The sequence below is a fragment of the Triticum urartu genome, chromosome 6A (genome assembly GCF_056163025.1).
Source record: "Triticum urartu cultivar PI428250 chromosome 6A, HENAU_Tu73, whole genome shotgun sequence".
NCBI classification, from domain to species: Eukaryota; Viridiplantae; Streptophyta; class Magnoliopsida; order Poales; family Poaceae; genus Triticum; species Triticum urartu.
The window spans coordinates 33,921,618-34,065,796 of NC_141878.1; the positions used below are offsets into that span (position 1 = coordinate 33,921,618).

At 43.7% G+C, this 144,179-nt stretch overlaps 6 protein-coding genes and 3 pseudogenes across 7 annotated transcripts in view; 5 read left to right on the forward strand and 4 right to left on the reverse strand.

The window, feature by feature from the left end:
* Positions 1-22,285: 22,285 nt before the first annotated feature.
* Positions 22,286-23,859, forward strand: LOC125514913 (peroxidase 70). The gene is made up of 3 exons (XM_048680286.2): positions 22,286-22,592; positions 22,754-22,945; positions 23,040-23,859. The coding sequence occupies exons 1-3, from the start codon at positions 22,377-22,379 to the stop codon at positions 23,598-23,600; spliced, it is 969 nt and encodes a 322-aa protein (XP_048536243.1). The 5' UTR covers positions 22,286-22,376; the 3' UTR covers positions 23,601-23,859.
* A 4,491-nt stretch (positions 23,860-28,350) lies between these two features.
* Positions 28,351-31,748, reverse strand: LOC125516417 (putative serpin-Z6A; annotated as a pseudogene).
* A 26,432-nt stretch (positions 31,749-58,180) lies between these two features.
* Positions 58,181-59,754, forward strand: LOC147963572 (peroxidase 70-like). Its single transcript, XM_087530094.1, has 3 exons — positions 58,181-58,487; positions 58,649-58,840; positions 58,935-59,754. The coding sequence occupies exons 1-3, from the start codon at positions 58,272-58,274 to the stop codon at positions 59,493-59,495; spliced, it is 969 nt and encodes a 322-aa protein (XP_087386220.1). The 5' UTR covers positions 58,181-58,271; the 3' UTR covers positions 59,496-59,754.
* Positions 59,755-64,243: 4,489 nt separating this feature from the next.
* Positions 64,244-67,641, reverse strand: LOC147963573 (putative serpin-Z6A; annotated as a pseudogene).
* Positions 67,642-94,070: 26,429 nt separating this feature from the next.
* Positions 94,071-95,644, forward strand: LOC147963574 (peroxidase 70-like). The gene is made up of 3 exons (XM_087530124.1): positions 94,071-94,377; positions 94,539-94,730; positions 94,825-95,644. The coding sequence occupies exons 1-3, from the start codon at positions 94,162-94,164 to the stop codon at positions 95,383-95,385; spliced, it is 969 nt and encodes a 322-aa protein (XP_087386250.1). The 5' UTR covers positions 94,071-94,161; the 3' UTR covers positions 95,386-95,644.
* Positions 95,645-100,131: 4,487 nt separating this feature from the next.
* Positions 100,132-103,529, reverse strand: LOC147963575 (putative serpin-Z6A; annotated as a pseudogene).
* A 29,617-nt stretch (positions 103,530-133,146) lies between these two features.
* LOC125514997 (TLR4 regulator/MIR-interacting MSAP protein) lies at positions 133,147-136,355 on the forward strand. Its single transcript, XM_048680405.2, has 9 exons — positions 133,147-133,356; positions 133,595-133,621; positions 133,777-133,856; positions 134,154-134,226; positions 134,446-134,503; positions 134,938-134,992; positions 135,622-135,646; positions 135,820-135,911; positions 136,021-136,355. The coding sequence occupies exons 1-9, from the start codon at positions 133,225-133,227 to the stop codon at positions 136,049-136,051; spliced, it is 573 nt and encodes a 190-aa protein (XP_048536362.1). The 5' UTR covers positions 133,147-133,224; the 3' UTR covers positions 136,052-136,355.
* Positions 136,356-137,040: 685 nt separating this feature from the next.
* LOC125517557 (uncharacterized) lies at positions 137,041-139,889 on the forward strand. Of its 2 annotated transcripts, none has more exons than XR_007287682.2 (2): positions 137,041-138,402; positions 139,613-139,889. XR_007287682.2 is itself a non-coding variant. In XM_048682758.2 (2 exons), the coding sequence occupies exons 1-2, from the start codon at positions 137,103-137,105 to the stop codon at positions 139,623-139,625; spliced, it is 1,200 nt and encodes a 399-aa protein (XP_048538715.1). In that variant the 5' UTR covers positions 137,044-137,102; the 3' UTR covers positions 139,626-139,889. The 2 variants fall into 2 exon arrangements, 1 of the variants encoding a protein (XP_048538715.1); XM_048682758.2 differs by having other exon boundaries at positions 137,044-138,289.
* A 2,454-nt stretch (positions 139,890-142,343) lies between these two features.
* LOC125517558 (large ribosomal subunit protein eL13z-like) overlaps positions 142,344-144,179 on the reverse strand; it is a 2,113-nt gene continuing 277 nt past the window's right edge. Inside the window, exons 2-5 of the mRNA XM_048682759.2 lie at positions 143,974-144,096; positions 143,327-143,460; positions 142,809-142,967; positions 142,344-142,722 (exon numbers count right to left, since the gene is read on the reverse strand). Coding sequence (XP_048538716.1) covers positions 142,498-142,722; positions 142,809-142,967; positions 143,327-143,460; positions 143,974-144,082 — 627 coding nt within the window. The 5' untranslated portion in view covers positions 144,083-144,096 and the 3' untranslated portion in view covers positions 142,344-142,497. The remainder of the gene's footprint in view (positions 142,723-142,808; positions 142,968-143,326; positions 143,461-143,973; positions 144,097-144,179) is intronic.

A 144,179-nucleotide genomic window follows, 5' to 3' on the forward strand; every position in this document is an offset into this window, starting at 1 on the left:
GTGATCACCCTATTTAAGTTCAACCTCTTTTACTAAAAAAATTAAAAATAGAATCAAATACATATTTAGCCCTATTTTGGGAAGATTTGACTGAAAAAATCAATGTGCCCAGAAAAAATTAACACATCTCTTTAAAATGAACACTACATACTGATCATTTTGGTTAAAAACTTCTCTTGCAAAACAGATTGATAAATACAAATAAAATACATATTCATGCCCTTTTTTGTCAAATTTTCAAAAAGAGGGGATCAATGCGTATTTTTCTTGTATTTTTCAATATGAGTGGAAAAGAGGTTTGAAAATTTCTAGATGAATTACAATGGTAGTGTTGATTTTACCCAAAAAAAGTATTTTTCTGGACACTTCCAAATTTTAACCATAAAATGAAAATTTCCATATAATTTGAAAATTTTCTGCAAAATGAGCACTACCATGCCCTTGTTTCGTCCAAGAAATTTTTGAGAAGTTTTAAACCTTTTAGTCAAACAAATTCGAAAACACGAACAAGAATGCATATTCAGCCCTTGTTTCGTCAAAATTTGACCAAAAACGAAAGTGTTCAGATTTTTTTTGATACATTCTATAAAATCAACGGTACCAAGGTGAGCAATTTGCGAAAGCTTTAAACATTTTTCTAAATAGGTTTAAAACTACAAGTAGAATACAAATTCAACAAAATACTGGGTGACATGTCAGCTAACTCGGTAGTCAACTGGTCAAAACCGTTTCGACTGACCAAAAACCGTTTTCATTTAGCTTCTTCTCCTCTGTGTTTGTCCCATATGTCAGGGCCATGCAAGGTAGTTAGAATCGTGATTTTGAATCGCATCGGAAATGATTGCAAATCGTAGAATCTTAACTCCGAGGATCGTAAAAATGTAGATTTTGCTAACCGAAATCATATAATCAAATGGCTTAGTTTGGATCATAAATTCGTAGAATCATATAACAAAATCATGATTCTGACAATCTTGAAAGCCATGTGATCTCGATGAATAACGAGCTCCAGTTTCATGTTGCTTCTTCAGCTCCATTTCGACCCCATCCGTCAAAGTGATGTGATGTTGAGGAACCAAACGGGCCATCTGTTGGTTGACATCCACCAACCACTAAACGCACCCCGTGTTGGTGGTAACGAACCACCAAACACCTCAAGCCCAGTCAAATAAAATAAATCCCCATGAAAAGCCCATATGCATTGTCGTTTACACAAAATTGGACAAACCCAGGACAATTGAAAAAGACTTTATTGAATAACCGACCTTTAACTGATAGCCTCGAGCTATAACGTGATGAAGGTGTGCATCCTCCTCTAGTATATGTTGGACGCAGAAAATAAGTACTCACGCACATAATCAGTACAGTACACAAACTGCTAGAAGCTCTCAAGTAAAAATAGTCAAAACTAAATCCCATGGATGCATCAAGTATGAAAATCACGAACAAGAAGTTCCGCAATCCATCCAACCACAAAGAACGTAGAAAACCACAATAAGTATGTAATAGTAATGCATGCAGGCCACAACACGTACGAAAGACAACCGTATACAACCAGTAGTTCATTACATATGTTCATATGTACACATCAGATAACAAACAATATCCAAGATGTGAAAGTTCCTTGATAGACCTACGCTTATTGATTTGAAAAAGGAGGCATTTGGGTTGATGGAGCGCATACATCATTTTCAGATTTTGAAGGTCACACATGTAGCTAAATTTGTATCACATGCCCTAGTTGAATATTGCAATAGAGAGTAGTAACGAGTGCGATGTTTTAGTGCTCTGGCTCCATGGTGCCCTTTATTTGAAACATTTAAATTTTGCATTTCAAATTTCAAAAAATTCAGAAAAATAATCCGCATTGTTAGAAGGATGTCTATCACAAGTGTGCAAATTTTAAAGACAAAATAAATTGATTCACGAGCTATAGAAAAAAGTCAAAAGCGTATATTTCAAAATAACAGTTCATGAATTTCAATTTTTTTAAAAAAAATTGTTCATGAATTTGAAAAAAATCACGGTTCAAAAAAAAGTATGTGAATTCGAAAAAATAACACAAATTCAAAAAAAATCAAGAATATAAAAGGTTCAAAACATTTGAAAACAATGCACCAAATTTCAGAAAAAGTTCATGAAAATTGGAAATTTTTTTTATAAATTTGAGGGAAAAAAGTCATGGATATGAACAATGTTTTGAAAGTTCGTAATTTGGAAAAAGTTCATAAAATGAAATTTTTTCATGAATTTAGAAAAACAATAAAGAATTGAAAAAAGTTTGTAATTTGGAAATGTTTCTGAAAACTGTAAAAACTTCACTGAATTGATAAAACGACAAAAATAAAAAGGAAATAAAAAAGAAAAAGAAAAAAAATGAATAAAATAAGAAATCAGTGTAACAAAACCCTACATGGGTCGGCCTGGTTAGGTACTAGTGTGTGTGTGGGGGGGGGGGGGGGGGGGGGTGCGCCGCTGTGTTGAAACACCTTTAAGTGGCGTAATGCTAAATAGGATTCAGCACGACTAAGCACCCTGTGTTGGTCCATATTAACCACTAAGCACCCCAAGCTCACTCAAATCAAGAAATGCCCAATAAAAGGCCATATGCATTGGCATTCGCACAACACTGGACAAAACAAAGACAATTGAAAAATACTTAATCACATAAGCAACCTTTAACTGATAGCCTTGGGGATACAATACCATAACGAAGGCATGCATCCTCTTCTCATATACATAGGATACACAAAAAAGTAGCCATGTACATAATGAGTATTTTTTTCCGAAATGGAGGCAAAAAAATTGCCTCATCGATTAATTAAGGAGAGAATAGTGTTTTACATGCGCCCCTTATTACACGCCATGAATGATTACTCTCACAAAATTATCGTCCCTAGTTGCTTGGCTCCCGCGGTGATCCACAAATTTGTGTTGGACATGATATTTTTAAGCAAGATCAGTGGTCGGGTGCTTTTGTTGCGGATAACTCTAGTGTTTCTCTCGTTCCACACGGTCCAAGTGACAATATGGCGAGGGATGCCATTGCCTTCCTATAGGGAGAGCTCGTGTCGGTCCTCTTAGCCACCACGCCTTGACGTTTTCCTCCAAGTTCCAGTTTGGAGTGTCCATGTTCTCAAGATGAAGTTTATCAATGTGTCCACATAAGGAGTATACATAGCTACAAAAAGCTCTCCAGTACAGATAGTTAAAAGTGATTCCCATTCATACATCATATATGAAAAATCACAGATATGAAGTTGTGCAATCCATCAAACCACAAGAACGTACAAAAACACAATACGTATGTAACAGTAGTGCATGTAGGTGACATCACGAACGACAACCGTATAAAACTGGTAATTCGTTACATATGTTAATATTTACTCCCTATGTAAAGAAATATAGAGATTTTATAAATTACTAAAGTAATGATCTAAACGCTCTTATATTTGTGAGAGGGAGTACATTAGGAAACAAACAATACCCCAAGTCACCACCTAAGCATCCATCATTCTGGTCACACAAAGAATTCGATTTGCATACGTTCAATGCTACCGTACTCCGTGGACTTATGGTTGTTGACCCTTCGGAGCCTATCCAGAGGTTGAGGCCGGATTTTAGGAAGTGGGCGATACATTTTTGTATTTCTACTCCGGATAAACTATGAGAAGAAATACGTAGATAAACGTGCGTAATCAAGGCAAGGTGTGAAGAACTGATACACTGTCTCCAGCTCGAAACGAGAGCTACGTCCGTGACAGTAGCTCAGAACGGACGAGGCTGCTGCCCATTGGGTCTCCAGTTTCTGGCCGGCCGGCCGGTGCGGGCGTGCTACAAGCCAAAACCCTAGTTGACGGGGTGATGGAGAACGGGAGCAACAATACAATACAGTTGGGAGATGAGAGTAGGACACATTTGTAGCATCGACCAGTGACGGCGCCGCCACTAGTTGTGGTTGGCCATAGCGTGCGCAAGTGGTGTGCTGCTTGGACACCAACAGATCGCACAACGTACAAAAGGAACACAAAGATTTGCACGCATTTTGCTTACATGCATGAGCGCATTTCAAACTCACCCTTGTAATCCTGGGATGCAATTTGATTTGGTTTGTTGACCTATTGATCCGAATGTACATGCATGCATGCATGCATTCATGAAGCTTTATTTTCAATACATCTCGTAGGGAATGCACTCCATAGGTTTTGAGTTAACGGTTTTCTGCTGCAATAGGTTTATTGTGAAAGGAACTACTCCGCCCAGCCGTGTATACAACAGCCACAACTCTTCTTTAAAAAAACAAGACAGACACAACTCAGAATCCCAAGATGTTGTGCCGGCCCATTATAAACGCGCATTAGTTTTGTCAAAAGTCAATTTTCACAAACTTTGATCAAGTATATAGAAAAAAAGCAAAAAGTATGTTTTTCGTCCGCCAAGTCCTCAAAAGTCTACATCTGATCCCTTAAGAAATTTTCGGCGATATTTGGTCCCTCGAGTTTCAAAACCGGACAAAATTAATCCAAAACCAGATTTAGAGGGGAAAACAGGCCACGTGTCCTCGTTTTTCTCTATCCTCCATCTGTGTCATCTACTTGTGCCTGCCCCTACCCTAGCCGTGCGCCGTCGGGCACTCGCGTCGCTACCACACCCCACCCGCATCGCCCAACCAAACCCCGCCTACATCGCCTCTCCTGTCCCTTCTCTCTGCCGCATCCCTACTCCGGTGATCCCTCAGAGGTTTGCTTAGTTTCGTCGAAAGCCAGGGCATCGTCGATCACACCTTTTCTGGACCCCCACGTCGACGTGGGGTACCGTGCTGGCCACGCTCGTCCTGCTAGTGGTGGATCCGACGCGGTGGTGAGCTGACGCGGGCACGCCTCAGATCCATCCGGGCCGATGGTCGTGCTAGTCTGCGCAGCGACCCTAGAGGCTCTCTCATCTGCAGCAACGCCACCGAGACAGAGATGAGAGCCACCCCCTTCCCCACTACACAGTCGGCAAGGCTCTAGCGGGCGACAGGAACCCACAAGCATCACCCTCACCTCCTCGATCAACTGCAGAGACAAAAACTCACCGCCCTGCGTGTGCAATTCAATTTCTGGTTTTGAACAAAAAACAACTTCCACGTGGCAAGTTTTCTACCCAAATCTGGTTTTGGACTAATTTTGTCTGGTTTTGAAACATGAGGGGCCAAATGTCGGCCAAAAATTCTTAAGGGACCAGATGTGGACTTTTGGGGAACTTGAGGGACGAAAAACACACTTCTAGAAAAAAAATCTACCATACCAGATATATACCATAGGAAAATATATTTCATGGTGAAATGTAAATATAATGATCTGATATTATAAATGTTGTTATATCACTGAAGGAAAGAAAATATGTAGCATTATATGAAAAGAAAGTAAACCAGACATAACCAGACCAACTGTAGAATATATTATACAAAATATTCGACCTATAGTTCGACTAAGAATCAAATAGCGAAGCATGGTCATAGAGGAAATAGTAATACCCACTGACCCAAACGAGCAACAACTAAACAATAGTCCCTGCAAAGTAAACTAAAAACAATAGTATATCAAATACAGATATAACCCACTGATCCTAAACAACAACCCTTGCAATATAGTCTATACCTACTATTAAAACAAGGTGATATTCTTAGTTTCGTCGCGTGATTAGTTTTATTTCTACCGTTAGTTGTGGTCACGTACGAGGTGGTACTTCTATACCTACTATTAAAGCAAGGTGATATTCTTAGTTTTGTCCCGTGATTAGTTTTTTTTCTACTGTTAGTTGTGGTCACGTATGAGGTGGTACTAAAGTCATGTACGAGGTGGCGAGGAGGTGGTTCGTAACTTCGTATCGCTGTTTTAAGATCGATAGCTTCATGGGGTTCGTAACTTCGTATCGCTGTTTTAAGAAGCCAGGAGCCAAGCAAGCAAGTGGGTCTTCTAATATTTTTTCTCTTGTGGGCTATGAGTATATGGGTGATCTTTCAGAATAATTTTTTTTTACTACTACTTGCATGTTTGTTCAATCTCACGGCCAGCTAACTATGCCAAACATTTCTGAAAAAAAAAAACTAACTATACCAAGCAAAAAAAACGTAGCCAGTGCTAGCTGATGATTATGCTTGTCTAAAAAAAGCTGATGACTATGTCAGAAAGAGGTTTGTTTGCCAATAAAATAGTCCCACCTCACTTTTTAACATAAAATCTGACCAATTTATATACTTGCGTGAGGTGCTTGTACAAATAACCAGCCGCTTGGAGAAGCAACAAACAAACGGTAATTCGCAAGAATTAACTTGGATTGGGGGTTGCATGAGATAAATAGAGGAGGGCACAAAAAGCCTAGGGTTTCCGCTGCCTCCTGTCGTGTAGCCGCCATGCCGCCTCGTCTCCTGCGGATCCCGGTCCTTGCCGGCAGGAGAGCTTTTGTTTTTAGGAATTTTTTCGTTTTGGCAGGGTTCATATGTCTTACTCAGAAAGACGAGGCGGTGGCGGCTCCCTGAAGATCCCTCCCATGATGATGCTTCTAGCATCATCGGAGGACATGTGTAGGTTTTTCTTTGATGGATCAACTTGGATCCACTCTTTCTTTGTCTATGTCGGTGTGTCTAAAAGTTGAATTCTTCCAATTTACGCTTTTCTTTATTGGCGGCAGTTGTTGTTTCAGTGGTTGTAGTCGACGCTAGATGGTCTACGAACCTGGATACATATTTAAATGGGATTGTGGGCTCTGTCTGAGATACAAGATTTCATGGGATTGTAACAGAGAGTAATATTTGAAGATGCCCTCGTGCCACTTTGGTGAACTTTTCGATGGAAACATATTAATTTACTTCTCCGTTGCAACGCACGGGCATTTGTGTTAGTAATAAATAATAACAATTAAACAAGCATAATCAAGAAGTGACCCTAAACTAAAAACAAGTCAGCCATGGACAGTTTACCACAACAAACGCCAAACATAAGTCATTAGCTCGATGACCAACAATGTACAACCATAGCTTGATGGCCATGGTCCATAACATTGGGGGAGAAAGAGAGACGAAGCATGCGGAAGTGACGGTTGCTTCGGGGGTGGGGGGGGGGAGGGCGAGAATGGGTTGGTGATGGTGGTGTGGTGAGCTCTAGCAAAATGGGGGAAATGCACGAAGAGAGAGAGAGAGAGAGAGAGAGAGAGAGTGTAAAATGGCGGCTACGTACTTATGGTTGTTGGGGAACGTAGTAATTTCGAAAAATTTCCTACGCACACGCAAGATCATGGTGATGCATAGCAACGAGGGGAGAGTCTGATCTACGTACCCTTGTAGATCGCAACGGAAGCGTTGACACAACGTAGAGGAAGTAGTCGTACGTCTTCTTCCCGATCCGACCGATCCAGGCACCGTTACTCCGGCACCTCCGAGTTCTTAGCACACGTTCAGCTCGATGATGATCCTCGGGCTCCAATCCAGCAAAGCGTCGAGGAAGAGTTCCGTCAGCTCGACGGCGTGGTGACGATCTTGATGTACTACCGACGCAGGGCTTCGCCTAAGCTCTACAACGATATGACCGAGGTGGAATTTGGTGGCAGGGGGCACCGCACACGGCTAAGGAACGATCAACAATGATCAACTTGTGTGTCTATGGGGTGCCCCCTGCCCCCGTATATAAAGGAGCAGGGGGAGGGGTTCGGCCGGCCAGGGAGAGAGGCGCAGGGGGAGTCCCACTCCTACGGGAGTAGGACTCCCCCCCCCCAATCCTATTCCTAATAGGACTCTTCAAAGAGAAGAGAGAAGAGAGGGGGGCCGGCCCCTTCTCCTAGTCCTAATAGGACTAGGGAAGGGGGGAGGCGCGCAGCCCTTGTGGGCAGCCCCTTTTCACTTTTCCACTAAGGCCCAATAGGCCCATTTGCCTCCCGGGGGTTTCCGGTAACCCTCCCGGTATTCCGGTAAAATCCCGATTTCACCCGGAACACTTCCGGTGTCCAAACATAGGCTTCCAATATATCAATCTTTACGTCTCGACCATTTCGAGACTCCTCGTCATGTCCGTGATCACATCCGGGACTCCGAACAACCTTCGGTACATCAAAAATGCATAAACTCATAATAACTGTCATCGTAACGTTAAGCGTGCGGACCCTACGGTTCGAGAACAATGTAGACATGACCGAGACATGTCTCCGGTCAATAACCAATAGCGGGACCTGGATGCCCATATTGGCTCCTACATATTCTACGAAGATCTTTATCGGTCAGACCGCATAACAACATACGTTGTTCCCTTTGTCATCGGTATGTTACTTGCCCGAGATTCGATCGTCGGTATCCAATACCTAGTTCAATCTCGTTACTGGCAAGTCTCTTTACTCGTTCCGTAATACATCATCTCACAACTAACATCTTAGTTATTATGCTTGCAAGGCTTATGTGATGTGTATTACCGAGAGGGCCCAGAGATACCTCTCCGACAATCGGAGTGACAAACCCTAATCTCGAAATACGCCAACCCAACATCCACCATTGGAGACACCTGTAGTACTCCTTTATAATCACCCAGTTACGTTGTGACGTTTGGTAGTACCCAAAGTGTTCCTCCGGTAAACAGGAGTTGCATAATCTCATAGTTATAGGAACATGTATAAGTCATGAAGAAAGCAATAGCAACATACTAAACGATCGGGTGCTAAGCTAATGGAATGGGTCATGTCAATCAGATCATTCAACTAATGATGTGACCTCGTTAATCAAATAACAACTCTTTGTTCATGGTCAGGAAACATAACCATCTTTGATTAACGAGCTAGTCAAGTAGAGGCATACTAGTGACACTCTGTTTGTCTATGTATTCACAAATGTATTATGTTTCCGGTTAATACAATTCTAGCATGAATAATAAACATTTATCATGATATAAGGAAATAAATAATAACTTTATTATTGCCTCTAGGGCATATTTCCTTCAATGGTTTGGATTTGCCACTATCTATACTATCTCGCTAAACATCTGACGTAGATTTGGACTGTTAATGGATTAGTTGTACCGCACGAATAATTGTTCGTCACAGGAGGTACATCGCCAGTGGCCTCGAAAAGTACATTTTTATCACTAGTAAGTTTTTTTCATAAACGTGGTCATCAGTTATGACTTCCAATGACGGCTTTGTTATGCCTGGTGACAGATCACACAAAGTGTATTATGTAGTAGTGATTATGTTCTACACTTTATGGACTATTGCTTATCATTATTTTATAATAACATAATGTATTTTTATAGTAGTCTAATCAATATGTAAAAACACTATAAAATGCTTTTGGATAGCAGTCAATTTGGTTTTGAAAGTCGACACCATTGATTCCTAGAGGAAGTCTGATGTCTACTATACAACTTATTCTTGTAGACTCGTGTTGGGCCGCCAAGCGCAGAGTTTTGTGAGATAGCAGCAAATTTCCCTCAAGTGGATGACCTAAAGTTTATCAATCTGTGGGAGGCTTAGGATGAAGATGGTCTCTCTCAAACAACCCCGCAATCAAATAGAAGAAATGTCCTGTGTCCCCAACACAACAGATATTATGACAAATTATATAGGTGCACTAGTTCGACGAAGAGATGATGATACAAGTGTAGTATGTATAGTAGATATAGGTTTTTGTAATCTAAAAATATAAAAACGGAAAGGTAGCAAGTGATGAAACAGAGCACAAATTGTATTGGAATGCTTGAAAACAAGGCCTAGGGTTAATAATTTCGCTAGTGCAATCTCTCCATGGTGCTAACATAATTGAATCATATAACAATTACTCAACATGTGACAAAGAGTCACTCCAAAGTTATTATCAAGCGGAGAACATAAGAAGAAAATTTTGTAGGTAGCAAACCACCTCGAAGTTATCCTTTCCGATCAATCTATTGAGCTATTCCTACAAGTGTGACAAACAACCCTAGAGTTCGTACTAAAATAACACCATATGATACGCATCAATCGACTCTAATATCACCTAGATAGTCCAATGTCACTTTAAGTATGCGCGAGTCAATTATAAGATATGCATCAAACAACTTCAGATTCATAATATTCAATCCAACACAAAGAACTTTAAAGAGTAAGCCAAAGTTTCTACCAAAGAAAGTAGGACGAAAACGTGCATCGACCTCTATGCCTAGATTGTGGGGAACGTAGTAATTTCGAAAATTTTCCTACGCACACGCAAGATCATGGTGATGCACAGCAACGAGAGGGGAGAGTGTTGTCTATGTACCAACGCAGACCGACTGCGGAAGCGATCACACAACGTAGAGGAAGTAGTCGTACGTCTTCTTCCCGATCCGACCGATCCAAGCACCGTTACTCCGGCACCTCCGAGTTCTTAGCACACGTTCAGCTCGATGACGATCCTCGGGCTCCGATCCAGCAAAGCGTCGAGGAAGAGTTCCGTCAGCACGACGGCGTGGTGACGATCTTGATGTACTACCGACGCAGGGCTTCGCCTAAGCACTACAACGGTATGATCGAGGTGGAATATGGTGGCAGGGGGCACCGCACACGGCTAAGGAACGATCTCAAGGATCAACTTGTGTGTCTTGGGGTGTCCCCTGCCCCCGTATATAAAGGTTGGAGGGAGGGGGGCTGGCCGGCCAGAGAGAGCTCCTACCGGGAGTAGGACTCCCCCTTCCAATCCTATTCCAACTAGGACTCTCAAGGGGGAAAGGAGAGAGAGGGGGGGCCGGCCCCTTCTCCTAGTCCTACTAGGACTTGGGGAAGGGGGGGGGCGCTCGGCCAGCTGTGGGCTGCCCCTTTTCTCTTTTCCACTAAGGCCCAATAGGCCCATTAGTCTCCCGGGGGGTTCCGGTAACCCTCCCGGTATTCCGGTAAAATCCCGATTTCACCCGGAACACTTCCGATGTCCAAACATAGGCTTCCAATATATCAATCTTTACGTCTCGACCATTTCGAGACTCCTCGTCATGTCCGTGATCTCATCCGGGACTCCGAACAACCTTCGGTACATCAAAATGCATAAACTCATAATAACTGTCATCGTAACGTTAAGCGTGCGGACCCTACGGTTCGAGAACAATGTAGACATGACCGAGACACGTCTCCGGTCAATAACCAATAGCGGGACCTGGATGCCCATATTGGCTCCTACATATTCTACGAAGATCTTTATCGGTCAGACCGCATAACAACATACGTTGTTCCCTTTGTCATCGGTATGTTACTTGCCCGAGATTCGATCGTCGGTATCCAATACCTAGTTCAATCTCGTTACTGGCAAGTCTCTTTACTCGTTCCGTAATACATCATCTCACAACTAACATATTAGTTGCAGTGCTTGCAAGGCTTATGTGATGTGCATTACCGAGAGGGCCCAGAGATACCTCTCCGACAATCGGAGTGACAAACCCTAATCTCGAAATACGCCAACCCAACATCTACCATTGGAGACACCTGTAGTACTCCTTTATAATCACCCAGTTACGTTGTGACGTTTGGTAGTACCCAAAGTGTTCCTCCGGTAAACGGGAGTTGCATAATCTCATAGTTATAGGAACATGTATAAGTCATGAAGAAAGCAATAGCAACATACTAAACGATCGGGTGCTAAGCTAATGGAATGGGTCATGTCAATCAGATCATTCAACTAATGATGTGACCTCGTTAATCAAATAACAACTCCTTGTTCATGGTTAGGAAACATAACCATCTTTGATTAACGAGCTAGTCAAGTAGAGGCATACTAGTGACACTCTGTTGGTCTATGTATTCACACATGTATTATGTTTCCGGTTAATACAATTCTAGCATGAATAATAAACATTTATCATGATATAAGGAAATAAATAACAACTTTATTATTGCCTCTAGGGCATATTTCCTTCAGTCTCCCACTTGCACTAGAGTCAATAATCTAGTTTACACAGTAATGATTCTAACACCCATGGAGCCTTGGTGCTGATCATGTTTTGCTCGTGGAAGAGGCTTAGTCAACGGGTCTGCAACATTCAGATCCGTATGTATCTTGCAAATCTCTATGTCTCCCACCTGGACTAAATCCCGGATGGAGTTGAAGCGTCTCTTGATGTGTTTGGTTCTTTTGTGAAATCTGGATTCCTTTGCCAAGGCAATTGCACCAGTATTGTCACAGAAGATTTTCATTGGACCCGATGCACTAGGTATGACACCTAGATCGGATATGAACTCCTTCATCCAGACTCCTTCGTTTGCTGCTTCCGAAGCAGCTATGTACTCCGCTTCACATGTAGATCCCGCTACGACGCTTTGTTTAGAACTGCACCAACTGACAGCTCCACCGTTTAAAGTAAACACGTATCCGGTTTGCGATTTAGAATCGTCCGGATCAGTGTCAAAGCTTGCATCAATGTAACCTCTTACGGTGAGCTCTTTGTCACCTCCATATACGAGAAACATATCCTTAGTCCTTTTCAGGTATTTCAGGATGTTCTTGACCGCTGTCCAGTGATCCATTCCTGGATTACTTTGGTACCTCCCTGCTAAACTTATAGCAAGGCACACATCAGGTCTGGTACACAGCATTGCATACATGATAGAGCCTATGGCTGAAGCATAGGGAACATCTTTCATTTTCTCTCTATCTTCTGCAGTGGTCGGGCATTGAGTCTGACTCAACTTCACACCTTGTAACACAGGCAAGAACCCTTTCTTTGCTTGATCCATTTTGAACTTCTTCAAAATTTTGTCAAGGTATGTGCATTGTGAAAGTCCAATTAAGCGTTTTGATCTATCTCTATAGATCTTTATGCCTAATATGTAAGCAGCTTCCCCGAGGTCTTTCATCGAAAAACTTTTATTCAAGTATCCCTTTATGCTATCCAGAAATTCTATATCATTTCCAATCAGCAATATGTCATCCACATATAATATCAGAAATGCTATAGAGCTCCCACTCACTTTCTTGTAAATACAGGCTTCTCCAAAAGTCTGTATAAAGCCAAATGCTTTGATCACACTATCAAAGCATTTATTCCAACTCCGAGATGCTTGCACCAGTCCATAAATGGATCGCTGGAGTTTGCATACTTTGTTAGCTCCCTTTGGATCGACAAAACCTTCTGGTTGCATCATATACAACTCTTCTTCCAGAAATCCATTCAGGAATGCAGTTTTGACATCCATCTGCCATATTTCATAATCATAAAATGCGGCAATTGCTAACATAATTCTGACGGACTTAAGCATCGCTACGGGTGAGAAGGTCTCATCGTAGTCAACCCCTTGAACTTGTCGAAAACCTTTCGCGACAAGTCGAGCTTTATAGACAGTAATATTACCGTCAGCGTCAGTCTTTTACTTGAAGATCCATTTATTCTCAATTGCTTGCCGATCATCGGGCAAGTCAACCAAAGTCCATACTTTGTTTTCATACATGGATCCCATCTCAGATTTCATGGCCTCAAGCCACTTTGCAGAATCTGGGCTCACCATCGCTTCTTCATGGTTCGTAGGTTCATCATGATCTAGTAGCATGACTTCCAGAACTGGATTACCGTACCACTCTGGTGCGGATCTCACTCTGGTTGATCTACGTGGTTCAGTAGTATCTTGTCCTGAAGCTTCATGATCATCATCATTAGCTTCCTCATTGATTGGTATAGGTGTCGCAGAAACAGTTTTCTGTGATGTACTATTTTCCAATAAGGGAGCAGGTACAGTTACCTCGTCAAGTTCTACTTTCCTCCCACTCACTTCTTTCGAGAGAAACTCCTTCTCTAGAAAGTTTCCGAATTTAGCAACAAAAGTCTTGCCTTCGGATCTGTGATAGAAGGTGTATCCAATAGTTTCCTTTGGATATCCAATGAAGACACATTCCTCCGATTTGGGTTCGAGTTTATCAGGTTGAAGCTTTTTCACATAAGCATCGCAGCCCCAAACTTTAAGAAACGACAACTTTGGTTTCTTGCCAAACCATAGTTCATAAGGTGTCGTCTCAACGGATTTTGATGGTGCCCTATTTAACGTGAATGCGGCCGTCTCTAAAGCATAACCCCAAAACGATAGCGGTAAATCAGTAAGAGACATCATAGATCGCACCATATCTAGTAAAGTACGATTACGACGTTCGGACACACCATTACGCTGTGGTGTTCCGGGTGGCGTGAGTTGCGAAACTATTCCGCAATTTTTTCAAATGTACACCAAACTCGTAACTCAAATATTCTCCTCCACGATCAGATCGTAGAAACTTTATTTTCTTGTTACGGTGATTTTCAACCTCACTCTGAAATTCTTTGAACTTTTCAAATGTTTCAGACTTATGTTTCATTAAGTAGATATACCCATATCTGCTTAAATCATCTGTGAAGGTGAGAAAATAACGATATCCGCCACGAGCCTCAATATTCATCGGACCACATACATCGGTATGTATGATTTCCAATAAATCTGTTGCTCTCTCCATAGTACCGGAGAACGGTGTTTTAGTCATCTTGCCTATGAGGCATGGTTCGCAAGTACCAAGTGATTCATAATCAAGTGGTTCCAAAAGCCCATCAGTATGGAGTTTCTTCATGCGCTTTACACCGATATGACCTAAACGGCAGTGCCACAAATAAGTTGCACTATCATTATTAACTTTGCATCTTTTGGCTTCTACATTATGAATATGTGTATCGCTACTATCGAGATTCAACAAGAATAGACCACTCTTCAAAGGTGCATGACCATAAAAGATATTACTCATATAAATAGAACAACCATTATTCTCTGATTTAAATGAATAACCGTCTCGCATCAAACAAGATCCAGATATAATGTTCATGCTCAACGCTGGCACCAAATAACAATTATTTAGGTCTAATATTAATCCCGAAGGTAGATGTAGAGGTAGCGTGCCGACCGCGATCACATCGACTTTGGAACCGTTTCCCACGTGCATCGTCACCTCGTCCTTTGCTAGCGTCCGCTTATTCCGTAGTCCCTGTTTCGAGTTGCAAATATTAGCAACAGAACCAGTATCAAATACCCAGGTGCTACTGCGAGCTCTAGTAAGGTACACATCAATAACATGTATATCACATATACCTTTGTTCACTTTGCCATCCTTCTTATCCGCCAAATACTTGGGGCAGTTCCGCTTCCAGTGACCAGTCTGCTTGCAGTAGAAGCACTCAGTTTCAGGCTTAGGTCCAGACTTGGGTTTCTTCTCCTGAGCAGCAACTTGCTTGCTGTTCTTCTTGAAGTTTCCCTTCTTCTTCCCTTTGCCCCTTTTCTTGAAACTAGTGGTTTTGCTAACCATCAACACTTGATGCTCCTTCTTGATTTCTACCTCCGCAGCTTTCAGCATTGCGAAGAGCTCAGGAATAGTCTTGTTCATCCCTTGCATATTATAGTTCATCACGAAGCTCTTGTAGCTTGGTGGCAGTGATTGGAGAATTCTGTCAATGACGCAGTCATCTGGAAGATTAACTCCCATCTGAATCAAGTGATTATTATACCCAGACATTTTGAGTATATGCTCACTGACAGAACTGTTCTCCTCCATCTTGCAGCTATAGAACTTATTGGAGACTTCATATCTCTCAATTCGGGCATTTGCTTGAAATATTAACTTCAACTCCTGGAACATCTCATATGCTCCATGACGTTCAAAACGTCGTTGAAGTCCCGATTCTAAGCCGTAAAGCATGGCACACTGAACTATCGAGTAGTCATCAGCTTTGCTCTGCCAGACGTTCATAACATCTGGCGTTGCTCCAGCAGCAGGCCTGTCACCCAGCGGTGCTTCCAGGACGTAATTCTTCTGTGCAGCAATGAGGATAATCCTCAGGTTACGGACCCAGTCCGTGTAATTGCTACCATCATCTTTCAAATTTGCTTTCTCAAGGAACGCATTAAAATTTAACGGAACAACAGCACGAGCCATCTATCTACAATCAACATAAACAAGCAAGATACTATCAGGTACTAAGTTCATGATAAGTTTAAGTTCAGTTTAATCAAATTACTTAAGAACTCCCACTTAGATAGACATCCCTCTAATCCTCTAAGTGATCACGTGATCCAAATCAACTAAACCATAACCGATCATCACGTGAGATGGAGTAGTTTTCAATGGTGAAAATCGTTATGTTGATCATATCTACTATATGATTCACGCTCGACCTTTCGGTCTCCGTGTTCCGAGGCCATATCTGTATATGCTTGGCTCGTCAAGTATAACCTGAGTATTCTGCGTGTGCAACTGTTTTGCACCCGCTGTATTTGGACGTAGAGCTTATCACACCCGATCATCACGTGGTGTCTGGGCACGACGAACTTTGGCAACGGTGCATACTCAGGGAGAACACTTCTTGATAATTTAGTGAGAGATCATCTTATAATGCTACCGTCAATCAAAGCAAGATAAGATGCATAAAAGGATAAACATCACATGCAATCAATATAAGTGATATGATATGGCCATCATCATCTTGTGCTTGTGATCTCCATCTCCGAGGCACCGTCATGATCACCATCGTCACCGGCGCGACACCTTGATCTCCATCGTAGCATCGTTGTCGTCTCGCCAATCTTATGCTTCCACGACTATCACTACCGCTTAGTAATAAAGTAAAGCATTACATCGCGATTGCATTGCATACAATAAAGCGACAACCATATGGCTCCTGCCAGTTGCCGATAACTCGGTTACAAAACATGATCATCTCATACAATAAAATCAGCATCATGCCTTGACCATATCACATCACAACATGTCCTGCAAAAACGAGTTAGACGTCCTCTACTTTGTTGTTGCAAGTTTTACGTGGCTGCTACGGGCTTAAGTAAGAACTCATCTCACCTACGCATCAAAACCACAACGATAGTTCGTCAAATAGACTCCGTTTTAACCTTCTCAAGGACCGGGCATAGTCATACTTGGTTCAACTAAAGTTGGAGAGACAGTCTTCCGCAAGCCATCTATGTGCAAAGCACGTCGAGGGAACCGGTCTCGCGTAAGAGTACGCGTAAGGTTGGTCCGGATCGTCTCACCCAACAATACCGCCGAACCAAAGTATGACATGCTGGTAGGCAGTATGACTTGTATCGCCCACAACTCACTTGTGTTCTACTCGTGCAAATAACATCAAACCATAAAACCTAGGCTCTGATGCCACTGTGGGGAACGTAGTAATTTCAAAAAATTTCCTACGCACACGCAAGATCATGGTGATGCACAGCAACGAGAGGGGAGAGTGTTGTCTATGTACCAACGCAGACCGACTGCGGAAGCGATCACACAACGTAGAGGAAGTAGTCGTACGTCTTCTTCCCGATCCGACCGATCCAAGCACCGTTACTCCGGCACCTCCGAGTTCTTAGCACACGTTCAGCTCGATGACGATCCTCGGGCTCCGATCCAGCAAAGCGTCGAGGAAGAGTTCCGTCAGCACGACGGCGTGGTGACGATCTTGATGTACTACCGACGCAGGGCTTCGCCTAAGCACTACAACGGTATGATCGAGGTGGAATATGGTGGCAGGGGGCACCGCACACGGCTAAGGAACGATCTCAAGGATCAACTTGTGTGTCTTGGGGTGTCCCCTGCCCCCGTATATAAAGGTTGGAGGGAGGGGGGCTGGCCGGCCAGAGAGAGCTCCTACCGGGAGTAGGACTCCCCCTTCCAATCCTATTCCAACTAGGACTCTCAAGGGGGAAAGGAGAGAGAGGGGGGGCCGGCCCCTTCTCCTAGTCCTACTAGGACTTGGGGAAGGGGGGGGGCGCTCGGCCAGCTGTGGGCTGCCCCTTTTCTCTTTTCCACTAAGGCCCAATAGGCCCATTAGTCTCCCGGGGGGTTCCGGTAACCCTCCCGGTATTCCGGTAAAATCCCAATTTCACCCGGAACACTTCCGATGTCCAAACATAGGCTTCCAATATATCAATCTTTACGTCTCGACCATTTCGAGACTCCTCGTAATGTCCGTGATCTCATCCGGGACTCCGAACAACCTTCGGTACATCAAATGCATAAACTCATAATAACTGTCATCGTAACGTTAAGCGTGCGGACCCTACGGTTCGAGAACAATGTAGACATGACCGAGACACGTCTCCGGTCAATAACCAATAGCGGGACCTGGATGCCCATATTGGCTCCTACATATTCTACGAAGATCTTTATCGGTCAGACCGCATAACAACATACGTTGTTCCCTTTGTCATCGGTATGTTACTTGCCCGAGATTCGATCGTCGGTATCCAATACCTAGTTCAATCTCGTTACTGGCAAGTCTCTTTACTCGTTCCGTAATACATCATCTCACAACTAACATATTAGTTGCAGTGCTTGCAAGGCTTATGTGATGTGCATTACCGAGAGGGCCCAGAGATACCTCTCCGACAATCGGAGTGACAAACCCTAATCTCGAAATACGCCAACCCAACATCTACCATTGGAGACACCTGTAGTACTCCTTTATAATCACCCAGTTACGTTGTGACGTTTGGTAGTACCCAAAGTGTTCCTCCGGTAAACGGGAGTTGCATAATCTCATAGTTATAGGAACATGTATAAGTCATGAAGAAAGCAATAGCAACATACTAAACGGTCGGGTGCTAAGCTAATGGAATGGGTCATGTCAATCAGATCATTCAACTAATGATGTGACCTCGTTAATCAAATAACAACTCCTTGTTCATGGTTAGGAAACATAACCATCTTTGATTAACGAGCTAGTCAAGTAGAGGCATACTAGTGACACTCTGTTGGTTTATGTATTCACACATGTATTATGTTTCCGGTTAATACAATTCTAGCATGAATAATAAACATTTATCATGATATAAGGAAATAAATAACAACTTTATTATTGCCTCTAGGGCATATTTCCTTCAGTCTCCCACTTGCACTAGAGTCAATAATCTAGTTTACACAGTAATGATTCTAACACCCATGGAGCCTTGGTGCTGATCATGTTTTGCTCGTGGAAGAGGCTTAGTCAACGGGTCTGCAACATTCAGATCCGTATGTATCTTGCAAATCTCTATGTCTCCCACCTGGACTAAATCCCGGATGGAGTTGAAGCGTCTCTTGATGTGTTTGGTTCTTTTGTGAAATCTGGATTCCTTTGCAAGACATACATCAAGTGTTCTCAAATCCAAAATATTCAATTCGATAATAGTGAAACCTCAAAGGGAAAGACTCAATTCATCACAACAAGATAGAGATAGGGGAAAACACCATATGATCTGACTATATTAACAACACCCCTGTTTACATCAAGTTCGTGTTGGATCAAGAACATGAGAGAAAGAGATCAAACACATAGCTACTGGTACATACCCTAAGCCCCGAGGGTGAACTACTCCCTCCTTGTCATGGAGACCACCGGGATGATGAAGATGGCCTCCGGTGATGATTTCACCCTACGGTACGGTGCCGAAAAAGGCCTCCAGATGGGATTTCTTCGGAATATAGGTTTGTGGCGGTGGTGTGAAAGTTCTAGGTTTATCGTTTATCTGGGGGTTTCCCTATTTATAAATTTTTTCAAAGTTGGAATCACTCGAAACGGAGTTATGAGGGGACCACAAGGTATCCCAGCGTGGCCACCCCCCTGGGCGCCGATTTGCCTTGTCACCTCCTCGTGGGTCTTCTCATCCTCCCACGAAGCCTCGGGGGTCTCTTATGTTCTAAAACATTTGTCAAAAAGTGTCGCGTTTGGACTTCGTTTGCATGAATACTTCATAAATTATTGATACGTTGGAGACGTATTAGAGTCTATTACATTTCTGGACAGAGCAAAGTATACTTTCAGACATATACATATGACATTTCTCTATAGGTGCCTTTTCAAAAGTATGAATAATAATAATAATCTAAACAATATAAAATTCATAACCGACTTTCCTTCTATTGATTCTTTTCCGATCGAGATGCATGGATTATCGAAACTGTGCAAGAACTCGATTTGCCTGTCATCCTATGTGTTGCTTCCTTTTGCGTATGACACCCCCACTGCTTTTCGCATCATCTACTATTTTGGAACTCAATTTGAAAGCTACCCATTCACATATGTTGTTTGGCCAAAAACATGAACATACAAACATGTTACCTTTTGATTTGAGCCGCAATAAACTATTATTTGAAATTCTGACATGTTGATACTTGCCAGAAGAGCTTCAGTCTTCGAGCAAGTCAAAAAACTAAAGTAGAAAGAAAGAACAAAGCCAGTAGTATTAAGGCATCCATGCTTAATTTTAGAAGGAGTTCACTAGCTAGTAACCGAGTGAAGATTCGCTACGGAGTTGCTCCCTACTGTTTATCTTCCTCAAGCGAATATGAAGGAGTGACAACCATCATAATTAAGAACCAACATTCTTGTCATTATGATAAAATTGGATTCAAGGAATGCATGTGCCTCCAGTGGAGAAAATCATATATACTTCATGACTCACTATTAGGATAATTATTCACGACTTATACGCTGTTGGTCGTTCAAATAATAACTATTTCACTTGGTCACACACATAAATCTGATGAGAAAGCCCCCCCCCCCCCCCCCCCGGTGATTGTTAAAAATGATCTATTTGCATGTAGTTACACACTTAAATCAGGACTTGGCCCTTTCATGTATGTCATGTTGTCAAATTAATATGTTGAAAGAATGTTATATTTTCCACAAAGGTAAATGAAATAATGTTTATGTGCGGAAACATAGTTCTTAGCTATATTCAAAACATGTATTGTTCTCGATCCCTTTTCAGTCCAACATCTTATGTCAAGCATGTACTCTATATGTACCTCTATCGGTGCATCAAGCACTATTTGGCCCTTGGGTGCTTAGGTATGTGGAAAGAGGGTTGGAGTTGACTAGGTGATGTGGCAACCGCGGTGGTATAACTAGGTTCTCACTAAGGAGTATCACTCTAACCAAAGATGTCACAAGAACGGTTCATGGTGGTTCAAATTCCAAATTTGATACCAGATAAATGAAACAACTTTTACTGCTTTCATCTTTGTATGTCTCAATAGAGGTTCATGGTGGCGTTCAATGAAGGTTTTATTTCCCACAATCAAGGATTCAATTAGTAAGGTGGTTTCAAAGAAGTTGTATATGGTTTTGTGTTTGCCTCCTTTTGAAGAGTTTCATGGGTGTTACAGTGATTTTCAGGAAGTCTATTAGAAGTTTGGAATAGTTGGAGAGATTGTTAAAGGGATCCCCCTTTTTTCCTTTGTTTTAATGAAGTTTCCGGGAAGTTCGAAATATCTCATCTGAATTCAATAGAAGACATACTATTGAATTTAGCTGACCTATGGCAACATTAATTCACCTCTCATCCCGCAAACAAAATTAAACACTTGCCTCCTAGGGAGAGGATTTGTGGCATGCAAGTGCGGGCGCACGCATGTCCCTCGTGTCCGCTTTTTATTTTGGCTTCCGATTTTCAAAGTTTTATGTCTTTTAAATGAAAATTCCAAACTAAGTTCTGTTTTCATATTCATGCTTCTCGTGACCAACACTTTCAAATAAGATCCATTTTGAATATATTTCCATGACTTTTTTTAAATGTTAAGTTTCAATGTTGACACTTAGTACGAGTGATCGATAAAAATCAATTATTTTGTGTCTAGGACCGATGGAAAAATTACTTGAAATTATATATCTAAAATTGATTGAAACTTGACTGGTTTAGATGCAAAAACTATAAGTTTTGTTGTGGAAACTTAAAACTTTTTGAGGGATTTTCTATTTTACTGTGCCCTCATGTGGGATTGAACTACTGCGCGAATCGCGGGGCAAACCGAGCGGGCAGTAGGACTTGGCAGGTGAGTGCCCCGCACTCACGTGCTCCTGCGCATTTCCGTTACCTCCCACTATGAATGCACTTGGAACACTGCTCTGATGGTTCTTTAATTATGTTTTTTCTATTCTTTTATCTTTGTTTGCCTGGAATAGTTGCCATCATGACTTGATCACATATCCTTCTCCGGTCCCATGTCCTATCAGCAATTACATAAAATTAGTTTGCTGAAGATGATCTTTATCCATAAAGATCGACAACCACACACTAAATTATTTATACATAATTTCTTATATATACTGGAATGCCATTTGGCAGTGACAGATGAGCAACATATATATAAATAAAGACAGATCAGTTTTTGGCATCTACAGGGAGATGCGTTGCTCTTAGTCAACCAGAGAAAGATACCACGTGGAACTTGTCATAGTTCTCCACAACCCTAGCGGCCTAACTTTGACCATTCTACATGCATCTCATGCAACTGAAAGAAGAGTGCTATTATAAATAGGTGGCTCGTGCCCGCCACAGTTATACAAAGCCACTGAGCTAGCAATCCTTACGGTGAAAGAACACACTGAGCCTACGTACGTAGCTAGATAGATTTGTGAGCCATGGCTTCCAGCTCTGGCTGTAGGGCCCGGCATTGCTTGCTTGCCCTCTTCCTCCTCTCCTCTTCCGCGTATGGTCAGCTGTCGCCGTCGTTCTACGCCAAGAGCTGCCCGACGCTGCAGCTCATCGTGCGGGCCACCATGATCAAGGCGCTCCTCGCCGAGCGCCGAATGGGCGCCTCCCTCCTCAGGCTCCACTTCCACGACTGCTTTGTCCAAGTAACTAAATTAGATGAGCCGTTAGCAAAAGATACTTATGTCGAATTGATTTACCATCATATACAGTACTAGCATAGTATTAATTTGTTCTAGTGAACACGCTTAATTAGGCCATTCTCTTGGATTAATGGTGGGATTACGTTATATATATGTATATGTAGGGCTGTGACGGGTCCATTCTCTTGGATGACGTGGGTAGCTTCGTTGGCGAGAAGACGGCCTTTCCGAACGTGGATTCGGTGCGGGGCTACGAGGTGATCGACGAGATCAAGAAGAACGTGGAGCTGCTCTGCCCTGGCATCGTCTCCTGCGCCGACATCGCCGCCCTCGCAGCACGGGACGGCACTTTCCTGGTACGTACAATACAATCAATGGACAGTGGTTACACTGCACTTTTCTTGTTGCTGACAACGCTTGGATCGATCGGTACGCACGTCGTTCCTGCAGCTAGGCGGGCCCAGCTGGTCGGTGCCGCTCGGCCGCCGGGACTCAACGACGGCCAGCTTGACTGAGGCGAACAGCGACCTCCCGGCGCCAAGCTTAAGCCTGGGCCTGCTCATCAAAGCGTTCGACAAGAAGCAGCTGAGCCCGCAGGACCTCACTGCGCTGTCCGGCGCGCACACCATCGGCTTCTCCCAGTGCCTCAACTTCCGCGACCACATCTACAACGGCACCAACATCGACCCGGCGTTCGCCACGCTGCGCAAGCGCACCTGCCCCGCCCAGGCCCCCAACGGCGACAAGAACCTGGCACCGTTCGACGTGCAGACACAGCTCCTCTTCGACAACGCCTACTACCGCAACCTGGTCGCCAAGCGCGGCCTGCTCAACTCCGACCAGGTGCTCTTCAACGGCGGCTCCCAGGACGCGCTGGTGCGCCAGTACGTCGCTAACCCGGCGCTCTTCGCCTCCGACTTTGTGACGGCGATGATCAAGATGGGGAGCATCAATCCGCTCACGGGAACCGCCGGCCAGATTAGGCGCAACTGCAGGGTCGTCAACAGCTGATCCGTCCATCGTCTCGCCATATGTGTTACAAATATATAGGCCTAAAATGTGTATGTAAAGTTAGGTTGGCTACGTACCAACCAGCTAGCATGCATGGCAGAATAAGAGCCGTTTGGTTCGATAATGCCTGGGGGCTGGGATCCATAGGTAAGTACCTCAAGCTCCAGGGTTGTAAGGTACCCGCTTCATCATGTAAGTCGCTCCGACGTATACATGCTGTGCTATAAAGGAAACCAAGCATGCATTGTTTTTTATGGAACACTGGAGTGATATTTGCGACAAAACTGTGACTGTGAGAGAAAACAAATGTGAAGAGGGATTTTTTTCGATCTTTCTTTTCTTTGAGTCTGACTCTTTGGTTTAATTTTACTAGCTAATTGCACATATGTTGCAACGGGTTATACATATTTTAGTGATTCAACATCAGTTTTGTCCAACACATACCTTACACGCACCATATTCTAAATTTTGAAAAGATTTAGTTTGATTTAAGTATGGGTAGGGGAAGGTAAATATTGTGAAGAGAAAATCGGGCAAGGAGGTGAGGCGAACCGGTAGGAACAAACGTCTGCAATAAATGGGGATTGAACGGAGTGGAGGCGATGCAAAAAAAAAACCCGGAGTGGAGGCGACGAAACAAACTCCCCAATAATAGAGATTAAGACAGGAGCGTACTGAAGCAAGCCCCTTGTATGAATCACATACAACTACCAATAGCAGCCAAGGATACCAGAAATAGCCAATGGCTCTCGGGTCCCATTGAGCCTGATTTTCAAATAAATAAATAGAAATTGCATAAAAATGAAAATTTTCTGAAAATTCTTGGAAGTAAGAATGGTATAGTGTTATACTCGTATAAAAAGTTTCACGGAGGAGTGACTTCCGTGGACTCTGGGACAAAAACAAACAAATTGATTATTACAAAAGTGTCAATTGTAATGAAAATGCCAAACGGAGACCGAGCTCCATGGAGGCCTTTATTTGAAAACTTTGAAATTCAAAATTTTCAGTTTCAAAAAATTCTAAAAATAAATACACATATACCTAGATATATAATGTACATGTGTGCAAATTTTCAGGTCAAAATATATTAAAACGTGAACTACACAAAAAAGACAAATGTAGGGCTTTTTAGCATCTGTACTGTTCATCTTTAAAGGCCATGATTTTGTTTTTTTTTGTGCAGCTCGTGATTCAAGGTATTTCATCCGGAATTTTTTCACACATACACTTTACATCCTTGAGTACATGTGTATTTATTTTCAAAAAAAAATGAAACTAAAATTTATGAATTTTGAATTTTTTAAAATAAAGGGCTCCATAGAGCTCGGTCTCCAAAATGCCCTACTCTAATTGTAATATTTATATAGTGCTGATTTTGTTTTATTTTGTCTAGAACACCATGGAAGCTAGTCATTCCTTCGCGAAACTTTTCACATCAGTATACCACTATACTATTCTTGTTTCCAAGAACTTTTATGATTTTTGACTAATTTTGTAATTTTTAATATTATATTCCAGTTTGTGTGCATTGGCACCCAAAGATCTGCGTCCCAAAGGATACATGATTTCTTTTCCCTACAATGTGTATGATTCTAAAGATTTTTTTTTCTTCTATCACTTCAGTACATTAACCTTGCCTCCCACCACACCTTTCCTTTTTTGGGCCGCACCGGCACAGCTCATCTTATTTGTGGACATGGATTGCATAGCTAGACGCCTAGACCGAATAACTTATTGCCCCCAAACCATACCATGTTAATGAACTACTTCCTCCGTCATAAAATATAAGACCTGTTTTTAGGCTAAACAAGCCTAAAAAAACTTCTTGTATTTTAGCACAGAGGTAGTAGTAATTTCGAAATACTACATGAGAGAGCAGATCTGCAATCGGAGCCAAATCATGTGGGGCGCTCGTATAAAGAAACAAATGTTGCACAGAGAATAGTTAAGCTAAACTTTGGGGAATCGTAAAAAAATATGTAAGGTTCAGTTTCCTACCCTGCATGCATTTCTCTTCCTCCTTTGTCCGCCCTCTCTCACATAAACCACCTTCAATTTTTTTGGGCCACACGCAGTACAATCCCAGCCCCGATGTCTTCTCCCTTCAGGATAGCCCCAATGCAACCTCCACCAACGAGACTGCTCCCCGGTGATGACATTGCCCCACGATTCCCACTGCCAATTGTCCTCTCCCTCAAAAGACATCCACCCCTAATGAGGGTGATGGTGCCATGGCCTAGGTGGTCGTTGGCATGTCAGATCCGGCCTGGTGGGTCGGGCCGAGAACCCCTAAGTCGGTTCCATCCTAGGTCACATTGGGCGGCCCATGACATGTTATGTGAGTGCTCTAGAAAACATGACGTACAAGCCGATGATACCGGAGCCATGGATGACTCTACCTATTGGAAATATGCCCTAGAGGCAATAATATTATATTTTCATGTTTGTAATAAAGAGTTTATTTTCTATGCTACAACTGCTATGATCCTGGAATATGCAATTTAGTGGAAAACTCATATGCACGTGTGAAATGACAAACGGTAAAATCTGATTCCTAGTCTCGCCTCTAAGACTAGCTCAAATGTTGTTGGTGATCATGTTTTTCAGATCTTGAGATATCATTAAGTGTAATGATGTTCCTAAAACAACTTTAAAAGTATGACATTAGAAGAACAATCATATTGAATTGACCAAAACTTGCTTGTTATACTTTGAGATACAATCATCACAAGTCAATTGTTATAATATGGATTGTTAATGTGTGATTTAGTTCCTTATACCATGAAAGTATCGTAGTCACTTCTTACGGTATGATGAACTTTGTGGTTGCCATTGCATTGGGTGCATAGATTTGAATTCTCCACGGTGACACGTTGGAAGTGAAGTTTGAGTAGCTTATTACTCTTGGGTGCTTGGTACCCTAGAGCTTGTTCCTCTTGAGTTCTTGAGCGCCCTAGATGGTTGGTGGTGTCGCGGGGCTCAATCATTGTGGTGTAAAGCTTCGAGCAAGCGTCGGGGTCTCCAATTAAGTTATGTATATTGCCTCGAGCAATTTGTACGGGTTCAGTGACCATTCTAAGGGTTGCCAATTGTACGGGTTCGGTGACCACCCCCAAGGGTTGCCAATTGTACGGGTTCGGTGACCGTCCCAAGGGTTGCCAATTGTACGGGTTCGGTGACCGCCCTCAAGTGCCCTTTAGTGGAATCACGACATCTTGCATTTTGTGAGGGGGTGAGGAGATTACGGTGGCCCTACTGGCATTTGGGGGGAATTATGCCTCCACACTGCTTCGAACGGAGATTAGCATCCACAAGGGCGTGAACTTCAGAATACATCGTCATCTCCGCGTGCCTCGGTTATCTCTTACCCGATCCCTTTACTTATGCACTTCACTTTGTCATAGCCATAATGTTTCATGTTATATATCTTACTATCACTTAGTTGTTTATCTTGCTTAGCATAGGTTGTTGGTGCACATAGTTGAGCCTAGTCGATTTTCAAGTTTTGTGCTTGTGAAATTAAACACTAATTTTATTCCGTATTTGTTTAAGCCTAAATCATAATTATTTTAAAGCGCCTACCCCCCCCCCCCCCCCCCAGGCGACATCCACAATCTTTCACGAACAATATCAATACTTGAATCACGAACAAAGTCACACAGCTAATTCTGGCGCCCCCTAGCACCGAACCTCCTCATATTCCAAAAAAGGATCTTTATTTAAATGAAAGATTTTTTATACAGAGGCTGGACCGTGAAGGGACAATCACAGCACCAACTTTCTTCCTACGTTGTCCACCACCATCCATGAAATTTCCTGAGGAAGAGCGCGCACTAGGAGGGGAATAAAAGGAACAAAAACATTCGAAGGAACTACGAGACCGGCTGTTCTACCATGCACGGGAGGTACCGTGCATGTCTGAGCAATTAATGCTTTGTGTGGGATCCATTTCACCTTTTTCACTAAGATAATTGATATTATTTCTTTATCTATATACTCTCATATTCATTGAGTGTTGTATCAGAAATGCTACAAATATATGCGTCATCATCAAACTTGTACAGTGCACTATTCATCTGCTCTCTCCTTCTACAAACACATGCATTACAATATAAAGGTGCTAAAAACTCAAATGCTTTATTATGTTTCAGAAGGAAAAACAATCATACTATTTGAGTATTTCACTGTGGCTCATCTGTTCGAGATCGTCTCATAATGTTTCATTCAGTGTCAATACAGTTAGAACTTATTGGGTTTCATTAGGTTTTTTGTGTTCTAGATTGTGTTGTTATATTTCATAGAGTTTTATCATGTTTTGAAATATGAACTTGAAAGCCTCTCAAAATATATTCGAAAGTGGTCTTAATTCAAAGTCCTAACTGCAAGGAACTCAAATATGTAAACGGATTCTAAATTGGAATTGTGATTCAAAAAATAATATAGATTGAAGCTTTGAAATTATATGGGAAAATATGCATGGCTGGGGTATTAATGTGTGTCAGGGATATAAAAGCTTGAGTGGGGGCCAACATGCATGTAGCCTAATCTTCAAGAGAATGGACGGCTGAGCCATGCACGGGAGATCCCGTGCATGGTAGAATCTCTTTTCTCAAGGAACTACAGCATCAACAGCAGGTGAAGGCACAAACACCACTGCTGCCCGAGCCTTGGCTAAAGTAGCCTGAGGCAACTCATTGGCACTTATAGATGTATGTGTCATCTCTCCGCTAAACACCCCCACTTCCCGTCACTCCCTTGATGGATCAAGGACGTGTCCTGTGAAAAGAATTGCACCCGACACCTCCTCCATCACGAAGAAGGCAAACGGGTGATCAGCCACAAAGTCCACGCGCACCGGCGGTTTGTAGGCCCGGCCGTGTACTTCTGCAAAGACCAGCAGCGGTGACGGCGGCCGCCTCTGTGCCTTCCTCGTTTACCTCGATGACAGCCTTGTGTAGCACTTTCTCCAGCGCAAGGTTCACGCCAGGGCTCTCCTCCACCATGTTGGACAGGTCGGCCTTCCACAGGTTGAAAGCGTCCTTGAGTCCCAAGTCCTGGAGAACGTTTGTCATGTCGGTGGAGAACGCGAGCTTGAACTTGGGCAAGCGGAAGTCGCCGACTAGGACGGTGCCCGTCGGCAGGTGCTCGCGCAAAAAGCCATTGTTGCATGCGATCTTGTCGGTGAGCCGCCACAGCCCGTCGTGGTCGTGTGGGAGGAAGATGCACATTGAGTAGAGCGCCGATGGCTGAGCAGCCAACGGCTGACCCCTCTTGTAGTAAAGCTGGAGCACCTTGAACCCGTCGTGGCAGGCAATGCGCTGCCTGCCGTGGTCACGCATGAAGGGCACGTCGACAATGCCGCCGTCGAGGCGGTGGATCTTGTCCTCCTTGGTCTGCTCCTTGCGGAAAGGCTTGAGCCACTCGCCCTTGAGGTAGATGGCGTTGGCGACCACGAGGTCGGCGTCGGTCAGCTCGGATAGTGGGCGTGGATTGATGATCGAGGGGATGAGGTTATTCGTGGACGCCGCCACCCATGCGTTGATCTGCTTCGCTGCTTCCACCGGCTGCACCACCAGGTATGTAAGTACGCACATATTAATTGCACTCGATCGATCTATATACGATTAACATGCACATGCATATAGATCGACCACTGACCTTTTCGCGGAAGTTTACGGCGCGCGTCTGCGCCCTGTACGACTTGACGGCGGCGGCGGCGTACGCGGGCTTGAGAAGCCTTGTCTTGTCGTGCCACACGGCGCACGCGAAGTTGACGCATGGCCCGCCGGTCGGCAAGGGCCTGCTCCGCCAGCGCACGACGGACCCCGCGAGGTCGTTGCAGCGCACGGACGGATACAGTGAAGATGATCCGCGTGGGGAGGGCCTGCTTGCTCCGCTAGCTAGAGGTTGATCACTCGGAGAAGGAGAGGTTGATCACTTCTCTCTTTATATGTTCATGACAATCTTTTGTACTTAATGGTTTTTTTCATTTGTTTACTACTAGATAGTGTGTCGAGTCCTCTCTATACATATAGTACATAGCGTCGACCAAGCACGGAGATAAGAGAGGACACTTTTCTCTATTAGCTAGCTAACACAATTAATATATGAAACCCCTACAAAAATCTCAGCCCCTGAATTGCTGGCGCATGGATGCCTTTTGGTCCCGGTTGGTGCTACCAACCGGGACAAAAGGCCCTCCTGTCTGGGCAAGCCGCAGCGGCCACATGAAGCTCCATCTGTCCCGGTTCGTATAAGAACCGGGACTAAAGGTATTGGGCTTTAGTACCGACCCTTTAGTCCCGGTTCCCGATCTTAGACAAATGGGCCTTATGAACCGGGACAAATGGGCCTTTTTCTACTAGTGCATAGAGCTTGTTATTCTTGAGTGCTTGGGCGCCCTAGATGGTTGGTGGTGTCGCAGAGCTCAATCATTATGGTGTAATGCTCCGAGCAAGCATCGGGGTCTCCAATTAAGTGATGTATATTGCCATCGGGGTCTCCGGAAGTTCAAAGAACTCAGCGAGAAAACCATTCAGATACGGTGTTTTGTTGTGCTCCATTAGGAAAACTGTCTTTCTAACTTTCTTCTTGGAGTATGGAGCTGTCAGAAGGTTGTGTTCCTCATTAGAGACCTAGGGGATGTCATCTGTTCGGGACTCATCTATTGAGAAGTTTCCTTCCTCTGGTGTTCTAAACAAATTTTATAATAACAAATGATATTACATTTAAGTTGCGCATGTCCCTCAATCGTGCCCTCATCATGTTGTAGGGAATGAATAATTTTCTTCTAGTGTCTGCCATTTGCGACTCCATGCAAATATCTACTATTTGAATCACCTTCTAGGATAAATTGTTATTCCATTTGTGTATTGGGGTAGGCCCAACCACCGGTTTCTCTCACGCCTCCTTGACCATGTCATGGAAGCCATCCCAAAGCAACCACCCAAGTTCGAACTTGAACTTGTGTCTATGTTATGGTCGTGGCAAACCAGAAGTTAGGAGAATGGGTGCATGGTCTGATATAGCCCCGATACAAGGTAGAGCACGAACAGACACCATAAGAAATTTTGATTCCCAATTGGTATCCATCAAAACGCGATCTAGTTTCTCATATGTCAGTTCTGGAAGACTGTTCTCCCAAGTGGCCTTCCAATCATGAAAACCTCTTGCAGATCTAGACTATCGATGACAGCATTGGAAAGGAAAGGCCAAGGATTATCAAACCCGACGTGGCTTTTCTCATTTGGAAATCGAAGCAAACTGAAATCCCCACCTGCTATAAGAATAGGATAGGGATTATCATTCGCCAGATTAACCAGTTCATGGAGAAAATCGGCCTTGAACTCATCCTGGGATTCCCCATACATGGTGACGAGGGCCTTGTTGCGAATATGGAGTTTAATGTGAAACTCACCATCCGAACTAGCAAAAATATCCATAGTCCCTGTATTCACGCCAAGTAAAATGCCCCAGAATGACCTCTAGGCAGTCGTGAAACCCAAGTGAAGTCCAGCCCGCCAGAAAGATGGTTAAGCAAACTTACTGAGAAATCATGTCTCCGTGTTTCAAAGATAGCCAAAAAAATCTAAATTGTATTCCCTATTACATTCCGCAGTGAATAAATGTTTAGCCAAGTCCCAAAGACCTCTGATCTTGAAAAACATTCCATTCATGAGGAAACAATAGGAGATTTAGAACATTTCGCCCTCTTATGGGATTTTATATCTTTTTTTGAACATGTGGTCTTTGATTTACGTCCGGATGTTGTAAGCTCAGTCAATGAACTAAGCCCGGGTTCATCTAGGCCCATGTACGGAACCGCTCCTACTAAATGAGAGAGTAACTGACCATCTGATGTGGCATGCAGTTCCTCCTCGTCGGTATGGGAGGCATAAGACTTTCTAGAAACATGTGGAGTAACTTTTAACTGGTCATATTCCAAATGTTTCAAAGCGTTAGTCGAACTAGAAATATCCTTCTCATTCTTTCCAAGACTAACACCTACATTATTCAGCTTAGAAACGATGGCAGTATTGGAAAAAGCTAAAAGGATTTGGGTGACGACGTAATACCTTGGTTGTCAAGGTTGTGCCTTCCTTTACGCTGCATATCCTTGGCCAAGGAATCCTCATTTGTGTCCATAGTACCGTCTCATCAACCGTATGCCGACAACTTCGGCATGTAGAGTCACCCCCAACTGCGGTCGTGGCGCCAGCTCTGGTGCCGGAGGAGGGGGTGGTGGTGGAGTAGCAACCCCCTTCCCGACAGTCTCAACCACCGGCTCAAGTGGCAAGGCCGCTATCAGAAGCGTGTCAGGGACCAACTCCACATGAGGCTGAAGGTCGGCCAATGGCACAGCAGCATGTGGCCGCACATCCAAAGGCGGGCCGACTGGTCCTCGCCTGTGGGCAGCTAGCGCGGCTGGCTTGCCGTGAGTCACCCGTACGGCAGCACGTGACTGACCCTTCCCTCGCTAGCGGAATCGACGTCTTTATTGAGTGTCAGAATCTTTGCGGAGTGTATTTTGTCAAGAACTTGAAAGGTAGAACACTCGGCATAGCGACTGGTTGAGAGCAAGTTCGGAACAAGAGGTAAGAAAAGCATAGAAATAGAAAAATTGCAGGAACTGGATGCCATGTTTTGTACATTCGTACATGAATCTGAAACGCAGTTGTTGTATAACATGGTCATTTGACTTAGAGAGAGAGAGAGAGAGAGAGAGAGAGAGAGAGAGAGGAGACGTGTTGCATTGGAATTCTTAGAGAAAGTGAATACATGAAGTTTGAGAAGATGTTGATAGTCATCCAAAATGGGAAGGAAAGGAAGGATTCATATATCAATTTTCAAAAGCAATCCTTCAGCCCGGAAGGCATTATTGGAAAATTCCCATAGGATCATATCCCTAAGAAATTCCTGCGAAATTCGTGTGTTCCTAACAGGGCAAAACATGAATGATCTTTAAACGCTAGAGTCACTGCCATAGATGGAACTAGAAACTAACACAAACTCGGCTAAATAGGATCTTCCATAAGGTGTGCTACTCAAAACCTCTTGTGGCTCCCTCATGGTCACGGGCCACTCTTCTCGGATATATAACTGACCTTGTAAAGTAGTTTCGGAAGCATAGAACCCTTTGTCTCGGGCCGCGTTGTATATATTGAGGCAAAGCCTTGGTGGACAAGTTACAGAGGAGGAGATCGACCAGGGGGAGATCGACGGGAACAGAAAGAGATCGACCAGGGGAGGTCGTTACAAGAGATAGAGAGAAGAAGAGATAGATACAATTTAAACACCTCTCCTATCCCTATACAATAATTCTAACACTCCCCCTCAATCTAAACCTCAAGCCTTGCTAAGGTTGAGATTGTATTTGAACTCATCCAATCTTCTCTCTGTCAAGGGTTTAGTAAACCCATCTGCAAGTTGATCCCCTGTAGGAATGAACAGTATCTCAAGTAGCTTTCGAGCTACTCTCTCTGACAAAATGAAAGTCCACTTCAATATGTTTTGTTCGTGCATGGAAGACAGGATTGGCTGAAAGATAAGTTGCACCAATATTGTCACACCATAACCATGCATCCTTCGAAGCTTTAATTCCAAGCTCATAGAGTAATGTTTGTATCCACATTACTTCAGCTGTGGCATTTGCTAATGACTTATATTCAGCCTCTATACTTGATCTTGAGACAGTAGCTTGCTTCCTTGCACTCCATGACACAAGATTAGATCCCAGAAACACAGCAAAACCACCAGTGGATCTTCTGTCATCAGCACACCCTGCCCAGTCTACATCAGAATATGCAGTAACAAGCAAGGAAGGGGACTTGAAAATTTGAAGTCCAAGCCCTTGAGAATACTGAAGATACCTTAGGATTCTTTTAACTGCCGTCCAATGAGTAGTTCTAGGAGCATGCAAATATTGACATACCTTGTTCACTGAATAAGAAATATCTGGACGTGTAAGTGTTAAATATTGCAAAGCACCAACAACACTTCTATAATTTGTTGCATCTTCTGGACCAAGAGCTTCTCCACTATCAACCGTAAGTTTTTCTGAGGTGGAAATTGGTGTGTTGACAGGTTTGCAATTCTCCAATCCCACCCTCTTTAGAACATCAGTTGTATATTTTTCTTGTGGGAGAAGTATGCCATCTCTGACTTGCTTTACTTCTATGCCAAGAAAATAGTGAAGATCACCTAGATCCTTGAGAGCAAATTCAAGTTTTAAATCCTTAAGCAAACAGGTGGTGGCCTCTTGACTTGAACTAGCAACAATTATATCATCAACATAAACAAGCACAAAAACAGTGATATTGCCTTTGCTATAAAAGAACAAGGATGTATCTGCTTTGGATGGCGTGAACCCAAGATGTTGTAACTGCATGCTCAGCCTAGAATACCATGCTCTTGGAGCCTGCTTAAGTCCATATAATGCTTTATCCAACTTACATACATAATGTGGTGTGCTATGACTTTCATAACCTGGTGGTTGCCGCATGAACACTTCTTCCTCAAAAACACCATGAAGGAACGCGTTCTGAATATCTAGCTGTCGTAAGCTCCATCCTCTGGAAATGGCAATGGACAAAACAAGGTGAATGGTAGTTGCTTTAACCACAGGACTAAAGGTATCATCATAATCAATTCCAAACCTTTGCTTAAAACCTTTTGCAACCAACCTTGCCTTGTACCTGTCTATACTACCATCAGATTTCCTTTTTATCTTGTATACCCACTTACAATCGATTATGTTAGCACCACGTTGTGGTGGTACTAAATGCCAAGTCTGATTCTTTTATGAGTGCATCGTACTCATTATCCATGGCTTCCTTCCAATCCTTGCTAGCAAGTGCATCATGCAAATTAATAGGTTCACCAGTAGTAGCAAGAAAAGCACGCTTAGTCGGATTATACTTTATTGTACCATCACTATATTGTTTTTCCTTGACAATACCTGACCGAGACCTGATGTGTCGACGAGGAGGTGAAGGAGCCACAAAATCGGTAGCTGTGGCACTACAAGAAATCTGTTAATCCATGACGGATTTGCGGTGACAATATGAGAAACTATCATGGACGGTTTGCTACAGCCCCGAAGCCCGCCTAAAACCCGCTAAAGCCCGCCCAATTGCTCCGTACATAAAACGCTAACCCTAAAACACTCCTCCTTGGCCCCCTCCTCTCTTCCTCCTCCACGCAGACCCCTCCCGATTCCCCATCGCCGCCACCCACCACATCCCGATTCCCACAGCTCGTCGCCGGCCCTCTCCCACCCCTCCTCTCACCTCGCAGCTCTGGCACATGTCAGATCCTTCGCATCCCCCACCCATCCACCCTAACTCTCTCTCTCTCTCATGCGACCCTTCGTGCCGCGACCAACGCCCGTTGATTCCGGCGACGTTCGCCACTGCACAGCACACCCACGGGCTAGTCTTCGACCCCTCCCTCCTCCAGTCCGGCTGGATCCGCCACTGCCGGTCTCGACCCCTGGCCCATGGCTAGGGTTTCGATTGCAGCATCTCGTCCATCACCGACACCTCTCCGATGGCTCCTCTCCGTCGGACAGCGCCCCCGATCGTGCCTCTCCGCCTCCTGGATGGCGTCCCCTAGCTCGGTGCGCTCATGCGGGTTGGGCTGGACGGTGGCGACCCGGCCCGACCTCCCCCGTGGCCTATCTGGCACAGCCGTGCATCCCGTGGCGACCTCCTCTGTTGCGCGACGGTGGTGTCTAGCCTGCACTGCGACCACTGCATCACCAATGAACCTCTTAAGTGAGCATGTGTACCTCTGCCTGTCTCATCTATGGCATATTCTGCTTATTTTATTTCATCCAATATTCGCTTGTGACCGACCGCTTTTGATTCCTGATCTATATTCAACATAGGTTTAGGCTTGCATTTTCACTTAGATTGCATAGAAAATGTTGACAAATATATATCTCACGAATTCTGTAAGTTTGAACATTGCATGATAGAGCAGAGGATATCCACGGCAGGTGAAGCCGGTATTTCATTTTAGTTGGCACATTTCAAGTGCTAGTAATTTGGTGTCTGATATATGTGTTTTCGCCATACCAATGCAAAGATGGAAAATTTGTTCCGTTTATTATTATTATCCAAAGGTTGGTTAGTGTTGCACAGATTCAGGTTTCTGATGTTAGTTCATTAATAAATCTAGACATTTGGGAAGGCATAGATTTTTAAGAATTTGGTACAGTTGAGATAACATTTGCATTTCAGTAATAATGAAATGAAACCGACATCCAATTGTCACACTAATATCTTTGCTTTGCACATTGTAGTTGGTACATCTCCCACCTGATCGACGCCAACGCTACAGTGCTGGAGTAGAACATGGTGAGCTTGATACACTTCCATTCTTCCGCTTGTCTTATTCTAGATGTACTGTATTGAGAAACCGACCCCCTGCATTTATTCTGCTTTCATAGACTGGTTTCAAACAAAATATGTAATGCATTTCTGTGATTAACTACCTGCTAGTGAAAGATCTGTAATATTTTTCTCTTTGGGATATTATGGACATATACAGTACAACAAAACCACATAAATCTGTTGCATTAATTTATTCTTCTGTTGCTTGCATCTCTTGGTACATAACTAGTTGTATTTCTGAACATCTTTTTAATGGTCAGGCTTGCAGGACCTAATTTTATTTTGTTTACTTCTTTTTTGCATAGGTTCTTGCTTTGTAATGTAATAAACCATACTATGTCCTGCTTGAACTAAGTGTGTGCAAGTTAGTTGGCTGAACTTATGAACTTCTGCTATGGGTGCAAGTCTTCTTGCTTTGTAATGTAATGAACCAGACCATGTGTTGTATTTGAACAAAGTAGGTGCAAGTTAGTTGGCTGGACTTGAACTTCTGTTGTGTGTGCAAGTCTTCTTGCTTTGTAATGTAATGTACCAGACCATGTCCTGCATTAAAAATGTAGAACACACTACATCTTTTTTTTTTCAAAATGGAACTATGAATCTTAAATCTCAGTATCTCACTGAATGTACGTGTACTTTAGAATTTCAGTTTGTTCGGTGAGAGAGATGAGTTCAGTTAAGTTTGTCTCTATATGTATGCATTAGAAAAGGATGAATTAAAAAAACAGTTTTAAGTTATGGAAGAACCAGTACATAAACTACAATCATATATATTTTTGAAACTTGATGGGGACCAAGTGCATAAACCTGATGGAGCAACTTATTCAGGGGTAAATTTTGTGCCTCTCCCTCTCACTCAGGGAGCAGCTTTCACAGTGGTTAACTTGTGTGCATCTCCATTTGTAAATATATTATCGTTCCTATCAAATAATTTTTCTTCAGTTGTATGCTTGATAACTGTTGATATCTCTTATGGTTGCAGAATAAATGGTGAGCTTGATACCCTTCCATTCTTCTGCTTGTCTTATCCTCGAGCAGAACATGGTATTATTTTGTACTGTATTTGTTGGTGCTTTGAGATGAACTTGCAGCATAAACATCGAGCTTGATGAAAAATCCGTTGGTGCCGATTTTGATTTAAAAATTGAGTTAATATAGTCCACAACATTAGATGTTTTTATTTGAACTTGGCCTATGTTTATGCCCAGTTGTGTTAATTATCTTGAAGTTAGTCTCTGTTACTTGTTTACTGTCATTCTTGTTTGTTAAGGAATGGTGTGGTACAGTGTATATGTTGGCAGAATTTTCTTTACATAATTTTCAGCTGATCGCTTGTACAGAATATTATTCATCCCCTATTCTTTTACATTTCTGGTTGAGTCTTTAAGTTTTATATTAATATGGTTGCAAACAACCCTGATGCAAGCACATATTCATTCTGCTGTACTCATTGTTTCTCTAGAAACTAGCATGCTAATCTTTGTCTGATTGCTTCTGCTTTGTTCAAATAGGTGATGGATTTTGTACTACTGGTACTACTGTATTTCCAGATATGCGTGTACACAGAATTTCAATCTGAAGTAGCGATGGAAGTGAAGACTGCGTGCTTTTATTTAAGATTACTAATAGTAGATGGTATATTGTTTTTGCTTCAGATTTTAGAGTGTTTGATCAGCTCCATAGTGTGCATTTGTCAAGTTTCAAATTTCCAGTGTTATTACTAGCATATTATCTAATTCTTGGTATTATTCAACATCTGCTCTGTCTCAATTCTTTATCACATCACATATTGAAGTGTGGATCATTTAATTGTCTAAAATGGTCTTGCCTTTGAGTGTTTTTATTTTAAGTTGCATGCAAAAAGAAGTTTATTGACATAAAATAGCTTTAATTGATGAAGAAAGTATGCCTACAATATTACTTTTTCATGTTTTATTAACTATGAACTACATTGTATTGTATGGAGTCATCTATTTTGATATAGAAGCCCTGTCACGTGCATATAAACTTGATTTTGTTGCTGTACTTGATGAATATGAAATGATTTGTCTGTCCTTTGTTTTAAAATGAAGTTGACCTTCCTATGTTTGGATGATAAAATGTCACATATTTAGAACAATTTTTTGAACTTGTAACTAGTTTGTTTTTCTTCACGTGTGTTGTGCACATTTATGTGGTATCTTAATATAGTAGCAGTCTCTCCACATATGATTGCTTGGAAAATCAACTATTATTATTACTTTTTGGATTCATTTGGGAGCTGGCTTTTATAACTTATGTATGTGCTTTGATTCTATGCAGGTTTGGTAGAGTTGATCAGTGTTACTTGCGATTGAAGTTTTTTAGGAGGAGTTATTTGGGTCTGTATAGCTCTTTGAAGCGGTTGTGTAGTATTGGAGATTAAAATTAGCTAGTAGTGAATTTTCTTTGAAGTCATGTTACTTGATTTTTTATTTCTTATAGCGCTTTCTGGACATGCTCGTCATCCTACTCTATTGTTGGAAGTCTGTATTGTCATGTGAACAATTGCTATTTTTTGAATGAATATAACTTGGTTGTCCTATTGTAAATTGTGTTGAATGGAGAAAACAAGTTGGACAAAAAAAGGGGGTTGGACTAAAAAAATAGGTAGGCCAATTGGTTGGACTATCCACCAAAAATATTGGGCCATATTCCTAATTGGGCTGGTTACAACATGGGCCATGTTATCCTCCACGTCAGATCCATGTAGGCGCCATGTTGTAGCCATGTCATGTAAATTGGTGACGGTTTGTTCCGTCACAGCCTAGTTTGGGCTTGGCGGGCTTGGGGCTGATCCATGACAGCCAAGAACCGTCATGGAAGGTATGATGTCAAATTATGACGTGATATACATGACGGATTTCAGATCCGTCATGGATGATCACGCATGACAGATTTTGACTGATCTGTGACGGACAAGGACCATCATGTATTAACAACTTTCTTGTAGTGTGGACTGCGGCACAGGAGATCCAGCAGCTTCGGCGGCGCCCATAGAAGATCCAGCATGGTGGATCGGCTCCTGGTCCGAGGAAGATGCGCCCTGTTCCTCGGTCTGGCGGCGCACTGGTTCAACCGACGTGGCAGACGAGGAGTCGCTCCCCCCCGCGCCACGCTCGACAGCCGGATCAGACCGCACAGGCGAGGATTGGCGAGGCGCTGCGCCTGGACCCACGCCCGCACCTGGTCCGTTGTGGCCTGCCTGGTCGTCTTGGCGTGACTCGCCTGGACCCGCGCCAGGGCCCGCGCCTGGACCCACGTGACCCACCTGGTCGGCTCGGCGTGGCGCGCCCGGAGCCGCCCCTGGACCCGCGCCTGGGCCGTTGTCGCTGTCGCCTGCCAGGGGCAAATCTGCACCGGATCGCGTGCCGCCCTGTTCGGCAGGCTGCCGCGGATCTGCCTGGGATCGCGCGCTGACAGCCAGATCCTCCTCGAAGATTGTGCCTTTGTCCTGTGTACACATAAAATGACGAGTAGAATTTGTACAAGACCCATTTGAGACGCATTTTTCTGTGGATTTTTGCACATGATCATGATCATTTAATTCACCCCCGTGATCAGGGTGTGTAGAATAGTCTGGTAGGAGTGCAATTTCTGCACGAAGCAAGGCGCCAGCATTGGGATGAAGGAGAGAAAAAAGGAATAATGTTTCATCGAAGATAACATCACGGGAGATATAGATGCGTTCAGTAGATGGTTCAAGACATGTATACCCTTTATGAAGGTTACTATACCCAAGAAACACACATTGTGTGGAGCGAAACTCTAGTTTGTGACGATTGTATGGATGAAGGTTGGGGTAACATGCACACCCAAATTTTTTTAGAGAGTTGTAGTCTGGCTTTTGATGATACAATCGTTCTAAAGGAGTTGAATTGCCAATGACCTTACTGGGAAGACGGTTGATAAGATATGTAGCTGTGATGAAAGCCTCATCCCAATACTTGAGGGGCATAGATGCATGAGCTAAAAGGGAGAGGCCAACTTCGACGATATGACGGTGTTTGCGTTTAGCAGAACCGTTTTGCTGATGAGCATGAGGGCAGGACACATAATGAGTGATCCCAATGCTACGAAAGAAGGAGTTGAGTTTTTCATACTCTCCTCTCCAGTCACTTTGGACTGAAATAATTTTCCTATCAAAGTGGCGCTCAACTAGCTTCTGAAACTCTTGGAAGATTGAAAAGACTTCGGATTTATACTTAAGTAAATAAATCCATGTGAACTTGCTATAATCATCAATGAAGCTAACATAATATTTTTTTCGACCAAAAGAATCTCGAGCATGACCCCATACATCACTGAAGATCAATTGTAATGGGGCATGAGACACACTAGTAGACTTAGGATAGGGAAGCTGATGGCTCTTGGCACATTGACATGCTTCACAAACAGACTCTTTGTTTGAACTATGTGACAAAGGAAGTTTGTCTTTATTGACTACTTGCCTAACTATGATTGATGAGGGATGTCCTAATCTTTGATGCCACCGCTCGAAAGAAGGCTTGACGATGGAGTAGACGCGATGATGCTTGTTGCTAAGAGCTCCGGAGGAGATGGGGTAGAGGTCGCCGACGCATCTACCGTGATAGAGAGGTGCCCTCGTTGCCCGATCCTTAATGAAAAAATAGCGAGGGTGAGTTTCAAAGAAAACATCATTATCGGTGGCTAAACGAGACATTGAGGCAAGATTTTTGTCAGCTTGGGGAACATGGAGAACATCCTTAAGAACAAGATCACGTTGAAGACTAGGGGAATTAAGTGAGACTTGACCAATGTGACAAATCTCCATACCTTTACCGCTGGCTGTGTGGATCTGATCGTTGCCGTGATACGTCTCACGTAGGGCAAGTTGCTCAAGCTCATTAGTGACGTGATCGGTAGCACCGGAGTCAACGTACCAGACACCGTCCCCGCCTTGCTCGCGCATAGCTGCTGCAACTAGTTTGGAGTCATGAACGAAGTTTTCATCATACCGATGCCAGCAATCGAGGACCTCATGGCCAGCCTTCTTGCAGAGTTGACACCGAGGGCGAGACCGAGCGGGGGGGGGGGGGGTTGCGGCGGCCAGTGTTGTTGTTGAAGCCGCCACCCCCGTGGTTGTTGCCGTAGCCGTCGTCGTAGTTGTTGTCGTAGCCGCCTCCAGAGCGAGCACCGTCGCCCGATGAGGCACCGCGGCCGCGTCCGCCACCACGGGTGGTGCCCTGGTGACCACGGCCACGACCATGTCCCCGGGAGGCGGAGTACGCAGAAGATTGCCGAAGATCGCCGCCGTGGAGGAGGGTGAGGCGGACGTCGAAGCTGAGCAGCTGGCTATGCAGCTCCAGAACCGTGATGGGTTCCACGCGTGCCGCCAGTGCAGAGACGACTGGATTATATTCCATGTCGAGGCCGGCAAGAATCTTGGATACGATCTCCGGGTCGGAGAGGGCCGAGGCGGTGCAGGCAACTTCATCGGTGAGGGTTTTGATCTTGCCGAGGTACTCTGCCATGGTCAAGTTACCTTTTTTAAGGTTGGTGAGCTCGATGCGGGTGTTGATCGCCTGCGCCTGGCTCTGGGCGATGAACATGTCGTTGATGGCGCGCCACACCTCGGCCAGCGTCTGGAGCGTGGCCACCTGGGACAGAATCTCGCGGGAAAAAGAACCCATCAAGAACCCTTGGAGTTGTTGTTGTTGCACATACCAGAGGGTGCGGGCGAAGTTGACAACTTGCTCTTCTTTGCCGTCCTTGGTGATGGTGAGGGTGGCCGGCGGTGGCGGGCTCGTGGTGTCAAGATGGTGCTCCATCTGAGCACCCTTGATCTGAGGAAGCACGATGGCTTTCCAGAGGAGGAAGTTCCCCCTCGTCAGCTTCTCCTGTGGTGGCGATCCGAGGAAGGTATTGGTAGTTGTGGATGAGGAAGCAAAGGTGGAGGTGGAGGAGGTGGTGGTGATCGCGCCCATGGTGCTGGGTGACATGGAGGCGGAGGTGGTGGACATGGCTCGGTCGCGAACGGTAGCTAGATGCGATCTCTCTTGATCTGATGAGGAAGAGGCTCTGTTACCATGTAAAGTACTTTGGGAAGCGTAGAACCCTTTGTCTCGGGCCGCGTTGTATATATTGAGGCAAAGCCTTGGTGGACAAGTTACAGAGGAGGAGATCGACCAGGAGGAGATCGACAGGAACAGAAAGAGATCGACCAGGGGAGGACGTTACAAGAGATAGAGAGAAGAAGAGATAGATACAATTTAAACACCTCTCCTATCCCTATACAATAATTCTAACAGACCTACCTAGGATCAGTTGGGCCATTTAGGAACTTATAAATTGAGCTTTCTTTGAATCTAAATTCATTTTATCTTGGTATAATTTTTTCTTAGAACACACAGGAGATCTGCTAGAGTAGTGAATTTTTTATTACAAGCACACCATAGCCATGCTCTACCACCGTAGTATTTCACAGTATTACTCGTGTTAACCCCAACACTACCTACATGCTTGAACATACAGTACATCATTGATGCCCTTGACAACCAACTTCGATGATTAGGACTTTGTTCTTGAACACCCAACGGAAACAACAATTGCACCTACCACCACTGGCATATACCTATAACTGGATTCCTCACTTCATTCTCTCATGCAAAACCATGCATGGCACCATAAGTAAAACTTTCAGTGGCAGTGAAAATAGAGGCTTAGAGTACATGACTTGATATGTAGCAGTAGGGACTGGGAGGCGATGCCTGATAAGAGCTAGTGGGCTTCACCAAGAAACGTTGTATCGTCATCAGACAGGGCATGGGCAGCCCCAAGATTGGTGTTAGCAGACAAATAGTGATGAGTTGGTGGAGTGAGGAAGATGAAGCGACAACATGCTACTCTGCGATACAAATATTAGTGGGAAAAGTTGTTATAGTAAGGAAACTTGTCGGTAGCCTTAGGTCCATATTGTAACTGAGACCTTTATTTATTATAGTTAGACTGCCAGATTATGATCGTGAATCAAGGCTTGGAAGGCCAAAGACGAGCTTCCATGGTCTGCAAGCATCTGAAAGACCCATTGGGTGATGTCGAACACAAAGTGGAAACCAGGCGAGGCATTGCCGACCTACGAGGCACATCGGCCACCTTTCCATCTTTCTCCCATGTTGTGAGCCTCCAACGATCAGTCATAGTTGAAGTTTTTTGGCAAGAGTACTCAGCAAAGGTACATCATCGGTAGCATACCATAAGGTGATACCCCGAGACTATAGCATGTACGGCTAACTCGCCTGTAATCTACTGCACGCCGGTGAGCATTGCATTACTGATGTCTCCCAAGCTCACAACTTGGTTACATTTTTGGTCCATGTCCAAATAACAGTCAAAACATAGCAACAAGCATCCCTTGTTTCCTTTCTTCATCTCTCACATTACTCACTCTTGTCTGGGCTAAACCACCTTTTATAACAATGTGGGGGTTGGGTGTGCGTAATGTTTAACAAAACAAATGCACTTGAACATTGAAGCTAAGATCAAAAATAATAAACTGCAATTGATTTATGTTCAATTGTTGGCGATATGGAAGAGAGCACATGGTCGATGTAAAGTCTTGTGCAGGTACCTATGTGTTTTTTTCATAAAGATCACGTCTAAAAAAAATCTTTAGGTATCCTTGCTCAACACTTCACACACTAGAATCACTACTCATCAAACACAACTATAAAGCTGACAGCTAGGCTCATCAAATTAACCAGTTTATGGACCCCAAGAATTAACTTGTGCATAATTCAGGACCCCTATATTTTTTGAAAGGACACCTATATGACTCGTAGAAAAGATTCTGATCAAATGTAACATGCATGCACCGTGTATCATTGCACATGTTTCTCTCCTGACGCTGCAAATGATGATGGCCTATCGTGAAGCCGCGTGGCCCAAGGCGCGACTTTTGATGGAACACGTGAAACTCAAAATCATAAATCTCACTCTCATACAAAATGCAGGAGACTACAAAATGACCCTTTGCTCATTAGCGCAACTGATTTTTTTTTACTAACTCTGGAATCTTTGCCGAATGTATTTTGTCAAGCACTTGGTAAAGGCACCAGACTAAACCAAGTGACAATTAAAACACTTGGTAAAGGCATAACCTCTGCGTTTTTTAGTCTCCGACAAAATACACTCGGTAAACGGGTGGACACGTGCGTGTCCCTACTCACCGCGGTTGACATCAGGGTGACGGTGCGTCCACCTATGCTGAGTGTTTTTTGGCCTACACTCAGCAAAGTGCTTAAGTTGTTAGTAAGTTCATACTTGCTTAATGTTAACATGACAATTGGTAAACTTGTTTTTATTTGATTATTTTGTGAAACAAAGTAGTATTCATGGTTTCGTTGTCATTTGTGTCATGTACTCCTCCATACCAGAGGTTTACTCCATCCACCCTGGAGCTGCGTGGCTGGAGATGTCGCCTTCGATAAACACGTGCAACTCAAAATCTAAAATCTCGCTCTCATACCACATGTAGGATATTGCAGAATGACCCTTCTCTCGCTAGCGGAATTGACGTCTTTACTGAGTGTCAGAATCTTTGCCGAGTGTATTTTGTCAAGCACTTGGTAAAGTTAGAACACTCGGCATAGCCACTGCTTTCTAAAAAGATTATTTTGCTCGTAGAGAAAATACTTGAAGTGATTCTCAACACTTGAGAGCATGTTGGGAATACGGGGTAGGAAAAGCACAGAAATAGAAAAATTGCAGAAACTGGATGCCATGTCTTGTAGATCTTCCTACATGAATCAGAAATGAAGTACTTGTATAGCATGATCATTTGGATGCACCACGGGAATTTAGAGAGAGAGAGAGAGAGAGGAGACATGTTGCATTGGACTTCTTAGAGAAAGTGAATACATGTGGTTTGAGAAAATGTTTGTAGTCATCCAAAATGGGAAGGAAAGGAAGGGTTCATATATGAATTTTCAAAATCAATCCTTCAACCTAAATGGCATTATAGAAAAAATTCCCATATGATCATATCCCTAAGAAATTCTTGCGAAATTCATGTGCTCCTAACGGGGTTGAACATGAATGATCTTTAAATTCTAGAGTCACTACCATAGACGGACCTAGAAACTAACACAAACCCGGCTAATTAAGATCTTCCATGTGGTGTGCTACTTAATACCTCTTGTGGCTCCCTCACGGGTCACTCTTCTCACCAATATAACTGACCAACCTACAATCAGCAGGACCATTTAGAAACTTATAAATTGAGCTTTCTTTGAATTTAAATTTATTTGATCTTGGTATTATTTTTTTCGAGAACACAGAGGAGATCAGCACGAGTAGAGATTTTTTTATTACAAGCACACCATGGAGCCATGCTCTACCACCGTAGTATTTCACAGTATTATTCGTGTTAACCCCAACACTGCCTAAATGCTTGAACATAAAGTACAGCATTGATGCCCTTGCCAGCCGACATCGATGATTAGGACTTTGTTCTTGGACATCCTACGTCAACAACAGTTGCACCTGCCTATAATTGGATTCCTCACTTCATTCTCTCATGCAAAACCATGCATGGCGAGCGGCAAGTAAAACTTTCAGTAGCAGTGAAGAACAGAGGCTTGGAGTGCATGACTTGATATGTAGCATTAGGGACTCCGAGGCGAATGCTGATAGGAGCTAGTGGGCTTCAGCAAGAAGCGTTATATTGTCATCAGGGGGGGCATGGGCAGCCCCAAGATTGGCGTCAGCGGACAAATAAAGATGAATTGGTGGAGTGCAGGAGGATGAAGTGGCAGCAGCCTACTCTGCGATGCAAATATCAATGGGAAAAGTACTTATGATAAGGAAACTTCTCTGCTGTAACTAGAACTTTATTTACTCTAGTTACACTTTCAAAGTGCGATGGCGATGGCGGGTCAAGGCCTGGAAGGTTAAATGAAAAATTAAAAAATAAAGCGGCGGCGCAAGGCAAAAATGCATTGAGCTTTATTACTTTAATTATGATGATGGACGTTTGCGGACTAACAATGCAGCTTGCGTGCCTAGGAGCGACCCTTTCGGCAAGGGCGAAGATGAGCTTCCGTGATCCGCAAGTATCTGGTGACTAGCTGGGTAGCGCCGAGCACAAAGTGGAAATTAGGCCAGGCATTGCCGACTCACGAGGCACACCGGCAACCTTGCCATCTACCCCCCGGGTGGTGAGCCTCCAACGATCAGTCAAAGTTTTTGTTCTTTGGCAATGGTGCTCATCAAATCTACACCATCGAAAGCATGCCAAAAGGTGATACTCCGAGACTACAACATGTACCGATAACTCGCATGTAATCTACTGCACACAGGTGAGCACCGCGTTCCTGATGTTTCCCAAGCTCACAACTTGGTTACATTTTTGGTCCATGTCCAAATAATAGTAAAAACATGGCAACAAATTTCAGCATCCCTTGTTTCCTTTTTTCATCACTCATACTCACTTTTTGTCTGGGCGAGACTACCTTTTATAACATTGTTGGGCTGGGTGTTTGTACTGTTACAAAACAAATGCACTTGAACGCTTGAAGCTGAGATCGAAAATAATAACTGCAGTTGATTTCTGTCCAATTGTTGGCGACATGGCAGAGAGCACATGGTCAATCGCTTATTTTCCCTTGTAAAGTCTTGTGCAAGTAGGTATGTTTTTTTGTAATGATCACGTCGACAGTTGAAACTTCACGCACTAGAATCACTACTCATCAAAGATGACTATAAACTGAAAGAAACTTAGGTAGGCTCATCAAATTAACTGTTGTATGGTCCCCAATCGTTAACGTGTGCACAGTTCAGGGCATCTATTCAACTCATAGAGAAGTTTGTGACCGAATGTACTACGTGCATGCACCGAATTTTATTGCACATGTTCCTCTCCTGACGCTGCAACTGACGATGGCCCATCATGGAGCCGCGTGGCCCGAGGCATGACCTTCGATGAAACACATGCAGCTCAAAATCATAAATCTCACACTCATACCAAATGCAGGAGACTACATAATGACCCTTTCCTCACTAGCGGAATCGATGTTTTTACTGACTACCGAAATCTTTGCAGAATGTATTTTGTCAAGCACTTTGTAAAGTCACCAGCCTAAACCAAGTGACAAGGAAAACACTCGGTAAGGCATAACCTCTGCCTTTTTGAGTGTCCGACAAAATACACTCGGTAAACAGGTGGACACGTGTCCCTGTCCCTGTCCCTACTTGCCACGTTTGACAGCAGGGTGATAGTGCGTCCACCTATGCTGAGTGTTTTCAGGCTGACAGTCGGCAAAGTATTTAAGTTGTTAGTAAGTTCACCTTTGTTGATTATTTCCATGACAATTGGTAAACTTGTTTTTATTTGATTGTTTTGTGAAACAGGGCAGTATTTATGGTTTCGTTCTCATTTGTGTCATGTACTCCTGTACCATACCAGCGGTTTACTCCATCCACCATGGAGTTGCGTGGCGGGAGATGTGGCCTTCGAGAAACACGTTCAACTCAAAATCTTAAATCTAGCTCTCGTACCAAATGTAGGAGACCAAAGAATAACCATTCCCCCGCTAGTGAAATCGACGCCTTTACTGAGTGTCAAAATCTTTGCCGAGTATATTTTGTCAAGCACTCAATAAAGGTAGAAAACTCCGCATAGCCTCCACCTTTTTTTAGTGTCCGGGAAACTACAGGAAATTACACCAACAACATCAACTGAAATGATCAGATCGGAGAGCGTCATCCCACAAGCAAAACAGCTTCAAACTTGAGCAACCGGGACCTTGGCCCGCAGCGCAAATCCTCATCACGTTGGTGGCGTCATTCCTCAACATTATGGCTCTGTACTTCAACTGTCCAGAATTGTCTTCCTTATGGAATCCTTCCCAAGAGATAAGATATGTGCACGAAGCAAAAAACCACGTCAAAAGTAGTACGGGGCCATTTGAACTCAAAGGTTGCACGATTTCGACGGTTCCAGTTACACCAGCAGATAGCAGCGAGACCCATAGTATATAAAATTTTCTCCACCAGGGAAAAAACGATAGCACCAAGCAAAAAAAATGCCACAAGTTGTTTGGATAGAGATCAGTTCCGAGCACCGATCCCACCGATCGCTAACCACAGGTGCAATAGGGCATAAGAAAAAAAAAGGTCCTATGAGGTTTCTCTATCTCCAGAAATAGAACATTTTGGATTGGCAGGCTAGTTTCTTCTACTCATAACATCCCTCGTTATGACCGCATCTTGTGATAACTGCCACATAAAAATCTAAAATTTTAATGGAATCTTAGCTTCCTAGATTCACCCGCAGTCACACCCTGCTAGAGGCCTTTCCAACATCTTGTAAACAGATATTGTAATGAGCTTCTTATTAGGGCCAAACTTCTAGGAGACTACATCCTGAAAAGAAGCAACACTAGAGCATATGTTCTTAATGAAGTTCCATTGATCCAACATATCATTAGATAGTATTCTTCGAAAGATATTGGGAGTATCAACATTAAGACTATCTTTGATAGTACAATCATGGAAGTTGCATATCTCAAATAACTGAGCGAATTTATCACACAAAGGAATATTATCATCCCAGGGTTCTTTCCACAACCTAGCAATGTTACCATATTTGACTATCACCTCTCTTCCCAACATGTATACATCCTAAACTTTCATAAAGTCTTTCCAAATAGGGGAATTTTGGAAAACTTTTCTTTAACAGTAGCAACATTGTCTCTTCTCAAATATTTAGCCTTAATCATATGTTTCCAGAGCCCCTTACAATGCTCAAGTTTCCAACACCACTTGACAAGGAGGCTTATATTCTACATTCTCAAGTCCTTAATACCAAGGCCCCCTGTATTTTGGGACCTACAAACCCTAGGAAACTAGGAAATACCTTCTTCTTCCACATTTTCTTTGCCAAAAAAAGTTCCTATGATGTTTATCTAGCTTCCCAATGAATCATTTGTTCATTAAGAACATAGACATATATATGGAAATAGGAGAGATTTGATAGGTTAGAATTTAGGAGGGTAGTTCTCTCTGGTGCATCACACTTCTTAATATATTTATTTTCAATATAAGAGAGATCAAAGGTTTTCAAAGCAACAAAGTGAAGGAAATATGCCCTAGAGGCAATAATAAAGTTATTATTTATTTCCTTATATCATGATAAATGTTTATTATTCATGCTAGAATTGTATTAACCGGAAACATAATACATGTGTGAATACATAGACAAACAGAGTGTCACTAGTATGCCTCTACTTGACTAGCTCGTTAATCAAAGATGGTTATGTTTCCTAACCATGGACAAAGAGTTGTTATTTAGTTAACGGGATCACATCATTAGATGAATGATCTGATTGACATGACCCATTCCATTAGCTTAGCACCCGATCGTTCAGTATGTTGCTATTGCTTTCTTCATGACTTATACATGTTCCTATGACTATGAGATTATGCAACTCCCATTTACCGGAGGAACACTTTGGGTACTACCAAACGTCACAACGTAACTGGGTGATCATAAAGGAGTACTACAGGTGTCTCCAAAGGTAGATGTTGGGTTGGCGTATTTCGAGATTAGGATTTGTCACTCCGATTGTCGGAGAGGTATCTCTGGGCCCTCTCAGTAATGCACATCACTTAAGCCTTGCAAGCATTGCAACTAATGAGTTAGTTGTGGGATGATGTATTACGGAACGAGTAAAGAGACTTGCCAGTAACGAGATTGAACTAGGTATTGGATACCGACGATCGAATCTCGGGCAAGTAACATACCGATGACAAAGGGAACAACGTATGTTGTTATGCGGTCTAACCGATAAAGATCTTCGTAGAATATGTAGGAGCCAATATGGGCATCCAGGTCCCGCTATTGGTTATTGACCGGAGACGTGTCTCGGTCATGTCTACATTGTTCTCGAACCATAGGGTCCGCACGCTTAAGGTTTCGATGACAGTTATATTATGAGTTTATGAGTTTTGATGTACCGAAGGAGTTCGGAGTCCCGGATGAGATCGGGGACATGACGAGGAGTCTCGAAATGGTCGAGACGTAAAGATCGATATATTGGACGACTATATTCGGACTTCGGAAAGGTTCCGAGTGATTCGGGTATTTTTCGGAGTACCGGAGAGTTACGGGAATTCGCCGGGGGAGTATATGGGCCTTATTGGGCCATACGGGAATAGAGGAAAGAGTCCAAAAGGAAGGAGGCCTGCGCCCCCCCTCTGGTCCGAATTGGACAAGGGGTGCAGCCCCCTTTTCCTTATTCATCTCCTCCTCTTTCCCCTTCTCCTACTCCAACAAGGAAGGAGGGAGTCCTACTCCCGGTGGGAGTAGGACTCCCCTTGGCGCGCCTCCTCCTAGGCCGGCCGCCCCCTCCCCCTTGCTCCTTTATATACGGAGGCAGGGGGGCACCCCATGACACACAAGTTGATCATTGAGATCGTTCCTTAGCCGTGTGCGGTGCCCCCTGCCACCAAATTCCACCTCGATCATACCGTTGTAGTGCTTAGGCGAAGCCCTGCGTCGGTAGTACATCAAGATCGTCATCTCGCCGTCGTGCTGACGGAACTCTTCCTCGACGCTTTGCTGGATCGGAGCCCGAGGATCGTCATCGAGCTGAACGTGTGCTAAGAACTCGGAGGTGCCGGAGTAACGGTGCTTGGATCGGTCGGATCGGGAAGAAGACGTACGACTACTTCCTCTATGTTGTGTCAATGCTTCCGTTGCGATCTACAAGGGTACGTAGATCAGACTCTCCCCCTCGTTGCTATGCATCACCATGATCTTGCGTGTGCGTAGGAAATTTTTTGAAATTACTACGTTCCCCAACAGTGGTATCAGAGCCTAGGTTTTATGGTTTGATGTTATTTGCACGAGTAGAACACAAGTGAGTTGTGGGCGATACAAGTCATACTGCCTACCAGCATGTCATACTTTGGTTCAGCGGTATTGTTGGACGAGACGACCCGGACCAACCTTACGCGTACGCTTACGCGAGACCGGTTCCCTCGACGTGCTTTGCACAAAGCTGGCTTGCGGGCGACTGTCTCTCCAGACTTGGGTTTCTTCTCCTGAGCAGCAACTTGCTTGCTGTTCTTCTTGAAGTTTCCCTTCTTCTTCCCTTTGCCCCTTTTCTTGAAACTAGTGGTTTTGCTAACCATCAACACTTGATGCTCCTTCTTGATTTCTACCTCCGCAGCTTTCAGCATTGCGAAGAGCTCAGGAATAGTCTTGTTCATCCCTTGCATATTATAGTTCATCACGAAGCTCTTGTAGCTTGGTGGCAGTGATTGGAGAATTCTGTCAATGACGCAGTCATCTGGAAGATTAACTCCCATCTGAATCAAGTGATTATTATACCCAGACATTTTGAGTATATGCTCACTGACAGAACTGTTCTCCTCCATCTTGCAGCTATAGAACTTATTGGAGACTTCATATCTCTCAATTCGGGCATTTGCTTGAAATATTAACTTCAACTCCTGGAACATCTCATATGCTCCATGACGTTCAAAACGTCGTTGAAGTCCCGATTCTAAGTCGTAAAGCATGGCACACTGAACTATCGAGTAGTCATCAGCTTTGCTCTGCCAGACGTTCATAACATCTGGCGTTGCTCCAGCAGCAGGCCTGTCACCCAGCGGTGCTTCCAGGACGTAATTCTTCTGTGCAGCAATGAGGATAATCCTCAGGTTACGGACCCAGTCCGTGTAATTGCTACCATCATCTTTCAAATTTGCTTTCTCAAGGAACGCATTAAAATTTAACGGAACAACAGCACGAGCCATCTATCTACAATCAACATAAACAAGCAAGATACTATCAGGTACTAAGTTCATGATAAGTTTAAGTTCAGTTTAATCAAATTACTTAAGAACTCCCACTTAGATAGACATCCCTCTAATCCTCTAAGTGATCACGTGATCCAAATCAACTAAACCATAACCGATCATCACGTGAGATGGAGTAGTTTTCAATGGTGAAAATCGTTATGTTGATCATATCTACTATATGATTCACGCTCGACCTTTCGGTCTCCGTGTTCCGAGGCCATATCTGTATATGCTTGGCTCGTCAAGTATAACCTAAGTATTCTGCGTGTGCAACTGTTTTGCACCCGCTGTATTTGGACGTAGAGCTTATCACACCCGATCATCACGTGGTGTCTGGGCACGACGAACTTTGGCAACGGTGCATACTCAGGGAGAACACTTCTTGATAATTTAGTGAGAGATCATCTTATAATGCTACCGTCAATCAAAGCAAGATAAGATGCATAAAAGGATAAACATCACATGCAATCAATATAAGTGATATGATATGGCCATCATCATCTTGTGCTTGTGATCTCCATCTCCGAGGCACCGTCATGATCACCATCGTCACCGGCGCGACACCTTGATCTCCATCGTAGCATCGTTGTCGTCTCGCCAATCTTATGCTTCCACGACTATCACTACCGCTTAGTAATAAAGTAAAGCATTACATCGCGATTGCATTGCATACAATAAAGCGACAACCATATGGCTCCTGCCAGTTGCCGATAACTCGGTTACAAAACATGATCATCTCATACAATAAAATCAGCATCATGCCTTGACCATATCACATCACAACATGCCCTGCAAAAACGAGTTAGACGTCCTCTACTTTGTTGTTGCAAGTTTTACGTGGCTGCTACGGGCTTAAGTAAGAACTCATCTCACCTACGCATCAAAACCACAACGATAGTTCGTCAAATAGACTCCGTTTTAACCTTCTCAAGGACCGGGCGTAGTCATACTTGGTTCAACTAAAGTTGGAGAGACAGTCTTCCGCAAGCCATCTATGTGCAAAGCACGTCGAGGGAACCGGTCTCGCGTAAGAGTACGCGTAAGGTTGGTCCGGATCGTCTCACCCAACAATACCGCCGAACCAAAGTATGACATGCTGGTAGGCAGTATGACTTGTATCGCCCACAACTCACTTGTGTTCTACTCGTGCAAATAACATCAAACCATAAAACCTAGGCTCTGATGCCACTGTGGGGAACGTAGTAATTTCAAAAAAATTCCTACGCACACGCAAGATCATGGTGATGCACAGCAACGAGAGGGGAGAGTGTTGTCTATGTACCAACGCAGACCGACTGCGGAAGCGATCACACAACGTAGAGGAAGTAGTCGTACGTCTTCTTCCCGATCCGACCGATCCAAGCACCGTTACTCCGGCACCTCCGAGTTCTTAGCACACGTTCAGCTCGATGACGATCCTCGGGCTCCGATCCAGCAAAGCGTCGAGGAAGAGTTCCGTCAGCACGACGGCGTGGTGACGATCTTGATGTACTACCGACGCAGGGCTTCGCCTAAGCACTACAACGGTATGATCGAGGTGGAATATGGTGGCAGGGGGCACCGCACACGGCTAAGGAACGATCTCAAGGATCAACTTGTGTGTCTTGGGGTGTCCCCTGCCCCCGTATATAAAGGTTGGAGGGAGGGGGGCTGGCCGGCCAGAGAGAGCTCCTACCGGGAGTAGGACTCCCCCTTCCAATCCTATTCCAACTAGGACTCTCAAGGGGGAAAGGAGAGAGAGGGGGGGCCGGCCCCTTCTCCTAGTCCTACTAGGACTTGGGGAAGGGGGGGGGGGCGCTCGGCCAGCTGTGGGCTGCCCCTTTTCTCTTTTCCACTAAGGCCCAATAGGCCCATTAGTCTCCCGGGGGGTTCCGGTAACCCTCCCGGTATTCCGGTAAAATCCCGATTTCACCCGGAACACTTCCGATGTCCAAACATAGGCTTCCAATATATCAATCTTTACGTCTCGACCATTTCGAGACTCCTCGTCATGTCCGTGATCTCATCCGGGACTCCGAACAACCTTCGGTACATCAAATGCATAAACTCATAATAACTGTCATCGTAACGTTAAGCGTGCGGACCCTACGGTTCGAGAACAATGTAGACATGACCGAGACACGTCTCCGGTCAATAACCAATAGCGGGACCTGGATGCCCATATTGGCTCCTACATATTCTACGAAGATCTTTATCGGTCAGACCGCATAACAACATACGTTGTTCCCTTTGTCATCGGTATGTTACTTGCCCGAGATTCGATCGTCGGTATCCAATACCTAGTTCAATCTCGTTACTGGCAAGTCTCTTTACTCGTTCCGTAATACATCATCTCACAACTAACATATTAGTTGCAGTGCTTGCAAGGCTTATGTGATGTGCATTACCGAGAGGGCCCAGAGATACCTCTCCGACAATCGGAGTGACAAACCCTAATCTCGAAATACGCCAACCCAACATCTACCATTGGAGACACCTGTAGTACTCCTTTATAATCACCCAGTTACGTTGTGACGTTTGGTAGTACCCAAAGTGTTCCTCCGGTAAACGGGAGTTGCATAATCTCATAGTTATAGGAACATGTATAAGTCATGAAGAAAGCAATAGCAACATACTAAACGGTCGGGTGCTAAGCTAATGGAATGGGTCATGTCAATCAGATCATTCAACTAATGATGTGACCTCGTTAATCAAATAACAACTCCTTGTTCATGGTTAGGAAACATAACCATCTTTGATTAACGAGCTAGTCAAGTAGAGGCATACTAGTGACACTCTGTTGGTCTATGTATTCACACATGTATTATGTTTCCGGTTAATACAATTCTAGCATGAATAATAAACATTTATCATGATATAAGGAAATAAATAACAACTTTATTATTGCCTCTAGGGCATATTTCCTTCAGTCTCCCACTTGCACTAGAGTCAATAATCTAGTTTACACAGTAATGATTCTAACACCCATGGAGCCTTGGTGCTGATCATGTTTTGCTCGTGGAAGAGGCTTAGTCAACGGGTCTGCAACATTCAGATCCGTATGTATCTTGCAAATCTCTATGTCTCCCACCTGGACTAAATCCCGGATGGAGTTGAAGCGTCTCTTGATGTGTTTGGTTCTTTTGTGAAATCTGGATTCCTTTGCAAGACATACATCAAGTGTTCTCAAATCCAAAATATTCAATTCGATAATAGTGAAACCTCAAAGGGAAAGACTCAATTCATCACAACAAGATAGAGATAGGGGAAAACACCATATGATCTGACTATATTAACAACACCCCTGTTTACATCAAGTTCGTGTTGGATCAAGAACATGAGAGAAAGAGATCAAACACATAGCTACTGGTACATACCCTAAGCCCCGAGGGTGAACTACTCCCTCCTTGTCATGGAGACCACCGGGATGATGAAGATGGCCTCCGGTGATGATTTCACCCTACGGTACGGTGCCGAAAAAGGCCTCCAGATGGGATTTCTTCGGAATATAGGTTTGTGGCGGTGGTGTGAAAGTTCTAGGTTTATCGTTTATCTGGGGGTTTCCCTATTTATAAATTTTTTCAAAGTTGGAATCACTCGAAACGGAGTTATGAGGGGACCACAAGGTATCCCAGCGTGGCCACCCCCCTGGGCGCCGATTTGCCTTGTCACCTCCTCGTGGGTCTTCTCATCCTCCCACGAAGCCTCGGGGGTCTCTTATGTTCTAAAACATTTGTCAAAAAGTGTCGCGTTTGGACTTCGTTTGCATGAATACTTCATAAATTATTGATACGTTGGAGACGTATTAGAGTCTATTACATTTCTGGACAGAGCAAAGTATACTTTCAGACATATACATATGACATTTCTCTATAGGTGCCTTTTCAAAAGTATGAATAATAATAATAATCTAAACAATATAAAATTCATAACCGACTTTCCTTCTATTGATTCTTTTCCGATCGAGATGCATGGATTACCGAAACTGTGCAAGAACTCGATTTGCCTGTCATCCTATGTGTTGCTTCCTTTTGCGTATGACACCCCCACTGCTTTTCGCATCATCTACTATTTTGGAACTCAATTTGAAAGCTACCCATTCACATATGTTGTTTGGCCAAAAACATGAACATACAAACATGTTACCTTTTGATTTGAGCCGCAATAAACTATTATTTGAAATTCTGACATGTTGATACTTGCCAGAAGAGCTTCAGTCTTCGAGCAAGTCAAAAAACTAAAGTAGAAAGAAAGAACAAAGCCAGTAGTATTAAGGCATCCATGCTTAATTTTAGAAGGAGTTCACTAGCTAGTAACCGAGTGAAGATTCGCTACGGAGTTGCTCCCTACTGTTTATCTTCCTCAAGCGAATATGAAGGAGTGACAACCATCATAATTAAGAACCAACATTCTTGTCATTATGATAAAATTGGATTCAAGAAATGCATGTGCCTCCAGTGGAGAAAATCATATATACTTCATGACTCACTATTAGGATAATTATTCACGACTTATACGCTGTTGGTCGTTCAAATAATAACTATTTCACTTGGTCACACACATAAATCTGATGAGAAAGCCCCCCCCCCCCCCCCCGGTGATTGTTAAAAATGATCTATTTGCATGTAGTTACACACTTAAATCAGGACTTGGCCCTTTCATGTATGTCATGTTGTCAAATTAATATGTTGAAAGAATGTTATATTTTCCACAAAGGTAAATGAAATAATGTTTATGTGCGGAAACATAGTTCTTAGCTATATTCAAAACATGTATTGTTCTCGATCCCTTTTCAGTCCAACATCTTATGTCAAGCATGTACTCTATATGTACCTCTATCGGTGCATCAAGCACTATTTGGCCCTTGGGTGCTTAGGTATGTGGAAAGAGGGTTGGAGTTGACTAGGTGATGTGGCAACCGCGGTGGTATAACTAGGTTCTCACTAAGGAGTATCACTCTAACCAAAGATGTCACAAGAACGGTTCATGGTGGTTCAAATTCCAAATTTGATACCAGATAAATGAAACAACTTTTACTGCTTTCATCTTTGTATGTCTCAATAGAGGTTCATGGTGGCGTTCAATGAAGGTTTTATTTCCCACAATCGAGGATTCAATTAGTAAGGTGGTTTCAAAGAAGTTGTATATGGTTTTGTGTTTGCCTCCTTTTGAAGAGTTTCATGGGTGTTACAGTGATTTTCAGGAAGTCTATTAGAAGTTTGGAATAGTTGGAGAGATTGTTAAAGGGATCCCCCTTTTTTCCTTTGTTTTAATGAAGTTTCCGGGAAGTTCGAAATATCTCATCTGAATTCAATAGAAGACATACTATTGAATTTAGCTGACCTATGGCAACATTAATTCACCTCTCATCCCGCAAACAAAATTAAACACTTGCCTCCTAGGGAGAGGATTTGTGGCATGCAAGTGCGGGCGCACGCATGTCCCTCGTGTCCGCTTTTTATTTTGGCTTCCGATTTTCAAAGTTTTATGTCTTTTAAATGAAAATTCCAAACTAAGTTCTGTTTTCATATTCATGCTTCTCGTGACCAACACTTTCAAATAAGATCCATTTTGAATATATTTCCATGACTTTTTTTAAATGTTAAGTTTCAATGTTGACACTTAGTACGAGTGATCGATAAAAATCAATTATTTTGTGTCTAGGACCGATGGAAAAATTACTTGAAATTATATATCTAAAATTGATTGAAACTTGACTGGTTTAGATGCAAAAACTATAAGTTTTGTTGTGGAAACTTAAAACTTTTTGAGGGATTTTCTATTTTACTGTGCCCTCATGTGGGATTGAACTACTGCGCGAATCGCGGGGCAAACCGAGCGGGCAGTAGGACTTGGCAGGTGAGTGCCCCGCACTCACGTGCTCCTGCGCATTTCCGTTACCTCCCACTATGAATGCACTTGGAACACTGCTCTAATGGTTCTTTAATTATGTTTTTTCTATTCTTTTATCTTTGTTTGCCTGGAATAGTTGCCATCATGACTTGATCACATATCCTTCTCCGGTCCCATGTCCTATCAGCAATTACATAAAATTAGTTTGCTGAAGATGATCTTTATCCATAAAGATCGACAACCACACACTAAATTATTTATACATAATTTCTTATATATACTGGAATGCCATTTGGCAGTGACAGATGAGCAACATATATATAAATAAAGACAGATCAGTTTTTGGCATCTACAGGGAGATGCGTTGCTCTTAGTCAACCAGAGAAAGATACCACGTGGAACTTGTCATAGTTCTCCACAACCCTAGCGGCCTAACTTTGACCATTCTACATGCATCTCATGCAACTGAAAGAAGAGTGCTATTATAAATAGGTGGCTCGTGCCCGCCACAGTTATACAAAGCCACTGAGCTAGCAATCCTTACGGTGAAAGAACACACTGAGCCTACGTACGTAGCTAGATAGATTTGTGAGCCATGGCTTCCAGCTCTGGCTGTAGGGCCCGGCATTGCTTGCTTGCCCTCTTCCTCCTCTCCTCTTCCGCGTATGGTCAGCTGTCGCCGTCGTTCTACGCCAAGAGCTGCCCGACGCTGCAGCTCATCGTGCGGGCCACCATGATCAAGGCGCTCCTCGCCGAGCGCCGAATGGGCGCCTCCCTCCTCAGGCTCCACTTCCACGACTGCTTTGTCCAAGTAACTAAATTAGATGAGCCGTTAGCAAAAGATACTTATGTCGAATTGATTTACCATCATATACAGTACTAGCATAGTATTAATTTGTTCTAGTGAACACGCTTAATTAGGCCATTCTCTTGGATTAATGGTGGGATTACGTTATATATATGTATATGTAGGGCTGTGACGGGTCCATTCTCTTGGATGACGTGGGTAGCTTCGTTGGCGAGAAGACGGCCTTTCCGAACGTGGATTCGGTGCGGGGCTACGAGGTGATCGACGAGATCAAGAAGAACGTGGAGCTGCTCTGCCCTGGCATCGTCTCCTGCGCCGACATCGCCGCCCTCGCAGCACGGGACGGCACTTTCCTGGTACGTACAATACAATCAATGGACAGTGGTTACACTGCACTTTTCTTGTTGCTGACAACGCTTGGATCGATCGGTACGCACGTCGTTCCTGCAGCTAGGCGGGCCCAGCTGGTCGGTGCCGCTCGGCCGCCGGGACTCAACGACGGCCAGCTTGACTGAGGCGAACAGCGACCTCCCGGCGCCAAGCTTAAGCCTGGGCCTGCTCATCAAAGCGTTCGACAAGAAGCAGCTGAGCCCGCAGGACCTCACTGCGCTGTCCGGCGCGCACACCATCGGCTTCTCCCAGTGCCTCAACTTCCGCGACCACATCTACAACGGCACCAACATCGACCCGGCGTTCGCCACGCTGCGCAAGCGCACCTGCCCCGCCCAGGCCCCCAACGGCGACAAGAACCTGGCACCGTTCGACGTGCAGACACAGCTCCTCTTCGACAACGCCTACTACCGCAACCTGGTCGCCAAGCGCGGCCTGCTCAACTCCGACCAGGTGCTCTTCAACGGCGGCTCCCAGGACGCGCTGGTGCGCCAGTACGTCGCTAACCCGGCGCTCTTCGCCTCCGACTTTGTGACGGCGATGATCAAGATGGGGAGCATCAATCCGCTCACGGGAACCGCCGGCCAGATTAGGCGCAACTGCAGGGTCGTCAACAGCTGATCCGTCCATCGTCTCGCCATATGTGTTACAAATATATAGGCCTAAAATGTGTATGTAAAGTTAGGTTGGCTACGTACCAACCAGCTAGCATGCATGGCAGAATAAGAGCCGTTTGGTTCGATAATGCCTGGGGGCTGGGATCCATAGGTAAGTACCTCAAGCTCCAGGGTTGTAAGGTACCCGCTTCATCATGTAAGTCGCTCCGACGTATACATGCTGTGCTATAAAGGAAACCAAGCATGCATTGTTTTTTATGGAACACTGGAGTGATATTTGCGACAAAACTGTGACTGTGAGAGAAAACAAATGTGAAGAGGGATTTTTTTCGATCTTTCTTTTCTTTGAGTCTGACTCTTTGGTTTAATTTTACTAGCTAATTGCACATATGTTGCAACGGGTTATACATATTTTAGTGATTCAACATCAGTTTTGTCCAACACATACCTTACACGCACCATATTCTAAATTTTGAAAAGATTTAGTTTGATTTAAGTATGGGTAGGGGAAGGTAAATATTGTGAAGAGAAAATCGGGCAAGGAGGTGAGGCGAACCGGTAGGAACAAACGTCTGCAATAAATGGGGATTGAACGGAGTGGAGGCGATGCAAAAAAAAAACCCGGAGTGGAGGCGACGAAACAAACTCCCCAATAATAGAGATTAAGACAGGAGCGTACTGAAGCAAGCCCCTTGTATGAATCACATACAACTACCAATAGCAGCCAAGGATACCAGAAATAGCCAATGGCTCTCGGGTCCCATTGAGCCTGATTTTCAAATAAATAAATAGAAATTGCATAAAAATGAAAATTTTCTGAAAATTCTTGGAAGTAAGAATGGTATAGTGTTATACTCGTATAAAAAGTTTCACGGAGGAGTGACTTCCGTGGACTCTGGGACAAAAACAAACAAATTGATTATTACAAAAGTGTCAATTGTAATGAAAATGCCAAACGGAGACCGAGCTCCATGGAGGCCTTTATTTGAAAACTTTGAAATTCAAAATTTTCAGTTTCAAAAAATTCTAAAAATAAATACACATATACCTAGATATATAATGTACATGTGTGCAAATTTTCAGGTCAAAATATATTAAAACGTGAACTACACAAAAAAGACAAATGTAGGGCTTTTTAGCATCTGTACTGTTCATCTTTAAAGGCCATGATTTTGTTTTTTTTTGTGCAGCTCGTGATTCAAGGTATTTCATCCGGAATTTTTTCACACATACACTTTACATCCTTGAGTACATGTGTATTTATTTTCAAAAAAAATGAAACTAAAATTTATGAATTTTGAATTTTTTAAAATAAAGGGCTCCATAGAGCTCGGTCTCCAAAATGCCCTACTCTAATTGTAATATTTATATAGTGCTGATTTTGTTTTATTTTGTCTAGAACACCATGGAAGCTAGTCATTCCTTCGCGAAACTTTTCACATCAGTATACCACTATACTATTCTTGTTTCCAAGAACTTTTATGATTTTTGACTAATTTTGTAATTTTTAATATTATATTCCAGTTTGTGTGCATTGGCACCCAAAGATCTGCGTCCCAAAGGATACATGATTTCTTTTCCCTACAATGTGTATGATTCTAAAGATTTTTTTTTCTTCTATCACTTCAGTACATTAACCTTGCCTCCCACCACACCTTTCCTTTTTTGGGCCGCACCGGCACAGCTCATCTTATTTGTGGACATGGATTGCATAGCTAGACGCCTAGACCGAATAACTTATTGCCCCCAAACCATACCATGTTAATGAACTACTTCCTCCGTCATAAAATATAAGACCTGTTTTTAGGCTAAACAAGCCTAAAAAAACTTCTTGTATTTTAGCACAGAGGTAGTAGTAATTTCGAAATACTACATGAGAGAGCAGATCTGCAATCGGAGCCAAATCATGTGGGGCGCTCGTATAAAGAAACAAATGTTGCACAGAGAATAGTTAAGCTAAACTTTGGGGAATCGTAAAAAAATATGTAAGGTTCAGTTTCCTACCCTGCATGCATTTCTCTTCCTCCTTTGTCCGCCCTCTCTCACATAAACCACCTTCAATTTTTTTGGGCCACACGCAGTACAATCCCAGCCCCGATGTCTTCTCCCTTCAGGATAGCCCCAATGCAACCTCCACCAACGAGACTGCTCCCCGGTGATGACATTGCCCCACGATTCCCACTGCCAATTGTCCTCTCCCTCAAAAGACATCCACCCCTAATGAGGGTGATGGTGCCATGGCCTAGGTGGTCGTTGGCATGTCAGATCCGGCCTGGTGGGTCGGGCCGAGAACCCCTAAGTCGGTTCCATCCTAGGTCACATTGGGCGGCCCATGACATGTTATGTGAGTGCTCTAGAAAACATGACGTACAAGCCGATGATACCGGAGCCATGGATGACTCTACCTATTGGAAATATGCCCTAGAGGCAATAATATTATATTTTCATGTTTGTAATAAAGAGTTTATTTTCTATGCTACAACTGCTATGATCCTGGAATATGCAATTTAGTGGAAAACTCATATGCACGTGTGAAATGACAAACGGTAAAATCTGATTCCTAGTCTCGCCTCTAAGACTAGCTCAAATGTTGTTGGTGATCATGTTTTTCAGATCTTGAGATATCATTAAGTGTAATGATGTTCCTAAAACAACTTTAAAAGTATGACATTAGAAGAACAATCATATTGAATTGACCAAAACTTGCTTGTTATACTTTGAGATACAATCATCACAAGTCAATTGTTATAATATGGATTGTTAATGTGTGATTTAGTTCCTTATACCATGAAAGTATCGTAGTCACTTCTTACGGTATGATGAACTTTGTGGTTGCCATTGCATTGGGTGCATAGATTTGAATTCTCCACGGTGACACGTTGGAAGTGAAGTTTGAGTAGCTTATTACTCTTGGGTGCTTGGTACCCTAGAGCTTGTTCCTCTTGAGTTCTTGAGCGCCCTAGATGGTTGGTGGTGTCGCGGGGCTCAATCATTGTGGTGTAAAGCTTCGAGCAAGCGTCGGGGTCTCCAATTAAGTTATGTATATTGCCTCGAGCAATTTGTACGGGTTCAGTGACCATTCTAAGGGTTGCCAATTGTACGGGTTCGGTGACCACCCCCAAGGGTTGCCAATTGTACGGGTTCGGTGACCGTCCCAAGGGTTGCCAATTGTACGGGTTCGGTGACCGCCCTCAAGTGCCCTTTAGTGGAATCACGACATCTTGCATTTTGTGAGGGGGTGAGGAGATTACGGTGGCCCTACTGGCATTTGGGGGGAATTATGCCTCCACACTGCTTCGAACGGAGATTAGCATCCACAAGGGCGTGAACTTCAGAATACATCGTCATCTCCGCGTGCCTCGGTTATCTCTTACCCGATCCCTTTACTTATGCACTTCACTTTGTCATAGCCATAATGTTTCATGTTATATATCTTACTATCACTTAGTTGTTTATCTTGCTTAGCATAGGTTGTTGGTGCACATAGTTGAGCCTAGTCGATTTTCAAGTTTTGTGCTTGTGAAATTAAACACTAATTTTATTCCGTATTTGTTTAAGCCTAAATCATAATTATTTTAAAGCGCCTACCCCCCCCCCCCCCCCCAGGCGACATCCACAATCTTTCACGAACAATATCAATACTTGAATCACGAACAAAGTCACACAGCTAATTCTGGCGCCCCCTAGCACCGAACCTCCTCATATTCCAAAAAAGGATCTTTATTTAAATGAAAGATTTTTTATACAGAGGCTGGACCGTGAAGGGACAATCACAGCACCAACTTTCTTCCTACGTTGTCCACCACCATCCATGAAATTTCCTGAGGAAGAGCGCGCACTAGGAGGGGAATAAAAGGAACAAAAACATTCGAAGGAACTACGAGACCGGCTGTTCTACCATGCACGGGAGGTACCGTGCATGTCTGAGCAATTAATGCTTTGTGTGGGATCCATTTCACCTTTTTCACTAAGATAATTGATATTATTTCTTTATCTATATACTCTCATATTCATTGAGTGTTGTATCAGAAATGCTACAAATATATGCGTCATCATCAAACTTGTACAGTGCACTATTCATCTGCTCTCTCCTTCTACAAACACATGCATTACAATATAAAGGTGCTAAAAACTCAAATGCTTTATTATGTTTCAGAAGGAAAAACAATCATACTATTTCAGTATTTCACTGTGGCTCATCTGTTCGAGATCGTCTCATAATGTTTCATTCAGTGTCAATACAGTTAGAACTTATTGGGTTTCATTAGGTTTTTTGTGTTCTAGATTGTGTTGTTATATTTCATAGAGTTTTATCATGTTTTGAAATATGAACTTGAAAGCCTCTCAAAATATATTCGAAAGTGGTCTTAATTCAAAGTCCTAACTGCAAGGAACTCAAATATGTAAACGGATTCTAAATTGGAATTGTGATTCAAAAAATAATATAGATTGAAGCTTTGAAATTATATGGGAAAATATGCATGGCTGGGGTATTAATGTGTGTCAGGGATATAAAAGCTTGAGTGGGGGCCAACATGCATGTAGCCTAATCTTCAAGAGAATGGACGGCTGAGCCATGCACGGGAGATCCCGTGCATGGTAGAATCTCTTTTCTCAAGGAACTACAGCATCAACAGCAGGTGAAGGCACAAACACCACTGCTGCCCGAGCCTTGGCTAAAGTAGCCTGAGGCAACTCATTGGCACTTATAGATGTATGTGTCATCTCTCCGCTAAACACCCCCACTTCCCGTCACTCCCTTGATGGATCAAGGACGTGTCCTGTGAAAAGAATTGCACCCGACACCTCCTCCATCACGAAGAAGGCAAACGGGTGATCAGCCACAAAGTCCACGCGCACCGGCGGTTTGTAGGCCCGGCCGTGTACTTCTGCAAAGACCAGCAGCGGTGACGGCGGCCGCCTCTGTGCCTTCCTCGTTTACCTCGATGACAGCCTTGTGTAGCACTTTCTCCAGCGCAAGGTTCACGCCAGGGCTCTCCTCCACCATGTTGGACAGGTCGGCCTTCCACAGGTTGAAAGCGTCCTTGAGTCCCAAGTCCTGGAGAACGTTTGTCATGTCGGTGGAGAACGCGAGCTTGAACTTGGGCAAGCGGAAGTCGCCGACTAGGACGGTGCCCGTCGGCAGGTGCTCGCGCAAAAAGCCATTGTTGCATGCGATCTTGTCGGTGAGCCGCCACAGCCCGTCGTGGTCGTGTGGGAGGAAGATGCACATTGAGTAGAGCGCCGATGGCTGAGCAGCCAACGGCTGACCCCTCTTGTAGTAAAGCTGGAGCACCTTGAACCCGTCGTGGCAGGCAATGCGCTGCCTGCCGTGGTCACGCATGAAGGGCACGTCGACAATGCCGCCGTCGAGGCGGTGGATCTTGTCCTCCTTGGTCTGCTCCTTGCGGAAAGGCTTGAGCCACTCGCCCTTGAGGTAGATGGCGTTGGCGACCACGAGGTCGGCGTCGGTCAGCTCGGATAGTGGGCGTGGATTGATGATCGAGGGGATGAGGTTATTCGTGGACGCCGCCACCCATGCGTTGATCTGCTTCGCTGCTTCCACCGGCTGCACCACCAGGTATGTAAGTACGCACATATTAATTGCACTCGATCGATCTATATACGATTAACATGCACATGCATATAGATCGACCACTGACCTTTTCGCGGAAGTTTACGGCGCGCGTCTGCGCCCTGTACGACTTGACGGCGGCGGCGGCGTACGCGGGCTTGAGAAGCCTTGTCTTGTCGTGCCACACGGCGCACGCGAAGTTGACGCATGGCCCGCCGGTCGGCAAGGGCCTGCTCCGCCAGCGCACGACGGACCCCGCGAGGTCGTTGCAGCGCACGGACGGATACAGTGAAGATGATCCGCGTGGGGAGGGCCTGCTTGCTCCGCTAGCTAGAGGTTGATCACTCGGAGAAGGAGAGGTTGATCACTTCTCTCTTTATATGTTCATGACGATCTTTTGTACTTAATGGTTTTTTTCATTTGTTTACTACTAGATAGTGTGTCGAGTCCTCTCTATACATATAGTACATAGCGTCGACCAAGCACGGAGATAAGAGAGGACACTTTTCTCTATTAGCTAGCTAACACAATTAATATATGAAACCCCTACAAAAATCTCAGCCCCTGAATTGCTGGCGCATGGATGCCTTTTGGTCCCGGTTGGTGCTACCAACCGGGACAAAAGGCCCTCCTGTCTGGGCAAGCCGCAGCGGCCACATGAAGCTCCATCTGTCCCGGTTCGTATAAGAACCGGGACTAAAGGTATTGGGCTTTAGTACCGACCCTTTAGTCCCGGTTCCCGATCTTAGACAAATGGGCCTTATGAACCGGGACAAATGGGCCTTTTTCTACTAGTGCATAGAGCTTGTTATTCTTGAGTGCTTGGGCGCCCTAGATGGTTGGTGGTGTCGCAGAGCTCAATCATTATGGTGTAATGCTCCGAGCAAGCATCGGGGTCTCCAATTAAGTGATGTATATTGCCATCGGGGTCTCCGGAAGTTCAAAGAACTCAGCGAGAAAACCATTCAGATACGGTGTTTTGTTGTGCTCCATTAGGAAAACTGTCTTTCTAACTTTCTTCTTGGAGTATGGAGCTGTCAGAAGGTTGTGTTCCTCATTAGAGACCTAGGGGATGTCATCTGTTCGGGACTCATCTATTGAGAAGTTTCCTTCCTCTGGTGTTCTAAACAAATTTTATAATAACAAATGATATTACATTTAAGTTGCGCATGTCCCTCAATCGTGCCCTCATCATGTTGTAGGGAATGAATAATTTTCTTCTAGTGTCTGCCATTTGCGACTCCATGCAAATATCTACTATTTGAATCACCTTCTAGGATAAATTGTTATTCCATTTGTGTATTGGGGTAGGCCCAACCACCGGTTTCTCTCACGCCTCCTTGACCATGTCATGGAAGCCATCCCAAAGCAACCACCCAAGTTCGAACTTGAACTTGTGTCTATGTTATGGTCGTGGCAAACCAGAAGTTAGGAGAATGGGTGCATGGTCTGATATAGCCCCGATACAAGGTAGAGCACGAACAGACACCATAAGAAATTTTGATTCCCAATTGGTATCCATCAAAACGCGATCTAGTTTCTCATATGTCAGTTCTGGAAGACTGTTCTCCCAAGTGGCCTTCCAATCATGAAAACCTCTTGCAGATCTAGACTATCGATGACAGCATTGGAAAGGAAAGGCCAAGGATTATCAAACCCGACGTGGCTTTTCTCATTTGGAAATCGAAGCAAACTGAAATCCCCACCTGCTATAAGAATAGGATAGGGATTATCATTCGCCAGATTAACCAGTTCATGGAGAAAATCGGCCTTGAACTCATCCTGGGATTCCCCATACATGGTGACGAGGGCCTTGTTGCGAATATGGAGTTTAATGTGAAACTCACCATCCGAACTAGCAAAAATATCCATAGTCCCTGTATTCACGCCAAGTAAAATGCCCCAGAATGACCTCTAGGCAGTCGTGAAACCCAAGTGAAGTCCAGCCCGCCAGAAAGATGGTTAAGCAAACTTACTGAGAAATCATGTCTCCGTGTTTCAAAGATAGCCAAAAAAATCTAAATTGTATTCCCTATTACATTCCGCAGTGAATAAATGTTTAGCCAAGTCCCAAAGACCTCTGATCTTGAAAAACATTCCATTCATGAGGAAACAATAGGAGATTTAGAACATTTCGCCCTCTTATGGGATTTTATATCTTTTTTTGAACATGTGGTCTTTGATTTACGTCCGGATGTTGTAAGCTCAGTCAATGAACTAAGCCCGGGTTCATCTAGGCCCATGTACGGAACCGCTCCTACTAAATGAGAGAGTAACTGACCATCTGATGTGGCATGCAGTTCCTCCTCGTCGGTATGGGAGGCATAAGACTTTCTAGAAACATGTGGAGTAACTTTTAACTGGTCATATTCCAAATGTTTCAAAGCGTTAGTCGAACTAGAAATATCCTTCTCATTCTTTCCAAGACTAACACCTACATTATTCAGCTTAGAAACGATGGCAGTATTGGAAAAAGCTAAAAGGATTTGGGTGACGACGTAATACCTTGGTTGTCAAGGTTGTGCCTTCCTTTACACTGCATATCCTTGGCCAAGGAATCCTCATTTGTGTCCATAGTACCGTCTCATCAACCGTATGCCGACAACTTCGGCATGTAGAGTCACCCCCAACTGCGGTCGTGGCGCCAGCTCTGGTGCCGGAGGAGGGGGTGGTGGTGGAGTAGCAACCCCCTTCCCGACAGTCTCAACCACCGGCTCAAGTGGCAAGGCCGCTATCAGAAGCGTGTCAGGGACCAACTCCACATGAGGCTGAAGGTCGGCCAATGGCACAGCAGCATGTGGCCGCACATCCAAAGGCGGGCCGACTGGTCCTCGCCTGTGGGCAGCTAGCGCGGCTGGCTTGCCGTGAGTCACCCGTACGGCAGCACGTGACTGACCCTTCCCTCGCTAGCGGAATCGACGTCTTTATTGAGTGTCAGAATCTTTGCGGAGTGTATTTTGTCAAGAACTTGAAAGGTAGAACACTCGGCATAGCGACTGGTTGAGAGCAAGTTCGGAACAAGAGGTAAGAAAAGCATAGAAATAGAAAAATTGCAGGAACTGGATGCCATGTTTTGTACATTCGTACATGAATCTGAAACGCAGTTGTTGTATAACATGGTCATTTGACTTAGAGAGAGAGAGAGAGAGAGAGAGAGAGAGAGAGAGAGGAGACGTGTTGCATTGGAATTCTTAGAGAAAGTGAATACATGAAGTTTGAGAAGATGTTGATAGTCATCCAAAATGGGAAGGAAAGGAAGGATTCATATATCAATTTTCAAAAGCAATCCTTCAGCCCGGAAGGCATTATTGGAAAATTCCCATAGGATCATATCCCTAAGAAATTCCTGCGAAATTCGTGTGTTCCTAACAGGGCAAAACATGAATGATCTTTAAACGCTAGAGTCACTGCCATAGATGGAACTAGAAACTAACACAAACTCGGCTAAATAGGATCTTCCATAAGGTGTGCTACTCAAAACCTCTTGTGGCTCCCTCATGGTCACGGGCCACTCTTCTCGGATATATAACTGACCTTGTAAAGTAGTTTCGGAAGCATAGAACCCTTTGTCTCGGGCCGCGTTGTATATATTGAGGCAAAGCCTTGGTGGACAAGTTACAGAGGAGGAGATCGACCAGGGGGAGATCGACGGGAACAGAAAGAGATCGACCAGGGGAGGTCGTTACAAGAGATAGAGAGAAGAAGAGATAGATACAATTTAAACACCTCTCCTATCCCTATACAATAATTCTAACACTCCCCCTCAATCTAAACCTCAAGCCTTGCTAAGGTTGAGATTGTATTTGAACTCATCCAATCTTCTCTCTGTCAAGGGTTTAGTAAACCCATCTGCAAGTTGATCCCCTGTAGGAATGAACAGTATCTCAAGTAGCTTTCGAGCTACTCTCTCTGACAAAATGAAAGTCCACTTCAATATGTTTTGTTCGTGCATGGAAGACAGGATTGGCTGAAAGATAAGTTGCACCAATATTGTCACACCATAACCATGCATCCTTCGAAGCTTTAATTCCAAGCTCATAGAGTAATGTTTGTATCCACATTACTTCAGCTGTGGCATTTGCTAATGACTTATATTCAGCCTCTATACTTGATCTTGAGACAGTAGCTTGCTTCCTTGCACTCCATGACACAAGATTAGATCCCAGAAACACAGCAAAACCACCAGTGGATCTTCTGTCATCAGCACACCCTGCCCAGTCTACATCAGAATATGCAGTAACAAGCAAGGAAGGGGACTTGAAAATTTGAAGTCCAAGCCCTTGAGAATACTGAAGATACCTTAGGATTCTTTTAACTGCCGTCCAATGAGTAGTTCTAGGAGCATGCAAATATTGACATACCTTGTTCACTGAATAAGAAATATCTGGACGTGTAAGTGTTAAATATTGCAAAGCACCAACAACACTTCTATAATTTGTTGCATCTTCTGGACCAAGAGCTTCTCCACTATCAACCGTAAGTTTTTCTGAGGTGGAAATTGGTGTGTTGACAGGTTTGCAATTCTCCAATCCCACCCTCTTTAGAACATCAGTTGTATATTTTTCTTGTGGGAGAAGTATGCCATCTCTGACTTGCTTTACTTCTATGCCAAGAAAATAGTGAAGATCACCTAGATCCTTGAGAGCAAATTCAAGTTTTAAATCCTTAAGCAAACAGGTGGTGGCCTCTTGACTTGAACTAGCAACAATTATATCATCAACATAAACAAGCACAAAAACAGTGATATTGCCTTTGCTATAAAAGAACAAGGATGTATCTGCTTTGGATGGCGTGAACCCAAGATGTTGTAACTGCATGCTCAGCCTAGAATACCATGCTCTTGGAGCCTGCTTAAGTCCATATAATGCTTTATCCAACTTACATACATAATGTGGTGTGCTATGACTTTCATAACCTGGTGGTTGCCGCATGAACACTTCTTCCTCAAAAACACCATGAAGGAACGCGTTCTGAATATCTAGCTGTCGTAAGCTCCATCCTCTGGAAATGGCAATGGACAAAACAAGGTGAATGGTAGTTGCTTTAACCACAGGACTAAAGGTATCATCATAATCAATTCCAAACCTTTGCTTAAAACCTTTTGCAACCAACCTTGCCTTGTACCTGTCTATACTACCATCAGATTTCCTTTTTATCTTGTATACCCACTTACAATCGATTATGTTAGCACCACGTTGTGGTGGTACTAAATGCCAAGTCTGATTCTTTTATGAGTGCATCGTACTCATTATCCATGGCTTCCTTCCAATCCTTGCTAGCAAGTGCATCATGCAAATTAATAGGTTCACCAGTAGTAGCAAGAAAAGCACGCTTAGTCGGATTATACTTTATTGTACCATCACTATATTGTTTTTCCTTGACAATACCTGACCGAGACCTGATGTGTCGACGAGGAGGTGAAGGAGCCACAAAATCGGTAGCTGTGGCACTACAAGAAATCTGTTAATCCATGACGGATTTGCGGTGACAATATGAGAAACTATCATGGACGGTTTGCTACAGCCCCGAAGCCCGCCTAAAACCCGCTAAAGCCCGCCCAATTGCTCCGTACATAAAACGCTAACCCTAAAACACTCCTCCTTGGCCCCCTCCTCTCTTCCTCCTCCACGCAGACCCCTCCCGATTCCCCATCGCCGCCACCCACCACATCCCGATTCCCACAGCTCGTCGCCGGCCCTCTCCCACCCCTCCTCTCACCTCGCAGCTCTGGCACATGTCAGATCCTTCGCATCCCCCACCCATCCACCCTAACTCTCTCTCTCTCTCATGCGACCCTTCGTGCCGCGACCAACGCCCGTTGATTCCGGCGACGTTCGCCACTGCACAGCACACCGACGGGCTAGTCTTCGACCCCTCCCTCCTCCAGTCCGGCTGGATCCGCCACTGCCGGTCTCGACCCCTGGCCCATGGCTAGGGTTTCGATTGCAGCATCTCGTCCATCACCGACACCTCTCCGATGGCTCCTCTCCGTCGGACAGCGCCCCCGATCGTGCCTCTCCGCCTCCTGGATGGCGTCCCCTAGCTCGGTGCGCTCATGCGGGTTGGGCTGGACGGTGGCGACCCGGCCCGACCTCCCCCGTGGCCTATCTGGCACAGCCGTGCATCCCGTGGCGACCTCCTCTGTTGCGCGACGGTGGTGTCTAGCCTGCACTGCGACCACTGCATCACCAATGAACCTCTTAAGTGAGCATGTGTACCTCTGCCTGTCTCATCTATGGCATATTCTGCTTATTTTATTTCATCCAATATTCGCTTGTGACCGACCGCTTTTGATTCCTGATCTATATTCAACATAGGTTTAGGCTTGCATTTTCACTTAGATTGCATAGAAAATGTTGACAAATATATATCTCACGAATTCTGTAAGTTTGAACATTGCATGATAGAGCAGAGGATATCCACGGCAGGTGAAGCCGGTATTTCATTTTAGTTGGCACATTTCAAGTGCTAGTAATTTGGTGTCTGATATATGTGTTTTCGCCATACCAATGCAAAGATGGAAAATTTGTTCCGTTTATTATTATTATCCAAAGGTTGGTTAGTGTTGCACAGATTCAGGTTTCTGATGTTAGTTCATTAATAAATCTAGACATTTGGGAAGGCATAGATTTTTAAGAATTTGGTACAGTTGAGATAACATTTGCATTTCAGTAATAATGAAATGAAACCGACATCCAATTGTCACACTAATATCTTTGCTTTGCACATTGTAGTTGGTACATCTCCCACCTGATCGACGCCAACGCTACAGTGCTGGAGTAGAACATGGTGAGCTTGATACACTTCCATTCTTCCGCTTGTCTTATTCTAGATGTACTGTATTGAGAAACCGACCCCCTGCATTTATTCTGCTTTCATAGACTGGTTTCAAACAAAATATGTAATGCATTTCTGTGATTAACTACCTGCTAGTGAAAGATCTGTAATATTTTTCTCTTTGGGATATTATGGACATATACAGTACAACAAAACCACATAAATCTGTTGCATTAATTTATTCTTCTGTTGCTTGCATCTCTTGGTACATAACTAGTTGTATTTCTGAACATCTTTTTAATGGTCAGGCTTGCAGGACCTAATTTTATTTTGTTTACTTCTTTTTTGCATAGGTTCTTGCTTTGTAATGTAATAAACCATACTATGTCCTGCTTGAACTAAGTGTGTGCAAGTTAGTTGGCTGAACTTATGAACTTCTGCTATGGGTGCAAGTCTTCTTGCTTTGTAATGTAATGAACCAGACCATGTGTTGTATTTGAACAAAGTAGGTGCAAGTTAGTTGGCTGGACTTGAACTTCTGTTGTGTGTGCAAGTCTTCTTGCTTTGTAATGTAATGTACCAGACCATGTCCTGCATTAAAAATGTAGAACACACTACATCTTTTTTTTTTCAAAATGGAACTATGAATCTTAAATCTCAGTATCTCACTGAATGTACGTGTACTTTAGAATTTCAGTTTGTTCGGTGAGAGAGATGAGTTCAGTTAAGTTTGTCTCTATATGTATGCATTAGAAAAGGATGAATTAAAAAAACAGTTTTAAGTTATGGAAGAACCAGTACATAAACTACAATCATATATATTTTTGAAACTTGATGGGGACCAAGTGCATAAACCTGATGGAGCAACTTATTCAGGGGTAAATTTTGTGCCTCTCCCTCTCACTCAGGGAGCAGCTTTCACAGTGGTTAACTTGTGTGCATCTCCATTTGTAAATATATTATCGTTCCTATCAAATAATTTTTCTTCAGTTGTATGCTTGATAACTGTTGATATCTCTTATGGTTGCAGAATAAATGGTGAGCTTGATACCCTTCCATTCTTCTGCTTGTCTTATCCTCGAGCAGAACATGGTATTATTTTGTACTGTATTTGTTGGTGCTTTGAGATGAACTTGCAGCATAAACATCGAGCTTGATGAAAAATCCGTTGGTGCCGATTTTGATTTAAAAATTGAGTTAATATAGTCCACAACATTAGATGTTTTTATTTGAACTTGGCCTATGTTTATGCCCAGTTGTGTTAATTATCTTGAAGTTAGTCTCTGTTACTTGTTTACTGTCATTCTTGTTTGTTAAGGAATGGTGTGGTACAGTGTATATGTTGGCAGAATTTTCTTTACATAATTTTCAGCTGATCGCTTGTACAGAATATTATTCATCCCCTATTCTTTTACATTTCTGGTTGAGTCTTTAAGTTTTATATTAATATGGTTGCAAACAACCCTGATGCAAGCACATATTCATTCTGCTGTACTCATTGTTTCTCTAGAAACTAGCATGCTAATCTTTGTCTGATTGCTTCTGCTTTGTTCAAATAGGTGATGGATTTTGTACTACTGGTACTACTGTATTTCCAGATATGCGTGTACACAGAATTTCAATCTGAAGTAGCGATGGAAGTGAAGACTGCGTGCTTTTATTTAAGATTACTAATAGTAGATGGTATATTGTTTTTGCTTCAGATTTTAGAGTGTTTGATCAGCTCCATAGTGTGCATTTGTCAAGTTTCAAATTTCCAGTGTTATTACTAGCATATTATCTAATTCTTGGTATTATTCAACATCTGCTCTGTCTCAATTCTTTATCACATCACATATTGAAGTGTGGATCATTTAATTGTCTAAAATGGTCTTGCCTTTGAGTGTTTTTATTTTAAGTTGCATGCAAAAAGAAGTTTATTGACATAAAATAGCTTTAATTGATGAAGAAAGTATGCCTACAATATTACTTTTTCATGTTTTATTAACTATGAACTACATTGTATTGTATGGAGTCATCTATTTTGATATAGAAGCCCTGTCACGTGCATATAAACTTGATTTTGTTGCTGTACTTGATGAATATGAAATGATTTGTCTGTCCTTTGTTTTAAAATGAAGTTGACCTTCCTATGTTTGGATGATAAAATGTCACATATTTAGAACAATTTTTTGAACTTGTAACTAGTTTGTTTTTCTTCACGTGTGTTGTGCACATTTATGTGGTATCTTAATATAGTAGCAGTCTCTCCACATATGATTGCTTGGAAAATCAACTATTATTATTACTTTTTGGATTCATTTGGGAGCTGGCTTTTATAACTTATGTATGTGCTTTGATTCTATGCAGGTTTGGTAGAGTTGATCAGTGTTACTTGCGATTGAAGTTTTTTAGGAGGAGTTATTTGGGTCTGTATAGCTCTTTGAAGCGGTTGTGTAGTATTGGAGATTAAAATTAGCTAGTAGTGAATTTTCTTTGAAGTCATGTTACTTGATTTTTTATTTCTTATAGCGCTTTCTGGACATGCTCGTCATCCTACTCTATTGTTGGAAGTCTGTATTGTCATGTGAACAATTGCTATTTTTTGAATGAATATAACTTGGTTGTCCTATTGTAAATTGTGTTGAATGGAGAAAACAAGTTGGACAAAAAAAGGGGGTTGGACTAAAAAAATAGGTAGGCCAATTGGTTGGACTATCCACCAAAAATATTGGGCCATATTCCTAATTGGGCTGGTTACAACATGGGCCATGTTATCCTCCACGTCAGATCCATGTAGGCGCCATGTTGTAGCCATGTCATGTAAATTGGTGACGGTTTGTTCCGTCACAGCCTAGTTTGGGCTTGGCGGGCTTGGGGCTGATCCATGACAGCCAAGAACCGTCATGGAAGGTATGATGTCAAATTATGACGTGATATACATGACGGATTTCAGATCCGTCATGGATGATCACGCATGACAGATTTTGACTGATCTGTGACGGACAAGGACCATCATGTATTAACAACTTTCTTGTAGTGTGGACTGCGGCACAGGAGATCCAGCAGCTTCGGCGGCGCCCATAGAAGATCCAGCATGGTGGATCGGCTCCTGGTCCGAGGAAGATGCGCCCTGTTCCTCGGTCTGGCGGCGCACTGGTTCAACCGACGTGGCAGACGAGGAGTCGCTCCCCCCCGCGCCACGCTCGACAGCCGGATCAGACCGCACAGGCGAGGATTGGCGAGGCGCTGCGCCTGGACCCACGCCCGCACCTGGTCCGTTGTGGCCTGCCTGGTCGTCTTGGCGTGACTCGCCTGGACCCGCGCCAGGGCCCGCGCCTGGACCCACGTGACCCACCTGGTCGGCTCGGCGTGGCGCGCCCGGAGCCGCCCCTGGACCCGCGCCTGGGCCGTTGTCGCTGTCGCCTGCCAGGGGCAAATCTGCACCGGATCGCGTGCCGCCCTGTTCGGCAGGCTGCCGCGGATCTGCCTGGGATCGCGCGCTGACAGCCAGATCCTCCTCGAAGATTGTGCCTTTGTCCTGTGTACACATAAAATGACGAGTAGAATTTGTACAAGACCCATTTGAGACGCATTTTTCTGTGGATTTTTGCACATGATCATGATCATTTAATTCACCCCCGTGATCAGGGTGTGTAGAATAGTCTGGTAGGAGTGCAATTTCTGCACGAAGCAAGGCGCCAGCATTGGGATGAAGGAGAGAAAAAAGGAATAATGTTTCATCGAAGATAACATCACGGGAGATATAGATGCGTTCAGTAGATGGTTCAAGACATGTATACCCTTTATGAAGGTTACTATACCCAAGAAACACACATTGTGTGGAGCGAAACTCTAGTTTGTGACGATTGTATGGATGAAGGTTGGGGTAACATGCACACCCAAATTTTTTTAGAGAGTTGTAGTCTGGCTTTTGATGATACAATCGTTCTAAAGGAGTTGAATTGCCAATGACCTTACTGGGAAGACGGTTGATAAGATATGTAGCTGTGATGAAAGCCTCATCCCAATACTTGAGGGGCATAGATGCATGAGCTAAAAGGGAGAGGCCAACTTCGACGATATGACGGTGTTTGCGTTTAGCAGAACCGTTTTGCTGATGAGCATGAGGGCAGGACACATAATGAGTGATCCCAATGCTACGAAAGAAGGAGTTGAGTTTTTCATACTCTCCTCTCCAGTCACTTTGGACTGAAATAATTTTCCTATCAAAGTGGCGCTCAACTAGCTTCTGAAACTCTTGGAAGATTGAAAAGACTTCGGATTTATACTTAAGTAAATAAATCCATGTGAACTTGCTATAATCATCAATGAAGCTAACATAATATTTTTTTCGACCAAAAGAATCTCGAGCATGACCCCATACATCACTGAAGATCAATTGTAATGGGGCATGAGACACACTAGTAGACTTAGGATAGGGAAGCTGATGGCTCTTGGCACATTGACATGCTTCACAAACAGACTCTTTGTTTGAACTATGTGACAAAGGAAGTTTGTCTTTATTGACTACTTGCCTAACTATGATTGATGAGGGATGTCCTAATCTTTGATGCCACCGCTCGAAAGAAGGCTTGACGATGGAGTAGACGCGATGATGCTTGTTGCTAAGAGCTCCGGAGGAGATGGGGTAGAGGTCGCCGACGCATCTACCGTGATAGAGAGGTGCCCTCGTTGCCCGATCCTTAATGAAAAAATAGCGAGGGTGAGTTTCAAAGAAAACATCATTATCGGTGGCTAAACGAGACATTGAGGCAAGATTTTTGTCAGCTTGGGGAACATGGAGAACATCCTTAAGAACAAGATCACGTTGAAGACTAGGGGAATTAAGTGAGACTTGACCAATGTGACAAATCTCCATACCTTTACCGCTGGCTGTGTGGATCTGATCGTTGCCGTGATACGTCTCACGTAGGGCAAGTTGCTCAAGCTCATTAGTGACGTGATCGGTAGCACCGGAGTCAACGTACCAGACACCGTCCCCGCCTTGCTCGCGCATAGCTGCTGCAACTAGTTTGGAGTCATGAACGAAGTTTTCATCATACCGATGCCAGCAATCGAGGACCTCATGGCCAGCCTTCTTGCAGAGTTGACACCGAGGGCGAGACCGAGCGGGGGGGGGGGGGTTGCGGCGGCCAGTGTTGTTGTTGAAGCCGCCACCCCCGTGGTTGTTGCCGTAGCCGTCGTCGTAGTTGTTGTCGTAGCCGCCTCCAGAGCGAGCACCGTCGCCCGATGAGGCACCGCGGCCGCGTCCGCCACCACGGGTGGTGCCCTGGTGACCACGGCCACGACCATGTCCCCGGGAGGCGGAGTACGCAGAAGATTGCCGAAGATCGCCGCCGTGGAGGAGGGTGAGGCGGACGTCGAAGCTGAGCAGCTGGCTATGCAGCTCCAGAACCGTGATGGGTTCCACGCGTGCCGCCAGTGCAGAGACGACTGGATTATATTCCATGTCGAGGCCGGCAAGAATCTTGGATACGATCTCCGGGTCGGAGAGGGCCGAGGCGGTGCAGGCAACTTCATCGGTGAGGGTTTTGATCTTGCCGAGGTACTCTGCCATGGTCAAGTTACCTTTTTTAAGGTTGGTGAGCTCGATGCGGGTGTTGATCGCCTGCGCCTGGCTCTGGGCGATGAACATGTCGTTGATGGCGCGCCACACCTCGGCCAGCGTCTGGAGCGTGGCCACCTGGGACAGAATCTCGCGGGAAAAAGAACCCATCAAGAACCCTTGGAGTTGTTGTTGTTGCACATACCAGAGGGTGCGGGCGAAGTTGACAACTTGCTCTTCTTTGCCGTCCTTGGTGATGGTGAGGGTGGCCGGCGGTGGCGGGCTCGTGGTGTCAAGATGGTGCTCCATCTGAGCACCCTTGATCTGAGGAAGCACGATGGCTTTCCAGAGGAGGAAGTTCCCCCTCGTCAGCTTCTCCTGTGGTGGCGATCCGAGGAAGGTATTGGTAGTTGTGGATGAGGAAGCAAAGGTGGAGGTGGAGGAGGTGGTGGTGATCGCGCCCATGGTGCTGGGTGACATGGAGGCGGAGGTGGTGGACATGGCTCGGTCGCGAACGGTAGCTAGATGCGATCTCTCTTGATCTGATGAGGAAGAGGCTCTGTTACCATGTAAAGTACTTTGGGAAGCGTAGAACCCTTTGTCTCGGGCCGCGTTGTATATATTGAGGCAAAGCCTTGGTGGACAAGTTACAGAGGAGGAGATCGACCAGGAGGAGATCGACAGGAACAGAAAGAGATCGACCAGGGGAGGACGTTACAAGAGATAGAGAGAAGAAGAGATAGATACAATTTAAACACCTCTCCTATCCCTATACAATAATTCTAACAGACCTACCTAGGATCAGTTGGGCCATTTAGGAACTTATAAATTGAGCTTTCTTTGAATCTAAATTCATTTTATCTTGGTATAATTTTTTCTTAGAACACACAGGAGATCTGCTAGAGTAGTGAATTTTTTATTACAAGCACACCATAGCCATGCTCTACCACCGTAGTATTTCACAGTATTACTCGTGTTAACCCCAACACTACCTACATGCTTGAACATACAGTACATCATTGATGCCCTTGACAACCAACTTCGATGATTAGGACTTTGTTCTTGAACACCCAACGGAAACAACAATTGCACCTACCACCACTGGCATATACCTATAACTGGATTCCTCACTTCATTCTCTCATGCAAAACCATGCATGGCACCATAAGTAAAACTTTCAGTGGCAGTGAAAATAGAGGCTTAGAGTACATGACTTGATATGTAGCAGTAGGGACTGGGAGGCGATGCCTGATAAGAGCTAGTGGGCTTCACCAAGAAACGTTGTATCGTCATCAGACAGGGCATGGGCAGCCCCAAGATTGGTGTTAGCAGACAAATAGTGATGAGTTGGTGGAGTGAGGAAGATGAAGCGACAACATGCTACTCTGCGATACAAATATTAGTGGGAAAAGTTGTTATAGTAAGGAAACTTGTCGGTAGCCTTAGGTCCATATTGTAACTGAGACCTTTATTTATTATAGTTAGACTGCCAGATTATGATCGTGAATCAAGGCTTGGAAGGCCAAAGACGAGCTTCCATGGTCTGCAAGCATCTGAAAGACCCATTGGGTGATGTCGAACACAAAGTGGAAACCAGGCGAGGCATTGCCGACCTACGAGGCACATCGGCCACCTTTCCATCTTTCTCCCATGTTGTGAGCCTCCAACGATCAGTCATAGTTGAAGTTTTTTGGCAAGAGTACTCAGCAAAGGTACATCATCGGTAGCATACCATAAGGTGATACCCCGAGACTATAGCATGTACGGCTAACTCGCCTGTAATCTACTGCACGCCGGTGAGCATTGCATTACTGATGTCTCCCAAGCTCACAACTTGGTTACATTTTTGGTCCATGTCCAAATAACAGTCAAAACATAGCAACAAGCATCCCTTGTTTCCTTTCTTCATCTCTCACATTACTCACTCTTGTCTGGGCTAAACCACCTTTTATAACAATGTGGGGGTTGGGTGTGCGTAATGTTTAACAAAACAAATGCACTTGAACATTGAAGCTAAGATCAAAAATAATAAACTGCAATTGATTTATGTTCAATTGTTGGCGATATGGAAGAGAGCACATGGTCGATGTAAAGTCTTGTGCAGGTACCTATGTGTTTTTTTCATAAAGATCACGTCTAAAAAAATCTTTAGGTATCCTTGCTCAACACTTCACACACTAGAATCACTACTCATCAAACACAACTATAAAGCTGACAGCTAGGCTCATCAAATTAACCAGTTTATGGACCCCAAGAATTAACTTGTGCATAATTCAGGACCCCTATATTTTTTGAAAGGACACCTATATGACTCGTAGAAAAGATTCTGATCAAATGTAACATGCATGCACCGTGTATCATTGCACATGTTTCTCTCCTGACGCTGCAAATGATGATGGCCTATCGTGAAGCCGCGTGGCCCAAGGCGCGACTTTTGATGGAACACGTGAAACTCAAAATCATAAATCTCACTCTCATACAAAATGCAGGAGACTACAAAATGACCCTTTGCTCATTAGCGCAACTGATTTTTTTTTACTAACTCTGGAATCTTTGCCGAATGTATTTTGTCAAGCACTTGGTAAAGGCACCAGACTAAACCAAGTGACAATTAAAACACTTGGTAAAGGCATAACCTCTGCGTTTTTTAGTCTCCGACAAAATACACTCGGTAAACGGGTGGACACGTGCGTGTCCCTACTCACCGCGGTTGACATCAGGGTGACGGTGCGTCCACCTATGCTGAGTGTTTTTTGGCCTACACTCAGCAAAGTGCTTAAGTTGTTAGTAAGTTCATACTTGCTTAATGTTAACATGACAATTGGTAAACTTGTTTTTATTTGATTATTTTGTGAAACAAAGTAGTATTCATGGTTTCGTTGTCATTTGTGTCATGTACTCCTCCATACCAGAGGTTTACTCCATCCACCCTGGAGCTGCGTGGCTGGAGATGTCGCCTTCGATAAACACGTGCAACTCAAAATCTAAAATCTCGCTCTCATACCACATGTAGGATATTGCAGAATGACCCTTCTCTCGCTAGCGGAATTGACGTCTTTACTGAGTGTCAGAATCTTTGCCGAGTGTATTTTGTCAAGCACTTGGTAAAGTTAGAACACTCGGCATAGCCACTGCTTTCTAAAAAGATTATTTTGCTCGTAGAGAAAATACTTGAAGTGATTCTCAACACTTGAGAGCATGTTGGGAATACGGGGTAGGAAAAGCACAGAAATAGAAAAATTGCAGAAACTGGATGCCATGTCTTGTAGATCTTCCTACATGAATCAGAAATGAAGTACTTGTATAGCATGATCATTTGGATGCACCACGGGAATTTAGAGAGAGAGAGAGAGAGAGGAGACATGTTGCATTGGACTTCTTAGAGAAAGTGAATACATGTGGTTTGAGAAAATGTTTGTAGTCATCCAAAATGGGAAGGAAAGGAAGGGTTCATATATGAATTTTCAAAATCAATCCTTCAACCTAAATGGCATTATAGAAAAAATTCCCATATGATCATATCCCTAAGAAATTCTTGCGAAATTCATGTGCTCCTAACGGGGTTGAACATGAATGATCTTTAAATTCTAGAGTCACTACCATAGACGGACCTAGAAACTAACACAAACCCGGCTAATTAAGATCTTCCATGTGGTGTGCTACTTAATACCTCTTGTGGCTCCCTCACGGGTCACTCTTCTCACCAATATAACTGACCAACCTACAATCAGCAGGACCATTTAGAAACTTATAAATTGAGCTTTCTTTGAATTTAAATTTATTTGATCTTGGTATTATTTTTTTCGAGAACACAGAGGAGATCAGCACGAGTAGAGATTTTTTTATTACAAGCACACCATGGAGCCATGCTCTACCACCGTAGTATTTCACAGTATTATTCGTGTTAACCCCAACACTGCCTAAATGCTTGAACATAAAGTACAGCATTGATGCCCTTGCCAGCCGACATCGATGATTAGGACTTTGTTCTTGGACATCCTACGTCAACAACAGTTGCACCTGCCTATAATTGGATTCCTCACTTCATTCTCTCATGCAAAACCATGCATGGCGAGCGGCAAGTAAAACTTTCAGTAGCAGTGAAGAACAGAGGCTTGGAGTGCATGACTTGATATGTAGCATTAGGGACTCCGAGGCGAATGCTGATAGGAGCTAGTGGGCTTCAGCAAGAAGCGTTATATTGTCATCAGGGGGGGCATGGGCAGCCCCAAGATTGGCGTCAGCGGACAAATAAAGATGAATTGGTGGAGTGCAGGAGGATGAAGTGGCAGCAGCCTACTCTGCGATGCAAATATCAATGGGAAAAGTACTTATGATAAGGAAACTTCTCTGCTGTAACTAGAACTTTATTTACTCTAGTTACACTTTCAAAGTGCGATGGCGATGGCGGGTCAAGGCCTGGAAGGTTAAATGAAAAATTAAAAAATAAAGCGGCGGCGCAAGGCAAAAATGCATTGAGCTTTATTACTTTAATTATGATGATGGACGTTTGCGGACTAACAATGCAGCTTGCGTGCCTAGGAGCGACCCTTTCGGCAAGGGCGAAGATGAGCTTCCGTGATCCGCAAGTATCTGGTGACTAGCTGGGTAGCGCCGAGCACAAAGTGGAAATTAGGCCAGGCATTGCCGACTCACGAGGCACACCGGCAACCTTGCCATCTACCCCCCGGGTGGTGAGCCTCCAACGATCAGTCAAAGTTTTTGTTCTTTGGCAATGGTGCTCATCAAATCTACACCATCGAAAGCATGCCAAAAGGTGATACTCCGAGACTACAACATGTACCGATAACTCGCATGTAATCTACTGCACACAGGTGAGCACCGCGTTCCTGATGTTTCCCAAGCTCACAACTTGGTTACATTTTTGGTCCATGTCCAAATAATAGTAAAAACATGGCAACAAATTTCAGCATCCCTTGTTTCCTTTTTTCATCACTCATACTCACTTTTTGTCTGGGCGAGACTACCTTTTATAACATTGTTGGGCTGGGTGTTTGTACTGTTACAAAACAAATGCACTTGAACGCTTGAAGCTGAGATCGAAAATAATAACTGCAGTTGATTTCTGTCCAATTGTTGGCGACATGGCAGAGAGCACATGGTCAATCGCTTATTTTCCCTTGTAAAGTCTTGTGCAAGTAGGTATGTTTTTTTGTAATGATCACGTCGACAGTTGAAACTTCACGCACTAGAATCACTACTCATCAAAGATGACTATAAACTGAAAGAAACTTAGGTAGGCTCATCAAATTAACTGTTGTATGGTCCCCAATCGTTAACGTGTGCACAGTTCAGGGCATCTATTCAACTCATAGAGAAGTTTGTGACCGAATGTACTACGTGCATGCACCGAATTTTATTGCACATGTTCCTCTCCTGACGCTGCAACTGACGATGGCCCATCATGGAGCCGCGTGGCCCGAGGCATGACCTTCGATGAAACACATGCAGCTCAAAATCATAAATCTCACACTCATACCAAATGCAGGAGACTACATAATGACCCTTTCCTCACTAGCGGAATCGATGTTTTTACTGACTACCGAAATCTTTGCAGAATGTATTTTGTCAAGCACTTTGTAAAGTCACCAGCCTAAACCAAGTGACAAGGAAAACACTCGGTAAGGCATAACCTCTGCCTTTTTGAGTGTCCGACAAAATACACTCGGTAAACAGGTGGACACGTGTCCCTGTCCCTGTCCCTACTTGCCACGTTTGACAGCAGGGTGATAGTGCGTCCACCTATGCTGAGTGTTTTCAGGCTGACAGTCGGCAAAGTATTTAAGTTGTTAGTAAGTTCACCTTTGTTGATTATTTCCATGACAATTGGTAAACTTGTTTTTATTTGATTGTTTTGTGAAACAGGGCAGTATTTATGGTTTCGTTCTCATTTGTGTCATGTACTCCTGTACCATACCAGCGGTTTACTCCATCCACCATGGAGTTGCGTGGCGGGAGATGTGGCCTTCGAGAAACACGTTCAACTCAAAATCTTAAATCTAGCTCTCGTACCAAATGTAGGAGACCAAAGAATAACCATTCCCCCGCTAGTGAAATCGACGCCTTTACTGAGTGTCAAAATCTTTGCCGAGTATATTTTGTCAAGCACTCAATAAAGGTAGAAAACTCCGCATAGCCTCCACCTTTTTTTAGTGTCCGGGAAACTACAGGAAATTACACCAACAACATCAACTGAAATGATCAGATCGGAGAGCGTCATCCCACAAGCAAAACAGCTTCAAACTTGAGCAACCGGGACCTTGGCCCGCAGCGCAAATCCTCATCACGTTGGTGGCGTCATTCCTCAACATTATGGCTCTGTACTTCAACTGTCCAGAATTGTCTTCCTTATGGAATCCTTCCCAAGAGATAAGATATGTGCACGAAGCAAAAAACCACGTCAAAAGTAGTACGGGGCCATTTGAACTCAAAGGTTGCACGATTTCGACGGTTCCAGTTACACCAGCAGATAGCAGCGAGACCCATAGTATATAAAATTTTCTCCACCAGGGAAAAAACGATAGCACCAAGCAAAAAAAATGCCACAAGTTGTTTGGATAGAGATCAGTTCCGAGCACCGATCCCACCGATCGCTAACCACAGGTGCAATAGGGCATAAGAAAAAAAAAGGTCCTATGAGGTTTCTCTATCTCCAGAAATAGAACATTTTGGATTGGCAGGCTAGTTTCTTCTACTCATAACATCCCTCGTTATGACCGCATCTTGTGATAACTGCCACATAAAAATCTAAAATTTTAATGGAATCTTAGCTTCCTAGATTCACCCGCAGTCACACCCTGCTAGAGGCCTTTCCAACATCTTGTAAACAGATATTGTAATGAGCTTCTTATTAGGGCCAAACTTCTAGGAGACTACATCCTGAAAAGAAGCAACACTAGAGCATATGTTCTTAATGAAGTTCCATTGATCCAACATATCATTAGATAGTATTCTTCGAAAGATATTGGGAGTATCAACATTAAGACTATCTTTGATAGTACAATCATGGAAGTTGCATATCTCAAATAACTGAGCGAATTTATCACACAAAGGAATATTATCATCCCAGGGTTCTTTCCACAACCTAGCAATGTTACCATATTTGACTATCACCTCTCTTCCCAACATGTATACATCCTAAACTTTCATAAAGTCTTTCCAAATAGGGGAATTTTGGAAAACTTTTCTTTAACAGTAGCAACATTGTCTCTTCTCAAATATTTAGCCTTAATAATATGTTTCCAGAGCCCCTTACAATGCTCAAGTTTCCAACACCACTTGACAAGGAGGCTTATATTCTACATTCTCAAGTCCTTAATACCAAGGCCCCCTGTATTTTGGGACCTACAAACCCTAGGAAACTAGGAAATACCTTCTTCTTCCACATTTTCTTTGCCAAAAAAAGTTCCTATGATGTTTATCTAGCTTCCCAATGAATCATTTGTTCATTAAGAACATAGACATATATATGGAAATAGGAGAGATTTGATAGGTTAGAATTTAGGAGGGTAGTTCTCTCTGGTGCATCACACTTCTTAATATATTTATTTTCAATATAAGAGAGATCAAAGGTTTTCAAAGCAACAAAGTGAAGGAAATATGCCCTAGAGGCAATAATAAAGTTATTATTTATTTCCTTATATCATGATAAATGTTTATTATTCATGCTAGAATTGTATTAACCGGAAACATAATACATGTGTGAATACATAGACAAACAGAGTGTCACTAGTATGCCTCTACTTGACTAGCTCGTTAATCAAAGATGGTTATGTTTCCTAACCATGGACAAAGAGTTGTTATTTAGTTAACGGGATCACATCATTAGATGAATGATCTGATTGACATGACCCATTCCATTAGCTTAGCACCCGATCGTTCAGTATGTTGCTATTGCTTTCTTCATGACTTATACATGTTCCTATGACTATGAGATTATGCAACTCCCATTTACCGGAGGAACACTTTGGGTACTACCAAACGTCACAACGTAACTGGGTGATCATAAAGGAGTACTACAGGTGTCTCCAAAGGTAGATGTTGGGTTGGCGTATTTCGAGATTAGGATTTGTCACTCCGATTGTCGGAGAGGTATCTCTGGGCCCTCTCAGTAATGCACATCACTTAAGCCTTGCAAGCATTGCAACTAATGAGTTAGTTGTGGGATGATGTATTACGGAACGAGTAAAGAGACTTGCCAGTAACGAGATTGAACTAGGTATTGGATACCGACGATCGAATCTCGGGCAAGTAACATACCGATGACAAAGGGAACAACGTATGTTGTTATGCGGTCTAACCGATAAAGATCTTCGTAGAATATGTAGGAGCCAATATGGGCATCCAGGTCCCGCTATTGGTTATTGACCGGAGACGTGTCTCGGTCATGTCTACATTGTTCTCGAACCATAGGGTCCGCACGCTTAAGGTTTCGATGACAGTTATATTATGAGTTTATGAGTTTTGATGTACCGAAGGAGTTCGGAGTCCCGGATGAGATCGGGGACATGACGAGGAGTCTCGAAATGGTCGAGACGTAAAGATCGATATATTGGACGACTATATTCGGACTTCGGAAAGGTTCCGAGTGATTCGGGTATTTTTCGGAGTACCGGAGAGTTACGGGAATTCGCCGGGGGAGTATATGGGCCTTATTGGGCCATACGGGAATAGAGGAAAGAGTCCAAAAGGAAGGAGGCCTGCGCCCCCCCTCTGGTCCGAATTGGACAAGGGGTGCAGCCCCCTTTTCCTTATTCATCTCCTCCTCTTTCCCCTTCTCCTACTCCAACAAGGAAGGAGGGAGTCCTACTCCCGGTGGGAGTAGGACTCCCCTTGGCGCGCCTCCTCCTAGGCCGGCCGCCCCCTCCCCCTTGCTCCTTTATATACGGAGGCAGGGGGGCACCCCATGACACACAAGTTGATCATTGAGATCGTTCCTTAGCCGTGTGCGGTGCCCCCTGCCACCAAATTCCACCTCGATCATACCGTTGTAGTGCTTAGGCGAAGCCCTGCGTCGGTAGTACATCAAGATCGTCATCTCGCCGTCGTGCTGACGGAACTCTTCCTCGACGCTTTGCTGGATCGGAGCCCGAGGATCGTCATCGAGCTGAACGTGTGCTAAGAACTCGGAGGTGCCGGAGTAACGGTGCTTGGATCGGTCGGATCGGGAAGAAGACGTACGACTACTTCCTCTATGTTGTGTCAACGCTTCCGTTGCGATCTACAAGGGTACGTAGATCAGACTCTCCCCCTCGTTGCTATGCATCACCATGATCTTGCGTGTGCGTAGGAAATTTTTTGAAATTACTACGTTCCCCAACAGTGGTATCAGAGCCTAGGTTTTATGGTTTGATGTTATTTGCACGAGTAGAACACAAGTGAGTTGTGGGCGATACAAGTCATACTGCCTACCAGCATGTCATACTTTGGTTCAGCGGTATTGTTGGACGAGACGACCCGGACCAACCTTACGCGTACGCTTACGCGAGACCGGTTCCCTCGACGTGCTTTGCACAAAGCTGGCTTGCGGGCGACTGTCTCTCCAGACTTGGGTTTCTTCTCCTGAGCAGCAACTTGCTTGCTGTTCTTCTTGAAGTTTCCCTTCTTCTTCCCTTTGCCCCTTTTCTTGAAACTAGTGGTTTTGCTAACCATCAACACTTGATGCTCCTTCTTGATTTCTACCTCCGCAGCTTTCAGCATTGCGAAGAGCTCAGGAATAGTCTTGTTCATCCCTTGCATATTATAGTTCATCACGAAGCTCTTGTAGCTTGGTGGCAGTGATTGGAGAATTCTGTCAATGACGCAGTCATCTGGAAGATTAACTCCCATCTGAATCAAGTGATTATTATACCCAGACATTTTGAGTATATGCTCACTGACAGAACTGTTCTCCTCCATCTTGCAGCTATAGAACTTATTGGAGACTTCATATCTCTCAATTCGGGCATTTGCTTGAAATATTAACTTCAACTCCTGGAACATCTCATATGCTCCATGACGTTCAAAACGTCGTTGAAGTCCCGATTCTAAGTCGTAAAGCATGGCACACTGAACTATCGAGTAGTCATCAGCTTTGCTCTGCCAGACGTTCATAACATCTGGCGTTGCTCCAGCAGCAGGCCTGTCACCCAGCGGTGCTTCCAGGACGTAATTCTTCTGTGCAGCAATGAGGATAATCCTCAGGTTACGGACCCAGTCCGTGTAATTGCTACCATCATCTTTCAAATTTGCTTTCTCAAGGAACGCATTAAAATTTAACGGAACAACAGCACGAGCCATCTATCTACAATCAACATAAACAAGCAAGATACTATCAGGTACTAAGTTCATGATAAGTTTAAGTTCAGTTTAATCAAATTACTTAAGAACTCCCACTTAGATAGACATCCCTCTAATCCTCTAAGTGATCACGTGATCCAAATCAACTAAACCATAACCGATCATCACGTGAGATGGAGTAGTTTTCAATGGTGAAAATCGTTATGTTGATCATATCTACTATATGATTCACGCTCGACCTTTCGGTCTCCGTGTTCCGAGGCCATATCTGTATATGCTTGGCTCGTCAAGTATAACCTAAGTATTCTGCGTGTGCAACTGTTTTGCACCCGCTGTATTTGGACGTAGAGCTTATCACACCCGATCATCACGTGGTGTCTGGGCACGACGAACTTTGGCAACGGTGCATACTCAGGGAGAACACTTCTTGATAATTTAGTGAGAGATCATCTTATAATGCTACCGTCAATCAAAGCAAGATAAGATGCATAAAAGGATAAACATCACATGCAATCAATATAAGTGATATGATATGGCCATCATCATCTTGTGCTTGTGATCTCCATCTCCGAGGCACCGTCATGATCACCATCGTCACCGGCGCGACACCTTGATCTCCATCGTAGCATCGTTGTCGTCTCGCCAATCTTATGCTTCCACGACTATCACTACCGCTTAGTAATAAAGTAAAGCATTACATCGCGATTGCATTGCATACAATAAAGCGACAACCATATGGCTCCTGCCAGTTGCCGATAACTCGGTTACAAAACATGATCATCTCATACAATAAAATCAGCATCATGCCTTGACCATATCACATCACAACATGCCCTGCAAAAACGAGTTAGACGTCCTCTACTTTGTTGTTGCAAGTTTTACGTGGCTGCTACGGGCTTAAGTAAGAACTCATCTCACCTACGCATCAAAACCACAACGATAGTTCGTCAAATAGACTCCGTTTTAACCTTCTCAAGGACCGGGCGTAGTCATACTTGGTTCAACTAAAGTTGGAGAGACAGTCTTCCGCAAGCCATCTATGTGCAAAGCACGTCGAGGGAACCGGTCTCGCGTAAGAGTACGCGTAAGGTTGGTCCGGATCGTCTCACCCAACAATACCGCCGAACCAAAGTATGACATGCTGGTAGGCAGTATGACTTGTATCGCCCACAACTCACTTGTGTTCTACTCGTGCAAATAACATCAAACCATAAAACCTAGGCTCTGATGCCACTGTGGGGAACGTAGTAATTTCAAAAAAATTCCTACGCACACGCAAGATCATGGTGATGCACAGCAACGAGAGGGGAGAGTGTTGTCTATGTACCAACGCAGACCGACTGCGGAAGCGATCACACAACGTAGAGGAAGTAGTCGTACGTCTTCTTCCCGATCCGACCGATCCAAGCACCGTTACTCCGGCACCTCCGAGTTCTTAGCACACGTTCAGCTCGATGACGATCCTCGGGCTCCGATCCAGCAAAGCGTCGAGGAAGAGTTCCGTCAGCACGACGGCGTGGTGACGATCTTGATGTACTACCGACGCAGGGCTTCGCCTAAGCACTACAACGGTATGATCGAGGTGGAATATGGTGGCAGGGGGCACCGCACACGGCTAAGGAACGATCTCAAGGATCAACTTGTGTGTCTTGGGGTGTCCCCTGCCCCCGTATATAAAGGTTGGAGGGAGGGGGGCTGGCCGGCCAGAGAGAGCTCCTACCGGGAGTAGGACTCCCCCTTCCAATCCTATTCCAACTAGGACTCTCAAGGGGGAAAGGAGAGAGAGGGGGGGCCGGCCCCTTCTCCTAGTCCTACTAGGACTTGGGGAAGGGGGGGGGGGGCGCTCGGCCAGCTGTGGGCTGCCCCTTTTCTCTTTTCCACTAAGGCCCAATAGGCCCATTAGTCTCCCGGGGGGTTCCGGTAACCCTCCCGGTATTCCGGTAAAATCCCGATTTCACCCGGAACACTTCCGATGTCCAAACATAGGCTTCCAATATATCAATCTTTACGTCTCGACCATTTCGAGACTCCTCGTCATGTCCGTGATCTCATCCGGGACTCCGAACAACCTTCGGTACATCAAATGCATAAACTCATAATAACTGTCATCGTAACGTTAAGCGTGCGGACCCTACGGTTCGAGAACAATGTAGACATGACCGAGACACGTCTCCGGTCAATAACCAATAGCGGGACCTGGATGCCCATATTGGCTCCTACATATTCTACGAAGATCTTTATCGGTCAGACCGCATAACAACATACGTTGTTCCCTTTGTCATCGGTATGTTACTTGCCCGAGATTCGATCGTCGGTATCCAATACCTAGTTCAATCTCGTTACTGGCAAGTCTCTTTACTCGTTCCGTAATACATCATCTCACAACTAACATATTAGTTGCAGTGCTTGCAAGGCTTATGTGATGTGCATTACCGAGAGGGCCCAGAGATACCTCTCCGACAATCGGAGTGACAAACCCTAATCTCGAAATACGCCAACCCAACATCTACCATTGGAGACACCTGTAGTACTCCTTTATAATCACCCAGTTACGTTGTGACGTTTGGTAGTACCCAAAGTGTTCCTCCGGTAAACGGGAGTTGCATAATCTCATAGTTATAGGAACATGTATAAGTCATGAAGAAAGCAATAGCAACATACTAAACGGTCGGGTGCTAAGCTAATGGAATGGGTCATGTCAATCAGATCATTCAACTAATGATGTGACCTCGTTAATCAAATAACAACTCCTTGTTCATGGTTAGGAAACATAACCATCTTTGATTAACGAGCTAGTCAAGTAGAGGCATACTAGTGACACTCTGTTGGTCTATGTATTCACACATGTATTATGTTTCCGGTTAATACAATTCTAGCATGAATAATAAACATTTATCATGATATAAGGAAATAAATAACAACTTTATTATTGCCTCTAGGGCATATTTCCTTCAGTCTCCCACTTGCACTAGAGTCAATAATCTAGTTTACACAGTAATGATTCTAACACCCATGGAGCCTTGGTGCTGATCATGTTTTGCTCGTGGAAGAGGCTTAGTCAACGGGTCTGCAACATTCAGATCCGTATGTATCTTGCAAATCTCTATGTCTCCCACCTGGACTAAATCCCGGATGGAGTTGAAGCGTCTCTTGATGTGTTTGGTTCTTTTGTGAAATCTGGATTCCTTTGCAAGACATACATCAAGTGTTCTCAAATCCAAAATATTCAATTCGATAATAGTGAAACCTCAAAGGGAAAGACTCAATTCATCACAACAAGATAGAGATAGGGGAAAACACCATATGATCTGACTATATTAACAACACCCCTGTTTACATCAAGTTCGTGTTGGATCAAGAACATGAGAGAAAGAGATCAAACACATAGCTACTGGTACATACCCTAAGCCCCGAGGGTGAACTACTCCCTCCTTGTCATGGAGACCACCGGGATGATGAAGATGGCCTCCGGTGATGATTTCACCCTACGGTACGGTGCCGAAAAAGGCCTCCAGATGGGATTTCTTCGGAATATAGGTTTGTGGCGGTGGTGTGAAAGTTCTAGGTTTATCGTTTATCTGGGGGTTTCCCTATTTATAAATTTTTTCAAAGTTGGAATCACTCGAAACGGAGTTATGAGGGGACCACAAGGTATCCCAGCGTGGCCACCCCCCTGGGCGCCGATTTGCCTTGTCACCTCCTCGTGGGTCTTCTCATCCTCCCACGAAGCCTCGGGGGTCTCTTATGTTCTAAAACATTTGTCAAAAAGTGTCGCGTTTGGACTTCGTTTGCATGAATACTTCATAAATTATTGATACGTTGGAGACGTATTAGAGTCTATTACATTTCTGGACAGAGCAAAGTATACTTTCAGACATATACATATGACATTTCTCTATAGGTGCCTTTTCAAAAGTATGAATAATAATAATAATCTAAACAATATAAAATTCATAACCGACTTTCCTTCTATTGATTCTTTTCCGATCGAGATGCATGGATTACCGAAACTGTGCAAGAACTCGATTTGCCTGTCATCCTATGTGTTGCTTCCTTTTGCGTATGACACCCCCACTGCTTTTCGCATCATCTACTATTTTGGAACTCAATTTGAAAGCTACCCATTCACATATGTTGTTTGGCCAAAAACATGAACATACAAACATGTTACCTTTTGATTTGAGCCGCAATAAACTATTATTTGAAATTCTGACATGTTGATACTTGCCAGAAGAGCTTCAGTCTTCGAGCAAGTCAAAAAACTAAAGTAGAAAGAAAGAACAAAGCCAGTAGTATTAAGGCATCCATGCTTAATTTTAGAAGGAGTTCACTAGCTAGTAACCGAGTGAAGATTCGCTACGGAGTTGCTCCCTACTGTTTATCTTCCTCAAGCGAATATGAAGGAGTGACAACCATCATAATTAAGAACCAACATTCTTGTCATTATGATAAAATTGGATTCAAGAAATGCATGTGCCTCCAGTGGAGAAAATCATATATACTTCATGACTCACTATTAGGATAATTATTCACGACTTATACGCTGTTGGTCGTTCAAATAATAACTATTTCACTTGGTCACACACATAAATCTGATGAGAAAGCCCCCCCCCCCCCCCGGTGATTGTTAAAAATGATCTATTTGCATGTAGTTACACACTTAAATCAGGACTTGGCCCTTTCATGTATGTCATGTTGTCAAATTAATATGTTGAAAGAATGTTATATTTTCCACAAAGGTAAATGAAATAATGTTTATGTGCGGAAACATAGTTCTTAGCTATATTCAAAACATGTATTGTTCTCGATCCCTTTTCAGTCCAACATCTTATGTCAAGCATGTACTCTATATGTACCTCTATCGGTGCATCAAGCACTATTTGGCCCTTGGGTGCTTAGGTATGTGGAAAGAGGGTTGGAGTTGACTAGGTGATGTGGCAACCGCGGTGGTATAACTAGGTTCTCACTAAGGAGTATCACTCTAACCAAAGATGTCACAAGAACGGTTCATGGTGGTTCAAATTCCAAATTTGATACCAGATAAATGAAACAACTTTTACTGCTTTCATCTTTGTATGTCTCAATAGAGGTTCATGGTGGCGTTCAATGAAGGTTTTATTTCCCACAATCGAGGATTCAATTAGTAAGGTGGTTTCAAAGAAGTTGTATATGGTTTTGTGTTTGCCTCCTTTTGAAGAGTTTCATGGGTGTTACAGTGATTTTCAGGAAGTCTATTAGAAGTTTGGAATAGTTGGAGAGATTGTTAAAGGGATCCCCCTTTTTTCCTTTGTTTTAATGAAGTTTCCGGGAAGTTCGAAATATCTCATCTGAATTCAATAGAAGACATACTATTGAATTTAGCTGACCTATGGCAACATTAATTCACCTCTCATCCCGCAAACAAAATTAAACACTTGCCTCCTAGGGAGAGGATTTGTGGCATGCAAGTGCGGGCGCACGCATGTCCCTCGTGTCCGCTTTTTATTTTGGCTTCCGATTTTCAAAGTTTTATGTCTTTTAAATGAAAATTCCAAACTAAGTTCTGTTTTCATATTCATGCTTCTCGTGACCAACACTTTCAAATAAGATCCATTTTGAATATATTTCCATGACTTTTTTTAAATGTTAAGTTTCAATGTTGACACTTAGTACGAGTGATCGATAAAAATCAATTATTTTGTGTCTAGGACCGATGGAAAAATTACTTGAAATTATATATCTAAAATTGATTGAAACTTGACTGGTTTAGATGCAAAAACTATAAGTTTTGTTGTGGAAACTTAAAACTTTTTGAGGGATTTTCTATTTTACTGTGCCCTCATGTGGGATTGAACTACTGCGCGAATCGCGGGGCAAACCGAGCGGGCAGTAGGACTTGGCAGGTGAGTGCCCCGCACTCACGTGCTCCTGCGCATTTCCGTTACCTCCCACTATGAATGCACTTGGAACACTGCTCTAATGGTTCTTTAATTATGTTTTTTCTATTCTTTTATCTTTGTTTGCCTGGAATAGTTGCCATCATGACTTGATCACATATCCTTCTCCGGTCCCATGTCCTATCAGCAATTACATAAAATTAGTTTGCTGAAGATGATCTTTATCCATAAAGATCGACAACCACACACTAAATTATTTATACATAATTTCTTATATATACTGGAATGCCATTTGGCAGTGACAGATGAGCAACATATATATAAATAAAGACAGATCAGTTTTTGGCATCTACAGGGAGATGCGTTGCTCTTAGTCAACCAGAGAAAGATACCACGTGGAACTTGTCATAGTTCTCCACAACCCTAGCGGCCTAACTTTGACCATTCTACATGCATCTCATGCAACTGAAAGAAGAGTGCTATTATAAATAGGTGGCTCGTGCCCGCCACAGTTATACAAAGCCACTGAGCTAGCAATCCTTACGGTGAAAGAACACACTGAGCCTACGTACGTAGCTAGATAGATTTGTGAGCCATGGCTTCCAGCTCTGGCTGTAGGGCCCGGCATTGCTTGCTTGCCCTCTTCCTCCTCTCCTCTTCCGCGTATGGTCAGCTGTCGCCGTCGTTCTACGCCAAGAGCTGCCCGACGCTGCAGCTCATCGTGCGGGCCACCATGATCAAGGCGCTCCTCGCCGAGCGCCGAATGGGCGCCTCCCTCCTCAGGCTCCACTTCCACGACTGCTTTGTCCAAGTAACTAAATTAGATGAGCCGTTAGCAAAAGATACTTATGTCGAATTGATTTACCATCATATACAGTACTAGCATAGTATTAATTTGTTCTAGTGAACACGCTTAATTAGGCCATTCTCTTGGATTAATGGTGGGATTACGTTATATATATGTATATGTAGGGCTGTGACGGGTCCATTCTCTTGGATGACGTGGGTAGCTTCGTTGGCGAGAAGACGGCCTTTCCGAACGTGGATTCGGTGCGGGGCTACGAGGTGATCGACGAGATCAAGAAGAACGTGGAGCTGCTCTGCCCTGGCATCGTCTCCTGCGCCGACATCGCCGCCCTCGCAGCACGGGACGGCACTTTCCTGGTACGTACAATACAATCAATGGACAGTGGTTACACTGCACTTTTCTTGTTGCTGACAACGCTTGGATCGATCGGTACGCACGTCGTTCCTGCAGCTAGGCGGGCCCAGCTGGTCGGTGCCGCTCGGCCGCCGGGACTCAACGACGGCCAGCTTGACTGAGGCGAACAGCGACCTCCCGGCGCCAAGCTTAAGCCTGGGCCTGCTCATCAAAGCGTTCGACAAGAAGCAGCTGAGCCCGCAGGACCTCACTGCGCTGTCCGGCGCGCACACCATCGGCTTCTCCCAGTGCCTCAACTTCCGCGACCACATCTACAACGGCACCAACATCGACCCGGCGTTCGCCACGCTGCGCAAGCGCACCTGCCCCGCCCAGGCCCCCAACGGCGACAAGAACCTGGCACCGTTCGACGTGCAGACACAGCTCCTCTTCGACAACGCCTACTACCGCAACCTGGTCGCCAAGCGCGGCCTGCTCAACTCCGACCAGGTGCTCTTCAACGGCGGCTCCCAGGACGCGCTGGTGCGCCAGTACGTCGCTAACCCGGCGCTCTTCGCCTCCGACTTTGTGACGGCGATGATCAAGATGGGGAGCATCAATCCGCTCACGGGAACCGCCGGCCAGATTAGGCGCAACTGCAGGGTCGTCAACAGCTGATCCGTCCATCGTCTCGCCATATGTGTTACAAATATATAGGCCTAAAATGTGTATGTAAAGTTAGGTTGGCTACGTACCAACCAGCTAGCATGCATGGCAGAATAAGAGCCGTTTGGTTCGATAATGCCTGGGGGCTGGGATCCATAGGTAAGTACCTCAAGCTCCAGGGTTGTAAGGTACCCGCTTCATCATGTAAGTCGCTCCGACGTATACATGCTGTGCTATAAAGGAAACCAAGCATGCATTGTTTTTTATGGAACACTGGAGTGATATTTGCGACAAAACTGTGACTGTGAGAGAAAACAAATGTGAAGAGGGATTTTTTTCGATCTTTCTTTTCTTTGAGTCTGACTCTTTGGTTTAATTTTACTAGCTAATTGCACATATGTTGCAACGGGTTATACATATTTTAGTGATTCAACATCAGTTTTGTCCAACACATACCTTACACGCACCATATTCTAAATTTTGAAAAGATTTAGTTTGATTTAAGTATGGGTAGGGGAAGGTAAATATTGTGAAGAGAAAATCGGGCAAGGAGGTGAGGCGAACCGGTAGGAACAAACGTCTGCAATAAATGGGGATTGAACGGAGTGGAGGCGATGCAAAAAAAAAACCCGGAGTGGAGGCGACGAAACAAACTCCCCAATAATAGAGATTAAGACAGGAGCGTACTGAAGCAAGCCCCTTGTATGAATCACATACAACTACCAATAGCAGCCAAGGATACCAGAAATAGCCAATGGCTCTCGGGTCCCATTGAGCCTGATTTTCAAATAAATAAATAGAAATTGCATAAAAATGAAAATTTTCTGAAAATTCTTGGAAGTAAGAATGGTATAGTGTTATACTCGTATAAAAAGTTTCACGGAGGAGTGACTTCCGTGGACTCTGGGACAAAAACAAACAAATTGATTATTACAAAAGTGTCAATTGTAATGAAAATGCCAAACGGAGACCGAGCTCCATGGAGGCCTTTATTTGAAAACTTTGAAATTCAAAATTTTCAGTTTCAAAAAATTCTAAAAATAAATACACATATACCTAGATATATAATGTACATGTGTGCAAATTTTCAGGTCAAAATATATTAAAACGTGAACTACACAAAAAAGACAAATGTAGGGCTTTTTAGCATCTGTACTGTTCATCTTTAAAGGCCATGATTTTGTTTTTTTTGTGCAGCTCGTGATTCAAGGTATTTCATCCGGAATTTTTTCACACATACACTTTACATCCTTGAGTACATGTGTATTTATTTTCAAAAAAAAATGAAACTAAAATTTATGAATTTTGAATTTTTTAAAATAAAGGGCTCCATAGAGCTCGGTCTCCAAAATGCCCTACTCTAATTGTAATATTTATATAGTGCTGATTTTGTTTTATTTTGTCTAGAACACCATGGAAGCTAGTCATTCCTTCGCGAAACTTTTCACATCAGTATACCACTATACTATTCTTGTTTCCAAGAACTTTTATGATTTTTGACTAATTTTGTAATTTTTAATATTATATTCCAGTTTGTGTGCATTGGCACCCAAAGATCTGCGTCCCAAAGGATACATGATTTCTTTTCCCTACAATGTGTATGATTCTAAAGATTTTTTTTTCTTCTATCACTTCAGTACATTAACCTTGCCTCCCACCACACCTTTCCTTTTTTGGGCCGCACCGGCACAGCTCATCTTATTTGTGGACATGGATTGCATAGCTAGACGCCTAGACCGAATAACTTATTGCCCCCAAACCATACCATGTTAATGAACTACTTCCTCCGTCATAAAATATAAGACCTGTTTTTAGGCTAAACAAGCCTAAAAAAACTTCTTGTATTTTAGCACAGAGGTAGTAGTAATTTCGAAATACTACATGAGAGAGCAGATCTGCAATCGGAGCCAAATCATGTGGGGCGCTCGTATAAAGAAACAAATGTTGCACAGAGAATAGTTAAGCTAAACTTTGGGGAATCGTAAAAAAATATGTAAGGTTCAGTTTCCTACCCTGCATGCATTTCTCTTCCTCCTTTGTCCGCCCTCTCTCACATAAACCACCTTCAATTTTTTTGGGCCACACGCAGTACAATCCCAGCCCCGATGTCTTCTCCCTTCAGGATAGCCCCAATGCAACCTCCACCAACGAGACTGCTCCCCGGTGATGACATTGCCCCACGATTCCCACTGCCAATTGTCCTCTCCCTCAAAAGACATCCACCCCTAATGAGGGTGATGGTGCCATGGCCTAGGTGGTCGTTGGCATGTCAGATCCGGCCTGGTGGGTCGGGCCGAGAACCCCTAAGTCGGTTCCATCCTAGGTCACATTGGGCGGCCCATGACATGTTATGTGAGTGCTCTAGAAAACATGACGTACAAGCCGATGATACCGGAGCCATGGATGACTCTACCTATTGGAAATATGCCCTAGAGGCAATAATATTATATTTTCATGTTTGTAATAAAGAGTTTATTTTCTATGCTACAACTGCTATGATCCTGGAATATGCAATTTAGTGGAAAACTCATATGCACGTGTGAAATGACAAACGGTAAAATCTGATTCCTAGTCTCGCCTCTAAGACTAGCTCAAATGTTGTTGGTGATCATGTTTTTCAGATCTTGAGATATCATTAAGTGTAATGATGTTCCTAAAACAACTTTAAAAGTATGACATTAGAAGAACAATCATATTGAATTGACCAAAACTTGCTTGTTATACTTTGAGATACAATCATCACAAGTCAATTGTTATAATATGGATTGTTAATGTGTGATTTAGTTCCTTATACCATGAAAGTATCGTAGTCACTTCTTACGGTATGATGAACTTTGTGGTTGCCATTGCATTGGGTGCATAGATTTGAATTCTCCACGGTGACACGTTGGAAGTGAAGTTTGAGTAGCTTATTACTCTTGGGTGCTTGGTACCCTAGAGCTTGTTCCTCTTGAGTTCTTGAGCGCCCTAGATGGTTGGTGGTGTCGCGGGGCTCAATCATTGTGGTGTAAAGCTTCGAGCAAGCGTCGGGGTCTCCAATTAAGTTATGTATATTGCCTCGAGCAATTTGTACGGGTTCAGTGACCATTCTAAGGGTTGCCAATTGTACGGGTTCGGTGACCACCCCCAAGGGTTGCCAATTGTACGGGTTCGGTGACCGTCCCAAGGGTTGCCAATTGTACGGGTTCGGTGACCGCCCTCAAGTGCCCTTTAGTGGAATCACGACATCTTGCATTTTGTGAGGGGGTGAGGAGATTACGGTGGCCCTACTGGCATTTGGGGGGAATTATGCCTCCACACTGCTTCGAACGGAGATTAGCATCCACAAGGGCGTGAACTTCAGAATACATCGTCATCTCCGCGTGCCTCGGTTATCTCTTACCCGATCCCTTTACTTATGCACTTCACTTTGTCATAGCCATAATGTTTCATGTTATATATCTTACTATCACTTAGTTGTTTATCTTGCTTAGCATAGGTTGTTGGTGCACATAGTTGAGCCTAGTCGATTTTCAAGTTTTGTGCTTGTGAAATTAAACACTAATTTTATTCCGTATTTGTTTAAGCCTAAATCATAATTATTTTAAAGCGCCTACCCCCCCCCCCCCCCAGGCGACATCCACAATCTTTCACGAACAATATCAATACTTGAATCACGAACAAAGTCACACAGCTAATTCTGGCGCCCCCTAGCACCGAACCTCCTCATATTCCAAAAAAGGATCTTTATTTAAATGAAAGATTTTTTATACAGAGGCTGGACCGTGAAGGGACAATCACAGCACCAACTTTCTTCCTACGTTGTCCACCACCATCCATGAAATTTCCTGAGGAAGAGCGCGCACTAGGAGGGGAATAAAAGGAACAAAAACATTCGAAGGAACTACGAGACCGGCTGTTCTACCATGCACGGGAGGTACCGTGCATGTCTGAGCAATTAATGCTTTGTGTGGGATCCATTTCACCTTTTTCACTAAGATAATTGATATTATTTCTTTATCTATATACTCTCATATTCATTGAGTGTTGTATCAGAAATGCTACAAATATATGCGTCATCATCAAACTTGTACAGTGCACTATTCATCTGCTCTCTCCTTCTACAAACACATGCATTACAATATAAAGGTGCTAAAAACTCAAATGCTTTATTATGTTTCAGAAGGAAAAACAATCATACTATTTGAGTATTTCACTGTGGCTCATCTGTTCGAGATCGTCTCATAATGTTTCATTCAGTGTCAATACAGTTAGAACTTATTGGGTTTCATTAGGTTTTTTGTGTTCTAGATTGTGTTGTTATATTTCATAGAGTTTTATCATGTTTTGAAATATGAACTTGAAAGCCTCTCAAAATATATTCGAAAGTGGTCTTAATTCAAAGTCCTAACTGCAAGGAACTCAAATATGTAAACGGATTCTAAATTGGAATTGTGATTCAAAAAATAATATAGATTGAAGCTTTGAAATTATATGGGAAAATATGCATGGCTGGGGTATTAATGTGTGTCAGGGATATAAAAGCTTGAGTGGGGGCCAACATGCATGTAGCCTAATCTTCAAGAGAATGGACGGCTGAGCCATGCACGGGAGATCCCGTGCATGGTAGAATCTCTTTTCTCAAGGAACTACAGCATCAACAGCAGGTGAAGGCACAAACACCACTGCTGCCCGAGCCTTGGCTAAAGTAGCCTGAGGCAACTCATTGGCACTTATAGATGTATGTGTCATCTCTCCGCTAAACACCCCCACTTCCCGTCACTCCCTTGATGGATCAAGGACGTGTCCTGTGAAAAGAATTGCACCCGACACCTCCTCCATCACGAAGAAGGCAAACGGGTGATCAGCCACAAAGTCCACGCGCACCGGCGGTTTGTAGGCCCGGCCGTGTACTTCTGCAAAGACCAGCAGCGGTGACGGCGGCCGCCTCTGTGCCTTCCTCGTTTACCTCGATGACAGCCTTGTGTAGCACTTTCTCCAGCGCAAGGTTCACGCCAGGGCTCTCCTCCACCATGTTGGACAGGTCGGCCTTCCACAGGTTGAAAGCGTCCTTGAGTCCCAAGTCCTGGAGAACGTTTGTCATGTCGGTGGAGAACGCGAGCTTGAACTTGGGCAAGCGGAAGTCGCCGACTAGGACGGTGCCCGTCGGCAGGTGCTCGCGCAAAAAGCCATTGTTGCATGCGATCTTGTCGGTGAGCCGCCACAGCCCGTCGTGGTCGTGTGGGAGGAAGATGCACATTGAGTAGAGCGCCGATGGCTGAGCAGCCAACGGCTGACCCCTCTTGTAGTAAAGCTGGAGCACCTTGAACCCGTCGTGGCAGGCAATGCGCTGCCTGCCGTGGTCACGCATGAAGGGCACGTCGACAATGCCGCCGTCGAGGCGGTGGATCTTGTCCTCCTTGGTCTGCTCCTTGCGGAAAGGCTTGAGCCACTCGCCCTTGAGGTAGATGGCGTTGGCGACCACGAGGTCGGCGTCGGTCAGCTCGGATAGTGGGCGTGGATTGATGATCGAGGGGATGAGGTTATTCGTGGACGCCGCCACCCATGCGTTGATCTGCTTCGCTGCTTCCACCGGCTGCACCACCAGGTATGTAAGTACGCACATATTAATTGCACTCGATCGATCTATATACGATTAACATGCACATGCATATAGATCGACCACTGACCTTTTCGCGGAAGTTTACGGCGCGCGTCTGCGCCCTGTACGACTTGACGGCGGCGGCGGCGTACGCGGGCTTGAGAAGCCTTGTCTTGTCGTGCCACACGGCGCACGCGAAGTTGACGCATGGCCCGCCGGTCGGCAAGGGCCTGCTCCGCCAGCGCACGACGGACCCCGCGAGGTCGTTGCAGCGCACGGACGGATACAGTGAAGATGATCCGCGTGGGGAGGGCCTGCTTGCTCCGCTAGCTAGAGGTTGATCACTCGGAGAAGGAGAGGTTGATCACTTCTCTCTTTATATGTTCATGACGATCTTTTGTACTTAATGGTTTTTTTCATTTGTTTACTACTAGATAGTGTGTCGAGTCCTCTCTATACATATAGTACATAGCGTCGACCAAGCACGGAGATAAGAGAGGACACTTTTCTCTATTAGCTAGCTAACACAATTAATATATGAAACCCCTACAAAAATCTCAGCCCCTGAATTGCTGGCGCATGGATGCCTTTTGGTCCCGGTTGGTGCTACCAACCGGGACAAAAGGCCCTCCTGTCTGGGCAAGCCGCAGCGGCCACATGAAGCTCCATCTGTCCCGGTTCGTATAAGAACCGGGACTAAAGGTATTGGGCTTTAGTACCGACCCTTTAGTCCCGGTTCCCGATCTTAGACAAATGGGCCTTATGAACCGGGACAAATGGGCCTTTTTCTACTAGTGCATAGAGCTTGTTATTCTTGAGTGCTTGGGCGCCCTAGATGGTTGGTGGTGTCGCAGAGCTCAATCATTATGGTGTAATGCTCCGAGCAAGCATCGGGGTCTCCAATTAAGTGATGTATATTGCCATCGGGGTCTCCGGAAGTTCAAAGAACTCAGCGAGAAAACCATTCAGATACGGTGTTTTGTTGTGCTCCATTAGGAAAACTGTCTTTCTAACTTTCTTCTTGGAGTATGGAGCTGTCAGAAGGTTGTGTTCCTCATTAGAGACCTAGGGGATGTCATCTGTTCGGGACTCATCTATTGAGAAGTTTCCTTCCTCTGGTGTTCTAAACAAGTTTTATAATAACAAATGATATTACATTTAAGTTGCGCATGTCCCTCAATCGTGCCCTCATCATGTTGTAGGGAATGAATAATTTTCTTCTAGTGTCTGCCATTTGCGACTCCATGCAAATATCTACTATTTGAATCACCTTCTAGGATAAATTGTTATTCTATTTGTGTATTGGGGTAGGCCCAACCACCGGTTTCTCTCACGCCTCCTTGACCATGTCATGGAAGCCATCCCAAAGCAACCACCCAAGTTCGAACTTGAACTTGTGTCTATGTTATGGTCGTGGCAAACCAGAAGTTAGGAGAATGGGTGCATGGTCTGATATAGCCCCGATACAAGGTAGAGCACGAACAGACACCATAAGAAATTTTGATTCCCAATTGGTATCCATCAAAACGCGATCTAGTTTCTCATATGTCAGTTCTGGAAGACTGTTCTCCCAAGTGGCCTTCCAATCATGAAAACCTCTTGCAGATCTAGACTATCGATGACAGCATTGGAAAGGAAAGGCCAAGGATTATCAAACCCGACGTGGCTTTTCTCATTTGGAAATCGAAGCAAACTGAAATCCCCACCTGCTATAAGAATAGGATAGGGATTATCATTCGCCAGATTAACCAGTTCATGGAGAAAATCGGCCTTGAACTCATCCTGGGATTCCCCATACATGGTGACGAGGGCCTTGTTGCGAATATGGAGTTTAATGTGAAACTCACCATCCGAACTAGCAAAAATATCCATAGTCCCTGTATTCACGCCAAGTAAAATGCCCCAGAATGACCTCTAGGCAGTCGTGAAACCCAAGTGAAGTCCAGCCCGCCAGAAAGATGGTTAAGCAAACTTACTGAGAAATCATGTCTCCGTGTTTCAAAGATAGCCAAAAAAATCTAAATTGTATTCCCTATTACATTCCGCAGTGAATAAATGTTTAGCCAAGTCCCAAAGACCTCTGATCTTGAAAAACATTCCATTCATGAGGAAACAATAGGAGATTTAGAACATTTCGCCCTCTTATGGGATTTTATATCTTTTTTTGAACATGTGGTCTTTGATTTACGTCCGGATGTTGTAAGCTCAGTCAATGAACTAAGCCCAGGTTCATCTAGGCCCATGTACGGAACCGCTCCTACTAAATGAGAGAGTAACTGACCATCTGATGTGGCATGCAGTTCCTCCTCGTCGGTATGGGAGGCATAAGACTTTCTAGAAACACGTGGAGTAACTTTTAACTGGTCATATTCCAAATGTTTCAAAGCGTTAGTCGAACTAGAAATATCCTTCTCATTCTTTCCAAGACTAACACCTACATTATTCAGCTTAGAAACGATGGCAGTATTGGAAAAAGCTAAAAGGATTTGGGTGACGACGTAATACCTTGGTTGTCAAGGTTGTGCCTTCCTTTACGCTGCATATCCTTGGCCAAGGAATCCTCATTTGTGTCCATAGTACCGTCTCATCAACCGTATGCCGACAACTTCGGCATGTAGAGTCACCCCCAACTGCGGTCGTGGCGCCAGCTCTGGTGCCGGAGGAGGGGGTGGTGGTGGAGTAGCAACCCCCTTCCCGACAGTCTCAACCACCGGCTCAAGTGGCAAGGCCGCTATCAGAAGCGTGTCAGGGACCAACTCCACATGAGGCTGAAGGTCGGCCAATGGCACAGCAGCATGTGGCCGCACATCCAAAGGCGGGCCGACTGGTCCTCGCCTGTGGGCAGCTAGCACGGCTGGCTTGCCGTGAGTCACCCGTACGGCAGCACGTGACTGACCCTTCCCTCGCTAGCGGAATCGACGTCTTTATTGAGTGTCAGAATCTTTGCGGAGTGTATTTTGTCAAGAACTTGAAAGGTAGAACACTCGGCATAGCGACTGGTTGAGAGCAAGTTCGGAACAAGAGGTAAGAAAAGCATAGAAATAGAAAAATTGCAGGAACTGGATGCCATGTTTTGTACATTCGTACATGAATCTGAAACGCAGTTGTTGTATAACATGGTCATTTGACTTAGAGAGAGAGAGAGAGAGAGAGAGAGAGGAGACGTGTTGCATTGGAATTCTTAGAGAAAGTGAATACATGAAGTTTGAGAAGATGTTGATAGTCATCCAAAATGGGAAGGAAAGGAAGGATTCATATATCAATTTTCAAAAGCAATCCTTCAGCCCGGAAGGCATTATTGGAAAATTCCCATAGGATCATATCCCTAAGAAATTCCTGCGAAATTCGTGTGTTCCTAACAGGGCAAAACATGAATGATCTTTAAACGCTAGAGTCACTGCCATAGATGGAACTAGAAACTAACACAAACTCGGCTAAATAGGATCTTCCATAAGGTGTGCTACTCAAAACCTCTTGTGGCTCCCTCATGGTCACGGGCCACTCTTCTCGGATATATAACTGACCTTGTAAAGTAGTTTCGGAAGCATAGAACCCTTTGTCTCGGGCCGCGTTGTATATATTGAGGCAAAGCCTTGGTGGACAAGTTACAGAGGAGGAGATCGACCAGGGGGAGATCGACGGGAACAGAAAGAGATCGACCAGGGGAGGTCGTTACAAGAGATAGAGAGAAGAAGAGATAGATACAATTTAAACACCTCTCCTATCCCTATACAATAATTCTAACACTCCCCCTCAATCTAAACCTCAAGCCTTGCTAAGGTTGAGATTGTATTTGAACTCATCCAATCTTCTCTCTGTCAAGGGTTTAGTAAACCCATCTGCAAGTTGATCCCCTGTAGGAATGAACAGTATCTCAAGTAGCTTTCGAGCTACTCTCTCTGACAAAATGAAAGTCCACTTCAATATGTTTTGTTCGTGCATGGAAGACAGGATTGGCTGAAAGATAAGTTGCACCAATATTGTCACACCATAACCATGCATCCTTCGAAGCTTTAATTCCAAGCTCATAGAGTAATGTTTGTATCCACATTACTTCAGCTGTGGCATTTGCTAATGACTTATATTCAGCCTCTATACTTGATCTTGAGACAGTAGCTTGCTTCCTTGCACTCCATGACACAAGATTAGATCCCAGAAACACAGCAAAACCACCAGTGGATCTTCTGTCATCAGCACACCCTGCCCAGTCTACATCAGAATATGCAGTAACAAGCAAGGAAGGGGACTTGAAAATTTGAAGTCCAAGCCCTTGAGAATACTGAAGATACCTTAGGATTCTTTTAACTGCCGTCCAATGAGTAGTTCTAGGAGCATGCAAATATTGACATACCTTGTTCACTGAATAAGAAATATCTGGACGTGTAAGTGTTAAATATTGCAAAGCACCAACAACACTTCTATAATTTGTTGCATCTTCTGGACCAAGAGCTTCTCCACTATCAACCGTAAGTTTTTCTGAGGTGGAAATTGGTGTGTTGACAGGTTTGCAATTCTCCAATCCCACCCTCTTTAGAACATCAGTTGTATATTTTTCTTGTGGGAGAAGTATGCCATCTCTGACTTGCTTTACTTCTATGCCAAGAAAATAGTGAAGATCACCTAGATCCTTGAGAGCAAATTCAAGTTTTAAATCCTTAAGCAAACAGGTGGTGGCCTCTTGACTTGAACTAGCAACAATTATATCATCAACATAAACAAGCACAAAAACAGTGATATTGCCTTTGCTATAAAAGAACAAGGATGTATCTGCTTTGGATGGCGTGAACCCAAGATGTTGTAACTGCATGCTCAGCCTAGAATACCATGCTCTTGGAGCCTGCTTAAGTCCATATAATGCTTTATCCAACTTACATACATAATGTGGTGTGCTATGACTTTCATAACCTGGTGGTTGCCGCATGAACACTTCTTCCTCAAAAACACCATGAAGGAACGCGTTCTGAATATCTAGCTGTCGTAAGCTCCATCCTCTGGAAATGGCAATGGACAAAACAAGGTGAATGGTAGTTGCTTTAACCACAGGACTAAAGGTATCATCATAATCAATTCCAAACCTTTGCTTAAAACCTTTTGCAACCAACCTTGCCTTGTACCTGTCTATACTACCATCAGATTTCCTTTTTATCTTGTATACCCACTTACAATCGATTATGTTAGCACCACGTTGTGGTGGTACTAAATGCCAAGTCTGATTCTTTTATGAGTGCATCGTACTCATTATCCATGGCTTCCTTCCAATCCTTGCTAGCAAGTGCATCATGCAAATTAATAGGTTCACCAGTAGTAGCAAGAAAAGCACGCTTAGTCGGATTATACTTTATTGTACCATCACTATATTGTTTTTCCTTGACAATACCTGACCGAGACCTGATGTGTCGACGAGGAGGTGAAGGAGCCACAAAATCGGTAGCTGTGGCACTACAAGAAATCTGTTAATCCATGACGGATTTGCGGTGACAATATGAGAAACTATCATGGACGGTTTGCTACAGCCCCGAAGCCCGCCTAAAACCCGCTAAAGCCCGCCCAATTGCTCCGTACATAAAACGCTAACCCTAAAACACTCCTCCTTGGCCCCCTCCTCTCTTCCTCCTCCACGCAGACCCCTCCCGATTCCCCATCGCCGCCACCCACCACATCCCGATTCCCACAGCTCGTCGCCGGCCCTCTCCCACCCCTCCTCTCACCTCGCAGCTCTGGCACATGTCAGATCCTTCGCATCCCCCACCCATCCACCCTAACTCTCTCTCTCTCTCATGCGACCCTTCGTGCCGCGACCAACGCCCGTTGATTCCGGCGACGTTCGCCACTGCACAGCACACCGACGGGCTAGTCTTCGACCCCTCCCTCCTCCAGTCCGGCTGGATCCGCCACTGCCGGTCTCGACCCCTGGCCCATGGCTAGGGTTTCGATTGCAGCATCTCGTCCATCACCGACACCTCTCCGATGGCTCCTCTCCGTCGGACAGCGCCCCCGATCGTGCCTCTCCGCCTCCTGGATGGCGTCCCCTAGCTCGGTGCGCTCATGCGGGTTGGGCTGGACGGTGGCGACCCGGCCCGACCTCCCCCGTGGCCTATCTGGCACAGCCGTGCATCCCGTGGCGACCTCCTCTGTTGCGCGACGGTGGTGCCTAGCCTGCACTGCGACCACTGCATCACCAATGAACCTCTTAAGTGAGCATGTGTACCTCTGCCTGTCTCATCTATGGCATATTCTGCTTATTTTATTTCATCCAATATTCGCTTGTGACCGACCGCTTTTGATTCCTGATCTATATTCAACATAGGTTTAGGCTTGCATTTTCACTTAGATTGCATAGAAAATGTTGACAAATATATATCTCACGAATTCTGTAAGTTTGAACATTGCATGATAGAGCAGAGGATATCCACGGCAGGTGAAGCCGGTATTTCATTTTAGTTGGCACATTTCAAGTGCTAGTAATTTGGTGTCTGATATATGTGTTTTCGCCATACCAATGCAAAGATGGAAAATTTGTTCCGTTTATTATTATTATCCAAAGGTTGGTTAGTGTTGCACAGATTCAGGTTTCTGATGTTAGTTCATTAATAAATCTAGACATTTGGGAAGGCATAGATTTTTAAGAATTTGGTACAGTTGAGATAACATTTGCATTTCAGTAATAATGAAATGAAACCGACATCCAATTGTCACACTAATATCTTTGCTTTGCACATTGTAGTTGGTACATCTCCCACCTGATCGACGCCAACGCTACAGTGCTGGAGTAGAACATGGTGAGCTTGATACACTTCCATTCTTCCGCTTGTCTTATTCTAGATGTACTGTATTGAGAAACCGACCCCCTGCATTTATTCTGCTTTCATAGACTGGTTTCAAACAAAATATGTAATGCATTTCTGTGATTAACTACCTGCTAGTGAAAGATCTGTAATATTTTTCTCTTTGGGATATTATGGACATATACAGTACAACAAAACCACATAAATCTGTTGCATTAATTTATTCTTCTGTTGCTTGCATCTCTTGGTACATAACTAGTTGTATTTCTGAACATCTTTTTAATGGTCAGGCTTGCAGGACCTAATTTTATTTTGTTTACTTCTTTTTTGCATAGGTTCTTGCTTTGTAATGTAATAAACCATACTATGTCCTGCTTGAACTAAGTGTGTGCAAGTTAGTTGGCTGAACTTATGAACTTCTGCTATGGGTGCAAGTCTTCTTGCTTTGTAATGTAATGAACCAGACCATGTGTTGTATTTGAACAAAGTAGGTGCAAGTTAGTTGGCTGGACTTGAACTTCTGTTGTGTGTGCAAGTCTTCTTGCTTTGTAATGTAATGTACCAGACCATGTCCTGCATTAAAAATGTAGAACACACTACATCTTTTTTTTTTCAAAATGGAACTATGAATCTTAAATCTCAGTATCTCACTGAATGTACGTGTACTTTAGAATTTCAGTTTGTTCGGTGAGAGAGATGAGTTCAGTTAAGTTTGTCTCTATATGTATGCATTAGAAAAGGATGAATTAAAAAAACAGTTTTAAGTTATGGAAGAACCAGTACATAAACTACAATCATATATATTTTTGAAACTTGATGGGGACCAAGTGCATAAACCTGATGGAGCAACTTATTCAGGGGTAAATTTTGTGCCTCTCCCTCTCACTCAGGGAGCAGCTTTCACAGTGGTTAACTTGTGTGCATCTCCATTTGTAAATATATTATCGTTCCTATCAAATAATTTTTCTTCAGTTGTATGCTTGATAACTGTTGATATCTCTTATGGTTGCAGAATAAATGGTGAGCTTGATACCCTTCCATTCTTCTGCTTGTCTTATCCTCGAGCAGAACATGGTATTATTTTGTACTGTATTTGTTGGTGCTTTGAGATGAACTTGCAGCATAAACATCGAGCTTGATGAAAAATCCGTTGGTGCCGATTTTGATTTAAAAATTGAGTTAATATAGTCCACAACATTAGATGTTTTTATTTGAACTTGGCCTATGTTTATGCCCAGTTGTGTTAATTATCTTGAAGTTAGTCTCTGTTACTTGTTTACTGTCATTCTTGTTTGTTAAGGAATGGTGTGGTACAGTGTATATGTTGGCAGAATTTTCTTTACATAATTTTCAGCTGATCGCTTGTACAGAATATTATTCATCCCCTATTCTTTTACATTTCTGGTTGAGTCTTTAAGTTTTATATTAATATGGTTGCAAACAACCCTGATGCAAGCACATATTCATTCTGCTGTACTCATTGTTTCTCTAGAAACTAGCATGCTAATCTTTGTCTGATTGCTTCTGCTTTGTTCAAATAGGTGATGGATTTTGTACTACTGGTACTACTGTATTTCCAGATATGCGTGTACACAGAATTTCAATCTGAAGTAGCGATGGAAGTGAAGACTGCGTGCTTTTATTTAAGATTACTAATAGTAGATGGTATATTGTTTTTGCTTCAGATTTTAGAGTGTTTGATCAGCTCCATAGTGTGCATTTGTCAAGTTTCAAATTTCCAGTGTTATTACTAGCATATTATCTAATTCTTGGTATTATTCAACATCTGCTCTGTCTCAATTCTTTATCACATCACATATTGAAGTGTGGATCATTTAATTGTCTAAAATGGTCTTGCCTTTGAGTGTTTTTATTTTAAGTTGCATGCAAAAAGAAGTTTATTGACATAAAATAGCTTTAATTGATGAAGAAAGTATGCCTACAATATTACTTTTTCATGTTTTATTAACTATGAACTACATTGTATTGTATGGAGTCATCTATTTTGATATAGAAGCCCTGTCACGTGCATATAAACTTGATTTTGTTGCTGTACTTGATGAATATGAAATGATTTGTCTGTCCTTTGTTTTAAAATGAAGTTGACCTTCCTATGTTTGGATGATAAAATGTCACATATTTAGAACAATTTTTTGAACTTGTAACTAGTTTGTTTTTCTTCACGTGTGTTGTGCACATTTATGTGGTATCTTAATATAGTAGCAGTCTCTCCACATATGATTGCTTGGAAAATCAACTATTATTATTACTTTTTGGATTCATTTGGGAGCTGGCTTTTATAACTTATGTATGTGCTTTGATTCTATGCAGGTTTGGTAGAGTTGATCAGTGTTACTTGCGATTGAAGTTTTTTAGGAGGAGTTATTTGGGTCTGTATAGCTCTTTGAAGCGGTTGTGTAGTATTGGAGATTAAAATTAGCTAGTAGTGAATTTTCTTTGAAGTCATGTTACTTGATTTTTTATTTCTTATAGCGCTTTCTGGACATGCTCGTCATCCTACTCTATTGTTGGAAGTCTGTATTGTCATGTGAACAATTGCTATTTTTTGAATGAATATAACTTGGTTGTCCTATTGTAAATTGTGTTGAATGGAGAAAACAAGTTGGACAAAAAAAGGGGGTTGGACTAAAAAAATAGGTAGGCCAATTGGTTGGACTATCCACCAAAAATATTGGGCCATATTCCTAATTGGGCTGGTTACAACATGGGCCATGTTATCCTCCACGTCAGATCCATGTAGGCGCCATGTTGTAGCCATGTCATGTAAATTGGTGACGGTTTGTTCCGTCACAGCCTAGTTTGGGCTTAGAGGGCTTGGGGCTGATCCATGACAGCCAAGAACCGTCATGGAAGGTATGATGTCAAATTATGACGTGATATACATGACGGATTTCAGATCCGTCATGGATGATCACGCATGACAGATTTTGACTGATCTGTGACGGACAAGGACCATCATGTATTAACAACTTTCTTGTAGTGTGGACTGCGGCACAGGAGATCCAGCAGCTTCGGCGGCGCCCATAGAAGATCCAGCATGGTGGATCGGCTCCTGGTCCGAGGAAGATGCGCCCTGTTCCTCGGTCTGGCGGCGCACTGGTTCAACCGACGTGGCAGACGAGGAGTCGCTCCCCCCCGCGCCACGCTCGACAGCCGGATCAGACCGCACAGGCGAGGATTGGCGAGGCGCTGCGCCTGGACCCACGCCCGCACCTGGTCCGTTGTGGCCTGCCTGGTCGTCTTGGCGTGACTCGCCTGGACCCGCGCCAGGGCCCGCGCCTGGACCCACGTGACCCACCTGGTCGGCTCGGCGTGGCGCGCCCGGAGCCGCCCCTGGACCCGCGCCTGGGCCGTTGTCGCTGTCGCCTGCCAGGGGCAAATCTGCACCGGATCGCGTGCCGCCCTGTTCGGCAGGCTGCCGCGGATCTGCCTGGGATCGCGCGCTGACAGCCAGATCCTCCTCGAAGATTGTGCCTTTGTCCTGTGTACACATAAAATGACGAGTAGAATTTGTACAAGACCCATTTGAGACGCATTTTTCTGTGGATTTTTGCACATGATCATGATCATTTAATTCACCCCCGTGATCAGGGTGTGTAGAATAGTCTGGTAGGAGTGCAATTTCTGCACGAAGCAAGGCGCCAGCATTGGGATGAAGGAGAGAAAAAAGGAATAATGTTTCATCGAAGATAACATCACGGGAGATATAGATGCGTTCAGTAGATGGTTCAAGACATGTATACCCTTTATGAAGGTTACTATACCCAAGAAACACACATTGTGTGGAGCGAAACTCTAGTTTGTGACGATTGTATGGATGAAGGTTGGGGTAACATGCACACCCAAATTTTTTTAGAGAGTTGTAGTCTGGCTTTTGATGATACAATCGTTCTAAAGGAGTTGAATTGCCAATGACCTTACTGGGAAGACGGTTGATAAGATATGTAGCTGTGATGAAAGCCTCATCCCAATACTTGAGGGGCATAGATGCATGAGCTAAAAGGGAGAGGCCAACTTCGACGATATGACGGTGTTTGCGTTTAGCAGAACCGTTTTGCTGATGAGCATGAGGGCAGGACACATAATGAGTGATCCCAATGCTACGAAAGAAGGAGTTGAGTTTTTCATACTCTCCTCTCCAGTCACTTTGGACTGAAATAATTTTCCTATCAAAGTGGCGCTCAACTAGCTTCTGAAACTCTTGGAAGATTGAAAAGACTTCGGATTTATACTTAAGTAAATAAATCCATGTGAACTTGCTATAATCATCAATGAAGCTAACATAATATTTTTTTCGACCAAAAGAATCTCGAGCATGACCCCATACATCACTGAAGATCAATTGTAATGGGGCATGAGACACACTAGTAGACTTAGGATAGGGAAGCTGATGGCTCTTGGCACATTGACATGCTTCACAAACAGACTCTTTGTTTGAACTATGTGACAAAGGAAGTTTGTCTTTATTGACTACTTGCCTAACTATGATTGATGAGGGATGTCCTAATCTTTGATGCCACCGCTCGAAAGAAGGCTTGACGATGGAGTAGACGCGATGATGCTTGTTGCTAAGAGCTCCGGAGGAGATGGGGTAGAGGTCGCCGACGCATCTACCGTGATAGAGAGGTGCCCTCGTTGCCCGATCCTTAATGAAAAAATAGCGAGGGTGAGTTTCAAAGAAAACATCATTATCGGTGGCTAAACGAGACATTGAGGCAAGATTTTTGTCAGCTTGGGGAACATGGAGAACATCCTTAAGAACAAGATCACGTTGAAGACTAGGGGAATTAAGTGAGACTTGACCAATGTGACAAATCTCCATACCTTTACCGCTGGCTGTGTGGATCTGATCGTTGCCGTGATACGTCTCACGTAGGGCAAGTTGCTCAAGCTCATTAGTGACGTGATCGGTAGCACCGGAGTCAACGTACCAGACACCGTCCCCGCCTTGCTCGCGCATAGCTGCTGCAACTAGTTTGGAGTCATGAACGAAGTTTTCATCATACCGATGCCAGCAATCGAGGACCTCATGGCCAGCCTTCTTGCAGAGTTGACACCGAGGGCGAGACCGAGCGGGGGGGGGGGGGGGGGTTGCGGCGGCCAGTGTTGTTGTTGAAGCCGCCACCCCCGTGGTTGTTGCCGTAGCCGTCGTCGTAGTTGTTGTCGTAGCCGCCTCCAGAGCGAGCACCGTCGCCCGATGAGGCACCGCGGCCGCGTCCGCCACCACGGGTGGTGCCCTGGTGACCACGGCCACGACCATGTCCCCGGGAGGCGGAGTACGCAGAAGATTGCCGAAGATCGCCGCCGTGGAGGAGGGTGAGGCGGACGTCGAAGCTGAGCAGCTGGCTATGCAGCTCCAGAACCGTGATGGGTTCCACGCGTGCCGCCAGTGCAGAGACGACTGGATTATATTCCATGTCGAGGCCGGCAAGAATCTTGGATACGATCTCCGGGTCGGAGAGGGCCGAGGCGGTGCAGGCAACTTCATCGGTGAGGGTTTTGATCTTGCCGAGGTACTCTGCCATGGTCAAGTTACCTTTTTTAAGGTTGGTGAGCTCGATGCGGGTGTTGATCGCCTGCGCCTGGCTCTGGGCGATGAACATGTCGTTGATGGCGCGCCACACCTCGGCCAGCGTCTGGAGCGTGGCCACCTGGGACAGAATCTCGCGGGAAAAAGAACCCATCAAGAACCCTTGGAGTTGTTGTTGTTGCACATACCAGAGGGTGCGGGCGAAGTTGACAACTTTCTCTTCTTTGCCGTCCTTGGTGATGGTGAGGGTGGCCGGCGGTGGCGGGCTCGTGGTGTCAAGATGGTGCTCCATCTGAGCACCCTTGATCTGAGGAAGCACGATGGCTTTCCAGAGGAGGAAGTTCCCCCTCGTCAGCTTCTCCTGTGGTGGCGATCCGAGGAAGGTATTGGTAGTTGTGGATGAGGAAGCAAAGGTGGAGGTGGAGGAGGTGGTGGTGATCGCGCCCATGGTGCTGGGTGACATGGAGGCGGAGGTGGTGGACATGGCTCGGTCGCGAACGGTAGCTAGATGCGATCTCTCTTGATCTGATGAGGAAGAGGCTCTGTTACCATGTAAAGTACTTTGGGAAGCGTAGAACCCTTTGTCTCGGGCCGCGTTGTATATATTGAGGCAAAGCCTTGGTGGACAAGTTACAGAGGAGGAGATCGACCAGGAGGAGATCGACAGGAACAGAAAGAGATCGACCAGGGGAGGACGTTACAAGAGATAGAGAGAAGAAGAGATAGATACAATTTAAACACCTCTCCTATCCCTATACAATAATTCTAACAGACCTACCTAGGATCAGTTGGGCCATTTAGGAACTTATAAATTGAGCTTTCTTTGAATCTAAATTCATTTTATCTTGGTATAATTTTTTCTTAGAACACACAGGAGATCTGCTAGAGTAGTGAATTTTTTATTACAAGCACACCATAGCCATGCTCTACCACCGTAGTATTTCACAGTATTACTCGTGTTAACCCCAACACTACCTACATGCTTGAACATACAGTACATCATTGATGCCCTTGACAACCAACTTCGATGATTAGGACTTTGTTCTTGAACACCCAACGGAAACAACAATTGCACCTACCACCACTGGCATATACCTATAACTGGATTCCTCACTTCATTCTCTCATGCAAAACCATGCATGGCACCATAAGTAAAACTTTCAGTGGCAGTGAAAATAGAGGCTTAGAGTACATGACTTGATATGTAGCAGTAGGGACTGGGAGGCGATGCCTGATAAGAGCTAGTGGGCTTCACCAAGAAACGTTGTATCGTCATCAGACAGGGCATGGGCAGCCCCAAGATTGGTGTTAGCAGACAAATAGTGATGAGTTGGTGGAGTGAGGAAGATGAAGCGACAACATGCTACTCTGCGATACAAATATTAGTGGGAAAAGTTGTTATAGTAAGGAAACTTGTCGGTAGCCTTAGGTCCATATTGTAACTGAGACCTTTATTTATTATAGTTAGACTGCCAGATTATGATCGTGAATCAAGGCTTGGAAGGCCAAAGACGAGCTTCCATGGTCTGCAAGCATCTGAAAGACCCATTGGGTGATGTCGAACACAAAGTGGAAACCAGGCGAGGCATTGCCGACCTACGAGGCACATCGGCCACCTTTCCATCTTTCTCCCATGTTGTGAGCCTCCAACGATCAGTCATAGTTGAAGTTTTTTGGCAAGAGTACTCAGCAAAGGTACATCATCGGTAGCATACCATAAGGTGATACCCCGAGACTATAGCATGTACGGCTAACTCGCCTGTAATCTACTGCACGCCGGTGAGCATTGCATTACTGATGTCTCCCAAGCTCACAACTTGGTTACATTTTTGGTCCATGTCCAAATAACAGTCAAAACATAGCAACAAGCATCCCTTGTTTCCTTTCTTCATCTCTCACATTACTCACTCTTGTCTGGGCTAAACCACCTTTTATAACAATGTGGGGGTTGGGTGTGCGTAATGTTTAACAAAACAAATGCACTTGAACATTGAAGCTAAGATCAAAAATAATAAACTGCAATTGATTTATGTTCAATTGTTGGCGATATGGAAGAGAGCACATGGTCGATGTAAAGTCTTGTGCAGGTACCTATGTGTTTTTTTCATAAAGATCACGTCTAAAAAAATCTTTAGGTATCCTTGCTCAACACTTCACACACTAGAATCACTACTCATCAAACACAACTATAAAGCTGACAGCTAGGCTCATCAAATTAACCAGTTTATGGACCCCAAGAATTAACTTGTGCATAATTCAGGACCCCTATATTTTTTGAAAGGACACCTATATGACTCGTAGAAAAGATTCTGATCAAATGTAACATGCATGCACCGTGTATCATTGCACATGTTTCTCTCCTGACGCTGCAAATGATGATGGCCTATCGTGAAGCCGCGTGGCCCAAGGCGCGACTTTTGATGGAACACGTGAAACTCAAAATCATAAATCTCACTCTCATACAAAATGCAGGAGACTACAAAATGACCCTTTGCTCATTAGCGCAACTGATTTTTTTTACTAACTCTGGAATCTTTGCCGAATGTATTTTGTCAAGCACTTGGTAAAGGCACCAGACTAAACCAAGTGACAATTAAAACACTTGGTAAAGGCATAACCTCTGCGTTTTTTAGTCTCCGACAAAATACACTCGGTAAACGGGTGGACACGTGCGTGTCCCTACTCACCGCGGTTGACATCAGGGTGACGGTGCGTCCACCTATGCTGAGTGTTTTTTGGCCTACACTCAGCAAAGTGCTTAAGTTGTTAGTAAGTTCATACTTGCTTAATGTTAACATGACAATTGGTAAACTTGTTTTTATTTGATTATTTTGTGAAACAAAGTAGTATTCATGGTTTCGTTGTCATTTGTGTCATGTACTCCTCCATACCAGAGGTTTACTCCATCCACCCTGGAGCTGCGTGGCTGGAGATGTCGCCTTCGATAAACACGTGCAACTCAAAATCTAAAATCTCGCTCTCATACCACATGTAGGATATTGCAGAATGACCCTTCTCTCGCTAGCGGAATTGACGTCTTTACTGAGTGTCAGAATCTTTGCCGAGTGTATTTTGTCAAGCACTTGGTAAAGTTAGAACACTCGGCATAGCCACTGCTTTCTAAAAAGATTATTTTGCTCGTAGAGAAAATACTTGAAGTGATTCTCAACACTTGAGAGCATGTTGGGAATACGGGGTAGGAAAAGCACAGAAATAGAAAAATTGCAGAAACTGGATGCCATGTCTTGTAGATCTTCCTACATGAATCAGAAATGAAGTACTTGTATAGCATGATCATTTGGATGCACCACGGGAATTTAGAGAGAGAGAGAGAGAGGAGACATGTTGCATTGGACTTCTTAGAGAAAGTGAATACATGTGGTTTGAGAAAATGTTTGTAGTCATCCAAAATGGGAAGGAAAGGAAGGGTTCATATATGAATTTTCAAAATCAATCCTTCAACCTAAATGGCATTATAGAAAAAATTCCCATATGATCATATCCCTAAGAAATTCTTGCGAAATTCATGTGCTCCTAACGGGGCTGAACATGAATGATCTTTAAATTCTAGAGTCACTACCATAGACGGACCTAGAAACTAACACAAACCCGGCTAAGTAAGATCTTCCATGTGGTGTGCTACTTAATACCTCTTGTGGCTCCCTCACGGGTCACTTTTCTCACCAATATAACTGACCAACCTACAATCAGCAGGACCATTTAGAAACTTATAAATTGAGCTTTCTTTGAATTTAAATTTATTTGATCTTGGTATTATTTTTTTCGAGAACACAGAGGAGATCAGCACGAGTAGAGATTTTTTTATTACAAGCACACCATGGAGCCATGCTCTACCACCGTAGTATTTCACAGTATTATTCGTGTTAACCCCAACACTGCCTAAATGCTTGAACATAAAGTACAGCATTGATGCCCTTGCCAGCCGACATCGATGATTAGGACTTTGTTCTTGGACATCCTACGTCAACAACAGTTGCACCTGCCTATAATTGGATTCCTCACTTCATTCTCTCATGCAAAACCATGCATGGCGAGCGGCAAGTAAAACTTTCAGTAGCAGTGAAGAACAGAGGCTTGGAGTGCATGACTTGATATGTAGCATTAGGGACTCCGAGGCGAATGCTGATAGGAGCTAGTGGGCTTCAGCAAGAAGCGTTATATTGTCATCAGGGGGGGCATGGGCAGCCCCAAGATTGGCGTCAGCGGACAAATAAAGATGAATTGGTGGAGTGCAGGAGGATGAAGTGGCAGCAGCCTACTCTGCGATGCAAATATCAATGGGAAAAGTACTTATGATAAGGAAACTTCTCTGCTGTAACTAGAACTTTATTTACTCTAGTTACACTTTCAAAGTGCGATGGCGATGGCGGGTCAAGGCCTGGAAGGTTAAATGAAAAATTAAAAAATAAAGCGGCGGCGCAAGGCAAAAATGCATTGAGCTTTATTACTTTAATTATGATGATGGACGTTTGCGGACTAACAATGCAGCTTGCGTGCCTAGGAGCGACCCTTTCGGCAAGGGCGAAGATGAGCTTCCGTGATCCGCAAGTATCTGGTGACTAGCTGGGTAGCGCCGAGCACAAAGTGGAAATTAGGCCAGGCATTGCCGACTCACGAGGCACACCGGCAACCTTGCCATCTACCCCCCGGGTGGTGAGCCTCCAACGATCAGTCAAAGTTTTTGTTCTTTGGCAATGGTGCTCATCAAATCTACACCATCGAAAGCATGCCAAAAGGTGATACTCCGAGACTACAACATGTACCGATAACTCGCATGTAATCTACTGCACACAGGTGAGCACCGCGTTCCTGATGTTTCCCAAGCTCACAACTTGGTTACATTTTTGGTCCATGTCCAAATAATAGTAAAAACATGGCAACAAATTTCAGCATCCCTTGTTTCCTTTTTTCATCACTCATACTCACTTTTTGTCTGGGCGAGACTACCTTTTATAACATTGTTGGGCTGGGTGTTTGTACTGTTACAAAACAAATGCACTTGAACGCTTGAAGCTGAGATCGAAAATAATAACTGCAGTTGATTTCTGTCCAATTGTTGGCGACATGGCAGAGAGCACATGGTCAATCGCTTATTTTCCCTTGTAAAGTCTTGTGCAAGTAGGTATGTTTTTTTGTAATGATCACGTCGACAGTTGAAACTTCACGCACTAGAATCACTACTCATCAAAGATGACTATAAACTGAAAGAAACTTAGGTAGGCTCATCAAATTAACTGTTGTATGGTCCCCAATCGTTAACGTGTGCACAGTTCAGGGCATCTATTCAACTCATAGAGAAGTTTGTGACCGAATGTACTACATGCATGCACCGAATTTTATTGCACATGTTCCTCTCCTGACGCTGCAACTGACGATGGCCCATCATGGAGCCGCGTGGCCCGAGGCATGACCTTCGATGAAACACATGCAGCTCAAAATCATAAATCTCACACTCATACCAAATGCAGGAGACTACATAATGACCCTTTCCTCACTAGCGGAATCGATGTTTTTACTGACTACCGAAATCTTTGCAGAATGTATTTTGTCAAGCACTTTGTAAAGTCACCAGCCTAAACCAAGTGACAAGGAAAACACTCGGTAAGGCATAACCTCTGCCTTTTTGAGTGTCCGACAAAATACACTCGGTAAACAGGTGGACACGTGTCCCTGTCCCTGTCCCTACTTGCCACGTTTGACAGCAGGGTGATAGTGCGTCCACCTATGCTGAGTGTTTTCAGGCTGACAGTCGGCAAAGTATTTAAGTTGTTAGTAAGTTCACCTTTGTTGATTATTTCCATGACAATTGGTAAACTTGTTTTTATTTGATTGTTTTGTGAAACAGGGCAGTATTTATGGTTTCGTTCTCATTTGTGTCATGTACTCCTGTACCATACCAGCGGTTTACTCCATCCACCATGGAGTTGCGTGGCGGGAGATGTGGCCTTCGAGAAACACGTTCAACTCAAAATCTTAAATCTAGCTCTCATACCAAATGTAGGAGACCAAAGAATAACCATTCCCCCGCTAGTGAAATCGACGCCTTTACTGAGTGTCAAAATCTTTGCCGAGTATATTTTGTCAAGCACTCAATAAAGGTAGAAAACTCCGCATAGCCTCCACCTTTTTTTAGTGTCCGGGAAACTACAGGAAATTACACCAACAACATCAACTGAAATGATCAGATCGGAGAGCGTCATCCCACAAGCAAAACAGCTTCAAACTTGAGCAACCGGGACCTTGGCCCGCAGCGCAAATCCTCATCACGTTGGTGGCGTCATTCCTCAACATTATGGCTCTGTACTTCAACTGTCCAGAATTGTCTTCCTTATGGAATCCTTCCCAAGAGATAAGATATGTGCACGAAGCAAAAAACCACGTCAAAAGTAGTACGGGGCCATTTGAACTCAAAGGTTGCACGATTTCGACGGTTCCAGTTACACCAGCAGATAGCAGCGAGACCCATAGTATATAAAATTTTCTCCACCAGGGAAAAAACGATAGCACCAAGCAAAAAAAATGCCACAAGTTGTTTGGATAGAGATCAGTTCCGAGCACCGATCCCACCGATCGCTAACCACAGGTGCAATAGGGCATAAGAAAAAAAAAGGTCCTATGAGGTTTCTCTATCTCCAGAAATAGAACATTTTGGATTAGCAGGCTAGTTTCTTCTACTCATAACATCCCTCGTTATGACCGCATCTTGTGATAACTGCCACATAAAAATCTAAAATTTTAATGGAATCTTAGCTTCCTAGATTCACCCGCAGTCACACCCTGCTAGAGGCCTTTCCAACATCTTGTAAACAGATATTGTAATGAGCTTCTTATTAGGGCCAAACTTCTAGGAGACTACATCCTGAAAAGAAGCAACACTAGAGCATATGTTCTTAATGAAGTTCCATTGATCCAACATATCATTAGATAGTATTCTTCGAAAGATATTGGGAGTATCAACATTAAGACTATCTTTGATAGTACAATCATGGAAGTTGCATATCTCAAATAACTGAGCGAATTTATCACACAAAGGAATATTATCATCCCAGGGTTCTTTCCACAACCTAGCAATGTTACCATATTTGACTATCACCTCTCTTCCCAACATGTATACATCCTAAACTTTCATAAAGTCTTTCCAAATAGGGGAATTTTGGAAAACTTTTCTTTAACAGTAGCAACATTGTCTCTTCTCAAATATTTAGCCTTAATAATATGTTTCCAGAGCCCCTTACAATGCTCAAGTTTCCAACACCACTTGACAAGGAGGCTTATATTCTACATTCTCAAGTCCTTAATACCAAGGCCCCCTGTATTTTGGGACCTACAAACCCTAGGAAACTAGGAAATACCTTCTTCTTCCACATTTTCTTTGCCAAAAAAAGTTCCTATGATGTTTATCTAGCTTCCCAATGAATCATTTGTTCATTAAGAACATAGACATATATATGGAAATAGGAGAGATTTGATAGGTTAGAATTTAGGAGGGTAGTTCTCTCTGGTGCATCACACTTCTTAATATATTTATTTTCAATATAAGAGAGATCAAAGGTTTTCAAAGCAACAAAGTGAAGGAAATATGCCCTAGAGGCAATAATAAAGTTATTATTTATTTCCTTATATCATGATAAATGTTTATTATTCATGCTAGAATTGTATTAACCGGAAACATAATACATGTGTGAATACATAGACAAACAGAGTGTCACTAGTATGCCTCTACTTGACTAGCTCGTTAATCAAAGATGGTTATGTTTCCTAACCATGGACAAAGAGTTGTTATTTGATTAACGGGATCACATCATTAGATGAATGATCTGATTGACATGACCCATTCCATTAGCTTAGCACCCGATCGTTTAGTATGTTGCTATTGCTTTCTTCATGACTTATACATGTTCCTATGACTATGAGATTATGCAACTCCCATTTACCGGAGGAACACTTTGGGTACTACCAAACGTCACAACGTAACTGGGTGATCATAAAGGAGTACTACAGGTGTCTCCAAAGGTAGATGTTGGGTTGGCGTATTTCGAGATTAGGATTTGTCACTCCGATTGTCGGAGAGGTATCTCTGGGCCCTCTCAGTAATGCACATCACTTAAGCCTTGCAAGCATTGCAACTAATGAGTTAGTTGTGGGATGATGTATTACGGAACGAGTAAAGAGACTTGCCAGTAACGAGATTGAACTAGGTATTGGATACCGACGATCGAATCTCGGGCAAGTAACATACCGATGACAAAGGGAACAACGTATGTTGTTATGCGGTCTGACCGATAAAGATCTTCGTAGAATATGTAGGAGCCAATATGGGCATCCAGGTCCCGCTATTGGTTATTGACCGGAGACGTGTCTCGGTCATGTCTACATTGTTCTCGAACCATAGGGTCCGCACGCTTAAGGTTTCGATGACAGTTATATTATGAGTTTATGAGTTTTGATGTACCGAAGGAGTTCGGAGTCCCGGATGAGATCGGGGACATGACGAGGAGTCTCGAAATGGTCGAGACGTAAAGATCGATATATTGGACGACTATATTCGGACTTCGGAAAGGTTCCGAGTGATTCGGGTATTTTTCGGAGTACCGGAGAGTTACGGGAATTCGCCGGGGGAGTATATGGGCCTTATTGGGCCATACGGGAATAGAGGAAAGAGTCCAAAAGGAAGGAGGCCTGCGCCCCCCCTCTGGTCCGAATTGGACAAGGGGCGCAGCCCCCTTTTCCTTATTCATCTCCTCCTCTTTCCCCTTCTCCTACTCCAACAAGGAAGGAGGGAGTCCTACTCCCGGTGGGAGTAGGACTCCCCTTGGCGCGCCTCCTCCTAGGCCGGCCGCCCCCTCCCCCTTGCTCCTTTATATACGGAGGCAGGGGGGCACCCCATGACACACAAGTTGATCATTGAGATCGTTCCTTAGCCGTGTGCGGTGCCCCCTGCCACCAAATTCCACCTCGATCATACCGTTGTAGTGCTTAGGCGAAGCCCTGCGTCGGTAGTACATCAAGATCGTCATCTCGCCGTCGTGCTGACGGAACTCTTCCTCGACGCTTTGCTGGATCGGAGCCCGAGGATCGTCATCGAGCTGAACGTGTGCTAAGAACTCGGAGGTGCCGGAGTAACGGTGCTTGGATCGGTCGGATCGGGAAGAAGACGTACGACTACTTCCTCTACGTTGTGTCAACGCTTCCGTTGCGATCTACAAGGGTACGTAGATCAGACTCTCCCCCTCGTTGCTATGCATCACCATGATCTTGCGTGTGCGTAGGAAATTTTTTGAAATTACTACGTTCCCCAACAGTGGTATCAGAGCCTAGGTTTTATGGTTTGATGTTATTTGCACGAGTAGAACACAAGTGAGTTGTGGGCGATACAAGTCATACTGCCTACCAGCATGTCATACTTTGGTTCAGCGGTATTGTTGGACGAGACGACCCGGACCAACCTTACGCGTACGCTTACGCGAGACCGGTTCCCTCGACGTGCTTTGCACAAAGATGGCTTGCGGGCGACTGTCTCTCCAACTTTAGTTGAACCAAGTGTGGCTACGCCCGGTCCTTGAGAAGGTTAAAACGGAGTCTATTTGATAAACTATCATTGTGGTTTTGATGCGTAGGTGAGATGAGTTCTTGCTTAAGCCTGTAGCAGCCACGTAAAACTTGCAACAACAAAGTAGAGGACGTCTAACTTGTTTTTGCAGGGCATGTTGTGATGTGATATGGTCAAGGCATGATGCTAAATTTTATTGTATGAGATGATCATGTTTTGTAACCAAGTTATCGGCAACTGGCAGGAGCCATATGGTTGTCGCTTTATTGTATGCAATGCAATCGCGATGTAATGCTTTACTTTATTACTAAGCGGTAGTGATAGTCGTGGAAGCATAAGATTGGCGAGACGACAACGATGCTACGATGGAGATCAAGGTGTCGCGCCGGTGACGATGGTGATCATGACGATGCTTCGGAGATGGAGATCACAAGCACAAGATGATGATGGCCATATCATATCACTTATATTGATTGCATGTGATGTTTATCTTTTTATGCATCTTATCTTGCTTTGATTGACGGTAGCATTATAAGATGATCTCTCACTAAATTATCAAGAAGTGTTCTCCCTGAGTATGCACCGTTGCCAAAGTTCGTCGTGCCCAGACACCACGTGATGATCGGGTGTGATAAGCTCTACGTCCATCTACAACAGGTGCAAGCCAGTTTTGCACACGCAGAATACTCAGGTTAAACTTGACGAGCCTAGCATATGCAGATATGGCCTCGGAACACGGAGACCAAAAGGTCGAGCGTGAATCATATAGTAGATATGATCAACATAACGATGTTCACCATTGAAAACTACTCCATCTCACGTGATGATCGGATATGGTTTAGTTGATTTGGATCACGTGATCACTTAGAGGATTAGAGGGATGTCTATCTAAGTGGGAGTTCTTAAGTTATATGATTAATTGAACTTTAATTTATCATGAACCTAGTCCTGGTAGTATTAGCTTATCTATGTTGTAGATCAATAGCTCGCGTTGTTGCTTCCCTGTGTTTATTTTGATATGTTCCTAGAGAAAAACTATGTTGAAAGATGTTAGTTGCAATGATGCAGATTGGATCCGTGATATGAGGTTTATCCTCATTGCTGCACAGAAAAATTATGTCCTTGATGCACCGCTAGGTGACAGACCTATTGCAGGAGCAGATGCAGACGTTATGAACGTTTGGCTAGCTCAATATGATGACTACTTGATAGTTTAGTGCACCATGCTTAATGGCTTAGAATCGGAACTTCAAAGACGTTTTGAACGTCATGGACCATATGAGATGTTCCAGGAGTTGAAGTTAATATTTCAAGCAAATACCCGAGTTGAGAGATATGAAGTCTCCAACAAGTTCTATAGCTAAAAGATGGAGGAGAATCGCTCAACTAGTGAGCATGTGCCCAGATTGTCTGAGTACTACAATCGCTTGAATCAAGTGGGAGTTAATCTTCCAGATAAGATAGTGATTGACAGAATTCTCTAGTCACCATCACCAAGTTAGTAGAACTTCGTGATGAACAATAGTATGCAAGGGATGACGAAAACGAATCCCGAGCTTTTCATGATGATGAAATCAATGAAGGTAGAAATCAATAAAGAGCATCAAGTGTTGATGGTTGACAAGATCAATAGTTTCAAGAAAAGGGCAAAGGGAAAAAGGGGAACTTCAAGAAGAACAGCAAGCAAGTTGCTGCTCAAGTGAAGAAGCCCAAGTCTGGTCCTAAGCCTGAGACTAAGTGCTTCTACTGCAAAGGGACTGGTCACTGGAAGCGGAACTACCCCAAGTGATTGGCGGATAAGAAGGATGGCAAAGTGAACATAAGTATATTTGATATACATGTTATTGATGTGTACTTTACTAGTGTTTATAGCAACCCCTCAGTATTTGATATTGGTTCAGTTGCTAAGAGTAGTAACTCGAAACAGGAGTTGCAGAATAAACAGAGACTAGTTAAGGGTGAAGTGACGATGTGTGTTGGAAGTAGTTCCAAGATTGATATGATCATCATCGCACACTTCCCTATACTTTCGGGATTAGTGTTGAACCTAAATAAGTGTTATTTGGTGTTTGCGTTGAGCATGAATATGATTTGATCATGTTTATTGTAATACGGTTATTCATTTAAGTAAAAGAATAAATTGTTGTTCTGTTTACATGAATAAAACCTTATATGGTTACACACCCAATGAAAATAGTTCATTGGATCTCGATCTTAGTGATACACATATTCATAATATTGAAACCAAAAGATGCGAAGTTAATAATGATAGTGCAACTTATTTGTGGCACTGCCGTTTAGGTCATATTGGTGTAAAGCACATGAAGAAACTCCATGCTGATGGGATTTTGGAATCACTTGATTATGAATCACTTGATGCTTGCGAACCATGCCTTATGGGCAAGATGACTAAGACTCCGTTCTCCGGAGCGAGCAAATGACTTATTGGAAATAATACATACTGATGTATGCGGTCCGATGAGTGTTTAGGCTCACGGCAAGTATCGTTATTTTCTAAACTTCACAGATGATTTGAGCAGATATGGGTATATCTACTTGATGAAACATAAGTCTGAAACATTTGAAAAGTTCAAAGAATTTCAGAGTGAAGTGGAAAATCATCGTGACAAGAAAATAAAGTTTCTACGATCTGATCGCGGAGACAAATATTTGAGTTACGAGTTTGGTCTTCAGTTAAAACAATGTGAAATAGTTTCACTACTCACGCCACCTGGAACACCACAGCATAATGGTGTGTCCGAACGTCATAATCGTACTTTATTGGATATAGTGCAATCTATGATGTTTCTTACCGATTTACCACTATCGTTTTTGGGGTCATGCATTAGAGACAGCTGCATTCACGTTAAAAAGGGGAACCATCTATATCCGTCAAGACGACGCCTTATGAACTATGGTTTGGCAAGAAACCAAAGTTGTCGTTTCTTGAAGTTTGGGGTTGCGATGCTCATGAGAAAAAGTTTCATCCTGATAAGCTCAAACCCAAATCGGAGAAATATGTCTTCATAGGATACCCAAAGGAGACTGTTGAGTACACCTTCTATCACAGATCCTAAGGCAAGACATTCGTTGCTTATAATGGATCCTTTCTATAGAAGGAGTTTCTCTTGAAAGAAGTGAGTGGGAGGAAAGTAGAAAACTTGATAAGGTAATTGTACCTTCTACCTTATTGGAAAGTAGTTCATCACAAAAATCTGTTCTTGTGACTACTACACCAATTAGTGAGGAAGCTAATGATGATGATCATGTAACTTCAGATCAAGTTACTACCGAATCTCGTAGGTAAACCAGAGTGAGATCCGCACCAGAGTGGTACGGTAATCCTGTTCTGGAGGTCATGTTACTTGACCATGACGAACCTACGAACTATGAGGAAGCGATGATGAGCCCAGATTCCGCGAAATGGTTTGAGGCCATGAAATCTGAGATATGATCCATGTATGAGAACAAAGTTTGGACTTTGGTTGACTTGCCCGATGATCGGCAAGCAATTGAGAATAAATGGATCTTCAAGAGGAAGACGGACGCTGATAGTAGTGTTACTATCTACAAAGCTAGAATTGTCGCAAAAGCTTTTCGACAAGTTCAAGGTGTTGACTATGATGAGAGCTTCTCACTCGTATCTATGCTTGAGTCTGTCCGAATCATGTTAGTAATTGCCGCATTTTATGAAATCTGGCAAATGGATAAACAAAACTGCATTCCTTAATGGATTTATTAAAGAAGAGTTGTATATGATGCAACAAAAGGTTTTGTCAATCCGAAAGGTGCTAACAAAATGTGCAAGCTCCAGTGATCCATCCGTGGACTGGTGCAAGCATCTCGGAGTTGGAATATACGCTTTGATGAGTTAATCAAAGCATATAGTTTTATACAGACTTGCGGTGAAGCCTGTATTTACAAGAAAGTGAGTGGGAGCACTACAACATTTCTGATAAGTATATGTGAATGACATATTGTTGATCGGAAATAATGTAGAATTATTTTGTAAAGCATAAAGGAGTGTTTGAAAGGAGTTTTTCAAAGAAAGACTTCGGTGAAGCTGCTTACATATTGAGCTTCAAGATCTATAGAGATAGATCAAGACACTTGATAAGTTTTTTCAATGAGTACATACCTTGACAAGATTTTGAAGTAGTTCAAAATGGAGCAGTCAAAGAAAGAGTTCTTGCCTGTATTATAAGGTGTGAAGTTGAGTAAGACTCAAAGCCCGATCACGGCAGAAGATAGAAAGAGAATGAAAGTCATTCCCTATGCCATGGCCATAGGTTCTATAAAGTATGTCATGCTGTATACCAGATCTATTGTATAACCTGCACTGATTTGGCAAGGGAATACAATAGTGATCTAGGAGTAGATCACTGGACAGCGGTCAAAATTATCCTTAGTGAAATAAGGATATGTTTCTCGATTATGGACATGATAAAAAGGTTCGTCGTAAAGGGTTACGCCGACGCAAGTTTTGACACTAATCTAGATGACTCTAAGTCTCGGTCTAGATACATATTGAAAGTGGGAGCAATTAGCTAGAGTAGCTCCATGCAGAGCATTGTCAACATAGAAATTTGCAAAATACATGTGGATCTGAATGTGGCAGACCAGTTGACTAAGATTCTCTCACAAGCAAAACATGATCACACCTTAGTACTCTTTGGGTGTTAATCACATAGCGATGTGAACTAGATTACTGAATCTAGTAAACTCTTTGGGTGTTGGTCACATGGCGATGTGAACTATGGGTGTTAATAAAATGATGATGTGAACTATCGATGTTAATCACATGGTGATGTGATCTAGATTATTGACTCTAGTGCAAGTGGGAGACTGAAGGAAATATGCCCTAGAGGCAATAATAAAGTTATTATTTATTTCCTTATATCATGATAAATATTTATTATTCATGCTAGAATTGTATTAACCGGAAACATAATACATGTGTGAATACATAGACAAACAGAGTGTCACTAGTATGCCTCTACTTGACTAGCTCGTTAATCAAAGATGGTTATGTTTCCTAACCATGGACAAAGAGTTGTTATTTGATTAACGGGATCACATCATTAGATGAATGATCTGATTGACATGACCCATTCCATTAGCTTAGCACCCGATCGTTCAGTATGTTGCTATTGCTTTCTTCATGACTTATACATGTTCCTATGACTATGAGATTATGCAACTCCCATTTACCGGAGGAACACTTTGGGTACTACCAAACGTCACAACGTAACTGGGTGATCATAAAGGAGTACTACAGGTGTCTCCAAAGGTAGATGTTGGGTTGGCGTATTTCGAGATTAGGATTTGTCACTCCGATTGTCGGAGAGGTATCTCTGGGCCCTCTCAGTAATGCACATCACTTAAGCCTTGCAAGCATTGCAACTAATGAGTTAGTTGTGGGATGATGTATTACGGAACGAGTAAAGAGACTTGCCAGTAACGAGATTGAACTAGGTATTGGATACCGACGATCGAATCTCGGGCAAGTAACATACCGATGACAAAGGGAACAACGTATGTTGTTATGCGGTCTGACCGATAAAGATCTTCGTAGAATATGTAGGAGCCAATATGGGCATCCAGGTCCCGCTATTGGTTATTGACCGGAGACGTGTCTCGGTCATGTCTACATTGTTCTCGAACCATAGGGTCCGCACGCTTAAGGTTTCGATGACAGTTATATTATGAGTTTATGAGTTTTGATGTACCGAAGGAGTTCGGAGTCCCGGATGAGATCGGGGACATGACGAGGAGTCTCGAAATGGTCGAGACGTAAAGATCGATATATTGGACGACTATATTCGGACTTCGGAAAGGTTCCGAGTGATTCGGGTATTTTTCGGAGTACCGGAGAGTTACGGGAATTCGCCGGGGGAGTATATGGGCCTTATTGGGCCATACGGGAATAGAGGAAAGAGTCCAAAAGGAAGGAGGCCTGCGCCCCCCCTCCGGTCCGAATTGGACAAGGGGCGCAGCCCCCTTTTCCTTATTCATCTCCTCCTCTTTCCCCTTCTCCTACTCCAACAAGGAAGGAGGGAGTCCTACTCCCGGTGGGAGTAGGACTCCCCTTGGCGCGCCTCCTCCTAGGCCGGCCGCCCCCTCCCCCTTGCTCCTTTATATACGGAGGCAGGGGGGCACCCCATGACACACAAGTTGATCATTGAGATCGTTCCTTAGCCGTGTGCGGTGCCCCCTGCCACCAAATTCCACCTCGATCATACCGTTGTAGTGCTTAGGCGAAGCCCTGCGTCGGTAGTACATCAAGATCGTCATCTCGCCGTCGTGCTGACGGAACTCTTCCTCGACGCTTTGCTGGATCGGAGCCCGAGGATCGTCATCGAGCTGAACGTGTGCTAAGAACTCGGAGGTGCCGGAGTAACGGTGCTTGGATCGGTCGGATCGGGAAGAAGACGTACGACTACTTCCTCTGCGTTGTGTCAACGCTTCCGTTGCGATCTACAAGGGTACGTAGATCAGACTCTCCCCCTCGTTGCTATGCATCACCATGATCTTGCATGTGCGTAGGAAATTTTTTAAAATTACTACGTTCCCCAACACAAAGCCAACATGGACCCCTAAATACTTCACTGGGAAGTGCCCAATATCTAGGATACTCTCAACACAGAACTCTAGGATACTCTCATCCCCTCCAACACAGAAGGTTTTACTTTTCTAATAGTTACTCCCTCCGTCCGGATTTATTAGGCCTAAAGACAACTTCTCTTAGACAAGACACATAGTAATTTGCTTACATTAGTTCTTCCATTCCACTCCCAATGCACTCTCTCACATGCATGCAGCCAATAAAAAAGCACGCATGAAGTGTATTAATTTCCCAGCCATGGTACCGACAAAAATGGCTTTCCATAGTAAAAAAACAAAAATGGCTTTGATGCAACCAATGAAATGGTTGCACGCATGCCCCTTTCCAAAGCGAGGCCTTATAAAAACGGACATGCTTGTGACGATGAGAGGCCTAATAAACCCGGACGGAGGGAGTAATCTTGAGGCCATACATGAGCTGAGAAGTATATAGAATGATTTTCAAATTAACAGCTCTCTCAAGATCATGACTGATATACAACACTGTATCATCTGTTGGGAAACGTAGTAATTTCAAAAAATTTCCTACGCACACGCAAGATCATGGTGATGCATAGCAACGAGAGGGGAGAGTGTTGTCTACGTACCCTCGTAGACCGCAGCGGAAGCGTTGACGCAACGTAGAGGAAGTAGTCGTACGTCTTCCCGATCCGACCGATCCAAGCACCGTTACTCCGGCACCTCCGAGTTCTTGGCACACGTACAGCTCGATGACGCTCCCCGGGCTCCGATCCAGCAAAGCTTCGGGGATGAGTTCCGTTAGCACGACGGCGTGGTGACGATCTTGATGTTCTACCGTCGCAGGGCTTCGCCTAAGCGCTGCTACAATATGACCGAGGTGGAATATGGTGGAGGGGGGCACCGCACACGGCTAAGGAACAATCACGATGATCAACTTGTGTGTTCTAGGGTGCCCCCCTGCCCCCGTATATAAAGGAGCAAGGGGGAGGCCGACCGGCCCTTGGGGCGCGCCAAGGAGAGGGGGGAGTCCTCCTCCTAGTGGGAGTAGGACTCCCCTTTCCTAGTCCAACTAGGAATAGAGAGGGGGAAGGAAAGAGAGGAAGAGGGAGAGGGAAAGGGCCCGCCCCCTCCTAGTCCAATTCGGACTCCCCATGAGGGGGGGCGCGCCACCTCCTGGGCTGCTGCCCTCTCTCTCCCCTCAGGCCCACTAAGACCCATTACTTCCCCGGGGGGTTCCAGTAACCCCTCCGGCACTCCGGTTTTATCCGAAATTACCCGGAACAATTCCGGTGTCCGAATATAGTCGTCCAATATATCGATCTTTATGTCTCGACCATTTCGAGACTCCTCGTCATGTCCATGATCACATCTGGGACTCCGAACAACCTTCGGTACATCAAAATACATAAACTCATAATGAAACTGTCATCGTAACTTTAAGCGTGCGGACCCTACGGTTCGAGAACAATGTAGACATGACCGAGACACGTCTCCGGTCAATAACCAATAGCGGGACCTGGATGCCCATATTGGCTCCTACATATTCTACGAAGATCTTTATCGGTCAGACCGCATAACAACATACGTCGTTCCCTTTGTCATCGGTATGCTACTTGCCCGAGATTTGATCGTCGGTATCCAATACCTAGTTCAATCTCGTTACCGGCAAGTCTCTTTACTCGTTCCATAATACATCATCCCGCAACTAACTCATTAGTTGCAATGCTTGCAAGGCTTAAGTGATGTGCATTACCGAGAGGGCCCAGAGATACCTCTCCGACGATCGGAGTGACAAATCCTAATCTCGAAATACGTCAACCCAACATGTACCTTTGGAGACACCTGTAGAGCACCTTTATAATCACCCAGTTACGTTGTGACGTTTGGTAGCACACAAAGTGTTCCTCCGGCACACGGGAGTTACATAATCTCATAGTCGTGGGAACATGTATAAGTCATGAAGAAAGCAATAGCAACATACTAAACGATCGGGTGCTAAGCTAGTGGAATGGGTCATGTCAATCAGATCATTCAACTAATGATGTGATCCCGTTAATCAAATGACAACTCTTTGTCCATGGTTAGAAAACACAACCATCATTGATTAACGAGCTAGTCAAGTAAAGGCATACTAGTGACACTTTGTTTGTTTATGTATTCACACATGTATTATGTTTCCGGTTAATACAATTCTAGTATGAATAATAAACATTTATCATGATATAAGGAAATAAATAATATCTTTATTATTGCCTCTAGGGCATATTTCCTTCATCATCAGCATACTGGAGAATAGCTACTCCAGTATCAACCAGATCAGGAGCCAAACCAGTAAGAAGATTATTCTTTTGAGCATTCTAAATTAATTTGGCTAGGCATTTAGCAGTCAAATTAAAAAGGAAAGGAGATATCTCACCCCTTTATGGCTCTGGAAATAGGGAGCCAGTAGTGTTATTAAGGTTTACACTAACAGTATCATTGTGCAAAATGTTCTTAATCCAACTACAACAAATAGCATTAAAGCCTCCAAATTCGTGGCATTCCAACAGGAAATCCAAATTGACTTAGTCCTATGCCTTCTTATAGTCAATTTTAAGCACAATCCCACATTATTTTACGATGACAATGATGGAAATTTTCATGTAAAGAAAGGACACCATCTATTATGTTCCTCTCGTTCATGAAGGCATTTTGAGTAATGCTAATCAGTTTGTCCGGAACAAGGTCAATCAAAAGACCAAAGCTTTATCGATCAACTTATATAAGCACGTAACGGGAAGAAACTGTTGAATTTTGTTAGGCTCAGAGGTTTTAGGAATTAAAGTTATAATTCCATAATTCAGTTGTCGCACATCCAAAGTGCCAGCATGGAAAGCATGAAACATGTTCATAATATCCTCCTCTTAACTCGATCATGTTTTCTACATAAACTGACTTAATTTCCTTGAATAGAGATCAATATATGTATCTCACGGCTTACAAGTAGGTGTTCTGATGAAAATGAGATAATGCCCAGTGAGTTGATGTGAATTTTTTAACAATGAACTTATCAAAAATAAAAATAAAAAGTTTGTGGATGAATTTGCATGTGCTGAAAAGTAAAAACTTGATTGGTCTGATGTGCTTGATGATGTAGATAACTTGCATGTGCATTTAAATGTGAGGTGGCATATGCGAGACATATGCGATGAGGTGGATAGGTTGTGGATGAATTTCTTAGATATATAGAATTCTAATTCCTTTTCTTAACTTGTTCAGTTTGTTCTTAAAGGAAATTCTCTGTTCATTGTATTTTTTTCAAAGATGGTGGGATCCGCCACTGCATGTGTGATAACAGGCGGGCCCGGACTGACATAAGTAAAGTATTCCCTCCATTCTTTTTTAGTATGCATATAAAGTTTGGTCAAATTCAGGTTTTATAAAGTTTGACTAATTTTATATTAAAAAATATCAACATTCGCAATATGAAATCAATATTATCAGATGCACAATAAAATGTATGTTCATGCTATATAATTTTAGCATTGTAGATGTTCATATTTTCTATATAAATTTGATCAAACTTTGTATAGTTTGATTTTAACTAAATTTTATACGCGGAGTAAAAAGAAAACGGAGGAAGTACGTAAATTGGTCAAGCAGGTCCAGAAGCTTCTGTGGAAGCGAGAGTGGGAGCTGCGGGGACGTATTTAAGGATGTGCCGGACCTGGGGGTCATATCTGCAAAAGGACCAAACTCACGAAGCGGAGACTGGAGATCGAGATCGCCGGTGGGAGAGATGGAGCCGAGACGAGCGATCCACCGCAGATCCGGCGCGCTCCTCCTCCTCCTCGCCGCTGTATTCGCGGCGGCCGCCGGCGCCTCCGCCTCCGCCATCGGCGACAAGTGCGCCGCCTGCAAAGCCGTCGCGGTGAGCTCATCCCTTCTGCCTTCCGTCCTCCTCTCAGTTCCTAGCCTCCAAGGTTCCATCTTTTATCTTTATTACCGCTCGCCGCTAAGCCATCTTCCGGAGATGGTCGGAGCCCTGGATCTTCGTGGATTTAGTGCAGAACGTGGTAGACTTCTGAAAGTTTCAGCGGCCTGTGTTTGAGAGGCACATTGTGGTAGCAGAAGATCTGATGTGTTGTTGTTCGGTCTTGTTTTTGCAGGCTGAGCTAGAGATTGGAATATCAAGTGTAAGTAAAAAATCCTGTCTTCCAGTTGCCATTGTTTAGGTGCTTGATTTCTGCTATCATTTGCAGTGCTGATTTGGTGGTTATGTGTTTCTTCCAGTTTCTTGTTACCGGGACCATTTATTGATTGGCAACTGTCCTGAATTCTCTTAATGCAGGAGAAACCAAGAAATCACTTGGACTTGCGTAACAGGTTAAATTCGAAAGGTCAGCGCGAGGGGAAGGTCATCGATTACAGGTATATCACTTGCACTGCCCCTCTGCTGTTCAATGGTTAAAATGCGGTAAAAAAGAGTATACTCGACTACAACAGTACAGAAGCGTGCATTATAACAATATTGGAACATCAAATGGACACAATGTGATGCAGAGGAATACTGACAATTTACCATACGCTTTGCTAATACTAAACACTACATGGACTCTTTTCGTTCATCTTGGGTGCATCTCAGCACTTGCATAATAAATGATGGACATAGTTTTTACCTTTTTTTTTTTGCATTGGTATGTCCTTGATTCTGTATGTGCGGTGCAGAGTCAGCGAGCTTCGGATTGTAGAGCTTCTGGATGACCTATGTGATAAGATGCAAGACTATACGCTGCAGAAGGTATAAAATGAAGCTACACAACTGTTTTAGAATTTTGTTACTGCACACTGCCATCTTATTCAGGCTAGATCTTTTCTTCAACATATTAAGTTGTCTACTCGGGTATATGGATATATTATAATCGAGTTATCCCTCTAGTATTAAACTGTTGATCTGTTCTCTATAATTTGAGCACCAGCCAAAGCATTTTAGTCATCTAATAAACTGAACTGTGTGCAGTTGGAATCAGGCGAAAAAGAATGGGTGAAAGTACCAAGCTGGAGCAGTTTTCAAACTGGTAAGTTAGGATATTTGTGGCACCTGTTTACTCTTTTGACTGAGTTTAAGTTGTTACCACACCATAAACACAGGAGTCACGGCCATACCCCATAGTTTGTTCTGCTTATTCTTCTTGCTCAGTTGTTCCACACAAGTGTCATCTCAGGAAATGCAGCAAGCCCTAGATTAGAAGTGTATATCCCCAGTGCTCGCCATGATAGTCTTATTACAAGGACCCCCAGACTCGACGATGCCAATACAATCATGCAGGACATCATTGAGAGATAGTCTTCCGTTAACGTAAAATAACGTAAAATAAGCTAAATAACAAGCAAATGATAACCGCTACTCTGTATTGGATTGTTCTTATTGCGATATAATGAATATGAGCTGTAAAGAAGTGTGAATTGTAGTTACTAATCGTTTACTGATTGTCTGATAATTTGTTTGTAGATAAGAAAGCTGCAGCACGAGCACACTCCAAAAATCTATCCAGTTACTGTGGAAGGTATGGTGCAGTTTTCAGTACTTCAGAGAATTGAACTGATGGAAAACAGAGTTTATTTCTCCTATAAATATGCTAGTACAGAACTTTGAACATACCAGCCTAGACTTTGTACTAAATCAGCGACAAGTAATATGGATCTGAGGGAGTAGTAAACTTGGGCAAAAAAGTAATTTATCTCTGCCCTCATTAACCTTTTATTACCTATTTTTTGTGTGCTTGATTTAACATATTTTATATAGCATAGCCATCATCTTGTTAGTGAAGTGTATAAAGGGCGCTCGTCCTTCTTCAGTAAAACCTTGTAACTGACTAACAGTGTGTTGGGCGTGTTGCCTTGTTGCCAACGACCCCTTGTAACCCCATTGAGTGTGAACGGAGCTGTGATGTAGCCTTAATAAAGCTCTCAGGTTTCTGTCAAAAAACATGAAGAACTCTGTTTTCCCGTATTTGTGTAAGGTCAAATTTGCTTGTAGTAGGTGCTTAGTTTGGCAAAGAATTAGATTGCTTTAGAAATGCAGATTTAACAGTTGTCGAAAGATGATATTACCTTTCTTGGCTTTTGATGAATTGTGTTGGCTATTGAATAAGTGAATCACTGGGCGTGCTGACAAAGTTCACTTATCGCGCAGGTTACTGGAGGAAACTGAGGACGAGGTACTTCTTGTCTTGGATGGCATTACCCTTTAGACAGTATTTTATAGATATTTGTAAAGATCAGATGACTTTTTTTTTCACTTATTTGGTAGATGTGTTTTGTTTTTTTAACTGTGAAGATCTGTAAAGTTGTTGGCACAAGGCCTAACATGGGTTATTTTTTTCTATTGCAGCTTGCTGAGTGGATAAAAACAAGCTCGGCAGAATCCGCGGACGTGAGCCAGGCCCTTTGCCAGGATATTAGCAAACACTGCCAGTCAACAAGGTATATGATGTATCAGCGTATATATGAATCAGCTGATTCGCGCCCTTTGCACTTACTCGAACTGGCTAACGTTTTCTCATTGTTTCCTTCTCCTTCCTGCCATCTCCAGTGCTACAGCCCCGGTCGACGATGAACTATAACAGCACGTGTTAGCTCCCCGTATTTACTCGACAAAGAAAAGCAGATGAATGCCTGAGAAGCGTCAAAGAAGAAGCTCCAGTAGGATATGAGGCTGTGATGTCTTAGCGTCTGCATTTTTACACACTCGCATTGTTGTCTTAAAGAGGGACTTGCAGATTTTCACATATGATTACTGATGTATTGAGAACATTCAAACTTTGAGGAATTTCAGCATGCTGAATTACAGTTAGCAGCATGGTATGATTCGCTGAACCAATCTGGATTCTTATAATGTCTTGTTGAAAGAAGATGGATGCTTTGTGATGTTCCTGTAACGTCTAGCCCGAGCATTTTGCTCTCAGCTCCAGTGAGCCAGAGATAACTACAAATATAAAATGGAAGCTGCAATTTTTTCTAGAAAGATCAAGTAGAATCTAGAATGAAGCTTTCATTATGTACATGCTAGATCAACTCGTGCGTGTGCTAACCAACAGACAAGGCGCCAGTTGATCCAAGCAGGTGCACGCTCACTGGTACTCCCTTCGTCCGGAAATACTTATCATCAAAATGGATAAAAGGAGATATATTTCAGTTCTAGATACAACCTTTTTTGTCCATTTTGATGACAAGTATTTTCAGACGGAGGGAGTATTTCAATATGAAATTACTACTTCTCTGAAATATCTGAAACTGATACTTGTCATACGTGTAACTTGTTATTTCATCGTGATCCGTATTGAAATAGCTGTTCACAATATAAATTGAAATTGTTTGTATCGCATTTGGAATAGGCAATTTCAATTCTTTTGAGAAAATATGAAATTGGAATCGCTGAAATGACATTTTAAAGAATTTTTTTTTGAGTAAACATTTTAAAGAAATTGGAATCCTTGATCTCACCCATTTGAAATAACCAGTTTCACTTTTTTTGTGGTGTGCGAGATTGTAATATTAAATAAATGTTTGTTCAAAATTAAAAAAATTTACGTCCATCGTGTTTCTTTCGCCCACCTTGCTCGATCCCCTTTCCCTTTCTACACTGCGCCCAAACCCACTGAAAACAACACAGAAATGGAGGGCGAGAGGAGGCCGCCGGCGGCCGCCGCCGTGTCCAAGGTGCTGGACGACGACGACCTCCTCGCAGAGATCCTCCTCCGCGTAGCCCTCCCCACCACCCTCCTCCGCGCCGCGCTCGTCTGCAAGCGCTGGCTGGGGCACGCGTCGGGCCGCGCCTTCCTCCGCCGCTTCCGCAAGCTCCACCCGCCCCGCCTCCTCGGCTTCTACGTCGAGGGCGACAGGGACGTCCCGGCCGACCCACCGGCCTTCGTCCCGGTGCTGCCCCAGCCCGCAGAGCTCGCCGCCGTCCTCCGCCGCGCGAGCTTCAGCTTCGACATCTACAACGGCCAATTGGTCCAGATCCACGACTGCCGGAACGGCAGCGTCTTCGTCCAGGTCGGGAGCGAGGGCAGGGCGGTCATGAGGGTGCACACCCCGCTGTGCCCTCGGAGACCCGTCGCCTTCATCCCGCCGCTCCCGCGCCCCGCACTCCGGCCCCGTGGTCTCTGCAGCTTCACGCAGATCCTCTCGACGGAGGAAAGGTGCGGCCTTTCCTACCACTACCTGTACGTGGAGTCTACCGTGGACGAACCAGAAACCAGGCTGCACGTATACGTGCTGCAAGATGGTCTCTGGCTCCCGCGTCCTCCCTTGGACATGCACCAGCTCCCTCGTCCACTACTCCAGCCAAGGCCCGTGCTCGTCGACGGGAGAATTTACATGCCGGCGGGCGTGAGCGACATCGTCGTCCTGGATCTGACGGCCTCGAGCTTCTCCACGATCCAACTCCCACGGGGCGCCAAGCACGACGGGTGCGGCGCCACCATGCTGGCACGGGCTCACGATGCTTCCGGCGTGTATTTCATCCTCGTCGAGGAGTTTCGGCTCCTCATCTGGCTCCACAAGGGGGGCAACTGGTCGCTGGTGGACACCATTTGTTTGCGTGAGATGTGCCCTGATTTGAGGGTGCTAGGCTGCACGGTTGAGGATGAGGAAAGTGGTCTTGTCATAAGACGGGTGGGGAACGATGCTGAGTTTGTGCTCTTGCAGATGGGCCGGTGTGCGCTCCACCTGGATACCAGGCGCAGGACACTGCGTAAGGTGTATGAGCAGACGGAAGAGCATCAGTGTTTTGGTGATATCCATCCCTTTATGATGATCTGGCATCCCACATTCCCCGCACTCCGGGGTGATCATGCAAGGTTTCCTGTTTGGCCTTTGGATCATCTGTGTAGTGCTCTCTGTTGAGGTTACACAGTTTTGCAATGTGCATCATTCATCGCATTGTTTGGCAATAGATGTGGAATTGTGCTAGGTATATGATTGATTCCTTGGGACATTTTAACCATATTGCCTTAAGATGATTTAAAATTGCTTGTGTACTGTGGTCATATTACAGGGTGTTTACTTGTGGTCATAGTAGGGGACACTTCAGTAGCATGGGTGCCGCACGGAGGATTAGGGTGTCCCTTGCGTGTCCTCATGAGTGCTTGATTGGCTAGTTGAGAAGGAAGATGCGGATAGATAAGAGAAATTAGAGAGGTCGTCTTAGGGAAGGATGGCGGTGTATTTCTTGGTTGCTAAATGATTATAAAAACTAAAAAAAGTCATTTTAAATGGACTAACATGATGGACACCTAAGGCAAATAATCTGCTTGGGTACAAACTCTATTTACCTTTTACTTCCCTGGTGCTATTTAGATGACTATATATCCAAATCCAAAGCTTTTATCTCCCAGTATATTGTCATCCTCAATGACAGCTTTTCATTGGTTTTAGCGAAGCTAGTAATGCTTTTTCATTATTTTTTAATTATGGACTCAAGACTAGTTACAGAATTTCATTTAATATTGCCTATTGCTGTGATTGTCATTTGCTAGACATATACTGAAGTTTCAGAGTACGGTGTGCAAACCACTCCATGCAATAGTTACTTTTCTAATGCTGGTGTTGGAATGGCATGCTTCTGAACTTGTTCTTCCCCTTATGCAGCCTCGTAATAGTACTTCGCAGTGGTGTTGAAAAATGTCTTTTTCGTGTCTTAGCATGGACCATCATCCTGTTGTGTCATGTTTTTGAACTATCAAGCGCTCTTAAGTGCAAAACTAAAAACTGGACCTACAAAAGAATGAAACATGTTTTTTTCAAAATGTTGAGGTATAATAGAACAAATGTCCCATATTTGTATGTTGAAGCATGCTGCATGCTATTGCTTAGAGGATTCTAAATTTCTTATGCATAATTTCCTGAGTCAGATGTATTACAGTGAATATTTTCTTTCCAGTGGATAATACAAGTTTGTAGCAGGTAATTTGTGCTTCTGTGTCATTTGTCCTTCTATGATCAGAGGTTTGGTTTTTGTTTTACTGGACTGCAGACTGTATAATGCAAAGTGGCATGTCTGGGATATGAAGCCATTTAACATGCTATTATTCTTGTACTAGCTACTTGTCTTTGTGTTCCATTTGGTATTCAGATACTTAATTGTCTCCATGCTGACCTTTGTTTTGTTTCCTTTGAAACAGAGATGCAATGTGAAGAAGAAAGATACCAGGAAGCTCATGGATGCTATCTATGTCGTGAGTGATCAGGGCAGCATCACGGAAGAGCAGTAGTGGGCTGCATTTTGTCTAGTACGTGATAGACTGATAGCATTTCTAACCATCTTTATTATAACCTTTACTGGATCAACTAATTACTTAATTAGGAATCAGGATGCTATTGCTATGTAACTGGAGCACGTACTCCTATGTGAATTGGATCTTTGTTATTGTTGGTATAATACTTCATGTATTCTGAGTAGTTATCTCGTCTGATATGCCTGTGTGTAAGTCTTGTGGTTCGACTGCTAGGATGTTTGTTATGCATGGCATTTGGAGAAGTGTGTTCTTGTTCACAATTGCGAAATTTATTTCAGTTAGCAATGTGTTGCTCTAATCTAGCAGCAATGCTCTAATGTAGCAGCGAAGAAAGAGTTTCTTTGAGGCCACAGTCTACAATGGACGGTAAATGGATGAACATGTAGTTATGCAAAAAGAGATTATTTGAGTAGACAACTGAATGTAGTTGTGCTAGTTCAGAGTAGGGGAAGCCCCTGGTAAATGGATGAACAAGCAGCAGTATGCTCTTGCAAATGCATCCATCATACTACTAGCCAGAGGTAAGAGAATGGAGTGTTGATGAACTGAACTCAGTAGTAAAATTAATAATCTGAGACATATATGCATCTACTACATGTTGATGCTGTTTAGGTGTTGATGCTGAAGCTGAAGATTAAGGATGCAGAGTCCATTTGGCATCTGGGACTATGGACATGAACGCTTCAGATAAATTAATCGACAGGGATATATAGTAGTGGTAGCAGATTGAACAATGCTCTTGTGCTTGACATGGACAACAGAACATAATAAGTTATCTACTCCCTCCGTTTCTAAATATTTGTCTTTCTAGAGATTTCAACAAGTGACTACATACGGAGCAAAATGAGTGAATCTACACTCTAAAATATGTCTATATACATCCGTATGTGGTAGTCCATTTGGAATCTCTAAAAAGACAAATATTTAGGAACGGAGGGAGTAAAAATGAACAAATGATCATGGTCTAGCTTAATTAGCTGCATGTTTTCCCTTTTCAAAGGTGCCGATGTAATCCTTGTTATTACCACTGTACACCAGCTAACTGTAACATGAAGCTCTGTGGTGGCAATGTACTAATGAGATCACTGCAATTAATTATAGTGCAACCATGATGCAGAAATACTGGTCTCATTAACCAATCCAGACATTACATGACACCAACAAGTAGTACTGCACGCTTAATAGAAATATTAATGATAGAAAAGGAGGATAATAATAATTCACTACTTGGAAAGTCTGATTTTTTTTCATATTAGTATGTTTTGCTCAAAGAAAGGCTGTGTAAGTTGCCACAACAAACAGATTTCGCCGTATTGCATATTGCAAGCTATCAATGTTCTCTTGCGTATTGCAGCAAGCTAGATACTGCTCTTGTTTGATTTGTTGCCCTTTCTCCTGTAAGGTAATCAGTCGTATATACTCTATATAAGACCTTCTTCCGATTTTTTCCTTTGCTCTTGACTAGTGAAGGAGCCCTTTCTGTACCTCTGATAATTTGTTGTGGGATTTTCTCCTTCTCAGCTTATCTTGCCCTTTGTGTCCCCTTTATCTTGCCGTTTGCAATAAACGTTTGCAGCGAAGCTTATATTTTGTTTCCTGAACTGGGCAAAACCTGGCAATGTTCTAGTTTGCAGAAGTGCCCTGGGATTGTTGTTTCTTTTTCGACAGTGCATGTGCGAGAGGCATGTTTTAGTTTGATGATGAAAACTAGGGAAATTACCTTACCATGCACAATTGTGTTAAGCAACGTTTTGGTTTGCCAGAGTTTTAACGCAAGATAATGTAAAACAACCTGGGTTACAAAGCTTGCTATGAGCAACCTGGCATATGATGGTTTTATGTATCTAGGTGGCATTCTTGCTATTGTGCTTCTGGATAGATGCTTGCGCGAAGTATTAATTGTGCTTTCTGAGATGAGATGCTTATGCAAGATATCAATGAGGATTGCTACTTTGAGGAGTTCCTTTCTCAGACATGAAAATTTCCGGCATAGCAAATCCCCGCTGGTTCATCGCTTTGCGGCACTAACCCGCAAGTTTTGGCATGGTGAGAACTTCAGGGCCAAGTTAGTACTCCTTTCGTCCCAAAATAAGTCTCAACTTTGTACTAGCTTATTTTGGGACGGAGGGAGTAGTACATATGAGCTCCTTCAAGCAGTTTGAGGGCCAGCGAGAAGGGGTTCCAACTCGAACAAAAAAACAGATTACAATGCTTGTTATATAACAGTTTCATGAATCTGGGTTAACTTGCTTCCTGTTGTGCTCCTGAGATGGTGCCATCCAAACCCTACGTATTCCACATATTTGTGATGTGTAAACAGCACAAATCTTTCAAAACTCCAAAATGCAATATTCGATTCATTTTGATTTTTTATCAGCAAACCTAAATTGCACATTATTGGCCCCACTAGAGATATATTGAAAATTAAGAACTTTCTGCCATGCATCAATTTCATTAGCACATAAGCTACACATGAAACATTTCAGAGGAGCAAGCTTAAAATTGCATTCCACCATCTTAAGTGGCAGATAGAAATTTGACCTCTTTCTAACATACTCTAACATTAACCCAAAAACAGAGGCACTCATACACAGAAACTGTTCAGATGATACAAGGATAAAATCCAAGGACACTCATAGGATAAGATTTGATAGCAGATCATGCAAATAAGTATATCAGGTATCAAACAAGATGTCCGAGAAGGCCAAAACAGAAATTCAGAAACTAGCACTTGATAACAACAGAACCCACTAGCTGCCTTAAGCATCTCATCACTTCTTCTCCTCCTTCTCCGCCTCGGCAGCCTTCTTCTGCCTGGCTCCCAACTGGCGCTGGTTCATCCTCTCGACACGGAGCTTGCCATAGGCCTTGAACTCCTTCATCTCCTCTGTGACCTTCACGACCTCAACTGAGCGCTTCTCACCGCGGGCAATGGGCATGTAGTCGCCCTGGACCTGTGTGGCGTTGGCAAGCTCCTCCGGAGTAGAGTCACCAGCCTGGGAACAAGAGAGCAGTTAGAGGGACATAGATATTAGAACCTCCAAATGTAAAATACAGAGAGAAAGAGTAAGCTGATGTATACCTTGACCTTGCGAGCACGCCTTGGGAAGATAACAAGCTTGGCCTTGTAGGTCTTAAGCCTCTGGATATTGGACTGCATACCCTCAAGCGACCTGTTCTTGCGGCGATGGTCCACAGAAATGCCAATGGTAGGAGCGAGCTTCTTTGGGATGCCAGCGGACTGCAGTTACAGTATACATACATTAGCAGATGACAAAGAATTTTCTAGGATAACCCAACTATAGTTTCTCAGCAGATTATCTCATCTAGCATCTGAACCTAAACTCAAGCAGCATGCATCAATTGTAGGAGGGGGCAAGCAATTCAAAGCTACAGAGAGAACACAAGTTCTCTCAAAGTAGAGAACAAAAAGTAAGCCAGAAATTGACGCAATGTACAACTATGGAATTTGACTGTTCTTACAGAGCAAACATTTAAAAATCCATGTTCAGTTATAGACCAATTATGGGAACTGATGATGTTGCATCGTTCATAGGCTATTCGTCAATGAAGGAAACAGAGCAAAGGAACGATAATCACCTTAAGCTCCTCAAGGGTAAAGCCTCTGCCAGCCCTGGCCTTCATGTTGTACTTGCGGGTCTGGCATTGCACAATGGGGCGAAGAGGTCCAGAGGTGGGGCGAGGGAAGATCTTCACAGCCTTCTTCTGGCGAGCTGCATACAAAAAGAAGATAATGTAAGATGACAGTGAGTCAAACAAGCACCACAATAAAACAAACATGTTGTCAGTGGATTGGCTTGCAACTTATTAGTAAATCAACAAAAAAACCTAAATGATACTACATCTACTCTGCCCTGCTGTAACAAACATGCACTTAACTCCTTGCAAGTAATTGCATACACCAGTGCAGTGTTCCTCGCATGTTACTGCTGGGTTCAACTTATAAATATAAAGAGACATGGCAATACAGATGAGTACCAGAGACGTCTAGCCTAGCATCAAACTTGATTTCATGGTAGATGTACTAGAAACAACTAACAGACCAGATATCCTCCTATTAGCACTTTATACCTCAACCCCCAGTCACACATCCTGAACACCACCACAATCATAGGCTACTAGAACTACAGATCCTGCTGAGCAATTGTGACTAAGATCCTCGCGCAGGAAGGGAAAACAGAGACATCATCACAGCTGCCAGGAAGTGGGGGGGGGGGGGCGCTCACCGATGCGGCGCCTCTGCTTGCGGGCGGGCTGGTTGAACCACGTCTTGACATAGTTCTGCCAGTGCTTCTTGAAGTGGCCGTTGGGGATGACGTTGTTGTGCTTCACCATCTCGCCCTCCTTACCTGCACAGCGCACCAACAAATCAGCCAAGGAAACCACGGATCCAAGCCAGCGAGGCAAGATCAAGAGCGCGGCGTGGCCTCGA

Coding starts and splice junctions, on each gene's coding strand:
- LOC125517557 (XM_048682758.2), top strand. CDS start 137,103: ATGGAGGGCGAGAGGAGGCCGCCGGCGGCCGCCGCCGTGTCCAAGGTG.
- LOC125514913 (XM_048680286.2), top strand. CDS start 22,377: ATGGCTTCCAGCTCTGGCTGTAGGGCCCGGCATTGCTTGCTTGCCCTC. Junction 22,593..22,753: donor TCCACGACTGCTTTGTCCAA/GTAACTAAATTA, acceptor ATGTATATGTAG/GGCTGTGACGGGTCCATTCT. Junction 22,946..23,039: donor CACGGGACGGCACTTTCCTG/GTACGTACAATA, acceptor TCGTTCCTGCAG/CTAGGCGGGCCCAGCTGGTC.
- LOC147963572 (XM_087530094.1), top strand. CDS start 58,272: ATGGCTTCCAGCTCTGGCTGTAGGGCCCGGCATTGCTTGCTTGCCCTC. Junction 58,488..58,648: donor TCCACGACTGCTTTGTCCAA/GTAACTAAATTA, acceptor ATGTATATGTAG/GGCTGTGACGGGTCCATTCT. Junction 58,841..58,934: donor CACGGGACGGCACTTTCCTG/GTACGTACAATA, acceptor TCGTTCCTGCAG/CTAGGCGGGCCCAGCTGGTC.
- LOC147963574 (XM_087530124.1), top strand. CDS start 94,162: ATGGCTTCCAGCTCTGGCTGTAGGGCCCGGCATTGCTTGCTTGCCCTC. Junction 94,378..94,538: donor TCCACGACTGCTTTGTCCAA/GTAACTAAATTA, acceptor ATGTATATGTAG/GGCTGTGACGGGTCCATTCT. Junction 94,731..94,824: donor CACGGGACGGCACTTTCCTG/GTACGTACAATA, acceptor TCGTTCCTGCAG/CTAGGCGGGCCCAGCTGGTC.
- LOC125514997 (XM_048680405.2), top strand. CDS start 133,225: ATGGAGCCGAGACGAGCGATCCACCGCAGATCCGGCGCGCTCCTCCTC. Junction 134,993..135,621: donor CTATCCAGTTACTGTGGAAG/GTATGGTGCAGT, acceptor CTTATCGCGCAG/GTTACTGGAGGAAACTGAGG. Junction 135,912..136,020: donor AAACACTGCCAGTCAACAAG/GTATATGATGTA, acceptor TGCCATCTCCAG/TGCTACAGCCCCGGTCGACG.